This window comes from Bufo bufo, chromosome 1, assembly GCF_905171765.1.
Source record: "Bufo bufo chromosome 1, aBufBuf1.1, whole genome shotgun sequence".
Lineage (NCBI taxonomy): Eukaryota > Metazoa > Chordata > Amphibia > Anura > Bufonidae > Bufo > Bufo bufo.
In genome coordinates, this window is record NC_053389.1 from 619581388 (window position 1) to 619725566 (window position 144179).

At 43.4% G+C, this 144179-nt stretch overlaps 1 protein-coding gene across 3 annotated transcripts; it reads right to left on the bottom strand.

Moving 5' to 3' along the window:
* Nucleotides 1–14444: 14444 nt before the first annotated feature.
* Nucleotides 14445–97267, bottom strand: ZNF609 (zinc finger protein 609). Of its 3 annotated transcripts, none has more exons than XM_040413763.1 (10): nucleotides 97032–97267; nucleotides 79976–80877; nucleotides 48338–48560; nucleotides 33798–33885; nucleotides 31122–33528; nucleotides 29575–29950; nucleotides 20223–20398; nucleotides 16224–16458; nucleotides 15423–15501; nucleotides 14445–15220 (listed from the first exon to the last, which is right to left on the bottom strand). In XM_040413763.1, exons 2-9 carry the CDS (start codon nucleotides 80705–80707, stop codon nucleotides 15428–15430), a joined length of 4311 nt encoding a protein of 1436 aa, XP_040269697.1. In that variant the 5' UTR covers nucleotides 80708–80877; nucleotides 97032–97267; the 3' UTR covers nucleotides 14445–15220; nucleotides 15423–15427. The 3 variants fall into 3 exon arrangements, with proteins under 3 accessions (XP_040269697.1, XP_040269696.1, XP_040269698.1); XM_040413762.1 differs by having other exon boundaries at nucleotides 31122–33603; XM_040413764.1 differs by lacking the exons at nucleotides 79976–80877; nucleotides 97032–97267 and adding an exon at nucleotides 65806–65922 and having other exon boundaries at nucleotides 31122–33603.
* Between the last annotated feature and the right edge of the window lie 46912 nt (nucleotides 97268–144179).

Genomic DNA, 144179 nt, shown 5'->3' on the forward strand with positions numbered 1-144179 from the left:
ACATGGAGCCCATGGCTGCCTGTATAGCAGCAGTCACAGAGCGCTGCAATGCTAAGGACTGTGTGTCCGGAGACACAGTGTTTAAATCCTGTATGAGAGGCATAGAATCCATGCCCTCAGGGACAGGGCTAGATACATGTAAAGGCACCCTGGACATGATGTGCCTGTATAATGCCAGATAGTGCTATAAACTGACTTTAAAATAGCAGTAAATGCCAAGGTGGCAGACCTAAGAGGCAACAACTCTGGGTAGAAGGCAATCCCCCTGGAGGCAGAAAAATATGGGGATAAATGGGACAAATCTGTACTAAAACGAGGTGACCTGACCGGAGCTGCAATGCAGTAATCTGGACGTAGCCGGCAGAGACAAACGCGGAAGTCTCGCGCGCTCCCGCGATAACACAGCGGGGAGCGCGAAAACCAGCTGCAGAGGGGAAGAAGACGGCGGCCGAGATCTCGCGAGATCTCGGCCGCAAGATGAAGCGCAGTGAGGAAACGGCCAGCCAGGAAAAATGCCGCAGACCGAATCGAATGACCGGACAGAGAACTGAGGGAAGGTACAGGGTAAAATAAACTATTAGGGGTATAAGTAATAGAAGGAGGGAAAACCGGAATGGAAGAAATGGATAAAGGAGGGCAATGCTCAAATAAAACACTGAATAAAACAAACCAGAGGACAAATCTTAGAAAAACTAAGAGAAAATACCCCAATAAACAGTGATTAATACCCTAAATATATACTAAGGCATAAAATCATATACGACTACCCACAGACATAAGGTTGAAGTACTTATCTGTGAGGGAGCAGCAAAGAAAGAGGAGGAATTAGCAGAGTCAGAGACTATTATACTGGCACAGTGGGGAGGAGTTGGTTGCCATGGTTATCAGTTTGATTGATGCTTTTTTCTTTGCTGCTATAAGTTTTGAGTAAAGAAAGAGATAGCAATAGGAGCCTCCGTGTCGTGTAATAAAATCGTCTGACAGTTTATTAGTTAAAAGAATCCAATGAGTCACAGACCGTGTCACCGAGTCCCTGCCAGGCTCCCTGTAAGTCCGTCGGGGGAGGGGGGGAGGGGGGGGGGGCATTATTAGCATAGCATGTAGTGGAGCTGGGTGTGTACAGGGTGCATGTAGCAGAGCAGGAAGCCTGGCAGGGACTCGGTGACACGGTCTCTGACTCATTAGATTCTTTTAACTAATAAACTCTCAGACGATTCTCTGAGTCCCTGCAATAACTATACATTGTAATTATATCAGTCTGCTCCACTGCATTCACTGCAGCAGAGCTGTGTTTGCCAGGAGCAAGTCCCTGGTGATAGTGTCTGTCTTCTATGGCCCTGGTCCTTCCCTTCCTGCTTGCAAGCTGCACATTGATCTCTAAAAGCAGGCATTAGGGCAAGAAGAAATATACATTACTGTATGATGGCCACAAGACTATTATACTGAGGAGGGGGGGCTTCAAAAATTGTTTTCCTGACTCCTTACAGTAGCGTCTCCTTGTGGCCGCCCCATACAGTATAACGTCTCCTTGTGGCTGACCCCATACAGTATAACGTCTCCTTGTGGCTGCCCCCATACAGTATAACGTCTCCTTGTGGCCGCCCCATGCAGTATAACGTCTCCTTGTGGCCCCCATACAGTATAATAGTGGCTGCCCCCATACAGTATAACGTCTCCTTGTGGCTGCCCCCATACAGTATAACGTCTCCTTGTGGCTGCCCCATACAGTATAATGTCTCCTTGTAGCTGCCCCCCATACAGTATAACGTCTCCTTGTAGCTGCCCCCCATACAGTATAACGTCTCCTTGTGGCTGCCCCATACAGTATAATGTCTCCTTGTGGCTGCCCCATACAGTATAATGTCTCCTTGTGACTGCCCCCCATACAGTGTAACGTCTCCTTGTGGCTGCCCCCATACAGTATAATAGTGGCTGCCCCCATACAGTATAACGTCTCCTTGTGGCTGCCCCCATACAGTATAACGTCTCCTTGTGGCTGCCCCATACAGTATAATGTCTCCTTGTAGCTGCCCCCCATACAGTATAACGTCTCCTTGTGGCCGCCCCATGCAGTATAACGTCTCCTTGTGGCCGCCCCATGCAGTATAACGTCTCCTTGTGGCCGCCCCCCATACAGTATAACGTCTCCTTGTGGCTGCCCCCATACAGTATAACGTCTCCTTGTGGCTGCCCCCATACAGTATAACGTCTCCTTGTGGCTGCCCCCATACAGTATAACGTCTCCTTGTGGCTGCCCCCCATACAGTATAACATCTCCTTGTGGCTGCCCCCCATACAGTATAACCTCTCCTTGTGGCTGCCCCCATACAGTATAACCTCTCCTTGTGGCTGCCCCCCATACAGTATAACCTCTCCTTGTGGCTGCCCCCATACAGTATAACGTCTCTTTGTGGCCCCCATACAGTATGTCTCCTTGGAATGTTATAGTTCTGTTTTTGGGCCTTTTGGTTGGTCAGTGGTCAGAAAATACATGTGTGTGTGTATTTTATTGTTAAAATTAGTATCGGTAATTGGTATCGGTGAGTACTTAAATAAAAGTATCGGTACTCGTACTCAGTCTTAAAAAAATGGTATCGGGACATCCCTAGTTACTAATCCTATTCTCACCGCTACTCCCAATAGCAAAGCTGTCTGTTTAGTTTCTCTATATCCACCATTCTAATTGCCCCATCTCAATGTATTTTAATAAGAAGGGCCTCATTTTCTATGTCCAGTATATGAATGTATATTTATCCAAATGGCCTTCAGGAAAACGCAAATAATTCAATTTCATGATTAAGTCCTGCAGGTGCCAGCGTGTTTAAATTATAAATCCATTTTGTTTCATTTTTTGACATTAATTTAATAAAGTCCCCTCCTCTAGAATCAGGTATGATTTGTTCCAATGCCCAAAATGTTGACCATTCAAACCTCCCCGTGTTTCTCTTTGTAATTACGTGAGAGTGTATGGCCATAAAAAAATTTATTTACCGTATTTTTCGCTTTATAAGACGCACCTAGGTTTTTGAGGAGGAAAATAAGAAAAAAATATTTTGAACCAAAAGGTGTGCTTTTGGTAGGTTTTGAACTAATGGTGGTCTGTGGATGACACACTGTTATGGGGATCTGTGGATGACGCACTGTTATGGGGATCTGTGGGTGACACTTATGTCATCTACAGATCCCCCATCCAGATGCATCAGTGTGGAGGGAGGAGGCGGAGACACTCATGGCGGGGCCCGGTGCAGTGACTCTACTCTAATACGCCGGGCCCCGCAACTGTTAAATCCATTCAATCCGATTTATATCTAAATGTATACGCTCTGTTCGGTACTTACTGTAGTACCGTAAGTATAGCATTAAGACGGCGCAGACCGGCAGCTCCCTCGGTCATGCGCCGCCGCCTGCCCCAGCTCCCTCGGTCATGCGCCGCCTGCCTGCTTATCTCACGTTATAAATGAACAGGCAGGCGGCACATGACAGAGGGAGCAGGGGCAGGCGGCGCATGACAGAGGGAGCTGATACTTCGCTGGCCGCGCTGTGCAGCATAGCGGCCAGCGAAGTATCCGCTTTATAAGACGCACGGTCATTTTCCCCCCACTTTTGGGGGGGGGGGGGGGGGAGTGCGTCTTATAAAGCTAAAAATATGGTATATTTCTCATATGTTCTCCTATTCTAATCGTATCCTTTTTGTTCTTCCAACATAGTTTTGTGCAAGGGCATTTTATGAAGTAGATGACGCCCTTGCTATTACATGTAAGATGATGCTCTATTCGATGGGTATTGTATACAGTCTCTATTGTTTTTAATGGCTCAGGTTGTTTTGCAAGATGACATGCTTTGCATACTTTACAGGGGAAGAAACCGGGTCCATCATTCCTGCCTTTTTGATATTTTGGTTCTCCAATTCTATTTTTGATGATAGAGGGAGCAATTAAATTGCCCAAGTTTTGCGCCTTTTTGAATATAAAAGTTAGAAAATGGGGTAATTTTTCTCCTATAATTTTATCCTGCTTGAGGATTTCCCAATGTCGCTACACGATTTTTTTTTTTAGAATAAATTCACCCGGATTATATTGGGTGATAATAGGGACTCTCCATTCCATTTCCTCTTCTATATTTTTATGTTCCGACAGTTTTTTATTGGATTTATTCAATAATGTTTTCTATTATTTTTACTTCCTCTTTGATTTTTTCCAATGCAGTTTTTTTTATAACCTTTCTCCTCAAATTTGTGTTGTAAAATTTCCGCCTCTTTTCCAAACTGTTCTATTGCAGTACAGTTTCTTCTTATATATTGACTACGAGGTATATTGGTTAGCCATACCGGTAAATGGCAGCTGTCTAGTGATATAAAGCTGTTACTATCAGTTGGTTTGGAGTATGTCCGAGTCTGGATTTGGTTATTTTTAATGTTAATTGTTAGATCTAAAAAATTTACCTTTTCTGTGCTAAAGGTTGGAGGGAATTGTAAATAAAATTCATTTTTATTTATTTCTATTAAAAATTCATGAAGAGTGTCCTCACCGCCACTCCATATAATAACAATATCCTCATATCATCAATAAATCTACGCCAGAGGACCAGATTCGCATGGAGCTCGCCATTGGGATAGATGGTAAGCTCCTCCCATCTTCCCAAATATAGATTTGCAAAGCTCGGCGCGAATCGGGTCCCCATAGCGGTACCCCATGTCTGTAGGTAAAAAATCTCCTCAAATTTAAAAAAAATTATGGTTTCAAATAAACAATATACATTCACCAATGAAATCAATTTGTTTCATTGGTAATTCCCCCCCCCCTCTGTAGGAAGTACTCGGCCGCTTCTTTACCTTTGTTATTTTCAATCACCGTATACAGGGAGGTCACATCCAAGGTCCCCAGAATGTAACCTGGTTTCCATTCTATTGTTTCTAATGTTTGTAAAATATGTTGAGTGTCCTTCAAATAGGCTGGCAGTTTTTGTACATATTTCTGTAAGATGACATCAACATATTTCGACAAATTTGACGTAAGACCGCAGATGCCAGATATTATAGGCCTCCCTGGTGTTTGGTTTCACTTTTATGAATCTTAGGCAAATAATAGAAAATTGGTATTCTAGGGGACTGTATATTTATGAACTCTGCCTCTTCTGTGGTGATAATACCTTGCTTTTTTTCCCTTCTGGACCAATCGATTTAAATACTGTTTATACTGTTGTATCGGATTAGATTTCAGTTTTTTATAAGTTTTTTGATCACGTAGGATTCTCATAGACTCTTAAGTATTGTGCATAATCCAGTATGACAATGCCACCGCCCTTATCTGCTGGGCGGATGACAAGGTCATTATTCTTTTGTATTGCTTTTATACTTTCTCGTTCCCCCTTATTTAGATTGTAATGGTATCTTTTCTTTTTTCTATTGTTTTCCATTTTTCTCAGATCTCTTAGTATTAGGCTGCGTTCACACGGGCGAGATTTCCGCACGGGTGCAATGCGTTAGGTGAAAGTATTGCACCCGCACTGAATCCGGCACCATTCATTTCAATGGGGCTGTGTACATGAACGTTTTTTTTCACGCATCACTTATGCGTTGCGTGAAAATCGCAGCATGCTCTATATTCTGCGTTTTTCACGCAACGCAGGCCCCATAGAAGTGAATGGGGTTGCGTGAAAATCGCAAGCATCCGCAAGCAAGTGCGCATGCGGTGCGATTTTCACACACGGTTGCTAGGAGACGATCGGGATGGAGACCAGATCATTATTATTTTCCCTTATAACATGGTTATAAGGGAAAATAATTGCATTCTGAATACAGAATGCATAGTAAAATAGCGCTGGAGGGGTTAAAAAAAAAATTAAAAATTATTTTACTCACCTTAGTCCACTTGATCACGATGCCTAGCATCTCCTTCTGTCTCCTTTGCTGAACAGGACCTGTGGTGAGCATTCATTACAGGTCAAAGACCTGTGGTGACATCACTCCGGTCATCACATGATCTTTTACCATGGTGATGGATCATGTGATGACCGGAGTGACGTCACCACAGGTCCTTGACCTGTAATGAATGCTCACCACAGGTCCTGTTCAGTAAAGGAGACAGAAGGAGATGCCGGGCATCGCGATCAAGTGGACTAGGTGAGTTAAATTTTTATTTTATTTTTTAACCCCTCCAGCGCTATTTTACTATGCATTCTGTATTCAGAATGCTATTATTTTCCCTTATAACTATGTTATAAGGGGAAATAAAACAATCTACAGAACACCTAACCAAAGCCCGAACTTCTGTGAAGAAGTTCAGGTTTGGGTAGCAAACATGCGCGATTTTTCTCACGCGAGTGCAAAACACATTACAATGTTTTGCACTCGCGTGGAAAAATCGCGGGTGTTCCCGTAACGCACACGCACATTTTCCCGCAGCGCCCGTGTGAACCCAGCCTTAGGGTTTCAAATGCTTTAAATGCCTCTGAGTATTCATTAATAGGGTTAAAGTTAGATTTTTACCCTCAAGTTCGTATTTAAGATAGTAATTTTGTTCGTAGTATTCCCTTCATCATTATTCTCAATATTGTATGTGTTTTTATTATTATTATTAATATGTTTGTGGTTAATTTTGTTAATCCTCATTTCCTTGGCTATTTTACTATTTTTATTTCCAGGATTCAATAGTCCTATTGTCTTCCTCTTAAAGTATTTTTTTAAAGCCAGATTCCGGTTTCCAATTTTTAAAGCCAGATTCCAATTTCTTGATACCAACAATATTGATGCAATATTTTTGTATCATTATTAGTTAGTTACTGGCTCCGATTATATATTTTTTGTCCCCCTATTTTGATCTCCTTTTTGGACTTTTTCCTCTTTTTGTTGCTTTCTTGACGGTCGTGGTTGAAGAAAATCCTTTTTTATACTTATCTTTGTTTTATTTTTGATTCCACTGGGTTCTATTGGACTCTCAGGTGTATAATTAATGTTTCTAGTTTTTCTTTTTACTACAGCACTATAACTAATATTTTGTTTTACTTTTGCTCCTGAATTTTCCTATAAATTAGGGTTCAGGTTGTCCAGACTTTCCCCAAACAAATTCTCCAATGGGCTGAATCTATTAGACGACTCTATAGGGCTAGTCTCCCCTTGTGTTTTTGGGGGTATACTTTTCTGACGGGTAGTTGTTTGTGTTAATGAAATGTGGGAGGTATAATTCCCTACGTCATCTTGTGAATTGGCCGTTTCTGTACTTACATCATGTACCGTAATAATCAGGTTATAATCTGAACTATTACAAAAAAACCCAAAGAAGATCAGTGGGGTCCACGGTAGTTTTACAATATAGTAACTGATTTGCACAAATAAAAAGTATCATACACAAATACCTTCCTCAATTGATTGATGATGATGATGTTGTGTATCATACTTTGAAAAAGGGCTGTCAGGTGGTTTACAGACGCCCACCATCTCTTGGTAATCACCCAGCCTATTCCCTCCCAGTAAAAGTCACGGTTTAAACAGGAAGGTGTGGTTCATCTATGTAGTTTACTTTTTTCATGATTCCAAAGGAAAATTTACCTTCCCTATAAAATCATACATCAATTGTAATTCATAATATGCAATATATATAATCATGTGTGTGTGTGAACTGTCAGAAATGCTACATAGGTTCCGACTCCAGAAAATTTAAAACCAGCATTCTGGAACATTTAAATGATATCAAAATAAAAGAATTCAAACAAGAACATGGCATGGTGACTTCAACTAATGCATCATGCCATTTTGTTCAAGCACATGACAGATCAACTAAACAACATTAAGAGTCATGGGCCTGGATAAGGTGGACAACAAAGCCATTTTTTATAAAACCTATAATGTTTATAATGCCTTCTTGAAGTCAGAACCTTCTCCTGCTATACATTAAAGCACAACGCAGCTCTCACCTTCCCCTTCACCAGTCGAGCACAGATGACTCACCTGGATGCGCAACAGTAGATCAGGAAAAATAGGAAAATCCAGCTCAGAGATGGGGGAAAAATTGTAGCTTTATTGCGGCATAAAATCCTCGACAAACAGGGACAGTTCGGTTTACGCGTTTCAGACCATAAACAAATAGCTGTCCTTCCTCATGACATATCGAACTTCTAATGAAATTGCACCTTATGAGATGCTCACACAGCCGGCCATGCAATCAATCGATCACATGATTGTGAGGAACAGCACACATGGCGCAATCACATATGTCTAATCAACTTGAAAACAATATACAAAAAGTAAAATCGCAGATGCTGACAGACAAACCTATACGGGTGTACAGTCAATACAAATAAGAATAAAAACAATGGCAAAACTATGAATGCACTATATAGAGGTATATGAAAAAACACCTAGGCACAAAAGTAACTCCCCTAATAGTGTACCATTAAATCATGCCTTTTGTTGAGACCTTGAGGTTGTCTTGAACCCAGCTGGAAGATCCAGTATGCCTCTCGATTAAGTAATTTCCTCCTATGATCCCCCCCTCTAGTGGGAAGGAAAACTCTCACGATTCCCTGAGCCACTAAATTGGAAGTATCACCTCCATGTAAAATTGCAAAGTGTGTACTGACAGCTGACATGTTGCGATTTTTGTAATATGGAACATCAGAAATGTGCTTGCGAATTCGAGTTTTAATTTCATTTGTGGTACACCCCACATATTGCAACTGACAAAGTTCGCACGTTACCAAATAAACTGCGAACTTTGTATTGCAATTTAGATAGGACTGGATAGTAAATTCCTTATTGTTCTCAGCAGATCTAAAATAGTGGGTCTGGTGTGATCGCAGCAGATACACTTAGCATGGCCACATTTGTAACTGCCCTTGTTGTTGAGCCAGGTTGATCTCTGCACAATTTTTTGAGGGAACAGACTGTGACTCAGAAAATTGCCCAAAGTTGGAGCCCTTCTTGCTACACATTTTACTCCCTCCGCTACAATATCCATTCACGGATTATCGCACGATAATAGAGGAAGATATTTTTTGATGATTTTACATATGCGATCGTATTTCAAGCTATAGTGTGTCATAAAGGTGGTAAAATCGCATCTGCGTTTGGAAGAGGCATCCACCTGGGACAGTGATTTTTCTTCCAAGAAAACCCTATCCACGGCTGAAACTTCAGTGACAAAGGAGGCAATACATTTATGAGAATAGGCCCTGCCAGTCAACCTGTCTGTAATATTTTTCGCTTCTCGTGCGAACAAATGAGTGTTCGAATAGTTGCGGCAGGCTCGAATTGATTCACCCTTAGGGATGTTGCGTATTGTGTGGGGTGGGTGACATAAAGAGGCATGCAAGATCGTATTACCTGCTAGTTCCCTTCTATATGTAGTGGTGATAACTTGGGAAGTGGTGCAGACCCCCCACCCAAACACAAATCTAGGAAACATATACGTATGCTATGATGTTGGAGGCTAAAGGAAAAAGATCTTCCAGCTGGGTTCAAGACAACCTCAAGGTCTCAACAAAAGGCATGATTTAATGCTACACTATTAGGGGAGTTACTTTTGTGCCTAGGTGTTATTTCATATACCTCTGTATAGTGCATTCATAGTTTTGCCATTGTTTTTATTCTTATTTGTATTGACTGTACACCCGTATAGGTTTCTCTGTCAGCATCTGCGATTTTACTTTTTGTATATTGTTTTCAAGTTGATTAGACATATGTGATTGCGCCATGTGTGCTGTTCCTCGTGATCATGTGATCGATTGATTGCATGGCCGGCTGTGTGAGCAGCTCATAAGGTGCAATTTCATTAGAAGTTCGATATGTCATGAGGAAGGACAGCTATTTGTTTATGGTCTGAAACGCGTAACCGAACTGTCCCGGTTTGTCGAAGATTTTATGCCGTAATAAAGCTACAATTTTTCCACCATCTCTGAGCAGGATTTTCCTAATCTTCTCCTGCTATATTCTGATAAATTTGGAGCTTAAAGAATAATGAATAATATTGTACAGTTTTAAAACCAGCACCTGGATCTAAATACTTTTATAATTGCACGTAATTAAACATTTATTATAGCTACTGAGTTAGGCCTCTTTCACACAAGTGTGACGGATTGGCCCAATTTTGCAAGCAAGTTCAATCAGTTTTGTCTGCGATTGCGTTGTTTTTTCAGCGCGGGAGCAATGTGTTTTTCATGCGCTTGATAAAAAAAAACTGGAGGTTTACAAACAACATCTCTTAGCAACCATCAGTGAAAAACGCATTGCATCCGCACCTGCTTCCGGATGCAATGCGTTTTTCACTGAAGCCACATTCACTTGTATGGGGCCGGGGCTGTGTGAAAAAAGCAGAATATAGAACATGCTGCGTTTTTCACACAATGCAGAACTGATGCATGAAAAAAAAAACGCTCATGTACACAGATACATTGAAATGAATGGATCAGGATTCAGTGTGGGTGCCATATGTTCACGTCACGCATTGCACCCACGCGGAAAACACGCTCGTGTCAAATGGGCCTTATTCAGTGAAATCTGTATAGGGCCACCCGCTGTTTGCTCTTTTTCTAATTTATCTGTCCTGCTCACTGAGACGGACGCACATGCTCAGTTCCATCTAGGGCTGCAGCTAACGATTATTTGAATAATCGATTAGTTGTCGATAATTTAATCGATTAATCGGGAACAAACACCAAAATTACAAAACAGGTTTATATGATTTTACTTGAAAAATTATGTTCAAAGGCCATATTAAAACAAATTGTGGGTGGCACTGTTATGGGTAGGGGGATCTGTGCACTGTTATGGGTAGGGGGATCTGTGCACTGTTATGGGGAGGGGGGGGGATCTGTGGATGACACTATATAGCATCTTATGCTATATGGGTCATCCACAGATCCCCTTTTCCATAACAGTGCACATATCCCCCTACCCATAACAGTGCACTGATCCCCTTCCCAATAACAGTGCCATACACAGATCCCCCTCCCCATAACAGTGCCATACACAGATCCCCCCTCCCCATAACAGTGCCATACACAGATCCCCCTCCTCATACCAGTGCCATTCACAGATCCCCCTCCCATACCAGTGCCATACACAGATCCCCCTCCCCATACCAGTGCCATCCACAGATCCCCCTCCCCATAAACAGTGCCATACACAGATCCCCCTCCCCATAACAGCCCCGGCCCCGCTGCTCACAGCAGACTATTCTAGCAGTAACTTTTACTCAGCACATCTTTATTACCTTACAAGGAAGCTCAGGTAACAGGCAGAGCGGGCGAAGGAGGCGGACCAGGCGCGTCACGTGAGTAAGTGACGTTACGCCGCCGTCCGCTCTGCCTGTTACTGGAGCTTCATTGTAAGGTAAAATAAAGTTGCAGTGATTTAAAATAAACTGCCCGCCTGCATAGCAACGAATCGGCGATTATTCGATAACTGGATTCGTCGACAACGAATCCAGTTATCGAATATTATTGATAAAGTCGATTAATCGTTGCAGCCGTAGTTCCATCCTTCAACTGCAGCTGACAGCTTGAAATAAATCTAGCAGAACAATTGGAGCAATGAATGTGGAGATCTCTGGATCCATGTGAGGTACAGGGCTGGTTCTAGCTTTATTAGAAAGAGACTGTTATGTGCTAGAATATGTATGATTTTCATTTTTTACATTAATGATGAGAAAACCCATTTAACTGTTAGGGAACACCCACATGGGGAAAACCTTTCGCAACAGCATTTCCACTGCAGATTTTAGCACAATTCCATTGGATAATCTGTGATTAATCTGCAAAATTCACTTGTAACATCAGGATTTGTTGCAAAGAGTCAACTCCAACCTGCAGTTTACACTGCAGCATGGATAAGTTTTTGAAAAATCTCATCCACTTTGCTGGTAACACTGTAGAATTCCATCCCCAATCCATATTGATAAACAGCAGCATATCTGACACGAGTCTACCTCTAAAGGGGGTGTGCAGTAGCATAATAATAATGACCAATCCTGATGCATACTACCTGTGCTAGGTTTATTACCTGTGTTTCACCAAGCTCCATATAAGCGTTGTGCGAGATTGCAAGTAAAGCTTATAACATACTGTATTTTTCACTGTTTAAGACTCACATTTTTCCCCCCAAAAGTAGAGGAAAAATGGCAGTGTGTCTTATAAAGCAAAAATACCAATGAGCGCATCTATTATGGAACCGCTCATTAGTACAGTAGGAGATCAGGAATGCAGTGAGTGTAGCGCTGGTATCACTAACCACTCCCTGGACTTCTGCTGGGCACCCACTGTGCTGTGTTCTGAGAGCGTACAGCGTCAGGACGTAGCACGTTTAAGCGCGAACTATGCTGTGAGACGTCAGGTCACAGTGCAGCACTGCATGAAGAGTGCACTGCATCTCCCAAGTGGTGGTGCTGTCCGAAGCAGGAGAGACAAATTCATTTATTTTCTTGTCAGATATGAGGTCTGATTAAGGTTATAGGAGTGTGGGGGGGGGGGGCATCTGACACTAGGCTCTGATTAACCCTGGGGTGTGATGCAAGTCTGGGAAAACTGTGCGACAGCTGGTAAAGGCCATATTGGTGGTCACCCAGCTTTCCCAAGTAGCGACTGTCGATCTTATATGATGAAGATGAAGATGAAGATTGGGGGGTCTGATCAATTTTTTAAAAAAAATTTCCTCCTCTAAAACCCAGGTGCGTCTTATAGAGATAAAAATACGGTAACAACTTTTTTCCTGAAGGACCAGTAGACTGATGTCACAAGACACCTTTAATGGAGATCTGGAATGGATTATGTTCTTGCAATGAGCATAAACCAGCACAATCACAATTTACATTCGCTAACACTACAGCTGATAGTAAAGGTGCCTGTAGCTTGTTCAGTATTACAAATGAACGATGTGTGACAAACAAAAATGGACATACGGTATGTGCAGCAAATCATTTAGAAAACCACCACATATCTGATAAAACAAAACGTGTGTATTTTTTTTTAAAACTGCAGGAAAGAAAATTCAACTTTACCACAAAGACTTTAAATCGGATAAAAATAAAAAATAAAAGCTACATAACAGAAAAAATAATTTTACAACTTTATACAGATACGTGAAAGTTGAAAAGGGGAGCATTAGCTCTCCATTTACCCCGGTATAAATGAATGAAGGTGGGGTAATGTTTATTTCATATACAATAACGTCTGTTTACAACCAAGCAATACAAAAGAACTTTATTGGAAAATTTCCAGAAAGGGGTTAAATACATATTTTTTTTTTTAATCATTTTTAGCGAAATTCCTTTAGGTCACCTCTTGGGGTAGAAGAGGTCCAACTAGCAGAAAGTGGATGTCTGGAAAAAAAATAATGTTTCAGCATCATCATATATTGTGCATCTTTATAGGGCATTGTAAATCTGAACTGAAACTCTGGGCGAAAACCCCAGAAAATAATAACAAAAAAAAAAATTATAAATGGTCAGAACGTGTAAAGATTGTATAGTATCTGAGTAAAAGAAAACTAAACCAAAGACCCAAGCATCCGTGAGACACGTGTTGGCAAAAAATAAAGTACTAGGTTACAGTACCAGCAACCTGTTGGAAAATAGCAGCAGTCTTAATGGTTCCATAATGAGCAAGTGACATCTGACACTGCAAGAATTGCATTCTCCTCCATAGATATTTTCCAACCAATGGAAATCTAGTTTCTTACATCTATGCACAATGTGGATGGGGATTAAATACAATAAAACACTTTACGACTAATAGAATTGAGTGGCGTGCCCAGCAATGAAGCGTCAAGATTTCCTGCAAGTACAGAGGCCCGTTCTATTGTTTCTTGAAGTGAATAGTGGCACGCTTGTTAGATCCGATATTTCATCTCTACATCTTGTGTCTGTATTATTAAATCCACAATAAGACAAAGTGCATCTTTGTAAAGAGGGACATAACCCTTACAGGCCTTACCATTCTCGGATACGAGAACACTACATTCCTGCAGTCACAGGTGTCCATTATGTACTTTGCATGCTTTAACATAATAATTTGGGGTACTGAAGAGAGAAAAACAGCAACGGAGTTGGTCTTGTAATGCTAAACCCATGGCTCCTTGCCACGAGGGCACTAAACATTTAGTGGTTAAACAGATTTAAAATGCACATGTGAAACTTCTCCACAATTTAAGATTAGTGTCTTATAAAAAGAACCTTTTCCAGGTCTATATACATTATACACAGCCAGGTTGCGTCCGTGGGAGTCCAGCATTACTGTCGCCACACAGCTCATAGAAACCAAGACCAATATTTTTACATTTTTTAAAAGTGGATTATCAAAGTAGAGGTTATGAGCTCTGTGGTATGAGGAAAATAGGCATTGCTTGACATACATGAAGACAAAGTGGCACTGTGTGCTGAAGATCAGGCAGGGTAGCGTAACAACCTGCAGGATGCCATAAGGATCCATACAACGTACACTCTTTTTGCTACCTGTTCTGCTCAGACACAAAGCTTGGTCTGGCAATCACCATGGGGGGGGGGGGGGGGGGGGGGGGGAGAGACAGTTCAAAAGAGGGACAGGAAATCTCAAGATTGAACACAACATGCCGACAGTCACTCCCAGGCAATGTGACAAAACACAAAACTGTACTCCTTGTACGCAAATTTTGTGGACCTTTGAGAAGCAACACCGCCCGTCCCTTGGCTCCTGAAACACCTGTAAGTCAGACGCCTGAGCATGTGTGGTCAATAAAATCCATAAAACGAACAGCCATGACTGATGGAGTGTCTCAAGAAAAGGACAAAAACAAATTCCTCATCTTTTAACTTCAAAATAACATTTAACCAGAAGTCTGTAAGCGGAGGATGCACAATCCTGACCCAGAATGTCTTATTACATGAATGAGGTGTTCAATGTTGAAAATTGTATTTTCCCCCCCAAACGCCCTGTGAGAAAAGAAATCCCATGTCTTATCATGGCCCAGTCCACTGAATAAATACAATCCAATTATGCAAAAACAAACAAAAAAAAAAAAAAAAACATATCTCCCCACCAACCCGCCCCAAGGCAGGAGGGAGAGAGCCAAGCTTGAGGATGGGCAAAGGATTGGGCCTGTGTGTTCTGGATCAGAATGATACTTCAGAAGCCCTTCACGGAAAACTCTGGCTGTAGAAACACCATTCAACTGATGCATTGACTCATTCCAGATGTGTCCTGTGATCCAGTCACATGACTTTGAATAGACAGGGGCCTTGGTTGCCGAATTTTCCTGCAAAGGAAAAATTTTGAAAAATTATGGCGAAAAACAAAAATCTAATATGCTCTACAAGAGCAATCACCACAGGTACAACATTCTATGGATACAAGTTCAAGACCCAATTCCTTCACTGCAAGCAAGAGATCGAGAGATAAGTGTGAACCTAACAAGCAAAAAAGCTTGACAATTATAAAAATGTAGGTTGTACACTTACCGGTTTCACCTTCGTGGGGGTGGGTAAAGAGATGGAGCTGAGCCCTGCTGACTTGCTACAATGGCTGTAGAAGACAAACCTTTAAACACAAAGTTATATATCAGTATCTTCTCATGCCATGTAATATTCATTGATGATGCAACAAAATCAATTTAATGGTTAAAGGGGTTATCCAAGAGTCAGACAGACCTCCCAGAGTGGTCGACCCACAGTGGAGATCATACTTACCTTGGTCCCCGCTGTTGCGTTCAGTGTCTAAAACACCGGCTCTTCCTGCCGTGATGAGGTCAACATCCGTTGATGAGGAGCCATGTGACCACTGCAGCCAATCACAGACCGCAGATGTGACCTGTGATTGGCTGCAGTGGTCACGTTTCCCCCTCCCCCGTCGATGGATGTTGACCAGAGCGGGCAGGGAAAGGAAGAGCTGGCCCAGGACCGTTAGAGACCAAACTCAGAAGCGGGGACGAGGCAAGTATGATCTCCACTGTGGGTTGGCCACTCTGGGAGGTATGTCTAACTCCTGGATAATTCCTTTAATTTCAGTGCAACCAAATATATCAAAATAGCAGCAAGGAACACTGCAGACTGAGAGAACCATGTTAAACTCAATGGTGGAATGTTAAGCCTTACACAGAAATATATATTAAAACACAGCTAAGAAAGTCCACTATTACATAAAATATCCATGTGACTTCAAGGTAATCATCGTAAGCAAAATGAGGCAGATTAAAAAATGTCCAGTCTTGGGAAAAAAGGGGTTTTGTATTGAAGACTGCTCAGAAAGTGTAGACAACTTACCTGTTGTGTAGGGCAACTGATACTGGCCGGGCAGCAAAGAGTAACCAAGATGGTGATGGTGATGATGTGTGGACATTAAGCGCTGTGAAGGGGAAGTGCGTGGCCTTTCAGAATTCCTGTCACCTACTCCTCGGTCTGGTGCTACCATGCTACCACAGCCACCAGCTCCTCCTGCAGAGCTTCCAGGCACACTGCAACCTCCTCGATCTCGTTCCTGTGGGGATTTGTCCGATATCTGTGCATAAAAGTAATTCCTATCACATTATAGAACTCTTTAAAGTCAAGGTAACACTGATATCATATAGCCCACGAAAAGTAGCCAAAAACAACACCCATAAGACAAACTGCAAATAACAGTAGTGGTGTACCATCTACAGAACTATGAAATGTGGGGGCCAGGGGCTTAGAAGCCACTTTGCCCACCAGAGGTTATCACAGTATATACACAACCCCAGAAGGTGGTGGGCTCTTCAGGTTGTATAAGTGCATGACCACACTTTTTTACACATATGGTAGCACAGTTAAAGGCTATGGACACCTTGGGGGTCAGTTTTTTTTTTATTACTACATTCTACTTATTTTGAGCAAAAATATTTTTCTAATTGGCTTTTATTAAAAATTGTCAATTTGGTTGCCTTCTACAAATTCAAGTTTTCACTGATTCTGTAGACTGTTCTTTCCTTTTCACAGTGAAATCCCTCAGAGCTGGCAGCTCCATCTGTAGCCCTAATCTGTGCTTTCCTTATAACTCTTAAATGGGTTGAACCCGGACATACTCCCTTTTTCACTCCTCCGGCCCCCTGATACGAGCATCGGAGCATTCCGTGCTCCGATGATCTCCCTTGCCCTGCGCTGTATCGCACAGGGCAAGGGCTGTTTATATTTTGCTCATATCAGGGGGCGCCTGGGTGAAAATCGGGGTATGTCTGGGTTCAGCTCTCAACCCGGACAACCTCTATAAACACTCAGAATTATGATCAAACCACTTAAAGAGTTTAGCTTAACCTCTTAACCCAATAGGATTTTTCATTTTTGTGGTTTTTTTTTTCCTAAAACTTGTCCACAGCTATAACTTTTTTCATTTTCTGTTCACATAGGTGTATGAGGGCTTGTTTTTTTCAGGGACAAACTGAACTTTCTAATGGCACCATTTAATATTGCATATGATATAGTGGGAAGCTGGAAAGAAATGGGGTAGAATTGGGAAAAAAAATGCAATTACGCAACAGTTTTGTTTTTATGGAGGAAGCGATTACACGTGAACCGCGCGTCGAGGAGCGCCACCACCTCCTTACCCTTCTTTCTCTATTAGGTATGTACATCATATATTAAAGTGTAGGTCATTGGTACATGTAGTGAGGCATATGTTTTGTCACCCATCAGAGCGGGGCTGCGGGCATGCTCTGTTTAGGGTCATGATCAAAATTTTGAACTGCCTATTTCTCTCTCTCTATTTTCACTGACAGTTTGAGGGAGTTATACAGGTGGTGTGCGGCTGTTGTAATCCCTACTATTATATTATGTCATGAATGATTATTACCTTTTAACATTGGATTTAATAAAAAATATATTTTTATTCATCAAGGTGTTTTTGCACTCCATTTTTTGTGGTGTTTATTAGTAAGCTGAGGAGTGTACCGTCATACTTCTTATGGTGAAGTGTCTTAGACCATTTAGAGATTAACCCCATATGTGGTTGTAAACTGCTGTATGAGCAGTGGGCAGAATTCAAAAAAGAAAATGCAGATGCTGCTCCTTTTCAACATGAAAATTGCTGAAATAAATTTTAAAGGGCCATAACTCTTATTTTTTTGTTGACTGAGCTGTGTGGGGGCCTTTTTTTTGCGGGGTGAGCTTTAGTTTTTAATGGTACAATTTTTGGGTACATATGACTTTTTGATTGCCTTTTTTTTTTTATGAGGTGAAATGGCTAATATTGCAATTCTGCCAGTGTTTTTTTGATTTTTAACTTTTTATGGGGTTCTCCATGTGGTATACTTGATAAGATGGTTGTATTCTGTGGGTTGATACGGTTCTGGGGATATCAAATTTATATTGTTTTATTCATGTTCTACCACTTTTATATCATAAAATCACTTTTTATTAAAGTTTTTTATTTTTTTTTGCATCACCAAATTGAAGACCTATAACTTTTAGATTTTTCCATCAATGTAGCAGCGTGAGAGCTTGTTTTTTTTGCCAGACGGGCTGTAATTTTTATTGGTACAATTTGGGGGTCTATATGGCTTGTTGAGTGTTTATTACTTTTTTTAGGAGGTGAAGCGGTGTTTATTTTTATTTTTTATGGGGTTCTCCATGTGGTATATTTGATATCATAATTTGATTCTGTGGGATGATACGGTTATGGCGACACCAAAATTGTATACTTTTTTTCATTTTCTACCACTTTTAAATCATAAAATCACTTTTTATAAAAACATTTATATATATTTTTTGCATCACCAAAATCTAAAACCTATAACTTTTTTATTTTTCTGTCAACATAGTTGTATAAGGGGTTATTTTTAGCGGGATGGGCTGTAGTTTTTATTGGTATCATTTTTTAGATGCATATGACTTTTTGATCACTTTTTATTGAATAGTTTTAGGAAGGAAAAAAACAAAACAAAACAAAAAAAAAAGCAATTCTGCCATTGTTTATTATAACTTTTTTACATCGTTCACCACGCGGGATTGGTACCATGATCATTTTATAGATCAGGTCATATACACGGCGATACCAATTATGCGTACTTAATTTTTTTAATCTCTTATAAATGAGTTACATTTTTTATTTACCTTTTTACATTTACAAATTAAAGTAATTTTTTTAACAAATTTTTCCACTTTTTTTCATTTTCACCCTTTTTTTTTTTTTTTAATCAAGTCCCACTTGGATCTTGAAGATCCAGTGGGGCTTAATGGCTGTACTATACTTTGCAATGCTCTTGCATTGCAAAGTATACCGGTAATACTATCAGTTTTACACTGATAGATGGCAACAATGGATGCCATGGCAACCATCGGGCCGCTGCCATCGTAGCACAGCAGCCGAAGGTTAAGAGAGGGAGCTCGCTCCCTCTGTTAACCCCTTGGATGCCGGTGACAGCGGCATCTAAGGGGTTACAGCAGAGTGTAACCATACAGCTGACACTCATTGCTGATGGCGGCAGCTCAGGAAAAGAGCTGCCGCCATCAGATACAGCAGGAAAACCGCACAAGGGGGCACAGATGGGCAGGGGACACAGATCGCAGGGGACATGGATGGGGGCAGAGGCCATGGATAGGGGCAGGCGGGCACAGTTGCCAGCACATACACAGTACACGGCCAGCAAAGTTGGAGGAAGGGCGCACAGATCGGGGCAGGGCGCTCACATATTGGGGTCACGGAGGATATGGTACCTGATTTCAGGCTCTGAAATGCAGATCAGAGACTGAAACCGGCACTTTTACACTGCGGCGATCTGATGCACAGACTAACCAATCTGAGCGATCGCCAGCGAGGGACCACTCTGATTGGTCCCTTGTCAGCATTACTAGACTCTGCACTGTTCCTGACAGCGGCAGTGCAGGAGCAGAAGTTTTAATCCAAGTGCTTTGCAGCGCTTGGATTAAAGAGCTTCCATGACGTTTATATACGCGCTATCTGCACGGGGTATGTGCAGCTAGCACGTATATAGCCGTATGGCAGTCGAGGAGGGGTTAAACACTGCATCTGAGGGGTTCAATTACTGGATTCAGCGTCATAGCTAATCCCGGTCATTACGGCCGGACGCCTGCTGCATCATAATGCTGGAACCCACCATGTATGGAGAGGGCTCAGCAAAGCATCCCGCTCAATACAATCCCATGCGAATAATACTGTACATGTACAGCATTATGCGATAAGGGGTTAAAGGCTACAATTCAGAAGTTGACATTATAAATGGTTAGATATCATTTTATTTGGTTCTTTCAGCAGATGTTGGTGGATGGACTATGTTGTCAAAGTGTACTCACAGTTGGAGACTTGCTCTTGTAATGGCTTGCATGTTGCTGTAATATATCAAGGGCTTTAGACTCGGTGGTAGATTTGCAGCTGACACTTGGACTGGCTCGTGACTTCTCAGACTCTTCGCTGCCAGAAACCTTGTTGCCATATGGGGAGAATGAATAACTTGAGGGGAGATAGGAACCTAGATGAAGAAGTGAAAGAAGATGTCAATACACCAGCATATTTGAGGTCTTCAGCTGCATTTTCCTGCCATAATAATTTTCATCTTCTTACTAGACTGATAACCCCATAGTAAAAGTTGTGGGTATCAGGCATTTAAAAAGTACACCCTTGTCATCCTCAGAACCGCAATGTTATCTAACCTTTTAAATGTTATCTGCTGTAAGTATCAGTTGGATTAAAGCAATCCAATATTTTGCATTCTAATCCAGCCTGTTGGTATTGTAGCACTGTATCTGCCAGTAATCATGTCATTTATTGTACAGAACTATGGAAAATGTTGGTGCTTTCTAACTAAAATCATCATTAATTTCACCTACCCAAATGGAAAAGGTCAAGTGACTAGGTTTAGCTACAGAACTCTGCTCCTGTACTAGGTATACAGCACAACAACACTACTAATGCCTTGACGACATGTGCTATAATATATATATATATATATCTCTTGAGAAAGGCTCATGTATGAGCTGAAACGTTGCTCTGTGCCACTTTATGGGTGAATAAAGTTCATTGACTTTTTGGAAAGTCCTTCGGAGTGCAGTCCAATTTTTTGTCCTATACAAGTGGGTAAGCACCTATTGCCATACTTGGGCTTTGCACCCTTTTCCCTCCTTTTCTTGGATGGTTGATGCCAGGTGCAAATCCTCAACTGTTCCTAGGACATGGAACAATGAAAAGTTCCATTGCAGAAGTTTCCATCCGGCTTTTGGTAGACCGAAGGAATGATGTCCCATCAACGATTGCATTACTGCTGCCATTGGCATAGTGAATGGCTGCTGTGGTCACATGACCACAAAACAGGACGTCGTCACTTCTGGTCTGCTGGCAACCGGTCCGCTGCCTGTTACAGTGCAATCCTCACTCACCCTCCTGCATTTTGCTAACTGCAGATGCGCCGGACAGTTCGATCGCTCGCGCGTGCCAGGCCGCCACGCTGTAACAGGCAGCGTACCGCGCATGCGCAGGAAGAGCGCGATCCCGGCATCACGTCCATCTAATTGTAGAGAGGAGGGGTAAGGGGCGGGCTTAGCTTTACTTGAAGCAAAGAGGTCGCTGCCCCCTTGACTTCAAGGTTAACCAATATTAACCGGACAGAATGATATCAAAACATCGGACCCCCAAGGAGTCATAATAATCACCAAAAAAATGAAACTAACTTTCGTATGTATGAAAATCCAAAAAGCTTTATTGTAAATATATATGAACAGTACATACATGTATTATAAAACAGGCAGCACAAGGCGGGACACACAGATGAGGAGCAGGACCCAAGGAGAGGCCGGGAGATCAGTGCACAAAAATACAGGGAAAAAGAATACTAGCTGAAAGAGCATACCTCAGAGTCTCATAGCAGCAACGCCCCAAACACAATGCAACAGAGGCGATTGTGGAGACTGAGGTTTAAGATGGAAGGAACACAAAGGAACACAATTAAACATACCCTGAATGGTGCAAAGATCTCTCGGCCAACTCCTGACCCAACGCCGTTTCGCCAGTGGATCCCCGGAAGAAGCCAGATCTACTGGCGAAACGGCGTATTCTTTTTCCCTGTATTTTTTTGCACTGATCTCCCGGCCTCTCCTTGGGTCCTGCTCCTCATCTGTGTGTCCCGCCTTGTGCTGCCTGTTTTATAATACATGTATGTACTGTTCATATATATTTACAATAAAGCTTTTTGGATTTTCATACATACGAAAGTTAGTTTCATTTTTTTGGTGATTATTATAAGTCCCTTGAAAGTTAGCCCCTTGACTTCAAGCCTGACTCGGAGACAGCGCCAACCGACATTAAAACTGCGTTTTTAACAAGTATGAAGAAACACAAAGAGGAAAGAAAAACATGATTAGCAACACACTGGGGGATACTGTAAGGTACTGCGGTCGGTTTAATATGCGTTTTGCAGGTGACAGGTTCCCTTTAAGGATTATTTGTCCATTTATGCGAGAGTACTATTCTTTGGCCATATTAACTCAAATGATGTCTGCAGTACCCTTCAGAGCTATGGAGTAAACGAACAACCCTAAACATGCAAACCTTTAATAAAGGCATTTAGTATTGTGGGGCCATATTGTTATACTTGTGTGGTTTATTAGATTTTGGTACTAGGTAATTCATTGGCCATTAGGTTGAGTCTGCAGATGATGTGCTGGCTTAGGCCACTTGCGTTCAGAGCGGATACGTCTGCATTATAGTTTAGAAAAAATTCTAAGTGTGAAAGTTGTTCAGACGGATCCATCCAGACTTTACATTGAAAGTCAATGGGGGACGGATCCGTTTGAAAATTGAGCCATATTGTGTCAACTTCAAACGGATCCGTCCCCATTGACTTACAATGTAAGTCTGGACGGATCCGTTTGCCTCCGCACGGCCAGCGTTCGGGTGTCCGCCTGCTGAGCGGAGCGGAGGCTGAATGCTGCCAGACCGATGCATTCTGAGCGAATCCGCATCCACTCAGAATGCATTAGGGCAGTACGGATGCGTTCGGGGCCGCTTGTGAGAGCCTTCAAACGGAACTCACAAGCGGAGCCCCGAACACTAGTGTGAAAGTAGCCTTATTTATTATCAAAGTCATGCCTCAAGGCCTATTTAAAGGGCCAAACATTGACTTACAGGATAGCTGCCTTACATCTGGTGGCATCAGACTCCGGGCTTGCTAGATCGTTTGCATCCCTTCTTCCCTGTATAGGATGGTGGACTATATCCCTATTTTTTAACCCCTTCAACTCCGGGCCAGTTTTCACCTTACTGCCCAGGCCATTTTTTGCAAATCTGACATGTGTCACTTTATGTGGTAATAACTTTAAAACGCTTTTAGACTACTTTCACACTGGCTTTTGGTTTCCGTTTGTGAGATCGGTTCAGGGCTCTCACAAGCGGTCCAAAACGGATCAGTTTTGCCCTAATGCATTCTGAATGGATAAGGATCCGCTCAGAATGCATCAGTTTGCCTCCATTCCGTCTCCATTCTGCTTTGGAGGCGGACACCAAAACTCTGCTTGCAGCGCTTTGGTGTCCGTCTGATGAAACTGAGCCAAACGGATCCGTCCTGGCACACAATGTAAGTCAATGGGGTCGGATCCGTTTTCTATGACACAATCTAGCACAATAAAAACGGATCCGTTCTGAACGGATGCAGATGGTTGTATTATCTGAACGGATCCGTCTGTGCAGATCCATGATGGATCGGCACCAAACGAGAGTGTGAAAGTAGCCTTACTTATACAGGCCATTCTGAGACTGTTTTCTCGTCACATATTTTACTTCATGACAGTGGTAAAAATGAGTACAAAAAAAATAATCATTTTTATTCATAATTTCCAAATAGCAAATTTCCAAATTTCAATTTCTCTACTATTATAATAGATAGTAACATCTCCAAAAATAGTCATTACTTTACATTCCCCATATGTCTACTTCATGTTTGGATCATTTTGGAAAAAATTTCCAAAACTCACTTTTTAAGGACCAGTTCAGGTCTGAAGTCACTTTGTGAGGCTTACATAATAGAAACCACCCAAAAATGACCCCAATTTTAGAAACTACACCCCTCAAGGTATACAAAACTGATTTTACAAACTTTGTTAACCCTTTAGGTGTTCCACAAGTTTCAGAATTTCACTTTTTTGGCAGATTTAAGGGTTAACAGCCAAATAAAACTCAATATTTATTACCCTGATTCTGCGGTTTACAGAAACACCCCACATGTGATCGTACACTGCTGAACGGGCACACGGCAGGGCGCAGTAGGAAAGGAACGCTATATGGTTTTTGGAAGGCAGATTTAGCTGAACTGGTTTTTAGATGCCATGCCCCATTTGAAGCCCCATTTGCATGCCATGCCCCATTTGCATCAGGGGGGATGCACCCCCACAGTAGAAACTAAAAAAACTGATCACATTTTGGAAACTACTATAAAGTGCCAGTTTTATTGGTACTATTTTGGGGTACATATAATTTTTAATTGCTCCACATTACGTTTTTTGTGAGGCAAGGTAACCCAAAAATTTATGTTTTGGCACTGTTTTTTTTTTTTACAGCGTTTAACTGAGGGATTAGGTCATGTGACTTTTTTATAGAGCAGATCGTTACGGACGTGGCAATGCCTAATATGTCTACTTTTTCTTATTTATTTAACCACCTCAGCTCCCCTACCTTAAACACCCTTATTGACCAGGCCACTTTTTACACTTCTGCACTACACTACTTTCACCGTTTATTGCTCGGTCATGCAACTTACCACCCAAATGAATTTTACCTCCTTTTCTTCTCACTAAGGGCCCTTTCACACTTGCGTTCTTTTCTTCCGGCATAGAGTTCCGTCGTCGGGGCTCTATGCCGGAAGAATCCTGATCAGTTTTATCCTAATGCATTCTGAATGGAGAGAAATCCGTTCAGGATGCATCAGGATGTCTTCAGTTCCGGACCGGAACGTTTTTTGGCCGGAGAAAATACCGCAGCATGCTGCGCTTTTTGCTCCGGCCAAAAATCCTGAACACTTGCCGCAAAGCCGGATCCGGAATTAATTGAAAGGCATTAATCCGGATCCGGCCTTAAGCTAAACGTCGTTTCGGCGCATTGCCGGATCCGACGTTTAGCTTTTTCTGAATGGTTACCATGGCTGCCAGGACGCTAAAGTCCTGGCAGCCATGGTAAAGTGTAGTGGGGAGCAGTATACTTACCGTCCGTGCGGCTCCCGGGGCGCTTCAGAGTGACTTCAGGGCGCCGCACGCGCATGGATGACGTGATCGCATGGACACGTCATCCATGCGCATGGGGCGCTCTGACGTCATTCTGGAGCGCCCCGGGAGCCGCACGGACTGTAAGTATACTGCTCCCCCGCTCCCCACTACTACTATGGCAGCCAGGACTTTAATAGCGTCCTGGCTGCCATAGTAACACTGAACGCATTCCGTCTTCAAATGCTTTCAGTTCACTTGCGTTTTTCCGGATCCGGCGTGTAATTCCGGCAAATGGAGAACACGCCGGATCCGGACAACGCAAGTGTGAAAGAGCCCTTATAGAGCTTTCATTTGGTGGTATTTCATTGCTGCTGACATTTTTACTTTTTTTGTTATTAATCGAAATTTAACGATTTTTTTGCAAAAAAATTTCATTTTTCACTTTCAGTTGTAAAATTTTGCAAAAAAACGACATCCATATATAAATTTTTCTCAAAATTTATTGTTCTACATGTCTTTGTTAAAAAAAAAAATGTTTGGGTAAAAAAAAAAAATGGTTTGGGTAAAAGTTATAGCGTTTACCAACTATGGTACAAAAATGTGAATTTCCGCTTTTTGAAGCAGCTCTGACTTTCTGAGCACCTGTCATGTTTCCTGAGGTTCTACAATGGCCAGACAGTACAAACACCCCACAAATGACCCCATTTCGGAAAGTAGACACCCTAAGGTATTCGCTGATGGGCATAGTGAGTTCATAGAACTTTTTATTTTTTGTCACAAGTTAGTGGAAAATTATGATTTTTTATTTATTTTTTCCTTACAAAGTCTCATATTCCACTAACTTGTGACAAAAAATAAAAACTTCCATGAACTCACTATGCCCATCACGAAATACCTTGGGGTGTCTTCTTTCCAAAATGGGGTCACTTGTGGGGTAGTTATACTGCCCTGGCATTTTAGGGGCCCAAATGCGTGCAAAGTAGTTTGAAATCAAAATCTGTAAAAAAAATTGCCGGTGAAATCCGAAAGGTGCTCTTTGGAATGTGTGCCCCTTTGCCCACCTAGGCTGCAAAAAAGTGTCACACATGTGGTATTGCCGTACTCAGGAGAAGTTGGGCAATGTGTTTTGGGGTGTCATTTTACATATACCCATGCTGGGTGAGATAAATCTCTCAGCAAAAGACAACTTTTCCAATTTTTTTATACAAAGTTGGCATTTGACCGAGATATTTCTCTCACCCAGCATGGGTATATGTAAAATGACACCTCAAAACGCATTGCCCTACTTCTCCTGAGTACGGCGATACCAGATGTGTGACACTTTTTTGCAACCTAGATGCGCAAAGGGGCCCACATTCCTTTTAGGAGGGCATTTTTAGACATTTGGATCCCAGACTTCTTCTCACGCTTCAGGGGCCCTAAAATGCCTGGGCAGTATAAATACCCCACATGTGACCCCATTTTGGAAAGAAGACACCCCAAGGTATTCAATGAGGGGCATGGCGAGTTCATAGAAATTATTTTTTTTTGCCACAAGTTAGCTGAAATTGATTTTTTTTTTGTTTTTTCTCACAAAGTCTCCCTTTCCGCTAACTTGGGACAAAAATTTCAATCTTTCATGGACTCAATATGCCCCATAGCGAATACCTTGGGGCGTCTACTTTCCGAAATGGGGTCACATGTGGGGTATTTATACTGCCCTGGCATTTTAGGGGCCCTAAAGCGTGAGAAGAAGTCTGGAATATAAATGTCTAAAAAATTTTACGCATTTGGATTCCGTGAGGGGTATGGTGAGTTCATGTGAGATTTAATTTTTTGACACAAGTTAGTGGAATATGAGACTTTGTAAGAAAAAAAATAAAATAAAAAAATTCCGCTAACTTGGGCCAACAAAAAATGTCTGAATGGAGCCTTACAGGGGGTGATCAATGACAGGGAGTGATCAGGGAGTCTATATGGGGTGATCACCCCCCTGTAAGGCTCCATTCAGACGTCCGTATGTTTTTTACGGATCCACGGATACATGGATCGGATCCGCAAAACACGTACAGACATCTGAATGGAGCCTTACAGGGGGGTGATCAATGACAGGGGGTGATCACCCCATATAGACTCCCTGAGCACCCCCCTGTCATTGATCACCCCCCTGTAAGGCTCCATTCAGATGTCCGTACGTGTTTTGCGGATCCGATCCATGTATCCGTAAAAAAAAAACGGACGTCTGAATGGAGCCTTACAGGGGGGTGATCAATGACAGGGGGGTGATCAGGGAGTCTATATGGGGTGATCACCCCCCTGTCATTGATCACCCCGCTGTAAGGCTCCATTCAGATGTCCGTACGTGTTTTGCGGATCCGATCCATGTATCCGTAAAAAAAAACGGACGTCTGAATGGAGCCTTACAGGGGGGTGATCAGGGAGTCTATATGGGGTGATCACCCCCCTGTAAGGCTCCATTCAGATGTCCGTACGTGTTTTGCGGATCCGATCCATGTATCCGTAAAAATCATACGGACGTCTGAATGGAGCCTTACAGGGGGGTGATCAATGACAGGGGGGTGATCAGGGAGTCTATATGGGGTGATCACCCCCGTCATTGATCACCCCGCTGTAAGGCTCCATTCAGATGTCCGTATGTGTTTTGCGGATCCGATCCATGTATCAGTGGATCCGTAAAAAACATACGGACGTCTGAATGAAGCGTTACAAGGGGGTGATCAATGACAGGGGGTGATCAATGACAGGGGGGTGATCAGGGAGTCTATATGGGGTGATCAGGGGTTAATAAGTGAGAGGGGGGGTGTAGTGTAGTGGTGTTTGGTGCTACATATTACTGAGTTGCCTGTGTCCTCTGGTGGTCGATCCAAACAAAAGGGACCACCAGAGGACCAGGTAGCAGGTATATTAGACGCTGTTATCAAAACAGCGTCTAATATACCTGTTAGGGGTTAAGAAAATCGCATCTCCAGCCTGCCAGCGAACGATCGCCGCTGGCAGGCTGGAGATCCACTCGCTTACCTTCCGATCCTGTGAACGCGCACGCCTGTGTGCGCGCGTTCACAGGAAATCTCGCGTCTCGCGAGAGGACGCGTATATGCGTCCAGGAGGAATGAATCGACCGCCTCCAGGACGCGTCGCTGCGTTCGGCGGTCCGGAGGTGGTTAAGTTTTACACAATAAAAGCATTTTTGAAACCGAAATAATGATATTTTAGTGTCTCCATAGTCTGAGAGCCATAGCTTTTTTTATTTTTTGACCGATTCTCTTAGGTAGGTTTTAATTTTTTGCGGGATGAGGTGACGTCTGATTTGTACTATTTTGGGGGGCATGCGCCTTTTTGATCACTTGCTGTTGCAATTTTTGTGATGTAATGTGACAAAAATGGCTTCTTTTTTTTACACAGTTTTTTATTTTATTTTACAGTGTTCACCTGAGTGGTTAGGTGGACAGCGAAACCCGGGTCGGGCAAATTGATTTTTATATGTGATGTGAACAAGTGTCGATCTTGTAAGTAAAATAAAATATGTAGTGTATCAATAACCCGTGGGTATTGCACTATGTCGTGTTCCTTTTAAAGGATAAAAGAGCTGTGATTGCTGGTGGATATTGAGACCGAGGAGCTGGAATTGTTTTGAATCTAGATAAAATAGTCTTGTGGAAGTGTTGCTGTGTGTGAACTGATTACCTTACTGATTAAGTTCAAGCGCGGACCCTGAATTGCAGTTTATTTTGGTTAAAAAAGGAGAAGAGACCTACTCCTGTTTGGGACTGCTGCTGATTGTGCCGCTTGGAAGACCACACAAAATATCTATTATTTACCCCCTCCCTCTTTTTTGTATTTTTCTTTCAATCATTTTAGGTGGTTGTTGAGCACCTGGGGGAATTTTTCCCTTCACTGACTAGCCCTCTTTTTGGGATCAAGCTGTCTACACATCTTTTTTTATTTTATTTACAGGTTAAAGGATCACCGAGTTTACAGCAAACGATTGATGTCAGAGACGTATCAAATGTTTTGATTGGTCGGGGTCTGAGACCCCCACTGATCTCTATAACAAGGGGAGAAAAGCATGCGCATATTGCGCTCTCTCCTCACTGCAGGTGACGGACTCGAGAGAAAGTCTATGGGTCCATCTCGATTACATCTTCTGCAGAGCAAAAGAGAAAGTATGCTATGCAAGCTCTATCGATCGTGCAGGGGTCTTGGGTTTGCTGAAAACTCAATGACCATTTAAATAATGATCTCATAAGAACAAACCTAATATGTGTTTTATATTACACAGATAAAACCTTCAAATGGAACCTCCTATAAAAAAAACTAAACCTAAAAATAAAACTAAGGAATTGCATCCCTCTCAAAAGAAATAATTATATATTAATCCATTAAATGTACCCCAAATAGGTGAAACAAAAAAAATAAAAAATAAAAAGAACTAAGCCATTGCCTCAAAGGGTTCAAATACCTGGGTAATTCTGCATCATGACTGCTGGCATTCCACGGTAGCTTGGATGGTTGGGGTCATATGCTTGGCTATAAGTGTAACCATGCATATATGGGATATAGGACTGATGCTGTGTAAGTGGGGATGAAACTGACACATGACTACTAGTGCGATGGTCCTTAGGCAGCCCGCGAGGATCCTCAGTTTGCTGGGGTCCTTTAACTTCTACATTTATTGCCTCCTTGCCATCTTCCTTAGCAGAGGTTTCTTTGCTCCTGTTTCGATCCTCTTTGACTTTCCGATCTCTCTCTTCTTTCCACCTTTCATCATCAGATTTTAGTGAATCAGTGTACTTCGGATAAACATAGGACCACATGCGTGACTCTGCTTCTTGTTGCTATCGATACATAATGCAAGTAAAGTAAAAAAAAAAATTTAACTATACAACTTGTCCTACGAATAGAATTTTGCTGTATAAATATAGAATTATTATTTGATATAAAAAGGTGAGTAACTTTGTAAAATGCAGTACAACTGTCCAGGGCTGTATTCAAATTCTGAAGCATTCAGAGCTGAAATTTCCCTATGTGCCTTGTTCCATGTCTGTACAGGACTTGCTCTGGTGATTTGCATTCTAGGATGTATATTCTTTACACCAAGTACTGTACAATACATCTTACAAGCATGTATATGATTAGATCGATAGCACTATGGATACCTGACAAGAGCAGGGTTTATATTGCCTAAGGCTCTGCTCACATAAGTGTCAGAAAGACTCTTGTTTTGAAGGGAAAATGCATGTCTTTCTACGATTCCTCTGGAACACACACATATCTTGAGAACACTTAGGCCTTACTCACACGTCAGTGATTGACGGACGTGTGCTGTCTGTGTTATACATGGACAGCACACGCCCCATTCATTTTATTGTGTGTATTCACACATCCGTGTTTTAGCACAGAAGCATGCCCTATTTTTGTCCGTGTTTACAGACCCATCATGTCCATTATAGTCTATGGGTCTGTGAAAAACATGGACCCAACAGGGACAACATCTGTATTTTGTCTGCATTTAATGGACCATTTATAGGAAATGCTCTGAAAATCAATTTTCAGCTGTAAAGTGTCAGTGGAACATGGATGATGCATGGACAAAAAAAAAAAGGACACAAGGATAAAACACGGATTCCTCAAGGATGAATCAATGAGCATATTATCACTGATTTCCTCACGGACAAGGGGTGGGAATAAGGCCTTACTTGGCTGTTACGCATCTCCTTAAAGTTGTATTACCATCTCATCTCAGCTATTCACAGCTGGAAAACCCACCCTATGGGAGGTATGGAAACAGCACACTTGAATGTTTGTGTACACCCAATCACCCTTCCCAGACTAGATGTGGAAGACATCAGGAGGGGGTGGGAAACACATTTTAGAGATAGGTGCAGGTCCCTGATCTATATTCTGTGGATATGCCAAAATGTCTGAGATGTGAATACTCCTTTAAGAGATCTTGAAAATTCTCTAGAACATTTTAGAGCGAAAAGCAGCTACAAGTTTAGTTCTTACCTGTCTGTACCACAATACAGGATCCAGTCCAGCTTGCCTATTGCACTCCCCTACTGGCTTTGGAGGTTCTCCACTTTCTTTTCCTGCGTGTCCACTTCCTTCAGATACTTTTGCTTTTAACCCTTCTGCCTGCTGAACTGGGATCTTGGCGTCCTCTGGTTTGGGAATAATTACAGATTTACTTGAGTCTGGCCCAGAAACCAGCTCCTTAGGTTTGCTAGGACCTGACTTCCCTAGATCAGTTAAACTAGGTGCCTTTGTGAGTGTTGGAGGTACTGAAGACTTGTGCTTCCATTCATCTTTGAGAGTTGCCTCTCGATCCCTCATGGCCATCTCTGCCTTCTTTTCCATATTGCGCTGCTGCTGCTGTTGTTGCTGTTGTTGTTGTTGCTGCTGCTGTTGCTGCTGCTGTTGTTGCTGCTGTTGTTGTTGTTGTTCCAGGCTTTGTCTCTGTTTCTGGTGCTCCTCATATTGTTGTCTATATGTTGGGTTGGTGCTCAGCAGATGAGCATGATACCCTTGGTCACTGTAGCCATAAGGAGGCACATAGGCATACTGATTGTAATAGAGAGACTGCATGTACATATTCGGTCGCTGTTGAATAACGGAGGGCTGTTGGCTAGTGCTGCTAAGCTCTGGCTTTTTATCCTCCGGTGTCTCCACCTTCATTTTAACTTCTGTTACCTCCAGATCTTCTTCTTTCTTAACTTTCAGTGACTGACTTTCTGGTGTAGTCGGACCAGTGGGATTAATGGCACCAGGACTGGAACGTGCATAGTTTGGAGAGTAGTATGTTTCAAAAGTCTGATAGTATGGTGATTCTTTGCTTTGAGGTTGTGGTGGAAACAGGGACTTTTTGGCACTTTCCTTCACCATTTGCTCTGGATCCTTGGACTTTGTGCCTTCTACTTTACCTTCTCCGTCTTCACCTGCATCTGAAATGTCAGAGTAAGCTGGGCTATTTGTTTTAGCTGAAGTTCCTTCTGCCCCATTTTGGGTCACAACATGTAATGGGGTCATGGGCTGACCAGGACTGGGATTTTCCATTCTGTTTGTATTACCACTGGCACTTCCTCCTATGGAAGGGCTTGGTGCATTGTCTGTGAAGCTGTAGATTTTGTCAGCCTCTGCCTTTATGCTTGCCAGCCTACTCTGATGAGCATCAGAGCCATTAATAAGTCCATCACCTTTGCTTGCCGAATCACCCACTGCTTCCCCAAAAGGACTTTTTCCATCTTCTGGACGGCCTACTTTTATTGAGGTCCCAGGACTTTCATCCTCTCTTTGTTCTTTCTTCTTTTTATCCTTTTTCTTTTTATCCCTAGATGGTGTTAAAGCTGGATTAATACTTGATGGATCTCCCATTACTGTTGGTTTGGGCTGGATAGGTTTAAGCTGGGGGCTGGTAGGCATGGCCTGGACTACTGTGGTGGTAAGACCTGTGGAAGAACCAGGACTCCCAGCAGTGAAAGTTGTAGTTTGAATGGTATACATTTGCTGAGGTACCAATGCAGGTGCAATAGGCCGAGCAGACTTCACACTTTTAGATGAAGCCAACTTGTCAGGCTTACTGCTCCCATTGCCCTTTTTGGTAGCATCCTTTTCAGTCAATCGCTTTTCCTGCGACTCAAAGCCGTCATTGCTTGTATCATCTGCTGCCATGGGACCATCATCTGATCCATCATTAGAAAGTGCTCCAGGGTCTGTATCTCCTTCTGTACCAATTTTTTTCTTGCATACAACCTTACCTCCAAATTTAGAACTGAGTGTAGGACTGTGTGGTTCAGTCAAACGAGTTTTAGGAGTTGCTGATCGTGCTGGGGAAAGGGAACCCTTCTGAGTTGGAAAGGTGCCATTACAACTACCCATGTCCAGATGAAGGTGTGGCTCCTCACCACATTCACTGTCTCCATCTGCCTCTGGTTTACTGTCATCATCTGTGTGTGCATGAGCCTGATGGTACTTCAGGCCATTAATGTGCTTGTATTTCTTGTTGCAGTTAGGGTGAGGACAGTCTATTAATATGGGGGAGGAACAATTACGGTCCAATGCAGTTGGTTCCACCTTAATAGTGCTTAATGGCACTGTGAGAGGTAAAGAAACAGACACTGGGGCAGATGAAGATCCCATGGAGTTTGTACGAGCACGTTTACTTCCCTTAGAATCTTCAGAGCTGGAGGTAAGTTCCATGTCAGAAGGTGGCTTGCTTTTGCGCTTGCTGGCTGAAGACGGGCTAGCTTTTATATCTTCCACTGGATTACAGGGGGGCGGACGATGCTCGCTTGAATTCTGGCTTCCACGTCTCCCTTTATTGTTGGCGCCAGCTCGTGTCTTGCTGCTGCTACTGCTGCTACTGCTTGCACCTTTATTTTCTGGGGCTGGTGTACCTTCTGCAACAGGAGCATTACTACTTGGACGCATGCGTTTACCCCTCCCCCGTCCGTTCCGCATCTCCAAGTCACTCGTGGGAGAGTCGCAGAATCTGGAGGGGGAAGGGGAGAAAATATAGAGGGTGAGAAAGAAGCTTAGGGCTAAGCTACTACAACCAACACAATCCGCCAAAAACAGCAGCACTGTTTCAGGGGTGCAGACCCGCTTTTCTAATTTAATACAATCCCTTCTAATAACAAAAAAACAAATTGACAATGGACAGTTTTTTCACAGATCTAAACTCACCTAGGAGGGGCCCAGTCATGCCGCGTGCAATCTAAAAGGGTGCCTACGTATGTCTTGTTTCTCCAAGTCACATTAACAACCAACATGCCTGTGAAAAATAAAACAAATACATTACCGGCAAGAGAAAGTTGTAGTACTTCTGGTAACATGAGGTAAGCATGGGATGTTTCCGACAATAAAGGTAAAGACACTTTAATGGAGCCAACTGCCAGTGCGCGGATGAAAACATCCGGTGTCGGGGGTGAGGGTATCCTTGGGGGAGCAGCCAATGATGGGGATGAGCCTCCCCGTGCGGGGACCAGGAAGCGGAGCAGGAAGTGGGGAGCCAGGTAAGTAGATTCCGCGTGAGGGGCCCAGACATATGACGGACATTTTTTAGTCTCAGATTAACCCCCTTTATGCTTTGCAAAGTAGGACAGGTTCATCTGAGGGCTACTGTACTGAATTGTACAGTACTGCTGGAGACCTAGATAAGGCTCTGCAGGTACATCCTCACCACTCCCTGGTCTCTCTGATAGTATAGCACATTTCTCTTGCACTCCACTGCAGCTGCCATAAAAAGCACCCCCGCCACATCTAATACAAGAAATAAAGGAAATATATGCCTCCTGTCAGGAATAAGTACCGCCTTATTCCTAGTTATATTGTTTGCTGTGATATTATATGTTTTATGGGTATATGTTGTGGTGTAACATAGTCCAGTGTGATTCACAATCATATACAGTATGTATTTGTATTGCCAGGCCAGCAGCCATTGATGAATTGGTTGAAGGCTGCATCAGGGTGGATTTGATTTAAACCACTAGTCAGTAAGGCTTGATTTAAATCATAGTTTTCTACATAAAGACTAATTCTTGCTGGTATAACAACTCATGCACATGACAGTTGTTTTTTGCGTCCGCCAAAAAGGAGGATACGTTTTTTTTCTACAGATCCCTTGTAATAAATGCCTATCCTTGTCCGCAAAAGTGAAAAAAGTAGGACATGCACTATTTATTTTTGCTAAAGGGAAACACTGACAACGGACGCGGAACACAAACGGATGAACTATCAGCATTTTTTTTGCTGACCCATTGAAATGAATGGGTCCCCATCCTATCCGCAAACAGAACGGAGGCTGAGAAAAACAACTGTGGTGTGCATGAGGCCTTAGTTTGATTAAGCTAATTCTGTATTCATAGGTTTGTAGAAGTTAGGATTAAAAGGGTTATCCCATCTTAGACAATGGGGGCATATCGCTAGGATATGCCCCCATTGTCTGATAGGTGCGGGTCCCACATCTGGGACCCGCACCTACAAGGAGAACGGAGCCGGGGAGAGTTGTGGCTGGAGGATCCCGGGTTTTCCGGGGTCCGTCCACCACCAGGCGCAGCTCCCCGCCTCTCCCATTGAAGTGAATGGGAGTGCACAGCGCATGCGCGGCCACCACTCCCATTCATTTCTATAGGGCCAACGGAAATATTTTCGGGGGCTCCATAGAAATAAATGGAGGGCGGCTGCGCATGCGCGGTGCGCCCTCCTCAAGTTTCTCCGCTCTGTTCTCCTTGTAGGTGCAGGTCCCAGAGGTGGGACCCGCACCTATCAGACAATGGGGGCATATCCTAGCGATATGCCCCCATTGTCTAAGATGGGATAACCCCTTTAAGGTCTTTTTCTCAACTCTGTTCATGTTATAACATTTTTGCTGTGAAGAGGAGGCATGTGATCTCTGCTGAGTCAAATTCAGTTTTGAGAACTGCAAAAGTAAACCAAGCATCTGTGATAATATCTTGGAAGAGCATGACATTGTGAATGGATTAATAGAATTTATTTACCAAAAAAATTAAACATATACAGCCTTATTCTACATAATAAAAAAAATAATCTTTATTTCATGATAGAATAACTTTTGGATGGTAATATATTTTCCTCAAAAAGCATTTTATATAAAAAAAAAAATCTGATTTAAATCAAAAGATTTTTTTTTAAATCATTGATTTTTATCCGCCCTGGGCTGCATATAGGCCCGAGAGGTCTGCCTCATACCAGTGAAAACAGCAAACTGCTCCCGGGGGAGGGGGGAGAGGGGGGGCGGGTTAGTTAGCGCAGAGTTGCTAACCAGGATGGGCCTGTTTGCTGGTCACACTCAAGACAGGGGACAGCAGACTCTCCTGCGCCGTGTGTCAGCATGGGGTTTCATACCAGAGAATGAACAATAAGTTGTAATCCTTCATAACTTGTTCAGGATAGGGCCGACGTCTCCAAAACAAAGCTCATCATAACTGGTATGATGGGGGCATCACATGGACACCAGACATGGCTTATCAACTCGCCTTCATCTTCTTAAGATAAGAATCTCATCTTCCGAGCGTCCTGGACATGTCTCGTTTAAAATGCTAGGACTCGGAACGATGAGATATGAATAATGAAGAAGGTCTGGGGTCTGTATCTTCACCAGGGCAACTGGGAAACTATCTTTTTGATATTTTCTTACCTGTTCCCTAGTTGGCCAGGGGGCCGACTGCATGGGTAATGGAGCTTGGCCCAGAGGGGCTGAGCCAGAGGTGGGAGTGAGAGTCCCCCTCAGGCCTGCCCCTGGAGGAAAGGCATAAAAATGCAATCCCTGGATATTTGGGTGTCACAAAGTGGGAGATCCAATGGAATTGGTTTGTGCACCATTACTCTAGTCTGCCCAAATCTCCTGGGAGGAAAGGACTTTTACCACACAAATGTTAAGTATTAGAACTTTCTTTGTTTTCTCCTTTATATTTTACAATTGTTTGCCATTTATGTCCCTTGTTAATCATTTTTTTGTAACCAAGTACTGTCTATTTTTTATACAAACCTAAAAGTTTGATGGTTTGTCTTGTAACCTTAACCTCTTCAGGACACAGGGCGTACTGGTACGTGCGGCGGGCGGTGATCGGAAGCCGGCAGGCACCTCGGCTAAATGCGCGGGGGGTCCCGTGACCCACCCATGTCTGGATCGCTGCAAACCACAGGTCAATTCAGACCTGCGGTTTGCGGCTTTTTATTGTGCAGGCGGCGGCAGTGCCATCGGGTTCCCATGGCATGGAAGGCAGCCCCCTGGATCTCACAGGCCGGAAGCTGTATGAGTAATACACACAGTATTACTCATACAGCCAATGCATTCCAATACAGAAGTATTGGAATGCATTGTAAAGGATCAGACCCCCAAAAGTTGAAGTCCCAAAGTGGGACAAAAAATAAAGTGAAAAAAAAAAGTTGAAAAAATAAAGTCCCCCCCCCAAAAATTTTTAAGTATCAAGTTAAAATAAAAAATAAATAAATAGACATAAAAAAAAAAAAAATAGACATATTAGGTATCGCAGCGTGCCTATCGACCGGCTCTATAATCATATCACATGACCTAACCCCTAAGAACACCGTAAAAAATAAAAACTGTGCTAAAAAAAAAAAAAATTTTGTCACCTTACATCACAAAAAGTACAACAGCAGCGATCAAAAAGGCGTATGCCCACCAAAATAGTACAATCTAACCGTCACCTCATCCCGCAAAAAATGAGCCCCTACCTGAGACAATCGCCCAAAAAATAAAAAAAACCTATGGCTCAGAATATGGAGACACTGAAACATAATTTTTTTTTGTTTTAAAAAAGCTGTTATTGTGTAAAACTTAGATAAATAAAAAAAAAGTATACATATTAGGTATCGACTCATCCCTATCGACCAGCTCTATAAAAATATCACATGACCTAACCCCTCAGATGAACACCGTAAAAAACAAAACCAAAAAAAAACCTGTGCTAAATAAACAATTTTTTGTCACCTTACATCACAAAAAGTGGAATAGCAAGCGATCAAAGTGTCATATGCACCCCAAAATAGTGCCAAACAGTCATCTCATCCCGCAAAAATCATACCCCACCCAAGATAATCGCCCAAAAACAGAAAAAACGATGGCTCTCAGACTATGGAGACACTAAAACATGATTTTTTTTGTTTCAAAAATGAAATCATTGTGTAAAACTTACATAAATAAAAAAATTGTATACATATTAGGTATCGCCGCGTCCCTGACAACCTGGTCTATAAAAATATCACATGATCTAACCTGTCAGATGAATGTTGTAAATAACAAAAAACAGTGCCAAAACGGCTATTTCTTGTTACCTTGCCTCACAAAAAGTGTAATATAGAGCAACCAAAAATCATATGTACGCTAAACTAGTACCAACAAAACTTCCACCCTATCCCATAGTTTCTAAAATGGGGTCACTTTTTTGGAGTTTCTACTGTAGGGGTGCATCAGGGGGGCTTCAAATGGTACATGGTGTCAAAAAAAAACTGTCCAGCAAAAACCGTATGGCATTCCTTTCCTTCTGCGCCCTGCCGTGTGCCCGTACAGCATTTACAACCACATATGGGGTGTTTCTGTAAACGACAGAATCAGGGCCATAAATATTGAGTTTTGTTCGGCTGTTAACCCTTGCTTTGTAACTGGAAAAAAAAAGATATTAAAATGAAAAATCTGCCAAAAAAGTGAAATTTTGAAATTGTATCTCTATTTTCCATTAATTCTTGTGGAACACCTAAAGGGTTAACAACATTTGTAAAATCAGTTTTGAATACCTTGAGGGGTGTACTTTCTAGAATGGGGTCATTTTTGGGTGGTTTCTATTATGTAAGCCTCACAAAGTGGCTTCAGACCTGAACTGGTCCTTAAAAAGTTGGTTTTTGAAAATATCTGAGAAATTTCAAGATTTACTTCCAAACTTCTAAGCCTTGTAACGTCCCCCAAAAATAAAACTATTTTTGTAGGTATTACTATGTATTATAGAAGTAGAGAAATTTAAACTTGGAAATTTGCTAATTTTTCAATTTTTTTTGCAAATTTGGTATTTTTTTTTATAAATAAAAATTATTATTTTTTACTCCATTTTACCAGTGTCATGAAGTACAATATGTGACGAAAAAACAATCTCAGAAAGGCTTGGATAAGTCGAAGCGTTTTAAAGTTAGCACCACTTAAAGTGACACTGGTCAGATTTGCAAAAAATGGCCTGGTCCTTAAAGAGGACCTTTCACCGATCCTGACATTGTGAACTAAGTATCATGACATATACAGCGGCGCCCAGGGATCTCACTGCACTTACTATTATCCCTGGGCGCAGCTCCGTTCTCCCGTTATGTCCTCCGGTATGTTCGGGGACTTGGTTATAGTAGGCAGAGACTTAGGGGACTCGGTTATAGTAGGCGGAGACTTAGGGGACTTGGTTATAGTAGGCGGAGTCTGTCCTTGTTCTGCTGGGCATCTCCTTCTCCTAGGCTGTAGCGCTGGCCAATCGGTTTTTTTCTCCCAGGCTGTGAGCTCTGCGATGCGATTGGCCAGCTCTACAGCCTAGGAGAAGGAGACGCCCAGCAGAACAAGGGCAGACTCCGCCTACTATAACCAAGTCCCCGAACATACCGGAGGACATAACGGGAGAACGGAGCGGTGCCCAGGGATAATAGTAAGTGCAGTGAGATTCCTGGGCGCCGCTGTATATGTCATGATACTGAGTTCACAATGTCAGGATTGGTGAAAGGTCCTCTTTAAGGTGAAATAAGGTTGTGTCCTTAAGGCCCCCTGCACACGATCCGGATTCATGTGCGGAGAATCCGCACTGAAATCCGCAGGTGTTCGCAGGCAAATCCGCACGCAATCCGGATCGTGTGCAGGGGGCCTAAGGAGTTAAGAACCTGTTAGCTCCATAAAGAGTGTGTGTGCGCAGTCTGAGGCTGTAGGTTGTTTTTTCGTGAGACCTGCTATCGTGTCTGCTTGCGAGTGGAACACTCAGGGATGTCCTGTCAACCTTATAACTGACAGGTGGTGGCATTGAAAGTTTCATGTTAGTGCGTGGGTGTGCTTCCAGGCTTCAGGTGGCGATTTAGGCTCAAGTTATTGCCCGGCGTAGGGCGTAACAGCGTGTGAGGTGAATCGGCCTGAAGGGCTTGGGCAACCATTGTCATGTGATGCAGTGGGCCGGTTTGGTCCCTAGTATGCGACACCTCCTATACAGCTTTTCCACAGGAAAGAATTCCACAAGAGTGTGGATAAGGGGAATGAATTAAAACAGCAGCCTAAACAGATTTGGGACACTGCTTTGTAAAGAGCTTGTGTAAGAATTTTAAAAATGGTCACTTAGGCTTGTATTACACGAACAGATTTGTCTATTTTCACACTCTTTCCGTTTGTGCGATCCGTTCAGGGCTCTCACAAGCGGTCCAAAACGGATCAGTTTTGCCCTAATGCATTCTGAATGGAAAAGGATCCGCTCAGAATGCATCAGTTTGCTTCCGATCCGTCTCCATTCCACTCTGGAGACGGACATCAAAACACTGCTTGCAGGGTTTTGGTGTCCATCTGATGAAACTGAGCCAAATGGACGCGTCCTGGCATACTATGTAAGTCAATGGGGACAGATCCGTTTTCACTGACACAATGTGGCACAATAGAAAACGGCTTGGCTATGTTAAAGATAATACAAACGGATCCATTCTGAACGGATGCACTATCTAAACGGATCCGTCCATGACGGATCCTCACAAAAGTGCGAGTGTTAAAGTAGCCTTATCTGACAGATTTACTGGCCAATCATTGGTCAGATGACCTATTACACAGACAGATCTTTTGTTATACTCACCCACTATTGGTCTGATTGGACAGATATTGGTCAGATATTAATCAGTCAATAAATGGAAACATTGAACACATTTATCGCATAATAAAAACCTAAATGTGAATGTTCCAATTAATTTTTTAACAGGTTTTCGGGATCTAATTTTTGAATGCTACTTCAATATCATACTGTATTCTACTTCCTGGCTCTTTAACTTCCTCCTGTATTTGAGCAGACAGCCTTGCTTGACGTTCTCAAACTATTCACTGTGGCCAGAGAGGGAAGCAGAATGAGCAACTCAATGTAATACTCTTATATGGGCATCTTTATCAAGACCTATCAAGTGAACAAGAGAGCTATCATACGGTTCTACTATTATAATGACGATTACATTGCAGATAACATCTTCCTCTCACAGCAGAAGTAAACTGACAGGTGTTAGGTTTCTTTTACATCTGCGTTTTGCCTTTCCGGTATTTAGATCCGCAAGCAAGACGGATCCAGCATGACACACAATGTAAGTCAATGGTGCCAGATGCGTTTTCTCGGACACAAAAGAAAACTGATCGGTCCCCCATTGACTTACAATGGTTATAGTACCGGATCCGTCTTGGCTATTTTAGAGATAAAACAACCGGATCCGTTCATAGCAGATGCAGACGGTTGTATTAGCTAGATGGAAGTGTTTTTGCTGATCCTTGATTGATCCAGCAAAAACGCTAGTGTGAAACTAGCCTTACTTATCTACATAGGAGATCTTATCACTTGTGTTGACTGCTACAAAAGGACAGTATTTTGTATTTGACTTTCAGTGGTATAATACTGCTGAAATGGAGAAAACCTGTCAAAAACAAAAACAGGTTTCTATGGATAGAGTTAAAAAAAAAATACCCCTTTCTACTGGAAGTGTCTGCTTAACGCCTTAGTGACCACCCATACGTGTTTTTACGGCGGTCACTAAGGGGCCTTAGGCTGGGCTGCCGCGTTTTTACGGCGGCCCAGTTCAAGCGCTGCACGGCTCCCCCGTGCAGCGGGGAGCGCGGACCTGGCTCTCACATGAGAGCCGGGTCCCTGCTCTAACAGCCCGGAACGGCAGGAGTGCCGATCCGGGCTGTTTAACCCTTTACATGCCGGGCGCAATGGCGCCCGCTGCATGTAAAGTGGTGACAGAGGGAGCGGACTCCCTCTGTCTCCCATCAGCACCCCGAAAATGCGATTGCGGGGTGCTGATGTGCTGGGAAGCTTACCTTGCTTCCGATCAGGGCCCCGAGCCTTTCTTCCGTTACTTCCAGCAGGCTGTGCCTCTCTGGCGCAGCCTGCTGGTCAATGTTCGAATAGCATTGCTATTGAAATGCAATGCATTATAGAGATAATGCATTACATTTTAAAAGCAATCAAAATACTGTATATTATAGTCCCCTTGTGGGACTATTAAGTAGTAAAAAAAATAGAAAAAAAATACACATTTATTAAATAAAAAAAATTCCATAAAATAAAAAAATATGTTTTTTTTTCCATTGAAAATATGCTTTTCAATGAAAAAAATATCCCCCATATGTTTGGTATTGCCGCGTCCGTAACGACCGGGACTACATAAATATTACATAAATTATCCCCTATGGTGAACGCCGTAAAAAATAAAAAAAAAGACAGAATTTCGAATTTATTCTTAGTTTCCACCGAAAAAAAACGTAATAACAAGCGATCAAAAAGCGGCATTTACTCCAAAATCATACCAATGAAAAATACAAGTCGTCTTTCAAAAATCAAGCCCTCACACAATTCCATATAAAAAAATAAAAAAAAAGTTATGGGTCTTGTGAAGTGGCAATGCAAAATTATTTTTTTGGTTAATAAAAGGTGTTTTATTGCAAAAAAAAAGTAGTAAAACGTAAACAAAATTATAAGTATTTAGTATCACTGTAATCGTACTGACCCAGAGAATAAAGATATTATGTTATTTGTACCGAAAAATGAACGCCAAAAAATGTATAATGTAAAAACGCAGTGGCAGTATTGCTATCTTTCCCTATCTCCCTCCCAGAAAGAGTTAATAAAAGTTAATCAGAAAGTTATGTGTACCCCAAAATGGGGCCATTAAAAACTACAACTTGTCCCGTAAAAAACAAGCCCTCATAAAGCTATATAGATGAAAAAATAAAAAAAAGTTATAGCTCTTGGAACGAGACCATAAAAAAAGGAAGAAAAACGCTTGGTCATAAAGGCCCAAACAGGCTTGGTCACTAAGGGGTTAATTACAATGGGAAACCTTGATTGGGTCTGTATACATCTTTCCTATAGATCAGCAAGTGTAATACTGCTCCATTCAGGAGGTCAAACTCCTGCGGACTGGCCACAGAACCTACAGGGAAAGTTCCCTTTGGGCCAATGCCCAGGAGGCCACCTGAGCCCTCCTCTAGGCCGACAGCCAGGTACATAGATCTGATGCTCTCAGCATTCGTTAATATAGGAGCATCACACACTTATACACCTGGCCAGCAGCTGCAGGGGCCCTCGCGACTAACTATTGCTGTCCTGAGGATGATGATACAGTTTCATACTATGGCGCGGATATCAGTATATTGAGCTGCACTGTTTTATTCGGTTTTGCTGGGGCAGAATATTGTGCTGCGCTGTGGTATTTGGTTCTGCTGAGGCAGAATATTGTGCTTCCGCTGTGGTATTTGGTTCTGCTGAGGCAGAATATTGTGCTGCGCTGTGGTATTTGGTTCTGCTGAGGCAGTATATTGTGCTTCCACTGTGGTATTTGGTTCTGCTGAGGCAGAATATTGTGCTGCGCTGTGGTATTTGGTTCTGCTGAGGCAGAATATTGTGCTGCGCTGTGGTATTTGGTTCTGCTGAGGCAGAATATTGTGCTGCGCTGTGGTATTTGGTTCTGCTGATGCAGAATATTGTGCTGCGCTGTGGTATTTGGTTCTGCTGAGGCAGTATATTGTGCTGCGCTATTTGGTTCTGCTGAGGCAGAATATTGTGCTGTGCTGTGGTATTTGGTTCTGCTGAGGCAGAATATTGTGCTGCACTGTGGTATTTGGTTCTGCTGATGCAGAATATTGTGCTGCGCTGTGGTATTTGGTTCTGCTGAGGCAGTATATTGTGCTGCGCTATTTGGTTCTGCTGAGGCAGAATATTGTGCTGTGCTGTGGTATTTGGTTCTGCTGATGCAGAATATTGTGCTGCGCTGTGGTATTTGGTTCTGCTGAGGCAGTATATTGTGCTGCGCTATTTGGTTCTGCTGAGGCAGAATATTGTGCTGTGCTGTGGTATTTGGTTCTGCTGAGGCAGAATATTGTGCTGCGCTGTGGTATTTGGTTCAGCTGAGGCAGTATATTGTGCTGCGCTGCGCTATTTGGTTCTGCTGAGGCAGAATATTGTGCTGCGCTGTGGTATTTGGTTCTGCTGAGGCAGAATATTGTGCTGCGCTGTGGTATTTGGTTCTGCTGAGGCAGTATATTGTGCTGCGCTGTGGTATTTGGTTCTGCTGAGGCAGTATATTGTGCTGCGCTGTGGTATTTGGTTCTACTAGGGCAGTATATTGTTCTGCTCTACAGTACTGCTGGCCCCACCTACTACTTTTGTCCCATCTTCTGTCATTTTGGACCTGTCTAACATGGGGCCACTTTTAGGTTTTAGGACAGTGATCAGTAATTAATCATCCCACACTGACAGTATTCAGCATACATACGCTGAAGCAGGAAGAACTGTCAATCATCTCCTTTGTTGGCGGGGTCATCAGGACTCTAACCATCTCTGCTTGGAGTCCTTTCAGGATTTACTTTTTTTTTTACTCTCACTACTAATCATACAAACCTACAAACCTATGTATCATAGAGCTCAGCTTCTCTTCCTCTATCCTGCTCTTAGACAGCACAGAGTTCCCTTACAATTTGGTTTCATAAATTAAATGTAGCACTGCCTTTAAGCATAATGTTTATACCAGAAGGTAAAATTTTACTTTCAGTATAACTGAAATAATTTCTAACCCTTTGACATATCACAAGATGCTCAAACACATTTTCTGATCATGCTATAATGCATGCATAACAAAAGGCACCTGTCAGATAAAGCGGATTTCGACCATCGTTTAAAAAAATAAAATAAAAAAATAGCATGAACATTCATTAGTGAAGGCCAATGGCAGACTTCCGTTTGCTGAAAAACCGATCGGCAAGGTTGGAATATTTTGGCTGGTCGTCGACTGAAATTACAAGCGCACAGTGATCGGCCAATTGTGACCAATCGTTTGCAGTTGTGCTCAAGGATCAGGAAGTGGTCAGCCAGTTCAGTTTGGCATAGAGCTGGTGCATGGTGTGACATGGGGAAAGAGTCAGCTACAGCTTATGTGCAGAGAATGGGCACAGATTAATGAAGGGCACAGACCAGGTATGCTATGTAATGAGATGAACTGAAACAAAAGGAAGAACGACTCTCCTGCAGTGCAAATTCTCTGAACGACTCTCCTGCAGTGCACATTCTCTGAACGACTCTCCTGCAGTGCAAATTCTCTGAACGACTCTCCTGCAGTGCAAATTCTCTGAACGACTCTCCTGCAGTGCAAATTCTCTGAACGACTCTCCTGCAGTGCAAATTCTCTGAACCACTCTCCTGCAGTGCAAATTCTCTGAACCACTCTCCTGCAGTGCAAATTCTCTGAACCACTCTCCTGCAGTGCAAATTCTCTGAACCACTCTCCTGCAGTGCAAATTCTCTGAACCACTCTCCTGCAGTGCAAATACTCTGAACGACTCTCCTGCAGTGCAAATTCTCTGAACGACTCTCCTGCAGTGCAAATTCTCTGAACGACTCTCCTGCAGTGCAAATTCTCTGAACGACTCTCCTGCAGTGCAAATTCTCTGAACGACTCTCCTGCAGTGCAAATTCTCTGAACGACTCTCCTGCAGTGCAAATTCTCTGAACGACTCTCCTGCAGTGCAAATACTCTGAACGACTCTCCTGCAGTGCAAATTCTCTGAACGACTCTCCTGCAGTGCAAATTCTCTGAACGACTCTCCTGCAGTGCAAATACTCTGAACCACTCTCCTGCAGTGCAAATACTCTGAACCACTCTCCTGCAATGAAAGAACTCAGAACGACTTGGTTATAGGTAATAAAAGCACAGCCGATACTGAAACTTTCAGAAGTAAAATGTCTGCACACCTGCAGCTGTTTCTGGCTTTTTCTGCACAGAAAGCAGATGGCTGCACAGATGCAGCGAGTGGCTATACGTGGAGTCAGCAGGTATGAATTACCCTGCAGTCATCCATGGGATTCCCTCCGACAGCATGGCTCTACTGCAACCCCCCAGGAATCCTGTACTAGATTAGATGAGAAGCTCAGTAGCGGCTCTGAACATCTGTTACCAGAAATAACTGCTGGAATCCAGGTAATGTGCTGGATTATAGTACATGATGAACATTCTGCTCATATGAAGAGACCGAGCAGGCTACAAATGCTCTACTGCAGACCCCATACACCTTGTGGGGAAGGCATCACATTCACGGACCAGTGCTGGATTATAGTACATGATGAACGTTCTGTTCATATCAAGAGACACCAGTGAATCCGGTAACCACTGGTTGTCCGGGTGCATGGACGGTGTGCGACTGCTGCTATATCCTTTACATTATAAACAGTAGAGAATCATGTACCGTATATAGCAAGCTCTGCTAAATCAGGCTTGCCAGGATTTTCTCTTAGTGACTCCATATAAAATCAAAGGCACAAAAAGAGAGCAGGCTACAAATGCTGTATCGCAGACCCATACACCTTGTGCGGGAGATATCACATTCAGAGACTGGAAACCAGTCCTGATCACGTCCTGCTCACACATCGGTACAGCGGGAACAGCTTATAAAAGTAGACCGAGATGTTCCTTGTCACAGATAGCAAAAGTCTTGAAAGTGGCAAGAAATGGATACACAACTGTTATACACATTTTCATTCAACTGGTTTGCTTATCAATTAGCTGCAGTCCAGGTGCCCGGCTGTCAGTGCCAGCTGGCCACTTCAGATATGTCTTCCAGACTTCTCCATCTGTGTATACGTTAAACAGATGCCCGTTGCTACACATGCTGTGGTCGTGCTCGGCACTGCAAGGTTTTTGGCGCGCAGTGCTGCATCTTATTAATTCTCTGTATGAAGTTACGCTGGATGTGACGCCATTTGTCTGTGTATTGGGGTATGTGGAGGACTTGCCAATCACTGAACCCAGGAAGATAGCAGTGGCCAGAATGTTGTATATGGCTCGTAAGCCGATTGCTCAACACTGGTTGGATGAGGGTAGTCCTAGTAAAACCGAATATATAGCCAAGATTAATTGGTTACTTAATCTGGAACGAGGGGTCTATAGGAAGAGGGGTGCCATGGCCAAATTTGAAAAGCTCTGGACTCCTTGGATTGATGCCCCCGGGCTGGCGTCCAGGGAACTTCAGAGATACCGTCTGGGATTAGTGTGAGGGTACTATGGCTCATTGTACATATATGGCTTGGTGATTGGCGATTCCTCATAGAAGACATGGAATACTTCTACGATATGTAATGTAATGTGGGGAGGTTATGACCGATAACAAATGTATGTTTCAGCTCCGATTATAAGATCACAAATTTTCTCTCAAAATTTTGTGGGATTGTTGTAGGGATGGGGCTTGTGCCTGTGTAAAAAAATTTATGCGGATGTACTGGTGTAACCGAATGTTGAAGCTATGGAAGATGGAGGGCATCGCAATGATGGTTTGTGGGGGGAGGGTATGTGGGGGTTGGGGCCTTATGTTTGTATTATTATTAAAAAATGCTAATAAAAAATGACTTAATTAAAAAAAAAAAAAAACAGATGCCTCAGACTGATACCATCCAGTCGCATTGCATTCCCCATAGAGGTCCATTGTAAAAAAAAAAGTTTTTTTATTTTTTTTTACCGGACTGTGCAGGATACAAGAACGTGATATGCTGCTTTTTTGTATCCTTTTTTTTTTTCCTAACGTCTACGTCAAACAGACACATAAAATGTAATGTGAACCCACCCTTAGCGCCATCCTCTTGAATAGGGCGAAGCTGCAATACTCTGCACCACCACTACTAGGTAGAGGGTAGGCAGATAGACAGCCCCATGTAACCAATGAAGAGGCTGAAGCTAATACTATATAGTACTCAAGCCATAGAAGCAGATAAAGTACAGTACATGGAGTCGAGCTCCATGGTTCCTGTCTATATGGACAACTGGATGTTGGGGGATGCTAGGGAGGCCCGTCCCCATCTGCCATTGGATGCTCCCTCCCGACACTGGAAGTTTTCTTCTGTGCGCAGGGCAAAGTAGCGGTGGCCGCGTGGGGACCAGGAGTGGAACGAGGCGCCAGGTAAGTAGATTCCGTGTGAGGGGCCCGGGTAAGCATTTCCAGCCTCGGATAACCCCTTTAAGTCCATGTGTATGACTAGGAAGAAAGGAATGCAAGTGAGCTCTTAACAAGCTCTGCCGCTAATGCCACCAGATGTAAGGTGCTCTGCCCAAGGAGGGATAGTAACCCCCAAATCCTGTCTTTAAATAGCAATTAAGGGCATTTTTCTAGAACTTTTTTTAAAATAAAACTTTTAGCTATTGTGGCAATACATGTATGTATTCACATCTTGGTTTCTGTGGTGGGATTTCTTTGAAGCCTCATATATACATGGTAGCAGTGTCAATGTTTCCAGGTTAGAATAGCTGGATAATAAGAAGTCAACTGAAGCATGTCCAAATCCATGTCAAATCCAACACACCAAAAAAAATCCAACGATTTGCCAATAAAATCTAAGGGAGACATACTACACCTTCAAACGGTTGCAAGACCCTTGTATGTATAGACCCTCTAAATATAAAGCAGGTAGGGGTACAGATTGGGCAGTCCTTCGAACAGTTTAGCTTACCATCTTCTGTCTCCTGCCACACAATGCCTTCCAAATTAACACTGGTGCCTGGTTCACAAGGTCCAAGACATTCAGGCTCCGTAGCAAGAGCCACATCACTGGTGTTGACACCCACAGATCTTGTTCGCACCATGATCTGCTCACAGGGAGACGATATGTCGTTGACCATCGGGACGAGCAGATGCAGAGGTAGCCCAGAAGATGCACACACAGATGACTCCATCTAGAGTGAAGGTCAAGAAAGAAGGTCAGTTCTACTGCAAAATGAAGAAAAACCTAGAGCAAAAGTAAATCTTCTAACAAACTGCACAGTTATTAAAATTATTCAAAGGAGTATTCCAGTTTGAGCATAGGTCATCAATTTCAAAATGGTGGCGGTCTAGACTCTCAGCACCCCGATCGATCAGCTGTTTGAGGGGGCTGTGGTGCGAGTACAAGAGATGCATCTTCAGTGATTACCTGCACGCCCTCTTCATTGTAGTGGTGTGTAATTACAGCTGTTCGCCCCATTCAAGTGAACCGGGGGGGAGCTGGAATTACCCTGCACCATCACTGAAGTGTAGACGGTGTGCAGGTAATCATGAAAAAGAATGCAGCTCTTGCACTAGCGCCACAGACCTTTTAAACAGCTGATCGGCAGGAGTGCCGAGAGTCAGCCCTCCATCGATCTGAAATCGATGGCCTATCCAGTCCAGTGCACAGATGATCAATATCATGAAAGCAGACAACCGCTTTAATGAATGTATGGCCACGCGGTCAGGTTTCCTGATGCAGTTTTTGAAGACAAAAGCAGGAGTGAATATAAAGAGGATTAGTCGGATCTGTCCTTTATACTTTTTTTTACTCCTTATTTTGGCTGCCAAAACTGCACCAGAAACCTGACAGTGTGGCTGTACCCTGATGGTACCTGGACACTGGTGCAGGTTTACCAACAGAAAATCCTCACAGGCTTCACCACCAAAAACTTCATGAGGTTTTTGGTGCTGATTTGATGGGGTTTTGCCAGGGATCTCATCCTTGCATTGAAAAGGGTGAAATCTGCGCACAAAAGAAAAATAATTGATAGGCCTCATGCACACGACCGTATGTGTTTTGCGGATCCGAATGACGTTCCGTATGGCATCCGTTTTTTTTTGCGAATCCATTGTAATAATGCCTATCCTTGTCCGCAAACTAGAAAAAAAATAGGACATGCACTATTTTTTTTGCGGAGCAACGAAACGGACATACTGATGCGGACAGCACATGGTGTGCTGTCCACGTTTTTTGCCCGACCCATTGAAATGAATGGGTCTGCATCCTATCCGCAAAAACAAAAATCGGACACGGAAACAAAATACGGTCGTGTGCATGAGGCCATATGCTGCAGTTTTCAAAAACCGCATTGTACATGGCGTACATGACATGTCTAATCTCATACTATTTGTTGGTACTGTCTTAGGCCTCATGCACACGACCGTTCAGTTTTTTGCGGTCCGCAAACCGTGGAGCCGCAATAAACGGAAGCCGCCCGTGTGCCTTCCGCAATTTGCGGAACGGAACGGGCGTTCCATTGTAGAAATGCCTATTCTTGTCCGCAAAACGGATAAGAATAGGACATGTTCTATTTTTTTTTTTTGCAGGGCCACGGAACGGAGCAACGGATGCAGACAGCACACGGACTGCTGTCCGCATCTTTTGCGGCCCCATTGAAGTGAATGATTCCGCATCCGAGCCGCCAAAACTGCAGCTCGGATGCGGACCCAAACAACGGCCGTGTGCATGAGGCCTTACTCTGCCTTTTTTCCACAGGAAATTACGTGCAAAAAAAAAAAAAAAAAAAAAAAAGCATGTAATCCGCAACATGGCTGAATGTATCCATTCATTTCAGTGGAGATGTAATATGACATTCACACACACAATCCACAAAATAATCTGCAACACGTGAAGGCACCCTCTGGCTGGGTTCACTCGTGACCGATTAGTCGTTTCGAATTTTCATGCGGCAAATCCGCAGAGTTGTATAGTACCGGCAAAGTGGACAAGAATTTCAGAATGCTCATCCACATGCTGTATAAAAGCTGTGCTATTGCAGATTTGAAATCTGCAGCACGTCAATATATATTGCGGATTTCACCATTTTCAATGCAAACAATTAAATTGCGTCTAAACCGCAGCTTTTCTGCAGCAAATATCTGCAGTGTGTGTATGCACCCTTGGGCGATCAAACGGCTTCTCTCTGATCTTTTCCAACATACAGCTTAAAAGCTGCATAAAATAAACTGTGGAAAATTTCAAATAAAGACTTATCAGAAAAATCTATTCTAGCCCAAAATAAATACAATGTAGTAAAAAGAAAACCGTGCCGTAGCCTAAGGTTAAATACCAGTATCTGGTAGTGTATCGTCAACTTTATTTGAACAGTAAACTGGGTAAGCATCGATATTCTTTGCCCGGATACCAGCCACGTGAACCCAGGGAGGACCAGAAATGTAGTTTCACAACAATTCTGATCTGTATTCCAGAGAAGTAGTTAAAAGGTCCGGGAATTCCTCTTGGCAAAAACAAGTTCATTTCTGTGCCACATGGAGGGAAGAAATGAATGGTTGTGGAGCCGATACACAGGGCAAATCGGCTTGAACACAATGAGACGGTAATTACAGCAGGTCTCCTAATTAGCCAGGGTGTTAATTTGTACAGCACAGAATAATTACCAGAGCCGCTCGCTCAACTAATAGCTGGGTTGTGGGGTAGGAATTTTACGTTTTTTTTTTTACGAGACCACAAACAAGATGGGCTCCTTGTGATAATTAACAAAGAGAATGTTTCGCTCTAAGGGTCTTCTCACATGGTGTGGTCAAGTCAGGATTTACTGCAGACATGGCGCGGTTTAGCTGGGATTTAGTAAAAAGCGGAAGGGTTTTGCTGTAATACAATGGAAGACAGTGAGTCGACGGCACTGTAATAGACCCTTGAGATGTTTACTGCATAGTAATAGGAGTGCAATGGGGACAGCACACTTTCAACACCTACCCTCAACTATTATGAAGTCTTATCCTCCAAGTATGAAAATACCATAAATGACCTTGTAAAGATGGTAGGAGTTCTAGTGACTGCACACTCGCTGATCTGACTAACACGTCGTGAAAAATTCTGCAAGAAAATCCCCATCAAGACTTGCACCAAGTTACCCTAGGGTAGGGATGCCCAATCTACGGCCCTCCAGCTGTTGCACAACTACAATTCTCAACATTTCCAGGCATGCTGGGAGTAGTAGATTAGCAATAGCTGGAGGGCCACAGGTTGGCCACCAAAACTCATTATGCAGTGGAAATTCACCTCCAGTTTCATACAGCAGTACAGTAGAGATCTCCTGCACCTCTATGGAAGCCCTACAACAGCTACATAGCTGTAATATGGTCACGTGCATGAGGACTCTGCCCGTGTGAATTACACAGTGCGGTACTGCCAAATTTGTTCTAATAACCAAAAATACTATCATTTAGGCCTCATGCACAATTATTATACTCACTTATATAGCACTACTATATTCCGTAGCGCTTTACAGTCATTAGCATCACACTGTCCCCAATGGGGCTCACAATCCTAAGGTCCCTATCAGTATGTCTTTGGAGTGTGGGAGGAAAGCAGAGAACCCGGAGGAAATCCATGTAAACACGGGAGAAGATACAAACTCCATGCCGATGTTGTCCTTGGTCAGATTCAAACCTTGGACCCCAGTGCTAGAAGGCACCAGTACTAACCACTGAGCCACCGTGCTGCCCTATAACCGTGTTGTGTCCTCTTTTCTTTTCTTTTTCTGGACCCATTGACTTCACTGGGTTTGTGGTCCGCATTTTGCGGACAAGTGTAGGACATGTTCTATCTTTTTTGCAGAACAGACATACGGATGCAGAAAGCACACCGATCATCCCTGTGCTTTCCGCAGCCATATGTCCATTCTGCAAAAAGATAGAATATATCCGCAAAGTGTGGACCTCGGACCAATTAAAGTCATCGAAGGGAATCTGTCACCAGTTTTATGGTGTCGTAAGGCCAACAAACTAGTGACAGATCTCCTTAGCAGAATGCTGGGTCACTTTCTTTAATTGACCGAGCCGGTTTGCCAATATCTTATACTGAACAGTTCCAGGCCATGCCAATGAGTCCCTATTCATGGACTCCTGTCTCTCTCTGCCCACCTGCTGCTGATTCTTATGGGAAAAAAAAGTCAGATGCAGGTGGGCGGAAGAGCCGTGAGCTCATGAATATGAGGACTCATTGGCATGGGCTGGAGGGTTAGGATTTAAAAGTGAGGGCAGCAGAAAACTGGTGACAGATTCCGTATAAGTTGTCCATACAACTTCGAACCGACTGCCCCCAAATGAATGTGTGCTCGGCTGAGCGTACATGTTTCCTATGAGGAGAAAGCCATTGCCAGAGGAGTTTACCTCTCAGTAAAACAATAGTTCAAATTAAACGCACCCAAACGTTCTCCTCACCTACACCGTTTATCAGGGATAGGTTAACGTCTTATTCTCACAGTCAGTGTCTGATCAGTGATTGCTAACCAAAACCAGGGATCAGCTATGATGGAAACATTTGCACTTGTTCCGTGTTTCTGACCTGCACCTGGTTTTGGTTCACAGTCACTGATTACAGACATTCATTTCGGAATAAGACCTAAGGGTACGACCACACAGTGAGGTTGTGTCGCAGCAGTGCTAAGGCAGAGTACCGCTGCGGTCGTGCAGCTGCCGCTGTCTTTAATTAAACTACTAAGACCGCACTGCTCAGTGCGTCTGTATTGCTGATCGCTGCACCGTATTGTGCTACATGGCCATTAACAATGCAGACTGACTGTACAGTGCGGTCTTCAGTCATTAAATAAGAGGTAGCTGCGGCCTAAGTGGCAGCACAGTACTCATCTGCAGCACGGCAGTGTCCCGAATGTCCCGCAACCGCACCGTGTGTTCGTACACTAACAGGGTCACCATACACAATAGATTTCAGACTGGTCCTATCACCTGGCAACACTGTCTATGGGGGTCTTTAAGAATAATAATCCATCTAGATGGCAGCCATCTCATTCACCATAAATATAATTTGATGAAGTTAAAATTGGCCGGATCTACTGAAAAAAAATCTCATGCTTTTGGTCAACTAAAGCCTGTATTACACTGCCTGAACGCTCGTTAGCGATCATCTTGCAGTGTAATTGTCCGATGAATAAGCAGATCGTGGTGTCTAATAATGATCTGCTGCCGGCAAACCACAATACAACATGGGGACGAGTGATGGCATAATGATCGCTCCACCCCATGCTGCGGAGGAACGCTTCCCTCACGACAATTGTCTGCCACATCAGGCTGTGTAATACTTCTTCGCTAATGACAAAACAATGAGTTAATCCAACAGTTATTCCTCCTGACCCAGCTTATCTCCCAGGAGAACAAAACGATTAGGCATGGTGACATCAACTATCAAATCCTTCCCTCCCCCGACATCTGCCATCACATTAGATGGTCATCCAATTCCACCAAAATTGGCAAGTTTAGCAAACATTAACGAATCTAATGTCTACCTATGCATTTATGGAAACCTTTTTTTACTGGACATCTCCAATATGGACAGACAAATATCCGGATTTTGTTGACAAAATACTTTGCCATTAAACATGAGGAACAAGTTTGTCAAGCAAGAAGGAGAAGGTAACTTCCTGGTAGGCTCCTTTAAGAAACCTTTACAGCTCAGTAAGTGAGGCCAACAAGCCCTAGCACTCATATAAACTAGGACTGGTCAACAGAGGAACAGTTCCTGATGTTTCCTCTAGGCTTGGAGGATGGATGCTGGCGTGTAGCCACCTGACCCGGCATAAAAGCAGAAGCCCTCTCCAATTCAGCAGTGGGATCTTCGGATGGGGATGCACAGCACTCACCTCAGTAGCTCTTAAGCCTGGCTGTGAACGCCTACTTTCATGTGAATGTCAAGTGGCATACACTTGATGTGGAGCCTGCTACTAAGAAGCTGTGCCTGCCCTGTGGCTGGGAAGAGGTTAACCTCAGGCAGCAAGGCGTTTAATGAACCAAGAGAGGTGGTAATGGAGGTGGTGATAGGAAGAGTGAATAGTGGGAGGTGTGAAGGAGACGATGGCACAATTAAAATGCCTTTTATAATCAGGATCTCTACAGCACAGAAACAACTCGCAGGATCTGAACGCTCGATCCCCACAATCATTTCCATACATGCACGCCATCAGCATACAAATCCACATATAGAATGACATTTGGAGAGAGAAAGAAAACAGCATAGTAACACGTGTAGCAGAGAGGCAGCCTCAGACATGTACTCACCTGACAACTCACCCCTCCTCCACACAATCCCCCACCGCTCATAATCACACCCCAGTGCTGCCGACCTCGCACAGAAGCAGGAGCTCTCCGGCACAAGGACACGCTGCCAACTCTTTATTTTACCGTTACCTGCAGGTTGGGAGGAGACGGCGTGTGCCTAGAGACTGGGGAAGGGATGGCTAGTAGCCCCTCATCGACACCTACAATTAGAGAGGGCACGGGAGCAATGCCATCGAGATGGCAACACGGAGTGAGGGACTCTCCTGTTAGTGAAAAACAAAGGAGGAAGGGAAACGAGTGCCAGGAAAAAACACACAAGCGAAATTGTTCTCGTTGATGCACACAACCAAGAACAAAACCTTCTGCAGACAATATACTTTACTTACACCATTGTGATCTGCATGGCAACCATTTGCCTGCTGTCATATTAGAAATTAGCCTTGATGGTCTCTGCTGGGAGGATTGTTCTCTCAACCACTCTCCACATAGGAATGCTTCAGAATTCCTGTAAATCATCCAGCCATGAGGCAGGTAAAGGTTCTATGCATAGTGGACACTAGAAGCAGGTGGAGAACAAAAAAAATCTAATTAAAAAGGGAAAATGGTCCATATAAGTGTTGGCCGGCAAGGAACCAAGTAGTGTGTGGATCCCGCCACCGGGGCCACATCATGTATGGGCGGCCTAGGACCCGGTCAAACACATAGGGGGAGATTTATCAAAACTGTAGCAAAGAAAAAATGGCGTAGTTGGTCATTCCAACCAATCAGAATGAGACTGAGCCAAATCAGCTCTGACAAATGAAAGGTGGAATCTAATTGGTTTCTATGGGCAACTAAGCCAGTTTTCCTTTCATTGCTGTTTAGATCTCTGCTGCCCAGAAACGATCATTTACTTGCGAGCACTAACGACAGTTTCAACCGATGAATGAGTGTTTCGCTCGTTCATCAGGTGATCTGCTGCACCTTGTATTGTTGGGAACGAGTGTTCGCAGAAACGTTCATCCATGATAATCTGCCCGAATATTACCCTGTCTAAGTCCACCTTTCCAATGAGGCAAGGTCTACGGTGCTAGATTAGTCAGGCTCCCACACCTCAAAACCTGCTACCCTTGTGGGGTTTTCTCGTAATGGTATTGAGAGTATATCAATGGTGGGATGGAAGAAAAAGACTCCAGTTGGCAAAAGAGTAAAAATTGTATCAATGAGTAGTGGGAAAACATTGGTCAGCTAAATCAAGATTTTGGTTCCACCATGCTGATGGCATAAGCATCATGAATCCATGAACCCTTCCTGTCATGCTGGTGAAGGTGGAGCAGTAGTGTGGGCCACTGTGGTTCCCGATACCTTTGCATGGAGGTTTGGTCCGTCGGGCTTACCTAAGCATTGTTGCTGACCAAGTTCATCCTTTCATGGCGGCTGTTGACCCTTTTAAAGGGGGACACTTTGAACAGGACAATGCACCATGACACAAAGGTCGTAGTCATGAATGGGTTCCAGGAACATGGCAGCAAGTTTTTCTTTTTTTCTCTGGACTTCACAGTGCTCAGATTATAATTCTGTACAACAGGCAGTTAAGTACATCCATCTAATATGCAGCAAAGTGAGAAGCTATCCTGTCAGCATGGGTCAATATTCCTGCAGTGGAATCTATGACACGATAAATTGCTGAGGTTGTGAAGGCCAAAGGATTTCTAACGCGCTACTGGATGGGTGTCTAAAAAAGTGGCCGTACAGTGAAATTACAGAGATAGATAAATGGATCAGATTGATACAGCAGCTATTGTAATTTACCTAGTAATGCTATGCCCACACTGGGCATATATCTAGTGCAGTATCTTACATAGAATATAATGCAACCACCAGATGTTGCATGCAACAGAAAGTGAGCTGAGGGAACTAACTGCCCCTTTATATGAGACAGCAGAGCAGAAGATTGTCGGGAGGAAGCGTTCCTTCCTAATAATCTGCTGCTCGCTTGTGAAGGAGACCGCTGCTGTTACATGCAGCGATCTTCTCCACAGTATGGGAAGGAGTGATCACTAATGCCATCGCTCGTCCTCCTACTGACTTTGTTTGCCGGCAGTAGATTGTGCTTACACAGCTGCTGACGGCAAACAGCGATTTCTGTGTCCGCACAAACAATCAGATTACCAGATAAACAAGCTTTTTGCTTGTTCATCGGATAATCGGCAATACAGTTACACATACATTTGTTCAAATTAATGCTAGTTAGCTATTATCTTCAGGATTCTCAGCCTGTGTAAGGGCCCTTAAGGAATTCTGTCCTACATGAGGAGGTGCAGCCTTCATTTTTTTATTCTTCTTTTACAACTATAGCAATCAATCTGTCCAATAATTTTCTTCCAGTTCTCTGCATTGATCTATAGGAAAAATACACAACCACTCTTAAGTCCTGATGTGCAGTATATCGTGTATCGTTTTCTCCATTTAGTTAGTATAATAAATGTACCTTTTGGCAAAGAGTGTGAGTGCTGCCCAGGCCACTAGATGACAATTTTCTAGGGAGATGAAAGTGTAAATCATACTGGTTGTCCATGACTACGTTGGTTCGTGCGCTATGCTAACTTTTTTCCGGCTAGCATACTACAGACCCATTCATCTCTATAGGGACATGCACACATCCATATTTTCTGTGTATCCCTGTGGCCTTTATGCAAACTATAGAATGTTATTTTTGCTGATATTGTGGATGAGAATAACCCTTTCTATTGATGGGGGTCAGAAAAATGCAAAAAAAACACATAAAACATATCAGTATTTTACAGGCACAGCTGTGTGCATGAAGCCTTAGGACATAGTTCTTGTATGCACCTCTGATAGAAACTCAAAACTAAAAAAATGATAATTCTGGTATGCTGGAATGTTAGTGGACAACACACATCTCTTCTTCCTGAACTATAGCACTACAGTTTGTACAGCAGCACCAGGTCAGTGCACAGTTCTGGCACGCTCGTGACCAGGTTCAGACTACTGACTCCATGTACGAACCTGGTTCAGCAGGTTTTCTCTAACGGTAGCAACAAGGTAAACACACAAACACTGTCTGTACCTGTGGGACATGCACCATAGTCACTATACCTAAGGGAATCGATGAGCATGTGGGATGCATTACAAGGGCGGCAGGGGTCAAACACACATCAGCAGCGGCAGGCACCACCAAGGAGGCGGCAAAACTAGCCCTGGCTTGTATGGTGTTCTGCACATGACAATTAGCATTTATGGTTACATGAGACTTCCAATAGTTTAAAGTCCACTGCCCTGGTTATTTACCATTAAAATAACCCTTTAGGTTTAGCAGAATGGAGAGGATATGTTTGTGGGAGGATCAGGGGGGAAGATAGCCAGAACGGAGTATGAACACTTTATATACAGCTTCTGCATTACACAATTAATGCACAATGCAGATGGACATCATCTAGGTGTACCATCACCCGGGAGGATACAATTAACGCACACTCCACATGGACATCATCTAGGTGTACCATCACCCGGGAGGATACAATTAACGCACACTCCACATGGACATCATCTAGGTGTACCATCACCCGGGAGGATACAATTAACGCACACTCCACATGGACATCATCTAGGTGTACCATCACCCGGGAGGATACAATTAACGCACACTCCACATGGACATCATCTAGGTGTATCATCACCCAGGAGAACACAATTAACACACACTCCACATGGACATCATCTAGGTGTACCATCACCCGGGAGGACACAATTAACGCACACTCCACATGGACATCATCTAGACCAGTGTTTCTCAACTCCAGTCCTCAGGGCCCACCTACCAGTCATGATTCAGGATTTCCTTAGTGTTGAGCAGGCGATTTAATTATTGCCAGTGCATTCGGACTTACCACAGGTAATCAATTCTGTGGGATATTCTCAAATAATGACCCACTGATCTAGGTGTACTTTCACAGAGGAGGAGACAATTCACCCACAAGGACACAGAGGGGTAGATTTATCAAAACTGGTGTCAAGAAAAACTGATTAAGTTGCCCACAGCAACCAATCAGATTTCACCTTTCATTTTCCAAAGGAGCTCTGAAAAAACGAAAGCTTGAATTTTATTGGTTGCTATGGACAACTATGGTAAAATTCCTTTACCCCAGTTTTGATAAATCTACCCCAGGGACATTATTTTCCCATCAGCAATGACATGTCAAGTCACTTGCGGCAGTTTGGAAAGGGATTCAGCAACTGGACATGGGGTACAACCATCTGGTGGGTAGTATTTCATCTAAAAAAGGTACAACCACTTGGATCCTACTATTAATACTCAGACAAGCCCTCGGACAAATACATTAAAGTGCGTAACGTGCAGTGGCCTAATACACTTCCTTCTCAAAAGCAGCCATAACTGCAGAAACTGACCACTATATTAGCACAATTCAGGCGCCAAAGATCACCAACTGCTCAATAAAGATTTCCAACATTATCCGAGCGATAAACGCGACCCTTCCTCACCCAACGTGGTTGTGGCTTCAACCAATTTTCTGAAGATGAGGGCTCAATGCAGACGAGCTCGGCCCAAAATGGCAGTTGCAACATGTATTCCATCGAATACGCACATAAGTATTATGCATACAGGTGAGTCATGTGACCAGAGTGGGAGGAGCTTCATCTGGAGTAAGGGGCCATCTACACTGATTTTCTGCCAGTAAGGCTGGGCTCACATCGCGTTTCTCCCATCCATTTATCGCACGCAAAAACATATACATTAAACGGATGCCTCAGACAAATGCCATACAGTGACATCTGTTCACCACAGAACTCCATTGTGGGCAGGATACAAAAACGTGGTGTGCTGCATTTTCTTACTAATGTACACGTCACACAGAGGTATAAAACGGGATGTGAACCCACCCTAACAAGTGCAGACACAGCAAGCGACAGACCCACCATCGTCGCTGTATGTGACTGAACGATGGTTAGTGCAATTGTTTGTACAGATTAATTACTGTCAGCAGCATATTCCTGTTTGCACGAGGCGTACAATGTTTTTAATGTCTAAAAATCGTCAGCTGATCCTTGGACATTGAATTGGTACGCTGCCATACGCAACACAGACGCCGCTATACATATGACGTTCTGGTGTATGGAGCAAAACAAGCACTGAAGAGGCTGCAGTGCCTGCAAGAACGCCACAGCCCCCTCAAACAGCTCATCTGCAGGGGGGGCAACAGAAGCACCCCACTGAGCTAATGACTTATTCTAAGGGTAGGTCATCAACATTGTGATCTCGGACAACCAATTAGAAAAAGACAATCAACAGCAATAGAAAAATAAATTCTGGCCATTTTGGGTCAGGTTTAGGGTATGGATGGACTTGTCTAGTGAGCCGGCGTAAAACTGCAAGGACTACATGAGCCCTTAAACTCTTCTAGTGAGAAGGGGACCTGACACCTCTCCTAATATGTCTGTTTCACTAAATACGTGTATCATCCATGAAATAACTATTCATCCCAAGTTGATTTGCATAAAACTTTGTTTTAATACCGCACGGAGCGGGCGCGCCGTACAGTATTAGAATGTATTGGCTCATGTAAGAACTTTGGAAATTAATTTCCACTGTAAAAAAACCTTTGTACCAAACTCAAATTCTAGGAGCCAATAATTTCTAATACTGTACTGCGCATCTGCGCCGTACAGTATTAAAACAAAGTTTTATGCGAAACTTAGGATGAAGCATCTGAAGTCGAGTCGCTCATCCCTAAAATACACATACATTATATATATATATATATATATATATATATATACACATACATACATACATACACACACACACACACACATACTTTGTACTGTACCTGCACTAAAATAAGACAAGTAATACATGCAATGTGACATGAAAAAGTGAAATAACGTCATATGGTTATGGAGACCAAGAATAGAAAGTAAATGCTTAAAAACACTTGTAGAAAAAGAGGTCTGGAATTGCTGCCAGTTACTTATAAGAAGCTTGTGTCCGTTAAGGGCTTTATTTAGCAGAGTTATTTTCTGAAGTGTGTTTTTAAGTCCTTGCATCGCTGTCGGAGCTTAAAACATCTCCTTGTTACTTGGGCACAGAACGGGGTTAGTACAACGTTCTGCCAGCTCAGGGCTCGCCAAGCCAACAATAATAAATCGACAGATTAAAAAAGCATTAGGGCTGCATTCCAGGGAGGATCAGCTCAGAACCTGGAAGGGATCCCGCAGCCTAGTGCAGGGCGCCTGGAAGAAGACCACATATTGCCCAAGTCTACAGGAGAAGACTACTCAAAGGATAATAATGACTAGATGATAGCGCCATTTCTAGTTATGAGGCATACAAACATATAGAGTAACTTTGCTATAGGTTTCCATGGTGCCATCTTATGACCTCTGACGCCTTACACGTGAATTTTATTTTTCCAAAAATGTGAAATAGTGCCGGCTGATATCTATCTATCTATCTCTATAATATATATATATATATTATACACACATACACCGGTGTGTGTGTGTGTGTGTATATAATATATCTATCTACTAATGGATAAAAATAAACAGAATGCATTCCAAACATACCCATACTTTATAAGAAGCACCGGACTATAAGATGCACCCCAGGTTTAGACTATAGAAAGTTTGAAAAATATTTTCTAGTCCCCTTTGAAGGGAATATTGTTTACTGAAGTGGAGGGGTCAAGGTCAGTCATTTTTTTTTGGTCAGCTCCTGTTACCTTTACTGTCTCATCTTCTGATCATTCAACAACCAGCAATGGTGCATGTGGTCACCTCATTAAATGTACCTATCCAAATAAATGTGTCTGCTGTCACGGCTCTGTTGTGCCCTGCCATGCTTCTTGCTCTGCTAGATTACTTTTTAAGTATTTGTCTGAGACACACATACACCGTTCTGGTGCACATACAGCATTGCTACACACAGACACAGCTCTGCTACACATGAATAAACACATACAGCACTGCTACACACAAACACTTATCTTTAATAAAAACTCACATTTCCCTGCACTAGCACAGACTGTATCATCAAAAGGTCCTTTAAGGGGTTGTGTCACGTCACGAAATAGCATTTATCATGTAGAGAAAGTTAATACAAGCCACTTACTAATGTATTGTTAAATATCCATATTGCTTCCTTTGCTGGCTGGCTTCATTTTTCCATATTACACACTGCTCGTTTTCATGGTCACGACCACCCTGCAATCCAGCAGCGGTGGTCATGCTTGCATACTATACGAAAAAGTGACTGACTATGCGCTCTCCCACAATCTCAGCCACCAGTGAGGCCAGAGCTTTTTCTTATAGTGTGCAATCAAGTGGTGCAGGACTGCAGGGTGGCCGTAACCATGGAAACAAGGAGTGTATAATCTTATGGGAAAATGAGTCCAGCCAGCAAAGGAGGAAATATGGACAATCACAATACATAAGGCCCCTTGCAGACGAGCGTTCCTCCCACAGCGAGTCCACATCGCAGCACACGGCCTGACCTCCCAGCACTGCCGGGGGTCACATAGCATTATATTGATTTATTATGCTATGTAACCCTTACAGTTATGGAATGTATTGGATAACACTGGCAGCATTATGCCAGTGTTATCCAATACATTCCAGAACTGTAAGGGTTACATAGCATCATAAATCAATATAATGCTATGTGACCCCCGGCAGCGCTGGGAAGTCAGGCCGGGAGCTGTGTTGCGGACTCGCTGCGGGAGGAACGCTCGCTTGTCTGCAAGGTGCCTAAATGTCATTTGCTGAAGTGAGACAACCCCTTTAAGCTGTACTTGTAGTTTTCATGTCCTTTCAGTACAGTAGTAGGACCTTCCTCTCCATGCGCTGTCCTGCTCATACAGACACAGACTGGTATGCACAGCTCTTTCACTGATTGGGCAAAGCACTGTACGTGCGCTGTGCAGGATCATTAATAAAGCAGTCATGGTGCCTGGCCATTCTGGACCTCCCCGCCATATATAAGACGCAGGCACTTTTTAGCAAGATTTTTTCTTGCTAAAAAGGGCATCTTATAAAGCAAAAATTACAGTATGTTTTTGAACAGAGCCTTAGGCCTCATACACATGACTATATATTTTTCTTCGGTTCACAAAATACAGATTCTGTGTTGCATCCCCATTTTTTGAGGACCCATTGACTTCAATGGCTTCACATTTTGCAGACAAGTATAGGACATGTTCTATCCTTCAGCAGAACGGACATATGGATGTGGAAAGCAAACTGATAATCCATGTACGCGCATCCGTTCCACAAAATGCGGACCACAAACCAGGTCAAGAGAATGTGCGGACAGCACACACAGATTGCAAAACAGATACGGTCATGTGCATGAAGCCTAAGCAGATAATAGATAACGCAGTGGAGATCTCTTGTGGTCGACCCCGCTCTGAGATCCTCACAGCACATGCACCGATAGTACTGCCACCAGCGCATCGGCAAGATTTCAGGGCGAGGCATTGGAGCAGTGCGGATGCCTGGCCCTGCCAAAGTCACTGGGAAGAGGAGAGGTGGAGGTGAAGCAGTGCTCCAAGGGGCTAGGCCAGCCCCTCTGTACTCCGAGCGCCTCATTTACTTATAACTAAAAGTAATAATTTGTATGCATTGTTTACACCGATTGCAGAGGAAAAGGGCTCATTTTAGTCACCATGGTCCATTCTACCAGACAAAATGCCTGGTTTAATAGGTAGCTCAATGATCTGAACAATCACTGGGAATAAATATTGGGAACAATACTTCATTAAAGATGTAAACCATTTAGGCCATAAGGGGTTGTGAAAGAACCAGAGCAAGAGAACTTACCTTTTTTCAAAGGAGATGAACGAGGAAATAAATTTTATGATTACTAGCAAGATATAGAGGTTTTGTGTGGAAGTAATGTTCTAATATTAAAAACAGTGTAGCGCCATAAGAGCTTCAATGTCAGGACTGTAAGGGTAAAGGCTCATGCACATGACCGTATGCCCTCCAAGACATACATCGTGCGCACGGGAGCACACACCATCATAGGTTTTACTATGATGCTGTGCGCATCGGGCCGCCCGCGGGACTATTGTTCCATACTCATATGATCATATGAGTGCGGGGAAAATAGCCCCATGGGCTGCCCAATGCGCACAGCATCATTGTAATCTATGATGCTGTGCGCTCCCGATGTCTGCCGCTCCGGGACACATGGCCCGCTCACGGACCATATGTCTCGGAGGGCATACGGTCGTGTGCATGAGCCGTAAGGGTTAGGGACCCCCTCCCCCCATGGAAAGCACTCACTAGCACAGAATGTGCTATGAACTCTGGGTGATGTTTTCATGCAAGATGATCGAATTGTACGGGTGTTCAAAGCCCCCTACAATCCTAAATGAGGATACCCAATACTGCCTTCATCAAGACTGCAAATTCCACTGTATCCAAGAAAAGTCAGGAAAGCCTAAAAAGACTTGCAGAAAGTCATAAATGTGATGCTGCTAAAGCCAAAGTATACTGGTCCTTTTTGTACAAACCTGGTCATTAAAGGGTTTGTCCAGTATTTTGATATAGATAGCCTTTCCTTAAGATAAGTCATCAAGTGGTGAGTGGAGGATAACCTCCACTGATCAGCCTGATGAAGAGACTGCAGTACTAAGGTGACCAATGCGGTCAATGACTGCACATTCATCGGTCACATTGCCCAGCTGCACTGGGCTTCTATACAATGTACTGCGCCGTGTCCAGTAAACTGTGAGAAGGCTGTAGGGCTCACCGGACAGCTGATCAGTGGGGGTGCCGGGACTATGACCCCCTCCAATTAGATACTGATTCCTTTTCTAAGGATAGGCCATCAATTTCAAAATCGCGTACAACCTCTTCAAGTTGTAGTCATCTCCTAGAACTGAAAATGTTCCCTGAACAACAAAGGAAACAAGGACCAAGATGAGTAAGATGGACCAAGGGTTTAAGAAAATTAGACTATAGAAAATGTGATTTTATTTAATTTGAGGGGGCGGGGGGGGGGGGGGGGGGGGGGGGGGGCGACACACATTACTTAACCTCTTAAATTCACCGCTGCTACAGTGCACTGCAGTGGTCCTCAATGGGACTTATTCTGCAGTGGTGACGTTCCAGACATGCAATCACTGGTTGCCACAGCTAGTATGTATGGCACACTTGAGACCAGTGATTGGCTGCAGTGGTCATGTGGATGTACAGCACAGTACTGCTGCAGGAACATTTTTCTTTATTGCATATTTTTTTTTATTAGCTTAAAGGGTTTGTCTGTGATTTTATTTTATTTTTTAAAACACCCTAAACCAGGTTTTCTCAGACAGACAGTCTTCACTGCGCTTCCATTCCCTACATGCAAACTTCCTACAGTGATGAGGTCACATGCATTGCTGCAGTCAATGACTGGCCTCAGCAGTTACTTGTCTCCAAATGGCATGTGATCCAGCAGTACTGGGACCGTTACAACTGGCGTGACCCCATCCATGCAGGAAGTTCACATGCGAGGACTAGTATTTGCAGAAAAGAATGCCCAAGACCCACAGAGCTGAAACTGAGAGGCAGGGAGAAAGTAAAGTTCACTTCACAGGTAAGACAAAAAATAAAACAAAATAAGTGAGGACATCCCCCTTAAGGCCTTATTCACACGTCCGTTGTTTCTTTCCTGATCTGTTCCGTTTTTTGCAGAACAGATCTGGACCCATTCATTTTCAATGGGTCCTGAAAAAAAAAAATCAGACATTGAGCTGTCCGATTTTTTTTCAGGACCCATTGAAAATGAATGGGTCCAGATCTGGTCCAGATCTGTTCCGCAAAAAACGGAACAGATCAGGAAAGAAACAACGGACGTGTGAATGGACCCTAATACAGCTCCAGACAGCCCTTTAAATTTATATACTGCTGTCACACTCATGTGAAGGGGAATGGTTACAGGTGGCAAATTTGTAGCAGAAATGTTTTTAAGGCTAGCCATAGGCTGGCTCTACATCATATTTCTGTTAACTGTAGACGTTAAACGGATGTCTCTGCTGGATGCTAAACAGGGGTTCAATTGTAAAAAAAAAATAATGCATGTTTTTTTTCCCAACGTGGGACAAAAACACGATGTAAACCCAGCCTTACCTGGATCACACTTGATTTGGCAGACTCCGGCAGTTTAACCCTAGGCATCACAAAGTGCTGTAAAATCATTCTCAAGTCATTTGTCACTTTGACTGCATAAAATTGTCATATCTTCCCTGCCTTTAACAAGCATGATGCTAGAAGACATAACAGAGCAAACATGGTCAGGTCTGCTAAACGGCTTGGTTGTAGACGAGAAAAGGTCTTCTAGGTCTATAGAATATATAGTTTTACCTGTAGGTCTCCTGATCCCATTCCAGGATGCAGCACACACCAGCTTCTCAGAGCAGTTGCATTTGGTTTCCGTAAACTGTTGCCACCTCAAATATCCACCTTTCTGCCTGCAGGATTCCCATGTTTAAACAATCCTTCTCCTTCATTATGTGTGAATTTAGCTCAGCCCACTACAAAGGAGACGGCGCTGTAAGCTTCCAGCACGGGAGATATTGCCGAACAGCTGATCGGTGAAGATGTGGGGTGTCGGGTCCCTGCCTATCCTGAGTATAGGTGGACCCCAGCCTGACACCATTGTTATCAATATGAGAGTGGAGATCATCTTGCCAAACATCCTTTTAAAATCGACAGAAAGCCAGGATCGGGGAGATTTGTTTGGTTAAAATACACATACCACAGCACATAATGAGGGGCTTGGAGAGAGAGAAAAAAAAAAGATTCAAACTTGCCTTTTCAAAATTTCCAGTTGATATCTGTGGGACAATGGATGTCTTGGAGCAAACTTTGCATGCAGCCTTTGGCCAAACTGATATACTTATAATTAGCCATTTTAGCCAATCTGTATCTAAAGGTAAGTGGTCAGCAAAAGCCTGTATTAGACTGGCCAACTGTCAGCCAGCTAACACTCGTTAGCGATAATCTAGCAGTCTATTACTGCTGCCGATTACCCAGTGAATGAGCAAACGTTCGTGCATCGGGCAACTGGAATCTTTCGGCAGGCTTAAACATCACTTGCCGGCGGCAGATCGTTCTGTCTAATCACAATCTACTGCCGGCAAACAACTAGTCAGCATGGGGACGAGGGATGGCATAGCCATCATCCCCCCCAATGCTGTGGAGGAGATAGCAGCAGTTTTTCTCCGCTAGAGAGCAGGCATTTGCCGGGATGGAACGCTTCCTTCATGACAATCACTGTGTAAAACAGCCTTTAGGCCTTCTGGTATCCTGACTTACTGACTGCATCGAACTTTTATCAGATAACCGTCATTCACAGAGCGAGGGATTCCGAAAACAGAAGTGTATCGGGATATTTTCACTTTCGACACTAGGTTTCTGATCGAATTCATTAAGGAGGCAGGGAGATCATATTCCTGACTATTATGCTTTGCTTGGCTATTTTCGGCAGCCCCATAGAAATGAACGGAGGGCGGTCACGAATGCGCAGTGTGCCCTCCGTGACTTTCAGGGCTCCATTTATGAGCTAGGTGTGGGTCCCAGAGGTGGGACCAGCACCTATCAGACAACGGGGGTGTATCCTAGCGATCAAGTTATCTAAGAATTCTGATACGGATTCCGCTACCACGGACAATAAACTTATGGTCCGTGGTATCGGAATCCATAACGGAATTCTTACATAACTCGAACCTTATATGCCGAACTTGAAACACAAGTTCACTCATCCCTAGTCATAATGTATTACATACGTCCTTAGTGGTAAAAGAGCTGAGGAGGTTTATACAGGTACGGATAATATAAAAGGTAATACGTCATAGTAAATTTTTAAATACCCAGTGTATCAGTGGCCACAGCACTGGGGTCATTTATGGGGGGTATCCACTATGTAAGCCCCACAAAGTGACTTCAGACCTGAACCAGTCCTTAAAAAGTGGGTTTTGGAAGTTTTCTTAAAATTTTAAGCATTGCTTCTAAACTTCTAAGCCTTCTAACGTCCTAAAAAAATAAAATGACATTTACAAAATGATGCCAACATAAAGTAGACATATGGGGAATGTTAAGTAATAAATATTTTATGAGGTATCACTTTCTGTTTTAAAGGCAGAGAAATGTAAATTTTGAAAATTGCGAATTGTTCAAAATTTTTGGTAAATTCTGGATTTTTTCATAAATGAAGGTGAAATATATTGACTCAAATTTATGACCGTCATGAAGCACAATGTGTCACGAGAAAACTCTCTCAGAATGGCTTGGATAAATAAAAGTGTTCCAAAGCTATTACCACAAAGTGACGCATGTCAGATTTGAACATTTTGACCTGGACACTGGGGCATCAATGACCCTTGGTCATGAAAAGGTTAATACACACAGAAAATCCACTCCAATAAATAGTGCAGATTTATGTGTGGGTTTTTCGTGTGGATTTTCTGCACACAAACCCGCACCGGATGCATACACACTTAAGCCCCTTTCACACAAGCGAGTTTTCTGCGCGAGTGCAATGTGCAACATGAACACATAGCACCCGCACTGAATCCTGACCCATTCATTTCAAAAGGTCTGTGTACATGAGCGTTTTTTTTTTTCACGCATCAGTTCTGCGTTGCGCGAAAAACGGAGCCTGTTCTATATTGGGCGATTTTCATGCAGCCCTGGCCCCATAGAAGTGAATGAGGCTTCAGAGAAAAATGCATTACATCCTGAAGAAGAGATGTTGTTTGTAAACCTTAATTTTTTTATCACGCGCATTGAAAACGCATTGCACTCGGGCGGAAAAAACTGAACTTGCTTGCAAAATGGTGCAAGTTTCACTGAGCGCACCCTGAACGCATCCGGAGCCAATCACTCACGCCCGTGTGAAAGAGGCCTTAGGCTGCCTTTACAGGTGACCCGATTTCTGCAACTGAAAACCAGTTCTGCAACAAAATCTCCTGTACGTGAAGGCACTCTTATTAAGATGGACTGTTAGCTCTGCCGCTGACAATCGTAGGATATATTGTGTTCTTGCTGGAGGTTTTCTGACTCCACAAAGATGCTATATTACAAAGAAACACAGATTTACCAAGGTGCAATACATTTAGGCACAATTATTTCCATATTGAAGAAAAATGTCTCAAAATGACAGCACCCAGGGCGTACTGTGACTTCTTTGCTGCCATATACACTGCCTGTCAAAAAATAAATAAAAAAAAGTCGCCACCTGGATTTAACTAAGTAAATAGCTATGCACCTCCTATTAGATTATTACTACATGGGCGATTATCTTTCAGCTGCCAATAAGTTATTTAACCCCAACTGGTGCAAGGAGTTGCTTCCCATTTCTTAAACAACCATGTCGAAAGACACATCTGTGGTCGTGGAAAAGATGTTAGTCTGTTTGAGAAGGGTCAAATCATTGGCATGCATCAAGCAGAGAAAACATCTGAGATTGCAGAAACTACTAAAATTGGGTTAAGAACTGTCCAATGCATTATTAAAAACTGGAAGGATAGTGGGGACCATCATATTCGAGGAAGAAATGTGGCGGGAAACAAATCCTGAATGATCGTGATCGGCGATCACTTAAACGTTTGGTGAAATCAAATAGAAGAAAAACAACATTAGAACTCAGGGCTATGTTTAATAGTGAAAGTAAGAGCATTTCCACACGCACAATGCGAAGGGAACTCAAGGGATTGGGTCTGAACAGCTGTGTAGCCGTAAGAAAACCACTAATCAATGAAGCAAACCAGAAAAAAAGGCTTCACTTTGCTAGGGAGCATAAATATTGGACTCTGGAGCAATGGAAGAAAGTCATGTGGTCTGAGGAGTCCAGATTTACCCTGTTCCAGAGTGATTGGAGCATCAGGGTAAGAAGAGAGGCAGATGAAGTGATGCACCCATCATGCCTAGTGCCTACTGTACCAGCCTGTGGGGGCAGTGCTATGATCTGGGGTTGCTGCAGTTGGTCAGGTCTAGGTTCAGCAACAGTATGTGCTCCAAGAATGAGGTCAGCTGACCACCTGAACATACTGAATGACCAGGTTATTCCAACAATGGTTTTTTTCTTCCATGATGGCACGGGCATATTCCAAGATGACAATGCCAGGATTCATCGGGCTCAAATTGTGAAAGAGTGGTTCAGGGAGCACGAGACATTATTTTCACACATGGATTGGCCACCACAGAGTCCCGACCTTAACCCCACTGAGAATCTTTGGGATGTGCTGGAGAAGGCTTTGCGCAGCAGTCAGACTCTACCATCATCAAAGCAAGATCTAGGTGAAAAATGAATGCAACACTGGATGGAAATAAATCTTGTGACATTGCAGAAGCTTATCGAAACAATGCCACAGTGAATGCGTGCCGTAATCAAAGCTAAAGGCTTTTTCTTTGGGACAGATATGTTCTGTTATGGGTGGCGTTAATCATTATGTAAAATAAACACAACATGGCCAAATCAAAATATAAAAGCCACCTAAGAACCATACAAGCTCCTGTGCACAGCGTCGGCGGCTGCTGGGAGCCCGTTCTATCTGGACACATGGCTTTGCTCCCTGAGGGGCACACTGTCTCACACTACGTGACCATGGCAGAAGCTGCCAACCCTCATCTGTCTGTCACCCTAGCCTCTGACCCCTGCCTCCCGTTGCTGACAAGTTCTACGTCCTCTGTCCGCTCTCATTCCTACCCCTTTCCTGATGAGTATGACAGATGCCACAGGGAAAGAAGATGAGAGTGGGATCCAGCCAGAGGTCTGTCAGCATGCACCATGTGAAAGGCAGTCGCTGGTGGCGTCAAACACCTTTCTAGCTACCAGCCTGGCAGTTTACTGCTTGTGGGAATTTGCTTTCTCCAACTAAAACCCTACATACAGTGTCTGCACACGTTGCAGTGCCGAAAAAGTGCAGTGTAATACAGAAATTAGACAAATCTCATGTACACTCTGCTGTGTTCTTCAGTGCAGAAAGTGATCTGCCACATGGAATTGATATCCGCAGCACGTCAATTACTTGTGTCATTTGTGTGTGGATGCAAGGGTGAGATCTGCTGCAAATCCGCAAGTCACACATGTAGTTCTTGGTGCAGTTTTGGTGGATTTTCTGCTAGTAAACCTACACCCCTGTGCATGTACCCTTAAAGAGACCCTGTCCCCACATTTCTGGACTATTATAGTACTGCACATAAGGAGTCCAGATCACTATTTTTTCATACGCCATTCCCCTGCTGTCAGCACTCAGAGCTGTGCTGAAATCCAATCCGGACTGCTCAGCTGTGCTAACCTAAAGGAAGACTCGTGTGCGCATGCACAGCAGTACTGACAATGTATTTCAGTGCAGGTTTAAGGCCGGGCGAGAATTCCGCGGGGGTGCAATGCGTGAGGTGAACACATTGCACCCGCACTGAATCCGGACCCATTCACGGACCCAGGTGCATTATCAGATCACAGCGCTGCCGCACTTAGGCCCCTTTCACACAAGCGAGTTTTCTGCGCGGGTGCAATGTGCAACGTGAACGCATAGCGCCTGCACTGAATCCTAACCCATTCATTTCAATGGGACTGTGTTTTTTATTTTTTTCACACATCAGTTCTGTGTTGGGTGAAAAACACGGCATGTTCTATAGTCTGAGTTTTCCACGCAGCCCTGGCCCCATAGAAGTGGATGGGGCTTCAATGAAAAACAAGTTCAGTCAGTTTTGTCTGCGATTGCGTTCAGTTGTTCACTTTTTTTTCCCGCGCGGGTGCAATGCGTTTTTATGTGTTTTTCACGCACGTGATAAAAAAAACTGTTTACAAACAACATCTCTTAACCCCTTAAGGACTCAGCCCTATTTCACCTTAAGGACTTGGCCATTTTTTGCAAATCTGACCAGTATCCCTTTAAGTGCTGATAACTTTAAAACACTGACTTATCCAGGCCATTCTGAGATTGTTTTTTCGTCACATATTGTACTTCATGACACTGGTAAAATGAAGTTAAAAAAAAAAATTTTGCATAAAAAAAAATACCTAATTTACCAAAAATATTGAAAAATTTGCAAATTTCAAAGTTTCAGTTTCTCTATTTCTGTAATACATAGTACTACCCCCAAAAATTGCGATGACTTTACATTCCCCATATGTCTACTTCATGTTTGAATTATTTTGGGAATGATATTTTATTTTTTGGGGATGTTACAGGGCTTAGAAGTTTAGAAGCAAATCTTGAAATTTTTCAGAAATTTACAAAAACCCAATTTTTAGGGACCACTACAGGTCTGAAGTCACTTTGTGAGGCTTACATGATAGAAACCGCCCAAAAATGACCCCATTCTATAAACTACACCCCTCAAGGTATTCAAAACTGATTTTACAAACTTCCTTAACCCTTTAGGTGTTGCACAAGAGTTATTGGCAAATGGGGATGAAATATGAGAATTTCATTTTTTTGCCTAATTTTCCATTTTAACCCATTTTTTCCCACTAACAAAGCAAGGGTTAACAGCCAAACAAGACTATCTTTATTGCCCTGACTCTGCCGTTTACAGAAACACCCCATATGCGGCTGTAAACTACTGTACGGCCACACAGCGGGGTGTAGAGGGAAAGGTGCGCCGTATGGTTTTTGGAAGCCAGATTTTGCTGGACTGGTTTTTTGACACCATGTCCCATTTGAAGCCCCCCTGATGCACCCCTAGAGTAGAAACTCCATAAAAGTGACCCCACCTAAGAAACTACACCCCTTAAGGTATTCAAAACTGATTTTACAAACTTTGTTAACCCTTTAGGTGTTGCACAAGATTTAATGGAAAATAGAGATACAATTTCAAAATTTCACTTTTTTGGCAGATTTTCCATTTTAATATTTTTTTTCCAGTTACAAAGCAAGGGTTAACAGCCAAACAAAACTCATTATTTATGGCCCTGATTCTGTAGTTTACAGAAACACCCCATACGTGGTCGTAAACTGCTGTACGGGCACACGGCAGGGAGCAGAAGGAAAGGAATGCCATACGGTTTTTGGAAGGCAGATTTTGCTGGACTGGTTTTTTTGACACCATGTCCCATTTGAAGCCCCCCTGATGCACCTCTAGAGTAGAAACTCCATAAAAAGTGACCCCATTTTAGAAACTACGGGATAGGGTGGCAGTTTTTTTGGTAGTAGTTTAGGGTACATATGATCTTTGGTTGCTCTATATTACACTTTTTGTGCGGCAAGGTAACAAGAAATAGCTTTTTTGGCACTTTTTTTTTTGTTATTTACAACATTCATCTGACAGGTTAGATCATGTGGTAATTTTATAGAGCAGGTTGTCACGGACGTGGTGATACCTAATATGTATACAATTTTTTTTATTTATGTAAGTTTTACACAATGATTTCATTTTTAAAACAAAAGAAATTTTTAGTGTCTCCATAGTCTAAGAGCCATAGTTTTTTCAGTTTTTGGGCGATTATCTTAAGTAGGGTCTCATTTTTTGCGGGATGAGATGACTGTTTGATTGGCACTATTTTGGGGTGCATGACTTTTTGATCGCTTGCTATTACACTTTTTGTGACGTAAGATGACACAAAATGGCTTTTTTTACACCGTTTTTTTTTTTTTTTTTTACGGTGGTCACCTGAGGGGTTAGGTCATGTGATATTTTTATAGAGCCGGTCGATACGGACGCGTCGATACCTAATATGTATACTTTTTTTTTGATTTATTTAAGTTTTACACAATGATTTCATTTTTGAAACAAAAAAAAAAAAAATCATGTTTTAGTGTTTCCATAGACTAAGAGCCATAGTTTTTTCAGTTTTTGGGCGATTATCTTGGGTAGGGTATGATTTTTGCACTGGGTCTGATGTCTGTATAATACAGTACAGTACACTATATAGGGTACTGTACTTTACTTACACTTTGTCTGAACAGATCTATGCCTTTAGCATAGATCTGTTCAGCACCATGGACAACAGGATGCCTGAGAAGGCGTCCTGTTGCCATGGGAACCTTCCCCGACTGCTCAGTTGTAGCCACAACTGCGCAGACGGGGAAGGGTAAGGACGGGGGCTCTCTCCCTCTCCCATCGGGGGGCTGCAAAGGCACAGCAGCCCCCTGATGGGAGAGGGAGGGTGCTCCCTGAGCTGTTAACCTTTTCCATACAGCGGTCCGTACGGACCGCTGTATGGAAAAGGTTAAACGGCTGACATCGCATCACCGATGTCAGCAATGTGCTGACACCCTGGTATAACCACTGTCCACCAACAATTATTCAAGGGGAGGCGGGCGGGGGATCCCGCGACAACCGCCCACATAATATCATTCAGGGGTGCAGGGGGGGGGGTTAATAATTGCAGGGGGGGGGGGGGATCAGAATTGGCTAGAAGCGCAGCAAACCGCAGGTCTGAATTGACCTGCAGTTTGCTGCGATCGCCCGGGGCATTGTGACAGGCATTGTGACAGGATGCCGGCTGAATGATTTCAGCCGGCATCCCGTTCGGATTAACCCCCGGGGCGCCGCAATCTTATTTTAAACTCATGACGTACCGGTACGTCATGGGTCCTTAAGGACTCGGGAAACATGCCGTACCGGTACGTCATGCGTCCCTAAGGGGTTAACAACCATCAGTAAAAAACACATGGCATCTGCACTTGCTTCCGGATGCGATGCGTTTTTCACTGATGGTTGCTAAGAGATGTTGTTTGTAAACAGTTTTTTTATCACGTGCGCGAAAAACACATCAAAACGCATTGCACCCACGTGTAAAAAACTGAACGCAATCGCAGACAAAACTGACTGAAATCGCTTGCAAAATTGTGCGAGTTTCACTGAACGCATCCGGCCCTAATCCGTCACACTCACGCTCGTGTGAAAGAGGCCTTAAGGATAATAAACAGCGGGGAAGCAGCCCAAATAAGGTTTTTCTTAAATCGGACGTCCAGTTGTGAGCGTAAAATGATGTGCCAGATGCCAGGATCCAGTGCATCTCATACCAAGCTGAATTAAGCAATCCAAGACAAACCAATCCTTTCTATTAACATACTGAGAGGACTACTATCACTAAGATTCCACAGGGCTTTCATGTGGAAAGATAAAACACTGCGCCAGACAATGTAAAACAATAGGGAATGAAGAAACTGCACTGGCGCTAGGGTTCTCCTATAGACATGGAGAGATGCAAAATGCAGATGCACATTACACGTGGTAATGACTGCTCCAGGCACGTGGGGAGCAGATCACCGCTACTGCCTGCGGTCACCTCTTTCCCTGCAGGCCATACACAGACTGCTGGCAGCCAAATGGATGTTCACACAGCACTAGTGTTCCCAACTGCCCTATAAACCACAACAGTCAGAGGAGATTACATGATATTTCAATAGGGGATGAAGGCTAAGCGGGGGTCAGACTCCCTTGGTGTCACTCAAATTCAAGGGGAAATGGGAAACAGAGGACTGGAATATACAAACCAACCAGGTTAGGGCATTTAAAGCTCTGCTAAAATATATTGTCAGGACTGCTGTGCATGCGCACAGGAGTCCTCACCATTATGTCAGCACAGCAGTCCGGACTTCAGCGCAGTTCCGAGTGCCGACAAAACCAGGGAACCAGGGGCAGAAGTATAAATAAAAAATTTTAAAAATTAAATATTTACAATTGTATTCATTCTGAGCATTTCTCACTCCCTCCACACCAGTTCCTGTGTATACACATACATACACACCAGTTCATTCTCAGAATGAATATAATATATAAAAAGTCGCAAACCTCATGACCTCAACTTTTGAAACACCACTGAGGCCTAAATCTAGGGACAAGTAGCATTTCTATACTTTCTTTTTCCAATTTTTTGAAAGGGGACGCGGTGAAGGCAGGGAAGGGCCTGGCGAATTTATCCGCTTTTATGCCGTTTTCAGGTGTAAAAGAAGAGTAAAATCGATGGCAGCTCGGAGCTGCTGAACATTTCAGTCTGGGCACAAGGCATGCCAGAGGAAACGTCGGGAGTGAGCTTCGCCAGAAATGAGCCACATCCTCTGGCAGTGCAGGGGATATCATAGACTGGCGTAAAACCCCAATCTGAGATAAATTCCACCCCTCCCTACTTATTGCAGTATAACTCATGTATTGCAGGAGACAACAGTCCAGAATCATAGTGACAGATTCCCTTTAAAGTCCAATTTCTTCTATTATGGAAAGTAACACAATGTACGCTGGTCACATACATCTATTAGTGGGTGGAGCCAATCTAGCGTGATGGAGAACTGGTCAATCCTGTGGAATCATAAGACAGGTGCAGCTTAAAGGGAACCTGTCACCGGGATTTTGTGCATAGAGCTGAGGACATGGGTTGCTAGATGGCCGCTAGCACATCCTCAATACCCAGTCCCCATAGCTCTGTGTGCTTTTATTGTGTAAAAAAACCGATTTGATACATATGCAAATTAACCCAAAATGAGTCCTGTCCCTGAGATGAGTCAGGGACAGGACTCATCTCAGGTTAATTTGCATATGTATCAAATCGTTTTTTTTACACAATAAAAGCACACAGAGCTATGGGGACTGGATATTGCGGATTTACTAGCAGCCATCTAGCAACCCATCTCCTCAGCTCTATGCACAAAATCCTGGTGACAGGTTCCCTTTAAAAGGGGTTCTCCCGGAATAAAATGAAGTGCCTGCAGCCTGCCTCTATAAACAGAAGATTCATAAGCTGTGTCCATGGTTCCAGTCTCTGGAGTGTTTCCATCCACTGCTTTATGGCCATGGTCACATCCTGTGCTGCAGCCAATGACTGGCTTCAGCGGTGATGTGGCCATAAGCAGCATGTCCCCTCTGAAGCCAGTCATTATGCAGCACCAGATGTGAATACTCTGGGGACCGGGAAACAGAGACAGCCGACGCATCGCAGAGAACCAGAGTTGCGTGGAGCCGTTCTTCCGGCTCCACGAATCTTCCGGTTACAGACGCAGGCTGCGTGCACAAAAAAAAAAATAATTATTCTTGAAGAACCCCTTTAAAGCATTCTCATTTCCCCTACCAAAATAATATATTTGTGGCCATACAAATGTGAATGGGTGTCCTTATTTTACCCAACAGCAAATTAGGGCATTTCCTTCTCCCTATTGAGAACACCGGCATGCTCCCCCCCGGCCAACGATCATAATGTCTGCCCAATCCGGAGAAGCGATTTTACAGATTAGTATAAAAACTACTTCCACTGAAATGAATAGAAAACTATCACTGAAAAGGTGCCAAATACTCAAATGCCCAAGTGCTTCAATGAATATCCACAGCGCCTTGATGGGTATTAACTATTTACCATCCACAGTCCTGCTGAAATGCTAAATCCTGATACTACAGATGGGTGGGATTGGAAGGCCAGCGAGCCCCTAGGTAAATGAACTGACAGACACATCTCCCTCTGTTATATAGGTCACACCACAGAGATGAAAGAAAGGAAAGACTGCAGATTCACATTTGATCACGATGTGCAGGCGTGGTGATCAACTACAGGCAGAAGGAAAGCATATCCTCTGTACATTAACAAGGGGGAGGGTCTCGGGATGGAAGCTGCAATTAATTAAACGCAGATTAGAGCGTAGATTTGCCGATGTGGAAAATCCTCATCACAACACGCATGCTGTGTGCATGAAAATTGACAGCAAGGCCTTAAAGGGAATCTCTCACCAGCAATCTCCCTATCCAGCTGTTTCCATAGACACATAGCTGTGGTTCACCTGATTAAAACGCTGTCTTTCTTTTGTTGATCCACGGCTCTGTTCCCGAGTTACGATACATTTTTCAATATGCAAATCAGTCCTCTGGTGCAATGAGGGCTTCACCATTGCTCTTGTTTCATCAAGCTCCACACCCTGGCTGCTTTACTACTGCATATCCCTGCCAATCAAAGCTGGCCACAGAAAATAGCGCAGCTTGGGTGCAAGGAGGGTACTGGTGACGCCAAAGGTCTAATTTGCACATAAAGTATAACTCAGGAACTGAGCCTTTGATCCTTTTTTCACCTATTTACAGGCGTAAACGTAAATTTGCATGGGCTGGAGTCCTGGCCCCAGCATGGCCCCGGACACGACCAAATGGTGGAAATGGCGTAAAACAACAATGTTTAGTCGCACGACCAGTTAGTAATTTTACGCCTAAATGTGCCCCAGTGTTTTAATCAGGTGACCCACGGCTATGTGTCTGGAAGCAGCTTGATAGAGAGGTCGCTGGGGACAGGTTCACTTTAGAAAACTCCATTCACATATATTGTACAATACCCTGCAGAAACCACAACATATAAGCCACATTTCATCATGGCCTAATCATAGATGAGAAACTGAACCACTAGAATTAAAGGGATTATCCAAGATTAATACAGACCTCCCAGAGTAGAGATCATACTTATCTCATCCCCGCCGCTGGATTCAGAGTCTGTCGCTCCTGGGCCGGCTCTTTCTCTCCCTGCAGCCGATCACAGGCACGTGGGGAGCAGATCACCGCTACTGCCTGCGGTCACCTCTTTCCCTGTCAACTAATGTTGTTTTCAGCACGAAAGGAGAGGAAGAGTCGACATGGGAGCGACAGAGACCAAACCCAGTGGCAAGGACCAGGTAAGCAATACCACCACCTCAGGCCGGCCACCCCTTTAATATAATTTACATATACGCTCAAAACAGAAGAGACGACTGGTGTAATGATCTCACCCCAGTGAATTTAAAATATAATGGAGGACATATATCAGTGGATTTGATGCCAGAAAGCTGATGTACAAGTCACTAAATTTATGACTTTTGGTCTTGTTTTGCTATTCTCCCAGAACATGGCAGGGGCCTGGTAGAAGGGCATGGCTTTCCATGACCCAGCAATTTCATTTATCCCAGAAACTCCACCAGCTCTCAGTTAATTACCCCAAAATGTGTTTAGAAGTCATCACAAAAACATTTATACAATAAAATATATTACCTTAAAAAGCTACATACAAAAACATCTCAGTAAAAGATTACAGTGGACCTACATCTTTGTTGAAACCATGACCATGCAGCAGAGCTTCTCTGCTCTGCACCATCAGGCCTCACCTGCTCAGCTTTTCCAGCAAGCAGAGTAGGGATGCAAGGAAACTATAAGGGTCCATTCACACGTCCGTAATTTGGGTCCGCATCTGTTCCGCAATTTGCAGAAATGACTGCATCCGCATTATTGGGATCCGCAATTCTGTTCCCGAAAAAAAAAATAGAACATGTCCTATTCTTGTCCGCAATTGCGGACCAGAAGAGGCATTTTCTATTATAGTGTCGGCGATGTGCGGTCCGCAAATTGCGGTTCGCACATTGCCGGTGTGAGTGTTTTGCGGATCCGGAAAACACTTACGAACGTGTGAATGGACCCTAAGGAAAAGTTGGGCAAAGGAAGCCCGATGGTGCAGGAGAAGCGCTTAGGACCCCTTTGAGAAACGAAGTGGAACTACTATATTCCCATGATATGCCATAAATGTCTGAGATGGGAATACCCCATTATTGCCAAAAAGAACCTGGTATCACCTTTTTCCCCATTAAATGGGATGCCAAGGATTTTCACTTTACAAAACTTCTCCAAGGCTGTGTTCACACTCTGTGGTAGTGTGCCTTGCAGCTAGAAAATGCATGCGTATTACTGAAGCTACAGAATTAAGCCTCATGCACACGTCCGTGGAACACGGACCATGTGATACCGGCCTGGATTTCTTCTGAGTGCAGGAGTGCACGGCGTCATTGGTTGCTATGACGACATGCACTTTTTGCCGCCGCTGCACTACAGTAATACACTTGTATAGATCATACGAGTGTATTACTGTAGTGCAGCGGCGGTGTGAAGCTCACAGCGTCATAGCAACCAATGACGCCATGCGCTCCTGCTCTTAGCATGATGCCAGGCCGGGATACCACGGACCGCTCACGGCCGTGTGCATGAGGCCTTATACTGACATAAAGCTGTCATCATAATTCTGTAGAAGTAAGGTCATGCAGAGACACACAACATTATAAATCATTATAATGCAGTGCGCTCCTGCGAAACGAGCAGTGTCCATAATGGGAAATCACACGGGCTCATCTGAAATTGGCCTAAGGGAGATTACGGACACACACAAATTACGCTTAGAGAGGCAGAGAAGCGCCAAAGTAACTTGTCATGTGCAGTGTTTTAGCCAATGACAAGACAAATGAAGAACCATCTTATCATGTGAAGCAGAATTAGTGATCTCTGCGCCCTTGCTTGAATTTTGTACACAACTTACAGCAGAAAATTCAATATGTAAGATACTGAACCCGCACACACTCACCATTTCAGCCTTGACCTTTTTCAATCCTCGATTATCCAGCTCAGGATCCTCATTTTCTGATTTTATAACATTCAAAGCATTCCCACTGTCCGCCGCCATTCCCCCACCCATCTGGTCCACTGCAGTTCCCATAGAGTCTTGAACAGAGTTTCCGCGACCACCAACTCCAGGAGGCGGTTGTAGAACTCCAACGGGTTCTTTGTCCCCACTTCCCCCAGGTACCTCACTCTTGTCCTTTTTAGCCTTTCCGCTTTCCTTTTTAGAACTCGACGAGCTGCGGGCTGCCTTACCAGACTTCTCTCCTCCCTTGGAAGGAGTTGTTGCAGAAGTGGGAACTCCTGAGTTACCCCCATTATCTGCAGAACGTCCTGACGCTTCCTTTTTACTTGCTTCTCCAGATGGGAAAAGTCCAGAGGAGGCCTGACTACTTCTGCCTCCGTCCTTGCTACTTTTGCTCCTCTTTGATTTGGATTTTGACTCTTTGCTTTGACCACTAGGTACAGGCGTCACAAACTTAATGTTATCAGGGAGCGTGGCCACAGCATTGGGGGCTGGCAGGCCCACCTCTTTAGATCCTGACATTTCAAGTTTCTGCTGGTCCTTCTCTAAATCCGCATCCAAGTCAATAATCAGATTGCCCACTCCGATATCCCATTCATCACCACTGTCGTAGGTCTCCACAGGATTTGTGTCCAGACCTTTCCCTCCTGGTGCGCCACTGCTCAAGGACATCTTAAGTGTGCGCACCCTCCCGAGGCCTTAGTTTTTTCCAGGTCGGGGTACCTTGCCAGCCTTTTTCCACTCCAGCCTGGAACCGACACACTTACACCAAGTACAGGAACAGACAACCTGGGTCTGAGCTTACAGAATTACACTGGATCTTTGAAGAGATGGCATTGTAACTGCAAAGCAAAGAACAACAGTCACTGAAAGTCACTATGCATAAAACCTATTTATACAGAAAGTACAATATAAAGTTATGATGGCAATATCACAAGAGAACATTTGTATAAATATACAGGCACCTGATCTGTCATCACTTTATAAGATACCAGGGTCATGTGCACAGGTGTAAAAACACGTTACGATCACATCACCATCTGTTGGTCACAAACTATATTACAAGAGCTCCAATAAACTACACATTACTAATTGACAATTACTGGCATTACATTACATTCCCTAGATCATTTAGTGTGTCTACTTGAGGGTATAACCAAGTCAGCTATGTGAATCACACAGCATCCTAAAATGAAAAAAAAAAAAATAATTTAAAATAAGTTTTTCCAAAATTAAATATCTTGAGGAGAAAAAAAATAATAATAAAAAAAAAAAAACATGTTATGCTCACCCATTTCTCCAGCACTGGTCCGGTATGCCCACCGTTCTTGGTTTACAAACAGCAGCGGTGAAGTGCCTGTAATCGGCAAGTCACTGTGGCAGCCAATCACTGTCCTCAGATCTAGACATGAGGACAGGGATTGGCTGTAGCTGTTGTGCCGTATTCCAGGCACATCCCCGCTGCTGTTTGTAAACCAAGAACGGCGGGCATACCGGACCAGTGCTGGAGAAATGGGCGAGGATAAAACATTTTTGTTGTTTTAATTTTAAGGGTTGTCTGAAGTTTTAACTTTTCTGGAACAAACCCTTTAAACAGTCCTTTGAAGGGCAGGGCTCCACCAAGAATTTGTATAATAAAATCTCAAGAATTATTGCACTTCTCATAAGTTATGTGTGACTTTTCTACTAAAAAGGGTGGCAGGACGAAAGGCCATTGTTAAAGGTACTAGGCAATATTAAATTGTAGAGAAAAAAAATCTGTGAAGAATAAGTATGAGTAAGGCCTTATGCACACGACCGTTGCGTTTTTTGCGGGATGCAAATTGAGGATCCGCAAAACACGGAAGCCGCACGTGTGCCTTCCGCAATTTGCGGATCGAAACAGGCGGCCCATTATAGAAATGCCTATTCTTGTCTGCAAAACGGACAAGAGTAGGACATGCTATATTTTTTTTTGCGGGGCCATGGAACAGATCAACGGATGCGGACAGCCCATGGAGTGCTGTACGCATCTTTTGCGGCCCCATTGAAGTGAAACTGCGGCTCGGATGCGGACCAGAATAACGGTCATGTGCATGAGGCCTTACACGTGGATTTGCTGAAGATTTTACCCTGTGTACCGCAAAGGATGAAATCTGCAGTGGAAATCCACAGCATTAATTGACTTGCTGCAGATCTAGAAATCCACACCACATGTCACTCTACACTTTGGAAGGCCACAGCAAACCGATCCAGTGTGGCAACATACCTTTAAAGGGGTTTTCCAGGATTTGTTTTTTAGGCCCCTTTCACACGAGCGAGTTTTCCGTGCGGGTGCAATGCGTGACGTGAACGCACAGCACCCGCACTGAATCCTGACCCATTCATTTCAATGGGTCTGTGTACATGAGCATTTTTTTTCACGCATCAGTCCTGCGTTGGGTGAAAAACGCAGCATGTTCTATATTCTGTGTTTTTCAAGCAGCCCTGGCCCCATAGAAATGAATGGGTCTTCAGTGAAAAACGCATTGCATCTGCAAGCAAGTGCGGATGCAATGCAGTTTTCACTGATGGTTGCTAAGAGATGTTGTTTGTAAACCTTCAGTTTTTTATCACGCGCGTAAAAAACGCATCAAAACGCATTGCACCCGCTCAGAAAAAACTGAACAACTGAACTCAATCGCAGACAAAACTGACTGAATTTGCTTGCAAAATGGTGTGAGTTTCAGTGAACGCATCCGGACCTAATCTGTCACGCTCGTGTGACAGAGGCCCTTTCACCAATCCTGACATTGTGAACTAACTATACAGACATGTAGAGCGGCACCCGGGGATCTCACTGCACTTACTATTATCCCCGGGCGCCGCTCCGTTCTCCCGCTATGTCCTCCGGTATCTTCGGTCACTAAGTTATGGTAGGCGGAGTCTGCCCTTGTTCTGCTGTAGCGCTGGCCAATCGCAGCGCAGAGCTCCCAGGCTGTGAGCTCTGCGCTGCGATTGGCCAGCGCTACAGCAGAACAAGGGCAGACTCCGCCTACCATAACTTTGTGACCGAAGATACCGGAGGACATAGCGGGAGAACGGAGCGGCGCCCGGGGATAATAGTAAGTGCAGTGAGATCCCCGGGCGCCGCTCTCCATGTCTGTATACTTAGTTCACAATGTCAGGATCGGTGAAAGGTCCTCTTTAACTTATCCTCAGGATAGGTCATCAGTATCTGATCGGTGAGGGTCCAATACTGTGGACCCCTGCCAATCAGCAGTCTTCTTGCAGCTTACAAGCAAAGTGCTGTACATTGTTAAGCGGATGCGCTCAGTATCGCGCTCAGCCCCATTCAATTCAATGGGGATTAGCTGCTCCTAGGCCATGTTACTGAACGTGTCGTCACTCGGCCTACAGGAGCGCTGATGCCTTCGCAAACAGCTGATCAGCGGGGTCCTGGGTCTCAGACCCCCTCCAAACATATACTGGTGACCTATCCAGAGGGTCCAACACCGAGGACCCCTGCCAATCAGCAGCCTTCTCACAGCTTACAAGTACAGTGCCGCACATTGCATAGCGGATGTGCTTGGTATCAGGCTCAACCCAGAGGATAGGTTATCTGTATAAAAATCTCTGAAAACCCCTTTAGATTCTACAGATACCATAGCTACCAGAGTAATTAGAAATGTAAGATTGTAAATTATTGGCTTTATTCATCAACACTTTCTAAAAGAAACTGGGGAGGAATTTATCAAAACTGGTGCGTAGGAAAACTGGCTTAGTTGCCCACAGCAACCAATCAGATTCCACCTTTTATTTTCCAAAGGAGTTCTGAAAAGTGAAAGGTGAAATCTGACTGGTTGCCACAGGCAACTAAGCTAGTTTTCCTTTGAAACCAATTTTGATAAATTATCCCCCCCGTCTGTTGTCCATAGCAACCAATCACAGCACAGCTTTCATTTATATTTTGCTTTTGAATAATGTAGGCTGAACTGTGATTGGTTGCTATTGGTGACAAAGACCACTTTGATTTACCTGCCCCCATTGTGCACAAAAAGTGCTGGCTTCACATTCGATTTTCTTATTTTTTATTTTATTTGTTCTCATGAAGTTGGCATGGCTCTGACGCTGTGTATATTTTGACAAACCAACCACCGCCATGTGTGAATTTTCAGCAACCTAAGCCAATGGGTATTTTCAGCATTTTTTCTATGAAGAGGAGTCTAAGAAACACCTTTGTGGCAAACATCATGTGTTACCGGAAGAGCTCTGCTGAACGTCACGCCACACAAGAAAGTCACCAGTGTCAGGGGGCCTTGGTCAGAACGAGTTTTAAGATAAACACAAGAAAGCAAAAATCACAAAAAAAAAAAAAAAACATGCAATCTTTCTACAAAAATTCTAGAGGTATGTCAGCAGAGAAAGTATGCATTCACACACGGCAGATATTGGTCTATTCACCCAAACGGGCTTACAGAAATCCATGTGTGCTTGCCATCCCATTCAAATGAATGGACCCGATTTACAGCCGCGGAAAATTCTACAAGGCACCCTGTCTGACACAAAACCACACATTGGGATCCTAAACACTGCCTTTATACATTCTGCCTAACTGTAGCAGACAGTCAATGTAGAGCAGAAACATTCATGGAAACGGTGGAGGAGAAGGACCAGTAAGGCTTTCCTTAACATTCCCATCTGATAGGATCTAATGTGATTTAGGGCTCATTCAGATGCCCGTATCTGTATTTGCAAAACAGAACAGCCAGCCCTATGATAAAAATGCATATTCTTGTCGACAAGAATAGGACATGTTCCATCTTTCTGCAGGGCCATGCAATGGAAGTATGGATGCGGACAGCACACTGTGGGCCAGATTTATCATTAGCTCAGGTCAGAATAATGGAGTGAAAAAGTCCCAAAAAAGTCCCAAACGCTAAAACTGCGCACAAATTTGCGACTTTTTTCTGCTCAGCACTATGCTCGCCAGTTTTCTGAAAGTGGGCGTGTCTTCTTATGTAAATGAGAATTTACTATTGGGACTATTTAAAAAAGTCGCAAAAAAGTCGCAAAAAAGTCCCAATTTCACTCCAGTGAGGACCATGCTTATCTTATGAGACTTTTTAATAGAACATGCGACTTTTTCATAAAAACGTGCGACTTTTTCGTAAAGATGTGCGACTTTTGTAAAGCTGCTTACTGACGGATAAACTGCTACCGTCAAACCACATTTATTACAGTCTTAAAGGGCCGATCATAAATCTGACTTGGCTAAAACTGACTTTAGCCATATGTGAAAGTGGCGTGAGCTGTCAGAGGAATGATAAATCTGGCCCTGTGTGCTTTCCGCATCTTTTGGAGCCCCATTGAAATAAATGGGTCTGCATCCATTCCGCAAAATTGCAGAACGGATGCGGACACAAACATAGGGTCGCCTGAATAAGCCCTTAATCACATACCGTATTTAACTAGCTTTGAGGTGGCACTGCCACTTAGCTCCGGCACTCAAGCTGTTAACTCTAGAGCTGCTTTTCCATGCCAGATGGTCACTTGCTTATGAAAGAGGACACTGAATCTTTGACCCAGTGGCCTGAATCGTACTTCCGGAAGGGTGAGGAAGGGGTCAGACCAAAAGAAAAGACAAGGCAGACAGAAGGCTTGGCCCTACTTGGGCAAATGTGTACTGAAGAGTCCAGGCATTTAGAAGCTGCTTACAGGACAAATAGTTTAATTACTAGGTCAGCTCCTTGTGACCTTGGGGAAAGCAATTTTGGTGTCTGGAGCAAAAATATTCCTTTCTGAAGATCTGTCTGTTTATCAGAAAAGCAGGTCTTAGGAATGCTCAAGACACAGCTGGTAGACACTTTTATTAAACGCCCCAGGTCTTTAGGTGGCCATACACATTAGGCTCCATTCACACGTCCGCAACGTGTTTTGCGGTTCCGCGGATTCCCAAAACACGGACAGCGTCAATGTGCGTTTTCCGCATTTTGCGGACCGCACTTGCCGGCACTAATAGAATATGCCTGTTCTTGTCCGCAATTGCGGACAAGAATAGGACATGTTCTATTTTTTTGCGGAACGGAAGTGCTGACCCGGAAGTGCTGATGCGCAGTTCCGTGTCCGGGCAGCACATCGTGCTGCGCCATAGAAATGAATGGGTCCGCAATTCCGTTCCGCAAAATGCGGAACGAAATTGCAGACGTGTGAATGGATTCTTAGGGTGCATTTACACCAGCAGATTATCTGACCAATCATTGGTCAGATGGCCTATCACACACACAGATCTTTTGTTATACACACCAACTATTGTCTGATTGGACAGATATTGGTCTGATAATCTGTTGGTGTAAGTTCTTCAAACTGGCCATACATGTTCAATGAAACCATGGACAAAAGATCTTTCTGGGAACGTTCTTTCAAAGAAAGATCTTACATGGGACAAAAGTACCAAACGTGGCCAACTTCTTTTGAGACTGTCATCAGTCAGCTAAACCGATCGTTCATTGGTAAATCTCACCCAAAGTTGAATTGTCTTGGTTGAAATTGTCCGTTTTGGTTAACTTTAGACTAATGTGTATGACCACCTTACAGGCCAAACGTGTATGAGTATTCAATGAGAAGAGAGGATAAAGCCGCTGTCAGACACTCCTGGTAGCAGTTTATCTCCGGCATAGAGTCGTGCGCGACTTCGTTGAATAACTTCGGTAATTGATTATTACAGTGAAAAACCTTGGAACCGAACTCTGCTTCAGTTCCAAGGTACCACTTGGAACCAAAGCAGAGTTCGGTTCTAAGTTTTGAAGAGGTTTTTCCACTGCAATAATCAAGTACCGAAGTTATGCAACAAAATCTCACGTGACTTTGTGAATAACGGACTTCGCCTCATTGGAGGCAGTACATTCTCCGTAATAGGGATCGACCAATATTGATTTTTTAGGGCTGATACCGATAATCTGTGAACTTTCAGGCCGATAGCCGATAATTTATACCGATATTCTGTGAATTTTCATTTTTGAAAAAAATTAATTCCTACACAAATCTGCTGAAAATGAATGTTTATTGTTAACGTGTAGTTTTTTTTGTAAATCTTTTTTTTTTTCCCATTTATAATTACGGTAATATTTTGGTGTGTTATTTTTTTTTTTTTACTAACTATTAGCCAACTTAGGGACTAGAACCCTTGTCCTATTCACCCTGATAGAGCTCTATCAGGGTGAATAGGACTTTGCACAGAGCAGCAGGGAGCCGACTATGGCAGCCAGGGCTTCAATAGCGTCCTGGCTGCCATGGTAACTGATCGGAGCCCCAGGATTAAACTGCTGGGGCTCAGATCGGAACTGCCACTGAGGAGCATGAGGAGGGGAGAGGGGACCCTGTAGCCACTGCCACCAATGATTAATACTGGGGGGCTATGGTGGGGGGGGGGGGGGGGCGCACTGCACCACCAATGATTAATACTGGGGTTGGTGGGGGGGTGCACTGCGCCACCAATGAAGATAACTCTCTCATGAATTCATATACAGGAGGCGGGAGCTGGCTGCAGAATCACATAGCCGGCTCCCGACCTCTATAACAAGTAGCTGCGATCTGCGGTATTTAACCCCTCAGGATGACGCACCTGAGGGGTTAACTCCCGCAGATCGCAGCTACTTGTTATAGAGGTCGGGAGCCGGCTATGTGATTCTGCAGCCGGCTATGCGATTCTGCAGCCAGCTCCCGCCTCCTGTATCTGAATTAATGAGAGTGTTATCTTCATTGGTGGTGCAGTGGCTACAGCCCCTCCCCTCCTTTTGTCCTCCCTCCTCTCATTGGTGGCAGCGGCACAGGGGGGAGGGAGACACTGCTTCCTTCTCCCCTGTGCTGTTGAGGAAACAGAGCGCTGACAGCAGCACGATCCTTGTTCCCGATAAGTTATCGGAATATCGGCAAAATAGATGTCGATAGCGTTCAAAATCCTGAATATCGGACGATAATATAGGTAAAACCGATAATCGGTCGATCCCTACTCCGTACAGCATTATACATTTTTTTGGAGCAAAGCGGCTTCGGATGTAGCATCTGAAGTCGCTTCGCTCATCTCTACTCCTGCAAGAACAAAAGGTTTAGGTAAAAATGAATTTTGACCCCAATTCTTCTTTTCCCCAACATCCTTTGTCAGGAGAACCCCATACTCATTACTGACAGCCAAACTTACAGTTAGGGCTGCAGCTAACGATTATTTGAATAATCGATTAGTTGTCGATAATTTCATCGATTAATCGGGAAAAAACACCAAAATGATAAAAAAAAGGGGTTTATATAATTTTAGTTTAGAAATTATGTTCAAAGGCCATATTAAAACAAATTTAGGAGTTACATAATTATAAAAATGTTGCATTACAATGTAAAAAAGACAACATGTCCACATGGTCAGGGCTGAGGCTAGCTCTCTTCTTACACGCTATGTTGCCTGTAGCAGAGAAGACGCGTTCCGATGGTGTGGATGTACTTGGGATAGACAAGTAAGCTTTATGGGGGATCTGTGGATGACACACTTTTATGGGGGATCTGTGGATGGCACTGCTATGGGGAGGGGGATCTGTGGATGAGACTGCTATGGGGGGGGGGGGGGGGGGGGTGTCTGTGGATGACACTATATAGCATCTTATGCTATATGTGTCATCCACAGATCTCCCCCGAGTCCCAATATACCGGCCCCGCCGCTCACAGCATTATCTGAAGAGTATTCCTTAACCGTTACCCTGCAGTAACTTTTACTTAAAGGGAACCTGTCACCGGGATTTTGTGTATAGAGCTGAGGACATGGGTTGCTAGATGGCCGCTAGCACATCCGCAAAATATCCAGTCCCCAATAGCTCTGTGTGCTTTTATTGTGTAAAAAAAAAACAATTTGATACATATGCATCAAATCGGTTTTTTTACACAATAAAAGCACACAGAGCTATGGGGACTGGGTATTGCGGATGTGCTAGCGGCCATCTAGCAACCCATGTCCTCAGCTCTATACACAAAATCCCGGTGACAGGTTCCCTTTAACCTTTAAATCAGCGCTATGAATTGATCTTTAATACCTTACAAAATCAAATACAATGAAGCTCCTGTAACAGGCAGAGCGGTCGGCGGTGTAATGTCACTCACTCACGTGACGCGCCTTCTCCGCCCACTTTATGAATGACGCAGGCGGAGCAGGCGCGTCACATGAGTAAGTGACGTTACGCCGCCACCCGCTCTGCCTGTTACTGGAGCTACATTGTAAGGTAAAATAAAGATGCGCTGATTTAAAGTTAACCGCCCGCATAGCAACGAATCGGCGATTATTCGATAACGGGATACGTTGACAATGAATCCAGTTAATGAATATTATCGATAAAGCCGATTAATCGTTGCAGCCCTACTTACCGTTTTTGGAAGGTTCGACCGACAATACACTAAGGCTTCGTTCACATCAGCGTTCAGCCTTTCCGTTCTCCTGCTCCGTTTAGGAGCAAGAGAACGGGAAGGACAGATTCGGCACATAACTGAGCCAAACGGAATCTAAGGACACGATAGACTATAATGGGGTCCGTTAGGTTTCCGCTCAGATGATTTTGCAGCGGAAACAAAATTAGTGCATGGAGGACTTTTGTCTCCGCTTCAAAAATCTTCCTGTGAGCAGAAACCAGAAACGGACTCCATTATAGTCTATAGGGTCCTTAGGTTCCGTTCGGCTCAGTTATGTGCCGAATCCATCCTTTCCGTTCTCCTGCTCCTAAACGGAACAGGAGAACGGAAAGGCTGAACGGTGATATTTTGTGAACGAAGCCTAATGTGTATGAGGATCTTTGGTTAGCCATATTTATCAAGACTATAGGGACTATTGTGGGGAACAGAGACCAATCTGTTCTGTCATCATCATCCCACTGCAGATGACCTGTGCCAATGACTTCTCTCTATCAAGCCATGTGTACCGGCTTTTGGCAGTGCCACAGAAATTGTGTAACGGACTTTACAGACATCATGGAAAGTCAGCACTGTCAGATAAAATACCTCTATATAAGAATAATCCTGTTTAAAAAGTCTTCTCTCGTGTTTTTCTAGTTTTTTTGGGCAGGCAGCAACACATGAGCCTCCAGTAGCTCTAAGGCACTGTGGTCCTGGCCGAGAAGCAGCATAGATATCCTTCAATAAGCCACGTCATTGTGCACATGCTGATCTGGGGGGGTACTACCACTGGTACCAATCAGGAACAATTTATTAAACACATTTATACCGCAAATTAATTTCACATGTTCGCTGCATTCATCTATAATATTTCCAGGGGATAAACCCCCTTTAGGGTACTTTCACACTAGCGTTTTTCTTTTCCGGCATAGGGCTCTTTCACACTTGCGTTCTTTTCTTCCGGCATAGAGTTCCGTCGTCGGGGCTCTATGCCGGAAGAATCCTGATCAGGATTATCCCAATGCATTCTGAATGGAGAGAAATCCGTTCAGGATGCATCAGGATGTCTTCATTTCCGGACCGGAACGTTTTTTTGGCCGGAGAAAATTCCGCAGCATGCTGCGCTTTTTGCTCCGGCCAAAAATCCTGAACACTTGCCGCAAGGCCGGATCCGGAATTAATGCCCATTGAAAGGCATTAATCCGGATCCGGCCTTAAGCTAAACGTCATTTCGGCGCATTGCCGGATCCGACGTTTAGCTTTTTCTGAATGGTTACCATGGCTGCCAAGACGCTAAAGTCCTGGCAGCCATGGTAAAGTGTAGTGGGGAGCGGGGGAGCAGCATACTTACCATCCGTGCGGCTCCCCGGGCGCTCCAGAGTGACGTCAGGGCGCCCCACGCGCATGGATGACGTGATCGCATGGACAAGTCATCCATGCGCATGGGGCGCTCTGACGTCATTCTGGAGCGCCCGGGGAGCCGCACGGACTGTAAGTATACCGCTCCCCTGCTCCCCACTACTACTATGGCAGCCAGGACTTTAATAGCGTCCTGGGTGCCATAGTAACACTGAACGCATTTTGAAGACGGATCCGTCTTCAAATGCTTTCAGTTCACTTGCGTTTTTCCGGATCCGGCGTGTAATTTCGGCAAATGGAGTACACGCCGGAACCGGACAACGCAAGTGTGAAAGGGCCAATAGAGTTCCGTCCTAGAGGCTCTATACCGGAAAAGAACTGATCAGGCATATCCCCATGCATTCTGAATGGAGAGCAATCCGTTCAGGATGCATCAGGACGTCTTCAGTTCAGTCATTTTGACTGATCAGGCAAAAGAGAAAACCGCAGCATGCTACGGGGTTTTATCTCCGGTGAAAAAACCTGAAGACTTGAGTGAATGTCGGATCCGGCATTTTTCCCCATATGAATGTATTAGTGCCGGATCTGGCATTCAAAATACCGGAATCCCGGATCAGTCCTTCTGGTCTGCACAGACTGGTAAAAATGTGAAAAAAAGATACAAGACGGATTCGTCTGTCCGCATGACAAGCGAAGAGACGGATCCGTTCTCGAAATGCATTTGTAAGACAAATGCTTTCAGTCACATCCAGATTGGCGCATCCGGCAGGCAGTTCCGACGACGGGACTGCTTGCCGGATCACACTACTGCAAGTGTGAAAGTAGCCTTAACTAATTGCTTTTTGGTTATCGTGAGTGTCTTTGCAACAAAACACCCCCCCCCCCCCCCCCCCCCCCCCCCCCCACTACATGACATTTTCAAACAAGGAATTTCAACACTACACGGGTGGAAAGTAGACAATCCCTTTAAGTGAATAGCAAGCACTAAGCTATTGGAATTGCTTAGTGATTTTCACATGTAAACATTTCAGCCCTGAGAAAACACACAGAGCAGACATACAATAACTACATTCAGGAAACATGTGCTGTATGCATTAGCTAATGGGTCGAGCATTTCACCATGACACCCTACATCACAGTTACACCCTGGACGGAGGGAGTACCGCACACGTCAGAAGGTTATTTTTTATCAAAAACAGTGTCAACAGTGGGCACAATGCTAACAGCAGACACAGAACAAAAGATTATTCCATCGCCCTATACCCAGGCAGGCCTGGTGTACACAAAGAAGCCTGGCACGTCTGTACACCGGCTGCACTCCCCTCACGTCCTTGAATCACCCACCAGCCCAGAAACCCTCCGTACATAAATATAGGATGGAGGGTGCTGACAAACAGAGAGAGGGCTGTGTACGCAGCGAGGGGGGAGGTGTGCCATGGAGGACGAGGTGCAAGGAAAAACAGGGAGAGGAACATGAATGGAAGAAAGGAAAAAGACAGAAGAGGGGGACACGAAGAAAGGAACCAGCGTGGGGCGCGGGGGCAGGGGCAGCTGCAGCCTCTTTGATAGCAGTATTATTGTTGTAACTCAATCTACTACTGCAGATGCTTAGGATGAAAGAGAGGAGAGCCTAGACAAATCAGGAGTGGGGGATGGGGGCGCCGATTCCCACGTTTAATCCCTGTGATAGTGAGGGACTTGCAGGTTATGGGCCCTCCACCATTATCAGACACTGGGCGATGACGAGCACAGACCCGGCTATAGGACGAAAGGAAAGGAGTCACGGAAAAGCAAAACTTTCATTCTTGTGTTTACCAACAGATCTACCACTGCTACATCCCGGACAAGCGAACGCGGCACCCCACCGACACCCTGCGGAAGCATTACGTATCCCCCCCCACCCGAATATTATCACTTACTTATAATACAGGCAAACAGGCAGAACTCTATATAATAAACACACCGCTGCATCCTTACAAAATACATGCACTACTGATCGCCAGATACATGCTTTACCTTCCATGCACTGAGAGCACCACATGGCGGTACAAAGACATGCTTTTATTAATGTAAAATCAGGACATTTTCTGGCTAAGTAAAAAAGCTAAGGCACCATGACACTCCTCACTATACCAAACATCACTACTAGAGGTGACAGGCATCCCATGACGACAATATCCAAAGCAAACAGGCCATTCATTAGTATGCCTCAGGGTACTTTCACACTCTTCTTTTCCGGCATAGCGTTCCGTCCTAGGGGCTCAATATCGGAGAATAACTGATCAGTTTTATCCTAATGCATTCTGAATGGAGAGCAATCCGTTCAGGATGCATCAGTTCAGTCCCTCTTAGGTTTATTGGACGGAGAAAATACCGCAGCATGCTACAGTTTTCTCTCCGGCCAAAAATACTGAACACTTGCCGGAATGCCGGATCCAGCATTAATTTACATTGAAGTGTATTAGTGCCGGATACGGCATTAAGTGTTCTGGAAAAACGGATGCAGCTTTCTGGTCTGCGCATGCGCAGACCATTAATAATGCAAAACAAATTAATACCGGATCCGTTTTTTCGGATGACACCGGAGAGATGGATCCGTTATTATAATGCATTTGTCAGACGGATCTGCATCCGGATTCGTCTGACAAATGCCATCAGTTTGCGTCCAGTTTGGCGGCTCCGGCAGGCAGTTCTGGTGACGGAACTGCCTGCTGGAATCCTCTGCCGCAAGTGTGAAAGTACCCTTAGGCTACTTTCACACTCGCGTTTCGTGCGGATCCATCATGAATCTACACAGACAGATCTGTTCAGATATTACAACCGTCTGCATCCGTTCAGAACGGATCCGTTTGTATTATCTTTAACATAGCCAAGACGGATCCGTCTTGAACACCATTTAAAATAAATGGAGGACGTATCCGTTTTCTATTGTGCCAGATTGTGTCAGTGAAAACGGATCCGTCCCCATTGACTTACATTGTATGTCAGGACGGATCCGTTTGGCTCAGTTTCGTCAGGCGGACACCAAAATGCTGCAGGCGGAGTGGTGAACTGATGCATTCTGAGCGGATCCTTATCCATTCAGAATGCATTAGAATGCAAACTGATCCGTTTTGGACCGCTTGTGAGAGCACTGAACGGATCTCACTAACGGAAAGCCAAAACGGCAGTGTGAAAGTAGCCTTCCATGACCAGCATCCCAACCTGAAAAAAATACTGCCACACACGTCAGATCATAGCCAAACTGTCAAGTAGTAAGACTCGTTACACTCACATCTGCACTGCTATTTCCGTTTTTTCTATTCTATTACCAAAGACGAAAATAACGGCATTGCTGGATAGGTTGTAGAACGGCAGACAGGCAGTCTTCCATCATTTTGACAGCATTGTCTGGTATTTTTCATGGAATTTGCGACAGAGGCCCCCAACAAAGTGAAGCCTAAGGGTACGTCTACACGGGACACTAAACTATGCAAAACTATTTTTGCAACTGTCGCATTGTGACATCATTGCCCATTATGTGACACGTCACCGTGTAGTTGTACCCTAATTGACGGCAAATAGAGATAAAGTAATGCTAAATAGCTCAAAACACACAAAAAACAGGAAACGTAACGCCATCAGAATTTATACATGGCTAAACATGATACTGCACCTAGAAAATACTCAGTGATATTCGTTTACACAACAGTCACGAGAGGCCTTACATAGGAGAGTCTAAAAAGCGGCTGTCACAAGGCAGAAAGAAGGTCACGTCTGCCGGAATATCAGGGTGTAAAGCCGGGGCGACGCTGAACCTTCGATATCTATGGTACCCACACAGTCACTGAGCTCTGTATTGTGGTCAAGCGCCCATTCAGATTGACGGGCACCGTGAACTCAGCATTTTGTGCTCCCAGTAAAGGAACTTTGCTTTGTATTCCCTCTACAAAGCTTGTCCAGGAGGGGATGGCAGATGGGCAGCGAGTGCACTAATCCAGCACCATGAAGACAAGCAATATACATTGATTTCTATGCAGCAGGTAGGTACAGAGCACAGTGACTTCACATTAGGAATATTTGAGGACTGTCATGCATCGAGTATGGGCAGAACTGTTCATATCAGTACAATTAATTGGGCTATTTAGGACTATTATAAAATTGACTCAAATAACATCCGAATGGTTTATTTTCCTAAATATATATTTTTTTTATATCAAAATGGTACCGGTAAGTGGAAAGATGAGAAGTACTGGGTAAATATATGCCCGACTTTGAAATAAATGACAAAAGCCCTCATTCTGATTATCAGTGTGCATTAAAGGGGTTTCCCGAGTGTTAAATACTGATGACCTATCTTCAAGGTAGGTTATCTGTATTGGGCTCCATTCACACGTACGTAGTGTATTGCGGATCCGCAATACACCCCGCCGGCACCCCCACAGAAATGCCTATTCTTGCCTGCAATTGCGGACAAGAATAGGACATGTTCTATTTTTTTTCCGGAGCCGCGGACCGGAAGTTCGGGGGCGCGCTCCGGAAATGTGGATGCGGAGAGCACATAGTGTGCTCTCCGCATTCATTCCGTCCCCATAGAGAATGAACGGGTCCGCACCCGTTCCGCAATTTGCGTAACCCATTATACGGACATGTGAATGGAGCCTTAGATTGGTGGGGGTCCAATCCCTGGCACCCCTATCGATCAGCTGTCTAAGTGGCTGTGGTGCTACTGTGTGCGCTGCAGCCTCTACATAGGCCACATGAAGTCACGTTCATTGGTCACGTGGCCCGAGTCCCACTGAGGTGAACGGGGCTGAGCTGCGATACTAAACACTGCCGCTATACAATGTACGGCACTGTGCTTAGTAAGCCGCTCAATGGCGCAGTTCAGCCTCTTCAAACGGCTGATCGGGGGGGGGGGGGGGGGGCGGGGGTGTCAGGCCCCCACCAATCACATACTAACGACCTATCCTCTCCAGACATTAACATATAGTCTATGAAAAGTACCTTTGCCACCCAGTCACCAATCATTGCGCAGCTTCCACTTTTGAGGAGCACAATTAGGGTCCATTCACACGTCCGCAAAATGGGTCCGCATCCGTTCTGCAATTTTGCGGAACAGGAGCGGACTCATTCATTTTCAATGGGGCCGGAATGTGCTGTCCGCATTTGCGGATAAGCAAAAAAATTTAACATGTCCTATTCTGGTCCGCAATTGCAGACAAGATAAGGCATTTTCTATGAGAGTGCCGGCGATGTGCAGTCCGCAAAATGCGTAATGCACAATGCCGGGGTCCGTGTTTAGCAGATCCGCAAAGCACATACGGACGTGTGAATGCACCCCTAGGGCACGGCCACGTGTGGCAGATCTGATGCATCTTTTCTTGTGAAAAGCAGTTAAGAGACGCTGCGGGTTTGTCGCAGATTTCATCCCCTGCATTGCCAAAGAGTGAAATCCATGGCAGATACCGGCAACGTAAACTGACATGCTCTGGATTTAAAATCCACGCCGCAGGTCAAGGTATGTGCGGAAAATGAACGCAGCATATGGGGTGACATTTGTGAACGCCTCACCCACTGCGCTGCTGTAAACGCTGCGAATTGTCCGCCCCGTTTACACCACATGTACCCTAAGACATAAAGGCCGTGCTGTAGTGTCCTATGGGTGCCTTCTCTCAGTCACATAAAGATTGCCCCCATGGGGCTAAACGGTGTCAACAATGTGTTGTAGCTTCTGTAAAGCAGAACGTCTCCATTCATTTCAATGGGGGATGTAAACGTAAACCCCAGATCCTCCTGCCATACATGCAATAGGCACTAGCTTAAAGGGATACTCCACTCCTGAAGCTCCCCGCAGGGAACGCAGCAGCTTCCACACCGCCATGCTGTACCCTATCTATGTGGGGGTCAGGGGGGCATCAGGTGGATGTGGCACTACCACATCATGAGTGCCTTCCTGATGGAGGAGGTGTCATACACTGGCATCAATCTGAAATCACAACCCACATGCTGGTGAAGCATGGCAGCAGGTGTGTGCTGGGCTTTGTGTACAACCATTCAGCCTGGCACTGCCAGCTCCTCATACATGTTCTGGGCACCTGGCACATACATGCTGAGGGCTGCAGTGAGTGACACAAGGGGCCACCCTCTGCCATAACAAAGTTCACTGCAGCTGCCCGTCATGCCGGCGGCGGTGCCCGTAGTAGTCAGTGCACACAATGTGACGGGTAACAATGTAACATCCCGCAGCTCCAGTCCCAGAGATCGCACTCACCCCCACTGTGGCCTCAAGTGTCCTCCATCTTGTCCTATCCCGCACACTTCCCCCCGGGAACGGGTCATACGGGGCCAAGGCTCCCCCCCATCCCGTGTCCCTCCCCCCGCACCGTGTCCGCGCAGACTCTACTCCAGCTCCAGGCTTCACCGTCCACACAGGCCGCAATCAGATTCGGACCGAGAGGAGGACTGCGCTTCCGGCGCGGCCGGAGACACGCCCACTGATCCGACCGGGCTCCACACCCCTTCCCGCGATACCTCACCCGACCCGCCCAGGGGAGGGCGCCAAAAGCCGACGTCATTCCCAGGGATGTCAGCGCCAGGCCGCAACCTCGGTCCATCTCTGCCTCCCTCCCAGAGCAATGGCGGACTGCAGCGGAGCTCAGCGGGAGGAAACCGGTCCTCATTGAGGTGCACTAGAGGCGAGTCCTCCGAGCTGTGTGCTCCTATCTCTATGCTGAGGACACCCAGCTCTACATACATCATGTCCTCTCTCTATCTGGAACTGGATCTTTCAAAATGACCTGTGTTTTCTCCAACTACCATCTCAGTGTGCGGCACTGCCATAACACTTGCCAGCATGCCCGCTGCCCCAATATTCTATCTCTCACCTGCTTATGTCTCCTGCATCTCTAGAACCCGCCACCTTCTCACTATGGAAACAACATTGCCGCCCTGGTCTGTTCCGGTCTGTTACTGTAAATCACTATTAATTCCCCCCCCTCCCTCACCAGACTTTCCCCTCTCCAATCTATCCTTAATGCAGCAGCCAGGTTCATCCATCTGTCTATCTTCTATTATGATGCCTCCACCCTGTGCCAGTCACTGAACTGGTTGCCCATACAGTATAAAATCCCATTTAAACTGCTCCATCTCACCCACAACACTCTTCACAGTGCTGCACCCCCTAGATCTCCTCCCTCAGCTATGTCTACCACCTTAGGCTACTTTCACACTTGCGGCAGAGAGATCCGGCAAGCATTTCCTGCGCCGGAACTGCCTGCCTGATCAGGCAAAATGTATGCTAACTGATGGCATTAGTAAGACTGATCAGGATCCTGATCAGTCGAAAAAATGCCTGATCAGTCGAAAAAATGCATTGAAATGCCGGATCCGTCTTTCCGGTGTCATCCGGCAAAAACGGATCCGGCATTTATTTTTTCACCTTTTTTTTCAGTCTGCGCATGCGCATACCGGAAGGACGGATCCGGCATTCCGGTATTCTGAATGCCGGATCCGGCACTAATACATTCCTATGGGAAAAAATGCCTGATCCGGCATTCAGGCAAGTCTTCAGTTTTTTTAGCCGGAGATAAAACCGTAGCATGCTGCGGTTTTCTCTTTTGCCTGATCAGTCAAAACGACTGAACTGAAGACATCCTGATGCAAACTGAACGGATTACTCTCCATTCAGAATGCATGGGGACATACCTGATCAGTTCTTTTCCGGTATAGAGCCCCTGTGACGGAACTCTATGGCCTCTTTCACACTTGCGTTGTTGGGATCCGGCATGCACTTCCGTTGCCGGAGGTGCCTGCCGGATCCGTAACAACGCAAGTGTACTGAAAGCATTTGAAGACGGAACCGTCTTCCAAATGCGTTCAGTGTTACTATGGCACCCAGGACGCTATTAAAGTCCTGGTTGCCATAGTAGGAGCGGGGAGCGGGGGAGCAGTATACTTACAGTCCGTGCGGCTCCCCGGGCGCTCCAGAATGACGTCAGAGCGCCCCATGCGCATGGATGACGTGATCCATGTGATCACGTGATCCATGCGCTTGGGGCGCCCTGACGTCACTCTGGAGCGCCCGGGGAGCCGCACGGACGGTAAGTATGCTGCTCCCCGCTACACTTACCATGGCTGTCAGGACTTTAGCGTCCCGGCAGCCATGGTAACCACTCTGAAAAAGCTAAATGTCGGCTCCGGCAATGCGCCGAAACGACGTTTAGCTTAAAGCCGGATCCGGATCAATGCCTTTCAATGGGCATTGATCCCGGATCCGGCCTTGCGGCAAGTCTTCAGGATTTTTGGCCGGAGCAAAAAGCGCAGCATGCTGCGGTATTTTCTCCGGCCAAAAAACGTTCCGTACCGGAACTGAAGACATCCTGATGCATCCTGAACGGATTTCACTCCATTCAGAATGCATTAGGATAATCCTGATCAGTATTCTTCCGGCATAGAGTCCCGACGACGGAACTCTATGCCGGAAGACAATAACGCAGGTGTGAAAGAGCCCTATGCCGGAAAAGAACAACGCAAGTGTGAAAGTAGCCTTACCTGTGCTATTGAGTTAGGATTGACTTCCACCATAATCTGAACTCCTGGCTCCAAAACTTCTCTTAGCTGCACTAGTTTTCTGGAGTGCCCTACCCCAAGAAATCACCTCAGCCGTGTTAGCCCCCCCATATCAAAATTTTTGAACAAAACATATGCAATTGGTTAGATCTTTGTTAGATCAGGTTAGATCAATTGTTGTTTGCGTTAGATCTCATACAGAAGTAGAGATATTAACAGTTATTTGCAGGGGGGGCTAACCCGTCATCAGCCCCCCCCCCCCTTATCAAAAAATTAGCTATTTTGGAAGATATTTGTTAGATCAGGTATGATCAACTAGTTGTTTTGTTAGATTTCACATAATTACAGACTTATTAAGTGATTAATGAGGGGGGCTAGCCCCCCCACATGCAATTTTCAGGTAAAATTTGATGCAGAGTAATAGGCCTTCGTTAGATCCGGTAAGATCAAGTGGTTTCAACGTTAGATCTCATTTAATTACAGAGATAATTCACATAAAAACACAGATATTAGGTAGTATTAAATAGGGGTGCTAGCCCCCCCACAAGCAATTTACTGGTAAAATTTGATTCAGGCTAATAGGCCTTCGTTAGATTCGGTAAGATCAAGTGGTTTCAATGTTAGATCTCATTTAATTACAGAGATATTATGGATATTTGGTATTACGTCAGAGGGGGGGGGGGGCTAGCCTCCCCACATGCAATTTTCTGGTAAAAATTGATGCAGACTAATAGGCCTTCGTTAGATCTGGTAAGATCAAGTGGTTTCAACGTTAGATCTCATATAATTACAGAGATATTATGGATATTTGGTATTACTTCAGGGGGGCTAGCCCCCCCTCATGCAATTTTCTGGTAAAATTTGATGCAGACTAATAGGCCTTCGTTAGATCTGGTAAGATCAAGTGGTTACAACGTTAGATCTCATATAATTACAGAGATATTATGGATATTTGGTATTACTTCAGGGGGGCTAGCCCCCCCACATGCAATTGTCTGGTAAAATTTGATGCAGACTAATAGGCCTTCGTTAGATCCGGTAAGATCAAGTGGTTTCAACGTTAGATCTCATTTAATTACAGAGATATTTCACATAACGTTGTAATCACTTGATCTTACCGGATCTAACGAAGGCCTATTAGTCTGCATCAAATTTTACCAGAAAATTGCATGTGGGGGGGCTAGCCCCCCCTCATTAATCACTTAATAAGTCTGTAATTATGTGAGATCTAACAAAACAACTAGTTGATCTTACCGGATCTAACAAATATCTTCCAAAATAGCTAATTTTTTGGTCAATTTTTTGATAAGGGGGGGCTGATGACGGGTTAGCCCCCCCTGCAAATAACTGTTAATATCTCTACTTCTGTATGAGATCTAACGCAAACAACAATTGATCTAGCAAAGATCTAACCAATTGCATATGTTTTGTTCTAAAATTTTGATATGGGGGGGCTAACACGGCTGAGGTCAAGAAATCAGGTTACATCACAACATACACAGTTGTAAGCGCTTCCTAAAAACACATCTCTTTAGGTAGCCTATCACATCCCCTGATCTAACTCCTCTCCATATATAGCCCATTTATCATTTCCTGAACCAGATCCTCCACCAAACTGTCCACTGCCCCAAGAAGCAGTTCATATATCGGCTGCTGACCGGCTCATGCAGCTTTCTATCTGCTGCCCTATTCTCCCAAGATGGCTGGACCATCATACAAAACAAGCACTTCTACCTTTTGTGTCATCCCTATCTCCTCATAGATTGTAAGCTCTTGCGATCAGGGCCCTCATTCCTCTCGTTCTAATTATTGACTTGTCTGTTGCTATGTTATATATGATAAAAGACGCTGTTTTGGGTGGCACTTAAATATCTGATAGTTGTGTGGCAGCTCGATATAGTTATAAAATATATAATTATTGGTAAATATGTAGAAAACGGGCACTCAAGTCATAGGGTGTTGCATCGGAAAAGTTTATATAAACATACCATCATAACATTTAAAACATATTATATAAAAACAATATTCGATGAGTTTTCGATTGTAAATCAATATTATAGTCGACTCTGATAATATAAATCGATGTTCTAATCGACTCTTAGGACTAATAGTGAAATAGTCAATTGAAGTGTTCAAAAGAATCGATCCCAGAAACATTGACTATTTGAAAAAAGCAAAAAACAGAAGCTCTAGATGACTTTAGGGAAATCTTTCAAGTAATGTTCCCAGTGTTGGCATATAAAACCACTTATGCTTTCTTTATTAGCGGATTGATGAACATATGGATAAAAGTAAGCAGTCTCTTTGTTATGTCTTCACCACTTTCAGTGGTTTTTGTTAGACAAAATAGACCGCACGCTTAATCAGCGATAATTTCTTATTCCATTAGTTTAACCTGAATGCAGGCTTCAGTAGAAAACTTTCAAAACTTTCGAATGGTGATCCCGAATTTTCCAAATGGTGATCATGTACCTGGTGGCGTCCCACGTGGTTTCTATACGTCACCTCTTTACAGATTGCAGCGCGCTGTATTTCAGGTTAGAGTCTGTAACTACTGTAGTCAGATTATGAGAATTGCCATACGCGTTTTGAGGTTTACACACCTTCATCAGTGGACAACAGCCACTGTTGAAGAGGTGTGTAAACCTCGAAACGCGTATGGCAATTCTGATAATATGACTACAGTAATTACAGACTCTAACCTGAAAGAAACAGCGCGCTGCAATCTGTAAAGAGGTGACGTATAGAAACCACATGGGACGCCACCAGGTACATGATCACCATTTGGAAAATTCGGGTTCACCATTCGAAAGTTTTCTACTGAAGCCTGCATTCAGGTTAAACTAATGGAATAAGAAATTATCGCTGATTAAGCGTGCGGTCTATTTTGTCTAACAAAAACCACTGAAAGTGGTGAAGACATAACAAAGAGACTGCTTACTTTTCTCCATATGTTCATCAATCCGCTAATAAAGAAAGCATAAGTGGTTTTATATGCCAACACTGGGAACATTACTTGAAAGATTTCCCTAAAGTCATCTAGAGCTTCTGTTTTTTGCTCCTTTTCCAGTATTTCTTGTGGCTTTTTTTTCGAATAGTCGATGTTTCTGGGATCGATTCTTTTGAACACTTCAATTGACTATTTCACTATTAGTCCTAAGAGTCGATTAGAACATCGATTTATATTATCAGAGTCGACTATAATATCGATTTACAATCGAAAATTCATCGAATATTGTTTTTATATAATATATTTTAAATGTTATGATGGTATGTTTTATATAAACTTTTCCGATGCAACACCCTATGACTTGAGTGCCCATTTTCTACATATTTTTATTTTCTGTTTGTTTATTGGGGTAAACATTTACGTGAGCACCTGATCCCATTCGGATTGGAGGTGAGCCGCCTTGTTTCCGATTATTGGTAAATGTAGACACAAATATAGTATAAAAAATAGTTGATCAACTATAAACTGATAGTTAAAAATATGCAAAATGTTACAAAATGTACAAAACTTACAAATGAAATAAAGATAAAATTAATAAAAGAAAGAATAGTCCAAAAAAATCCAGCAATTGGTGTATTATCTGTCCACATATAGTTCTTATCATGTCGGGAGTTTATAGTATTTGTTGATGCTGGGTTATTCCCAAATAATCAATTTGAGACCTGCTCAGTGTCAACTGTATTCCTGTTAATGGTAATCAAACTGGTATATTGTAAATCCTCTGAGCAATCGCCGCTGCGCCAGGCTCATAAAGTGCGGTGTAGAAAATGACAGTGATATCTCTTGATTATGGTTACATACAGATCGTTGCTATGATCGTGAGGTTAAAGGGAATCTGTCACCTATTTTGAGCATATTAAACTGTTAACATAGCAATGTTCAATAAAGTACCTTCATTCCTGCATTTGTCTTATTTCTTTTATTCAAGTTTTCATTTTGATAAACAAAGCGATTTTTCAGATATGCTAATGAACCTTCAAGGTGCCCAGAGGGGCGTTATTCCTCTCCTTTAGAGCCCAGTAACGCCCCCCTGCAGTGCCCAGCCCGCCTTTATTTCAAGCCCAGCACGCCTCCTCATAAATAAATTTACTCCCACATCCGAGCCGAACGGCGCCGCCCCCTCCACTACATCATGTAATTTATTTACCCCTTGATCCTTGCGTTCTCCTTTCTTGCCCCTGAAATCTGGCGCAGCCGCAGTATCGCCGACTGCCTGCGCCTGTCCGATTCTACGGCTCCTGAGGCAACAGCGCTCTGATTACGTCACTGGGCATGCGCCGAGCCCAGTGACACTGTTGAGGCTGTTGCCCTCAGGAGCCGTAGGATGGGACAGGCTGTTGGCGATACTGCGGCTGCGCAAGACTTCAGGGGCAAGAAAGGAGGACGCAAGGATCGTGGGGTGAATAAATTACATGACGTAGCGGAGGGGGTGGCGTTGTTCGGCTCGGATGTGGGAGTAAATTTATTTATGAGGAGGCGTGCTGGGCTTGAAATAAAGGCGGGCTGGGCACTGCAGGGGGGCGTTACTGGGCTCTAGAGGAGAGGAATAACGCCCCTCTGGGCACCTTGAAGGTTCATTAGCATATCAGAAAAATCGCTTTTTTATCAAAATGAAAACTTCAATAAAAGAAAGAGGACACATGCTGGAATGAAGGTACTTTATTGAACATTGCAATGGTAACAGTTTAATATGCTCAAACTAGGTGACAGATTCCCTTTAATAGCCAATCATACGGTTAATAGCCGGTCCGGTATGGTATGAATGGCTGATCCAATACAGTATAACAAAATAGCAGCAGGCAACACAGTCATGAAATGGTACGTTACCAATCCAGCGAATAGCTGTGTGACGGTCTCGCTGGCAAGTAGATGGATCAGCTGAGTATATCTCCTTATTAGATATTCGTATAAAGGCTGTTTTCATTAAGGGCCAATCGAGGTCTCCCATTGCCCGAAACCTGCTTGTGCACGCTGACTCTATAAGTGGTCTCCCACGTGGTCACTCTTTGGCGCTCAGGTAGTGGATTGTGTTCACTCGGAAAGCCAGTATCGATTCGATCAATTTTCAAAAGGGGGACCGAGCCTTCGTACTATTGGAATATTGATCGCGATCAAGGTCTATTGACTGCATACAAAATACCAAATGTTATATATGACTGTTTGTACATGAACCCCTGAACTGTAAAGCACTGCGGAATATGTTAGCGCTATATAAATAAAGATTATTATGGGAGTGGGGGGGTCCCTCCTGCATATTAGTGCGCCAGTCACTGTCTGAGGGACTGACAGAGATAGCCATACTGCTGTACTCAGCTATCAGGTCCATAGACATTGGATGGGCAAGAAGTTACTATGCTGGTAAAGAGGAGGCCCACTAATATGTTCTCAACAGTGACATGGAATCAATGACACCAGCACACAGATGGCGAGCAGTAAAGTGTCCGGCCAAAAATGGGCATTGTTTGTTTGGTCATTGGAGAGTATGTAAATGCCATTCACTGTCTAGAGCTGTTCTGAGTATTCATTTTGTTGTATCAGATTAGAAAACCATGGCTTAAAGGGGTTGTGCAGGCAGTATTTATTGATGCAATAAAAATAGTAAATGAGGCGCACAGGAACACACCAAGACCAACCAGAGGTGCACTCAGTAAAGTGGGCTCACCCAGTCCACTAAAATGACATAAAGCTTGGGATAAAAGAACTGGGCACTCTCAGGATATAGGGATCATACAGATATTTATTATGTATAAGACAGGACAATAAAAAGAGAGGATATGGCCCTCCTATTGTACTAAACAGCACTTCCTCACTATAACTAGCACTATAAATCTAGATAAGTACTAATAGCTAGTATGGCATATTCCTAAAATAAAACGGCAATAAAAATGGTACAATCGATCGCTAAATCACAAATAATTCACACAATAAAAATTTCCACACAATAAAAAGCGCATAAATAGCGTGGACGCTGAATGTTCACTGGGAAAACTCCAAATGTCACTGTTGGGAGTTATTCCCAAACTCACTGATAAAATTCTGAAGCTCCAAAGTAATAATTATTAAAGGCACCGTGGCGTGATAGTCCCACAACAAACAGGTATAGCGGAGTCCCGCTCTAGATTCCACCAGTAGCGTCCCACTGGGCAAATAACATTCAAGTCTTGTTAAATCTCCTGCCAGCAAATATTCGATGAAAAAGATAGTCTTACCGGAAAAAAAATGTCCTCACCACTTCGCTGCACACCGTCGCTCTGCTGGGTCGCGTTTTATAAATTACCTCCAGACTTTTTTGAGCGGTCAGGTTGTTGAAATCCCACGTAGGTAAAAGTTTGGCATGTGCAGCCTGGTCTCTGCTGTAGGCAGTCACAAATTTCTTATACTTTAACCTTATCGTGGTGTTGAGCGCTGTGGTACGTAGTTCCGGCACTATCTGTTGGTCCTCACTCTTTCAAAGTTCGGGGTCCTGTTAGAGCTAGACGCGTTTCGGGGCTTAAGGTTGCCCCATACTAGCTATTAGTACTTATCTAGATTTATAGTGCTAGTTATAGTGAGGAAGTGCTGTTTAGTACAATAGGAGGGCCATATCCTCTCTTTTTATTGTCCTTTCTTATTGTCTTATACATAATAAATATCTGTATGATCCCTATATCCTGAGAGTGCCCAGTTCTTTTATCCCAAGTATTTATTGATGACCTATCCTCAGGATAGGTCATCAATATCTGATCGGTAGGGTCCAATACCCAGCACCCCTGCCAATCAGCTGTTTGAAGATGAGGCAGGGCTCCACATGAGTCATACTAACTTCATTACACTGCCCGCCAATTGTAGGGGTGAGCAGTGTAATTACAAGTATGGCGTCCCTATTCACTTCTATAGGATGTCTCCATCCTATTTACTTGAACAGACAGAGCTGTCCCATAGAAGTGAATGGGGACGCCATACTTGTAATTACAGCTGCTCATTGCTGCAATTGATGTGGCCAGCAGGTAAACAGAGGAGAGAAGGCAGCGCTCTTATGAGTGTGGCCTCTTCTAACAGCCGATCTGATATTGATGACTAGGGATGAGCGAATCGACTTTGGATGAAACATCCGAAGTCGATTTGCATAATACTTCATTTGATTACTGTACAGAGCGAGCGCTCCGTACAGTATTAGAATGTATTGGCTCCGATGAACTCCGGTTCAGTTCCAAGTGGATAGGTCATCAATAGTAAAAAGCGAACAACCCCTTTAGGGAGTTATGGACATGAGTGGAATGTATCATTGTTATATGTTAAGTTTCGCCTCTTGGCACAAGTCCGCTTTTGCACCATCTTGCCATTTCCACCACCCTCTCTGCTCTTACCAAAAGTGAGTTGGAGGGGACGGGCTGTATGTGGAACCTCCACACTCCAACTCATTACCGATGGAAAACTGGCACACATTACTCCAGAAATCTACACCAGCTCCCTCAATGGCATAGATTTCACTTTTTGGGGCATTGATCACCTAAGGATGCATTAAAATTATTATTAGGATTGTGCCTCTTAATTCTGGCCCACCATACACTAGCAGGTGAGTGGCATCAGAGACCCCAGTCCTAATACATTTCCTCAGTGATGTGTACTGGATTATCACATATTCTGCATTATTGGATGAATGATAATAGAGGTGTGTAAGTATAATTACTGACCATAAAATTAATTACTAGCAGTTATACTGCTCTTGTAACCATCTACATAGACTGGAGACTGTATTAGTGCCTGAGTATCCTCCATATGAGCAGTAACCTTGTCAGTGAAGAATCGCCCAATGTCACCACATTCATCTCCCATCTTCCCCAGGATGCTCTTATGTCGCCCTGTGTGACATTTTTGTGATATAACCCGTATTACTGAATCAAAGAAAAATGGGCGGCACTGTGCTTCGATAGGGGTCCAGGTGCACGGTCAATAGGTTGATTCCCCAGGTACTTGTAGTAAAAAGACCAGCACTCCGTAATTCCAATAGTGAAAAGGATTTTCTTTATTCGTCACCCATATGTGACGCGCGTTTCGACACTACTCTGGTGCTATTTGTATATTACTGAGAGCTGTTATCACCTGTACTTTGAGAAAGACACAGAGTAGTGTCGAAACGCGCGTCACATATGGGTGACGAATAAAGAAAATCCTTTTCACTATTGGAATTACGGAGTGCTGGTCTTTTTACTACAATAACCCGTATTACTGTGACAAATGAGACCAACGCTAATTATAAAACATAAGTTTATTGATGATACATGTCTTCAAGTTTTATCAACTGGTACATAAGATACACGTACCAACAGAGGCAGTATTCTATCAGGATGGACATGGCGGACCAGGGACCAAGCTCAGATATTATAAGCACGAAGGTCACTGCCAGAAGAATGGCCAACAAAACTGGAGTGATGGCACACATAATAGAAAGAAAACTTTTTGTATAACCCTGAAGGCAGAGTTCTGGGGGAGAGATGTTTCTTGTCACTTTCACTAGGAAACATTCGATGAATTCTGCATCCATATTCCTGCCCTATATTAAATCTCTACCTCAACTCCAGAAGAGTAGACGGGATCGACTGGAAGAACTGAAGGCGCTCCCTCAGGAACCATGCCGACCTGACTTTCCCCTCTGGACGACCATCTGGTCAAACGACTAGGCACCCGACTCTTGCTTGTTCTCAACCTGCCAGAGATGTAGCTGCAGGAACTGATGAAGACAGGGACCACCATCCAGTGAGAAGACTTTGAACACCTGGATCGCCAGCTCCACCTGGAGGACCTGGAATGATGACAGGTACACCTATGCTTATGGGCAGCTGCTCTGCACCAGCTATGGCAATCACGACCATGTACGTAGCATAGCGCATTGCATAGAATCTGGTACCATGGCAGTAACTAAATGTGGGGCCATAAGAGGCTGCTGCATCAATTGGAGCAGGGCATCAGAGCAAGACAGACTGAGTACAGGAGGCATAGATGAGGGAACCGATGGTTCAGTGTTAAAAGGCGCCTTCTCTGACAGAACTGATTCTGGGGGAGGAGGAAGCAGTGGACTGATTGCCCATGACACTGGGGAGAGATGTGGCTGGGACGGTGCAGTGTGTGGTTAAGCCTTGCAGTCCGCCGACCAACCACAGCCATCACTGTAGAAGGGAGTGGATAGAACGAGAAAGAGGGCACCTGTAGCCCTGTAACATGCGAGAGAGGAAACATTCTGTCTGCATCCTATCATGGATTACCGCAAGGAGGGCCCTTTCATTGGCCATTCCTGCCAGGAGACCTGTAGATTCATAGAATATTCATGACATAACAAAGGGAGAAAAGGGCTGGGGCTAATCTCAGGATTTCAGGCATACAAATCAGAGAATAAAACTCCCCTGCGGTTTTCCTAACCCCAGCAAGGGTAGGTTAACCCTCTAAATCAACGCCTTCCAGATAAAGGACATTCATTAACACTTTTGAGCCTTTGCTACTGTCCTGTGCAGTAAAAGACACCTTCGCTATACCCCTACTATAAGTTGTTTTTTTGGGACATCCCTTTAAATGTTGGCTTGTATAGAACATATGTGTATAACCATAAAGACTCAGTTTGACGTAACAATATTATTTGATGTGTTTGTGATGGCAGAGGTGCAGCTGTAGACGGATTTAGACGTTTTATGGCACTGGGGCCCACAGGTTCCTCTGCTACCTAACACCTCCCAACTTTTAAAAAGCCCAAGGAGGATCAATATTAGGCCTCATGCACACGACCGTGGCTGTCCGTGTGCCTTCTGCAATTTACGGAACAGGCGGCCCATTGTAGAAATGCCTATTCTTGTCCGCAAAATAGACAAGAATAGGACATGTTATATTTTTTTTTTGCGGGGCCACGCAACGGATGCGGACAGCACACTGATGCAGACCAAAACAACGGTCATGTGCATGAGGCCTTAGGGACATGCGTAGTGTGCCACTGCTATTTATTTTTTTAAACCAAGCCACACCTCTATCTCCACCCAATATCTTTACACCCCTTAGTGCCCCCTCAGAATAAAGTGCCCCCACACAGTAGAATGCCCCTTTAGATCCCCACACAGTAGATATACCCCCTTAGTGTCGCACAATGCTCCTTTTAGTGCTCCCTTATAGTAGAATGCCCCTTTTAGTGTCCCTTTATAGTAAAATTCCCCCTGTAGTGCCCTTTACAGTAGAATGCCCATTTTAGTACCCCTTACAGTAGAATTCTCCCTTTACGGCCTGTTCACATCTCGTTTTTGCTGTATGTCAGGCAGATACGTTTAGACATACACAAAAAAAATAAAGTATACAAACGTAACCAACTTTGCAGCTATTTATCCTTTTTTTTATGTATATGTTAGATGGATGTGCATACGTTTCAATATGTTTGTGTCTGTGTTGTAACAAAAATGTATTGTCTTACGTTTCCATCCATCTCCCATTTACTGCAATGTAAAATAAAAACCATATACGTTTCTAGAATTTTGCAGGATAGAAAAGTGTGGTATTCTACATTATTCTATCCTGCAGAAAAAAACGCATAGAAACGTAAGCAATGACAAACTGAGTCAAAAGTATGCAATTTCTAACTATGTTTGCTAAATTATCGTCTATGGGTACTTCAAGCCATACATTTCTATACTTTTTTTCTGTTTACAAACATATCCACTTGACATACAGCAAAAAGGAGATGTGAACAGCCCCTTAGTGCCCCTACAGTAGAATGCCCGCTTAGAGCCCACACAGAGTATAGTGCCCCCACACAGTAAAATGCCCCTTTAGTGCCTTACACAGTACTTATGCCCCCTTAGTCTGTAATAAATATGTGATATTAGATCATCCTCAAGAGATCTTGGTGTCCTGACAGAATGATTATAATCATACACACCGAATTCAGCAAAATGCTACTGCAGTTTCACTGAACGTCTCCACCTAGTGCTCCCCCTAGTGCTTGGAGCATCACTTACATGCGACTGTATGCTTTTCTGACATCACTAACAGGTGTCTTCCAACACAACATCTGTGGTTGCTGATGGGTGGGAGATGCTCACGGTAATGAAACAGATTGTGTAATATTGCAGAAGGGACAGGCCACCAGGAGCCAAGCGTGATAACTATACAGAGTACCTGGCCCATCTCCTTCTGCACATGAATAAGATCCTCTCTCAGGGGTGTAACTAGAAAAGGCTTGGCAGCCCCCCCCCCACCCCCCCTTGCAACTTCCCCGCAACCCTCCTCCCACAGCTAGTCAAGACTGCCCACACTTGCAAAAAACCCCACCCCATCAGCAGTAAAGCCCGCACACAGTAGTTATGCCCCCTTAGTCCATCCTAACAGTAGTGCTCCCCCTTAATGCCTCTACACAGTAGTGCTTCCCCTAATATAAGTAAAGGCCCCCAGTGATGTAAATAAAATAGAAATCAGTAATACTCCCCTAGTCCCGCCTTCCCGATGAACAGAGCACATCCTGCTCTCCTTAGCAGTCACGGTGTGCTGAGATAATGGCACCTTCTGGGATGAGTAGATGAGGATAGGCCGGGGGATGATCCTTGTCCTGTGCGCTCTTCTACTCAGTCCAGCATGCAATGTCACTGCATTATGCGTGCTGGAGGGAGCACAGCCGGGGTATGAGGCCCGGGCCCTAATGGATGTGAGACATCGTCTGGGCACCCACATAGTAGTCATTATTACTGTATGTGTGTGTGTGTGTACTGACACTTTCGTAACCCTAAAAAGGGAGGACATCACACCCGGGACAGTGGGAAAGGATACAACACACAAAAAGGAAAGCATAAGCCATCTGCACTCATTGTGGTATATACACATTTTTTCCACTCAGATTCCCGTGCGGAAAAAACGCAGTGTAGCATGGTAGAAGCAAAGCGTATGAGATTACACAAATCTCATGTACACGTTGTGGATGTTTTCCATGCAGAAATTGATCTACCGTGTGGATTTAGAAATCCGCCGCATGTCAATTATGTTTTCAGTTTTAGCTGCGGATTTCACCCTTTAATTTCTTTAAAAATATTTGTTTAAAAGATATAAAAATATTGTTCACGCCCCCAGGAGAAAGCTGGGCGAAACGTACGTCGGGTGGCAGCGCTCTCCCCCTACTCTGGGTCTGTACGCTACCATGCTTGTGGTTATGTTTATTGTATATGCTATCTATTGTTTGTATATGGTGTAGCACTTCAGATGGAGTCTTTTTGCGCCATGATGTATGTGTTTGAATTGCTCCTAGCAATTTATTATGTACATTATTAATCGCCCACCTGGAATGGAGTTATAGATGGTGTGTTCGCTTGAGTATACAATATATTTACTTGTGGTTTGGAGCAGATTATAACCATTGTGGGGTACCATTATATCATATGATAGATAGAGCTTTAGTATGTGGTGGACGGCTGGACCGGCAGCATAGGTGGGAGGGATTACTATATTGTGAGTCCATACTGCATATTTTGTAAATTATTTTAGCTCTATTGTATTCTATGACTTTAAAATGACTCAGTACGTGTGCTGTCCATGGAGAACATGTACAGAACACGTCCGTGAATCACTGACACGTGAATAAGGCCTTACTCACCAAATTTGGCGCCTACTGAGATATTTAACGCCTTTACTACATGTCTCCAAGAGATTGCTACTAGACATTACAGGGAGGTGGTAGACGAGGAGAGGACTACAACTCCCAGCAGGATGTGAGGGGCTGGGAAGAGCCAGGATACACAGTCCAAAGGTGCTAATTACAAAGAACAGGCACAGGACTCTAGGGGATGGGGGGCTCATCATCCAGCGACCAGTCTTCCTCTACATGACCAACTTGGTTATTTCCTGCTGCTCCATAACAGTGACAATTTTCTTTACCAGGGTTGTCAGGTGCTTGCGAACTCTTCAGAAGTGAAGAATGAAATCCTGTTGAATCTTCTAGTAAATATGCTGGACGGAACTGTGTCTCACTGATCAATGAGTAACGGCGGGACGTGTCATCGCCAAATATATAAATAGCACCTATTATGAGGCAGCAGCTTCATGATGTGGCAAGGTTCTACATTCAGTGATTTTGATATGGCCATATGTTAACATATTGAAAATAAGCTGTGCTGTGATTGGAGGAGAATCCATTTACTTCTACACATTTTTGGGGAACACTGTATGCACAATTATTAGGCAATTTTGATTGTATAATTTTTATGCACATTTTTCAACTCCAAGCTATGTAAACTTGAATGCTAATTAAATTAAAGCATATCTGGTGATGTGTATTGAGGGAAGGAGTGGCCTAAGGAGATTAAGACCCTATATCAAGGTGTTCATAATTATTGGGCAGCTTGTGGGCCAAATGGGGAAATTTTTTTTTTTTTTTTAACTGACTCTGAAAAGTAAAAAATTGTTAAGTCTTCCAGAGGGATGCCGCACTCTTGATATTGCTAAGATATTGGGGTGTAATCACAGAACCATCAAACGTTTTATTGCAAATAGTCAACAGGGTCGCAAGAAACAAGACGCAAATTAACTGCTTGAGAAGAATCAAACGTGAAGCCACCAGGAACCCATTATCCTCCAATGCTATCATATTCCAGAACTGCAACCTCCCTGGAGTGCCCAGAAGTACAAGGTGTTCAGTGCTCAGAGACACAGACATGGCCAAGGTAAGGGAACAAGACACAGAAGTTGTAACATCAAGACTGGGCCAAGAAATATCTGAAGACAGATTTTTCAATGGTTTTATGGACTGATAAGAAGAGAGTGACTCTTGACAGAGCAGATGGAGGAGCCCTGGCTGGACCAGTAATGGGCAGAGAGCTCCACTTCAACTCAGATACCAGCAAGGTCGAAGTGGAGTACTGCTCTGGGCTGGTATGATTAAAGATGAGCTAGTTGGACCTTTTCATGCTGAAAATTGACTCAAAGTCACATCCCAAACCTACTGCTAGTTTTTAGAAGACACTTTCTTCAAACAGTGATCAGGAAAATGTCTGCATCTTTCTACCAGAGATTGCACAGCAAATATGCAGCGACCCGTAGAAAGAGAGCTGAGAGGAGGGGAGTGGTAGTTGTGGCACTGATAGGAATGAGGGTGGTTCACGGTGGGGTAGGTTGTCCTCACTCCAACGCTCCCTGGGGCTGTGCAGTGAATGGAGGACCTTTTGTTCTCTAGGCACACACTCTGGGGCTCCTGCCTGTTAGGTGGAATACCCACTTGATGTTAGGTAGATTTGTGCAAGCCAGGAGGGAAGATGTATGGGCCGGTAGATGGATGGTTGAGGCAATGACCAGGCCGGTTTGGTTATTATACACAAATGCTCTCCTTACAGAATAGATGATGAGAGTAGTAGTTCATGTAGCAGCAACAGGCACAGAGTATTACAGAGTAGTCTCTTCCAAAAAGCTGGCTGATGATAGTAATCCTCCCTGATTCTTACTTTGAAATCTTCCCAAATAAACAGAGGCATGTGGTTCTGTTCACATTAACTCTTTCTGCAATGCCCATTCTGCTGAGCACAGAAGCAATATATCCTTTCCACAAGCAGTCCACAAGTCTTTTACCATAAACGAGCGATACCTTTCCAGCCACGGTGTCACGGATGGTGTACAGGAAACAAGACAATGCAATATAATCAATGACTCACTGGATCCAAAACTAAGGAACAAAAGGGAGACCCCTGCAAAAGACCTGCCTCTCTCCCTTATTGCTCAGCCTATGCGACCACCCCAAAGGTGGATGGGCGCATATCCACGTACCTCGACTATCTTACACCTGATGACCCTACAATAGTGAGGGGACACGACCACCGGCTCCCTACACAGACACGGAGGGAGTCAGGTGCAAAAAGTAGTGTAGAGGCAGCACTGTGCGGTCTCAGGATAATGCGATATCAATGCAGCAGCCTAGCCGTAGACCCTTGATCCATCAGGCCATAAAGTATACATGTAGAAAAGAAGATGGCTTCGGCAGCATTCCGCAATATCAAAAAAGATCCTTTATTCGTACCTCCAGACACAATTGGCAACGTTTCGACTGTACACCAGTCTTTGTCAAGCCTAATGACATACATTCTGGTAGTCAGGGTCACCTGGATCCAGAAAACAGAAAATCATAAATACATAAACAGAACTTATCTTGCAGACGACTGTGGACTGAGAACTAGGAACAGCATGCACACACACTCCAGGAAGTTGTATAAGCCGCACACTACTGCATTCTGGGGAGGAACTTAAAGGGCAGAAATCAGTCCAACTGCATGACAGCTGAGATAGACTAACGAGATGAGGAACTTAACCAAAACAAAGAAACTCAAGGAGGAGGATCTGGAAAGCTCCTGTCAGAGCTTCTCAACTGTCTGGTTGTGACAGTACCCCTCCCTCTACGAGTGGACTCCGGACACTCAGGGCCCACCTTCTCAGGATGGGACCTATGGAAAGCCCTGATGAGATGAGTGGCCTTAATGTCCGTCACTGGGACCCACATTCTTTCCTCAGGACCATAACCCTCCCAATGAACGAGGTACTGGAGGGAACTGCGGACAAGACGAGAATCCACAATCCTAGAGACCTGAAATTCAAGACTTCCATCAACCATAATCGGAGGAGGAGGCAAAGGCGAGGGTACAATAGGTTGAACATAAGGTTTCAATAAGGACTTATGAAAAACATTATGGATCTTCCAAGTCTGAGGAAGATCAAGACGGTAGGCAACAGGATTGATGACAGACAGGATCTTGTAAGGCCCAATAAACCTAGGACCCAACTTCCAGGAGGGAACCTTCAATTTGATATTCTTGGTAGACAACCACACCAGATCACCAACATTCAGGTCCGGACCAGGCACACGTCTCTTATCTGCCACACGCTTATATCTCTCACTCATGCTCTTTAGATTATCCTGAATCTTTTGCCAAATAGATGACAAAGACGAGGAGAATCTGTCCTCATCAGGTAAACCAGAAGACCCCTCTCCCGAGAAAGTCCCAAACTGCGGATGAAACCCATATGCACCAAAAAATGGTGACTTATCAGAGGACTCCTGACGACGGTTATTTAAAGCAAACTCAGCAAGGGACAAAAAAGAACACCAATCCTCCTGATTCTCCGCCACAAAACAGCGCAGATATGTCTCCAGATTCTGATTGACGCGCTCTGTCTGGCCATTCGACTGCGGGTGGAAAGCAGAAGAGAATGACAACCGAACCCCCAAGCGAGAACAGAAAGCCTTCCAGAATCTGGAAACAAACTGCGTGCCCCTATCAGAGACTATGTCTGAAGGAATGCCATGCAATTTGACAATGTGGTCAATAAATGCCTGCGCCAGCGTCTTAGCATTGGGCAAACCAGGAAAAGGGATGAAATGCACCATTTTGCTAAAACGGTCCACCACCACCAGAATCACAGTCTTCCCCGAGGAACGAGGCAAGTCCGTTATGAAGTCCATGGACAGATGTGTCCAAGGACAGGAAGGAATGGGTAAGGGAAGGAGAGGACCTGATGGCCGTGAATGAGGGACTTTGGCACGAGCGCAAGTCTCGCAAGCTGCCACAAAACCCTCAACCGACTTATGAAGCGCAGGCCACCAGAATCTCCGAGCGATGAGATCCAGTGTGGCTCTTGCCCCCGGGTGCCCAGCAAGGACCGTATCGTGGTGTTCCTTAAAAATCTTGTGTCTCAAAGCGAGAGGCACAAACAACCTCCCAGGAGGACAAAGATCAGGAGCCTCTGACTGGGCTGCCTGCACCTCTGCCTCCAATTCAGGAAAAAGAGCAGAGACCACCACACCTTCAGCCAAAATGGGACCCGGGTCTTCAAAATTCCCACCTCCCGGAAAACAACGTGACAGGGCATCTGCCTTCACATTCTTAACCCCAGGGCGGAACGTGACAACAAAATTAAACCTTGAAAAGAACAAAGACCATCTGGCCTGTCTCGGGTTCAGACGCTTGGCTGACTCCAAGTAGGCCAGATTTTTATTGTCAGTAAACACGGTAATAGGGTGTCTGGCTCCCTCTAGCCAATGGCGCCATTCCTCAAAAGCCAACTTGATGGCCAACAATTCCCTATCTCCCACATCATAATTTCTCTCTGCGGAGGAGAGTTTCTTTGAGAAAAAGGCACACGGTTGCCATTTGGCAGGAGAGGAACCCTGAGACAAGACCGCACCCACCCCTACCTCAGAAGCATCAACCTCAACTATGAAGGGTAACGAAATATCAGGTTGTACCAGGATGGGAGCGGAAGCAAAACTCTCCTTGATATTAGAAAAGGCCATACGCGCCTCTACCGACTAGGAAGAAAAATCTACCCCCTTTCTGGTCATATCAGTGAGTGGTTTAACAACAGAGGAATAATTCAAAATAAATTTCCTGTAATAATTGGCAAAGCCCAAAAAACGCATCAGCGCCTTCTGATTCTCAGGAAGCTCCCACTCAAGCACAGCGCGGACCTTCTCGGGGTCCATGTGAAAACCAGAAGCGGAGAGAAGAAACCCCAGAAATTGAATTTCTGGAACCGCAAACACACATTTTTCCAGTTCCGCGTATAATTTATTCTCCCGCAGAATGAGCAAGACCTGACGTAAATGTTCCTTATGAGTCTTGAAATCAGGAGAAAAAATCAAAATGTCATCCAAATACACTAATACAAATTTTCCCATTAAATGATAAAAAATGCTGTTCACGAAATGCTGAAAAACGGCTGGGGCATTCATCAAACCAAAAGGCATAACCAAATTCTCAAAATGGCCCTCAGGGGTATTGAAAGCCGTCTTCCATTCGTCTCCTTCTCTGACCCTGACCAGGTTGTATGCCCCTCTTAGGTCTAATTTGGAAAAGACTTTAGCCCCAACAACCTGGTTAAACAGGTCCGGGATCAGAGGAAGCGGATAAGGGTCACGAATAGTGATACTGTTCAGCTCCCTGAAATCCAGACAAGGTCTTAAAGAACCATCTTTTTTCTTAACAAAGAAAAAACCAGCGGCAACAGGTGACTTCGAGGGTCGTATGTGTCCTTTTCTCAGACTCTCAGAGATATAAGCACGCATAGCGACCCTCTCAGGTTGGGAAAGCTTGTATAAACGAGATTTAGGCAGCTTGGCGCCTGGGATGAGATTAATAGGGCAATCGTACTCCCTGTGCGGGGGCAAATCCTGAACTCCACTCTCAGAGAAGACATCCGAAAATTCAGAGAGGAAAGGTGGTACAGTCTTAGTAGAAACCTCAGAAACAGATGTCATGAGGCAATTCTCTCTGCAAAAGTCACTCCAACCATTTATTTGCCTCGCTTGCCAATCAATGGTGGGGTTATGTTTAGTGAGCCAGGGTAGCCCCAACACTAGAGGAGTAGGCAAACCGCTAAGGACGAAACATGACACATCCTCAACATGAGCATCACTCACAATTAAACGGATATTGTGAACTATGCCCTTTAATGATTTCTGAGAAAGTGGAGCGGAATCAATAGCAAAAACAGGAATATCCTTTCCCACAGTGCATACCTGGAAACCATGAGTTATTGCAAATTGATTATCAATGAGATTGACAGCTGCTCCACTATCCACAAAAATCTCACAAAAAATGCTTTTGCTCTCTAGCGCCACCCTAGCAGGCAGGACAAAACGGGAACTACAAGCAAACGGAAAACCTTCAATTTTCGCCTCAACCCTGCCAATAGTAACAGACGGAACATTTTTAAAAGATTTTTTTCCTTTTTGTTTCTTTATTACTCCCAGAAAACTGCCTGAATCTCCTAGAGGGACAAACATATTTGCCAAATGATTTATACCTCCACAACAAAAACAAACCCTCCCATGCGGGCTGAATCTTCTATTGTCAGAGGCAATCAACCCCAGCTGCATGGGCTCCTGCTCAGAAGGGACTGACAGCGACTGAGACCCCTGCGCACAGAAAGAGACCGCTGCACTGTCCCGGGACTGAGTATGACAGGAAGGAGAGATCTCTCCTCTCTCTCTAAGACGCCTGTCAATACGAACGGCCTGAGACATAGCAGAATCCAAGGAGGTAGGTCTCTCATGAAAGGCAAATGCATCTTTCAATCTCTCTGAAAGACCATGGCAAAATTGACTTCGGAGTGCAGCATCATTCCAACCAGTATCAGCTGCCCATCTCCGAAATTCTGAGCAGTATATCTCTGCGGATTGTTTACCCTGGCATAACAGACGTAGTCTAGACTCAGCCAGAGCAATACGATCCGGATCATCATATATCTGACCCAGGGCTAAAAAGAATTCATCCACTGAACGGAGGGGCCGTGCCCCCTCCGGCAGCGAAAAGGCCCAGGATTGAGCGTTACCCCTGAGCAGCGATATAATGATCCCCACCCTCCGTTCTTCATCACCAGAGGAATGAGGAAGTAGGCGAAAATGGAGTTTGCAAGCCTCTCTAAAACGCACAAAATACTCACTACCCCCGGAGAACGTATCCGGGAGCGAGATCTTAGGCTCAGAACAAACTCCATGAACGCAAGCTGAACCGGTCACTTGAAACTGAGAAAAAGTCTTACGGAGATCAGCTACCTCCAATGAAGAACCCTGGAAGCGCTCAGCCAAAAGTGAAACCGGATCCATGCTTGAGACGGTTTTGGCGGCTTATAATGTCACGGATGGTGTACAGGAAACAAGACAATGCAATATAATCAATGACTCACTGGATCCACAACTAAGGAACAAAAGGGAGACCCCTGCAAAAGACCTGCCGCTCTCCCTTATTGCTCAGCCTATGCGACCACCCCAAAGGTGGATGGGCGCATATCCACGTACCTCGACTATCTTACACCTGATGACCCTACAATAGTGAGGGGACACGACCACCGGCTCCCTACACAGACACGGAGGGAGTCAGGGTCACCTGGATCCAGAAAACAGAAAATCATAAATACATAAACAGAACTTATCTTGCATACGACTGTGGACTGAGAACTAGGAACAGCATGCACACACACTCCAGGAAGTTGTATAAGCCGCACACTACTGCATTCTGGGGAGGAACTTAAAGGGCAGCAATCAGTCCAACTGCATGACAGCTGAGATAGACTAACGAGATGAGGAACTTAACCAAAACAAAGAAACTCAAGGAGGAGGATCTGGAAACCTCCTGTCAGAGCTTCTCAACTGTCTGGTTGTGACACACGGCCTCTGAAGTGGCTCTAAACCTTCTATATGAATTTCAAGGTTTCTTTCTCTTATGGGGAGTCTTTCGGTTTAGTTGCTTTTCCCTAGCAGCATTTCCAGTCTCATGAATGGTGTTTTCCTGGATGAGGCTTCTCTACAGGCCTATGCCTCAGGAGCTCACACAAATACTTATTGACTCTAGGTCTGCTGACTAGACATTCCCTACTCTACACACCGGGTAGGGGTGGGGGAGGTCCAGCCTGTCTCCTGGCGACCTGACTAGCACTGCCAGCATTAACTACTTGTTGGCCATACATAACCATTTGGGATATACATAGTATACAGAAAAGAATAGTTTAACAATATATGTATTAGAGCACTGACATATATTGCAGCACTTTACAGACATTATCATCGCTCACTGTCCCCAGTGGGGCTCACAATCTAAGTTCCCTTTCACGTGACGGGCAGACCTCCAGGACGTCATACGAGCAGGTCACAGGCAAACAGAACAGACATGACAGAGAAGCAGGTAAACAGAAGTGGTAAGGATACCACAGGAGCAAGAGTACCGGAGGACCACAGCAAAACCCAGGAGTGAGCCCCATACTTCACAGAGCCCCAGATGGTGGGGATGACTGGGATGAGGGCTCACTGGTCGCATCCTGGTACACTTGGCCCATACCTGCCAGGAACAGACTGATGGAACATCCAGTGGGACAGACAAATAGAACCAGAGGAACACACAGGTTAGCGATTCCCCCTCTGGGGAAGCAGGAACCCCCCTTCCGGGGGAGACATGAAACAAACATACGGGGCAGGAACAGATAACGGACAGACGCAGTTACGCACTGCTAGGCGCTCAGATGCAGATACGCTTTGCTAGGCGAAAACAGGGAACATAAGAGGAACAAATAACATCAAGAAGAGCAGAAACAGATCAGAACAGGACATATCAAATACACCAGAACAGAGCAGGTACAGACGAACAGAGACTAACAATGCAAAACCAGGCGACACCACACAGAAGGGTAACTGAACCCCCCAGGAACAGAAGCAAGGTGCAACACCTAGCAGCACAGACAGGACTCAGGAAAGACTGAATGGAACAAACTGACAGACAAAACAGAACTGACCCCCCAGAACCATAGCTACAGGTCTATAAAGCTGGGTAACGAGGCACCTGGGAAAGACACACCCAGGCACAGCAGACAGGGGAAGTTAACCCCAACAGAACCGGAGCTCAGACAGACAGACACACACAGGAACTGAACCAGATGTTGCCCCTGGCAACCAGCATACACCGATACAGAAGTGGGCGTTGCCCTTGGCATTCAGGATACACTGAACAGAATACAGATACAGTCAAAGGGGTACACACGTACACAGGCAGGTTCACACTAGATACCGCAACCAGCCTGCACAGGAGGCAACCTGCAGCCAGCACGCTAGGGAGCCTGCATGGCAACACGTCACGGTGAACCGCATCGTGACATTCCCTATCAGTATGTCACTGGAGTGAACAGGGGGAAAACATACAAACTCCATGGAGATGTCATCCTTGGACAAATTCAAAAGTAACACCCCACTGCAGTACCCCACTGTCTTCAATGTGCGCCTCATTTATTATCCGCTTATAAATTTGGTTTGTCTTTTTTGGTTTAAGTCTGATACTTAGTGGTTGTTTTCTTGTAACAGATTCAAATTCACTAAGCTGGTCTAAATAATATGCGCATGAAAATGTGGCACGAGTGAGCTGAATTTTAATGCATGTCTCCATGAAACTAGGTAAATTGTGGTGCAACTCACCACTCAAAACAGGGACAGAAAAGTACGCCAGCCAGACTGTTTTTACGACAAAATCTGGTACAAAATAAGGCGCACCTACATAAATAGGACAGGTGCAAAAGTTAGAAAACTTCTGAATTTGTCTTAAAACTCAAAATAGGCACAACAGGTGTAAATGCCTCCAAAACTGGCGCAAAAACACAGTTAGTATATGAGACCAGGGGCCACCCATAAGCAGAGTAGGCCACCGCGTAGAGCGCACTCTGCCTGGGGGCGCCGACACTCTGGAGTCCGAATCCCAAGCAGTAGCACCCGGCCGCCGCCTGCGCCCCGCCCCCTACTTCTGATCCATTTGACATCATCTCCTTGACTCCTTATGTTCCTGTACTTGCCGGCCGAATGCGCTGTGAGTTCGGGCAGAGCGAGCGTCACGCAGCTGACACATTTAGGCTGTCTTTCAGAAAAGTTTCTCCTGGGATTTGAACTCACGACCTTTCACATCAGAGGCAAGGCATTTACCCTCACAGCTATGAAAGCTGGGGGGAGGAGAGAGGCACTTGATACTGGCACATTAGGGGGCAGGGGGAGAGGATGGCACTATGATATTAGCACATGGGGGGGCAAGAAATGGACATGAATCATGAGGGGCAGAAATATGAAATGATGGGGGGGGGGGCAAAATGTAGATTCGCTTGTGTTGACAAAAATCCTTGCTTCAGGCGCGCAATCCCGCGAGAGCAGTGACCTCCAGAGGTGGATCTCGCGGGATCACGCGCCGAAGACACATGATCTTGGCAAGAGCCAAGGCAATGTGGACCTGGAGCACAGCGAGGAGCAGAACCTGGTGGGCACCCCTGGCAACCGCACTCTGGCAACCTGCACTAGGGTGTCAGAGGCTGCAGGACAGTGACTGGCAGCAGGGTGGCACACACTTGTGTACAGGGGTCAGGGCACACCTGCTGCTTGACTAGGGGCCATAGATTCTGACTGGCACAGGGTGCCCAGCAGTGGCACATGGAGCCTAATAGGTGGCACAGACTGTCTACAGGGATATGAATGGTGCAGGACAGTGCCAGACTGGCAGAGGGCACAAGGCAGCATACTGTTTTATGTTGCCCTGGTGGCACAGGATTTCAGACAGTGGCTGAATGGCGCCTGGCAGTGAATAGGTGGCACTGCTCGTCTTTGGTGTGCCAACCTGCTGAACAGGGCAGAGTGATTGGCATCACTGGGATGGTACTAGGTGGCAGACAATGGCTGGATATTATATATACATGCCCATAGTCAGACTGGCACAGGGTACACGACCATAGTTAAATGTTGCATGCAATAGGTGGCTGAAAAAGGGGCGGGTAAAAGGGTGTGGAAAAGGGGCGGGTAAAAGGGTGGAGTCAAGGGGGCGGCAAAATTAGCTTTTGCCTAGGGTGGCAAAAATCCTTGCACCAGCCCTGTATGAGACTTAAAAATAAGACAGTGGTTAACATGCTTTTTCTCATGAAAACAGGTGGTAAAAAAGAGCTTTCGCGTCATAAAAAGAAGACTTTGGTTACATGTACACCATGGTTTCAGTTTATAACAGTGTCAGAGCCTCTGTAGTTTCCATCATGGGAAAAGTATGTTGAGGAACTCAAGCCCTGAATTGAACCCCAGCAAACACTTTTTGGGTAAGTTGGGATGCCATATGTGAGCCAAAACTCCTCGTCCAACATCAGTACTGAAAGTTACAAATATTCTTTTGGTTGAAAAGGCACAAATTGCCACAAACACACTCCAAAATCTTATGGAAAGCCTTCCCAGATGAGTGACACCTGTCATGTGTTTCCGTATAAACACTCGAGGTTCTGGAATGGAATGGCCAGGTGTACATATACAGTACTTTTGGCCAAATAGTATACTCCAACTCTTCTAGGAAGCAACATCAGTCAGTCAATTGCTGACGAGCATAACACAAATGTTTTTGTGTGTATTGACAGTGTGTGTAACAGCTTTGAAGCAAGAGTGTTCCTCAGCTTGAAAAAAGCTCAAGCTATTTGGCATTGTTACAAGATGTCAAGCTCCTAGTTAACTACTACCCTGAGGCCTGGCTGACAGCTGTCCTGCCCCTAACAGAACTGGTGTTACAGCATGGTACAGACAAAACCTAGAGAATAAAAATGCAATTAAGGTATGGTGGCTCACTCTGTACACAGCTGTGGAAGTGGGTGCTGCTAAGTCTGCTATGACTCACCCAGTCATAAAGGGGATTTAAGGTATATGTAAGTAGAAAGACTGAGCACTCTCCAGCTGGACCAAGTGAAGACCAAGAACAAATATATATAATATAAGAACAATTTATTAGTGGAAAATTGATAAATAGCCCTGAACTTATAGCAATAAAATATCAAATACAATGCTAATATAAAATGATGTAGTACCCAAATAGCGAATTAGAATGTAATAATAACACCTGCATAAATACAATAATATAACATAGACAATGCTAAAAAGAGATAAAAAAGGGCAACTATGGTAATATAAATGGTATAAAAGACAATATAAAATGTAGAAGTGGTTTATATATTCGATATGTATTCAGTATATATTCGATGAACCACTACACAGTCCAGTGAAGAAATATGCCAGGTATAATGTCCGATGATAAAAGCGGATAAATGTCCCTGTATTTAAAGAGATAGATTCGCTTGTATAGGAACAAATCAACGTACAGTCTAGTAATAGGAATGCACCTGTTATATGCCGTCTGTTGTGAGTATAACCGTGGCGTCCCACGAGGCTCACTGAATCAGATTAGGCAATACCTGGGTGTAGTCGCTTGCTCAAGGTGGTCATGTAGCTCTCAGCATGAGAGATCTCTTGGTAGCTTTTCACCGATCTTGCAAGCCTGGACCTAGTTGGTAATTATCAAGGCGTCTTACTTTGTTCGTATTTGCACGGTGTCACTGTTCCGGCAAAGTTAGGATCCAATTGTCGGGATGTTAGGGTCTCATAAATGTTCATCAGCTGATGTCCAAAGTGTACAGAAACCAAACGCGTTTCGGGGTCCTTTCCTGGCCCCTTCCTCAGTGGTGGTCTGTAAGAGGGGTTTAATCCTCCTTTTATACCCAACATCCCTTAAAGTAAGGTGGAGCGAAAATATGGTAGTGGATCTGGTCATACATAAATCCTGGCATGGATCAGTCCAGATAATTGTTCTTTTTATACAGAGAAGTGTTGTTTTTGCCATCATTCTAAGTAATCATGTTGTCTGGCATAACTCAACTATAGTCATCACATTGTCTGGCATATTTCGATTTTCAACTCTAGTTTCAGCAAATCATGTTATCTAGCATTTCTCAAGTTAATTATACAATATTTTCATGTGCGTTAGCAATGCGGTTTCTTGCTTTACAAAACGCAGATGCGGTTTTTCCCAGTGCATATGCGTTTTGTTGTCCTTTATATATAGGAGTATAAATTATATTATTTTTCGTTTGTTTTACATCATAGCATACTATTTGGCTAAAAATAAAAAATAAAAAGAATATACAATTATAATATACATTTTTATAAAAGATATAAAATTTAAAATATAAAATATGTGTTAAAATGTGTATATCATTATCCATGAACTATACATATGTAAAGGCACAGACATACATTTTAAATATAATATCACAAACACTTTATTATATTATAAGAAAAAATTTATATAAAATATGACAATATTTAAAAAGTATTTGAAAAGATTAATACGGACTATCTTAAAACGGTGTTGAAAGCTGTATTTCATGATCCCTATTTATAGCCAATTTGTAACTTGATTGTAGAGTCATCGGAGAGGAGAGTAAAAGAATGGTGGCCGCCCACCAGAGGCGGACCAGAGTGGGTATTAATTCCACCTCTGGGCCACATCGGGAGGGGGGCCACCACCCCCACGGGAATGTGTTATAGAAAGCCGAACAGTTCAGATTCGGCATTCAAGCCCATGGGTATAATTGAGTCGAAATTATATATAAACCGTGTCTCGACGCGGGACATGTGTTTAATGTTGTCCCCTCCTCTCCAATGAGGTCTAACTTTTTCAATACCAGCAAAAGAAAGACAGCTTGGGTCTTGGTCATGGTGCAATTTAAAATGTCTCGACACTGTATGCTTGTCTGATCCACCCCTAATTTTGTAAAAGTGTTCAGAAATTCTTTCTTTTAAAGTTCTTTTTGTGCGTCCTATGTACTGTTTGTTACACGGGCACTGAAGAATATAAATTACATTTTTACTATTACATGTTAAAAAGTCTTGTATTTCATGTTTAAAACCATTGGAGGTGGATATGACATTTGTTGTTTTTTTATTAAAACGTGTCTTTTTACAGTTTGGACAAGTGTTACATCTGAAAAAACCTTTTAAATGGAGCCATCCCTGTAGTGAAGGGTCCGAAATAGGGATGCTAGATTTTACCGTAGGGGCAATTTTTAAACCCAAGTTTGGAGCTTTTGTGTAGATTATAGTTGGTTTATTTGGTAATAATGCTCCAATTGTTTTGTCTTTCTGAATAAAGTGCCAGTGTTTATTTAGAATTTTTTCAATTTTTTTATATTGTGTGTTGAAAGGGAGAACTATGTTTGTGCGTTCTAATCCTGGCATTTTTTCTTTTTCTGTCAGATTATCTTTAGGGGTTTTGTCGAAGAACGTCTGTCTGTCCAATCTTTTGATTTTGTTTAATGATTCTTCAATACATTTTATTGGGTATTTTTTATCTACAAACTGTGATTTTAAAATCTCTGCTTCTTGTTCAAAGGTTTCATTATGAGTACAGTTCCTTTTTAGACGTCTAAATTGACTACTAGGGATGTTGAGTAGCCACCTAGGTAAATGACAGCTAGAATACAGAATAAAACTGTTTCTGGCTGTCGGTTTTTGGTATGTGGAACATAGTAATCTGTTCTGTTCGACTTTAATGTTGAGATCTAAAAATTCTAGATGCGTCTTACTAATATTGGAGGAGAAGCGAAGATTCAGTTCATTTGTATTAATTTGGTCCAAAAAGGAATTCAATGTGGTTTCACTTCCCCTCCAAATAAAAATCACGTCATCGATATAGCGATACCATAGCACCAGGTCCGACCCCAGCTTCTGGTCTATATTTAATGTTTCCCACTCAGCCATAAATAAGTTGGCATAGCTGGGGGCGAACCTGGTGCCCATCGCTGTTCCGGTGATTTGTAGGTAGTAGTCCGTATCAAAGAAAAAATAATTGTGTTTTAAAATTAATTCTACTCCCTCCGCTATAAACTCAATTTGTTCATTATGGAACATTTTACTATTTTTAAGTTGATTTTTCATTGCTAATACCCCTTGTGCATGGTCAATTGATGTATATAGTGTCTGTACATCTAGGGTGCCTAGGATCCATTGAGGGTCATATTTTAATTTTTCAATAATATTTACAATTTGTGTTGTATCCTTGATGTAAGACCTAGTATTTTTCACAACCGGTTGAAGTAGGTTGTCTATATACTGAGAGAGGTTTGCCGTTAAGGAGCCAATGCCCGAAATAATGGGGCGGCCCGGTGGGTTAATTGGGTTTTTGTGTACTTTAGGTAAGCAATAAAAAACTGGGAGTCTACATTGTGTGTCTAAAATGAATTTAGTTTCGTGATCTGATAGGATTTTATTGTCTGTGCCTTTATTACAGTAATTTTTTAAAATATTTTTAAAATCATCTATGGGGTCTGCATTTAATTTGATGTAGGTCTTCGTATCCGTTAACTGTCTCCTACATTCATTAGTATATGCTTCAGTGTTCATAATTACAATAGCCCCGCCTTTATCGGCGGGGCGTATTGTGATATTTTCCATCGATTGTAGATTTTTTATTGCTTGGACTTCCAAATTGGAAAGGTTAGGTCTCATATTTTTTATTTTTAGTGACCTTAATTCCTGTTCTACATTTTTTCTGAATGTGTTCATTTCAATACTAATTTCTTGTCTAGGGTATTTTAGAGACTTTGGTCTTAAATCTGTATGCCTATATCTCAGGTTGTCCTCTAGGTTTGGGGCAATCGGATTTTTAAGAAAATATTTTTTAAGACATAATTTTCGAATATATTTTTCAATCCCTATATAAATATCAAATTTATTTATTTTTGGGGTAGGGGCAAATTTAAGACCTTTATTCAGAAGTTTAATCTGAGAATCGGTTAGTTTGACATTGCTTAAATTAATTATGGCATCTTGCTCTAATTGTGTTTCCTGTTGTGATTGTGCTCCCTTTCGTTGACTTCTCCGTGTTTTCCTCTTCCTGTTTGATATGTGTGTTTTTTGTGGGTTTTCTGTTGTTGTTTCTCTGGTGACCAATTGTGTTCTTGATATTCGTTGTGTCTCTGGGGTGATATGTCTCGGTGAATTCTGTGGTCCCAAATTGTGTTCTCCTGTCGGTTCCTCAAATTGTATGGATGTGAACTGGGTGGGGGGGAGTAATGTGACCTGTTCGGTGAGTGTCTGGTGTCTTTGTGATAGTGTCTCGTCCGTGCTCTGTGATGTGGTGGTGTACGGTCTAAAAAATGATCATTCATTAGAGCCTCATATCTATTAGAGGTGGGGATATTAGGCTTCACTTTTATAGTGTCCTGTGTGTGGTGGTTTACATTGGTGTTAGTTAATTTTAGATCTTTTGTGTTGGAGTGCGTATCTGGGGATGATACGTTTCTTACAAATTGGGTTTGTGGATGGTAAGTTTTTTTTCTGTCATAATTAATAAATTTATTAAATTTTTTATCTATAATGTCATGTTCTAATTTGTCCATACTTTTGCACAGTCTTTCTTGCCAGACATTATATTCCTCATTGATTGGGAATTTATCTATAATGTCTTTTACTCTAGTAATGTTAATCATAGTTTCCTCCAGTATTTGGGTTCTCCTCTTAATAATGAGTTGGATCAGTGCCACTGACTGATCAAAGAAGAATTTGTCCCATTCTTTGGAGAAATCAATATTAACAAGATCCTGTGCTGGGATTTTTGAAAATGTAAGGCCTTTAGGGATATAACCTTTCTCCATAAATTGAGTGAGGGATCTAATTTCCCATCTTTGTCTAAGTTGTTTATGGAGAAGGGTCTCAAGCTCTCTAAAAACTTCTGTTGTAGTTTGATCTGTATTTATTCTTTCTTCCCTAGAATCAAAGTTAAATTGTTCAACTTTTTGACGTTTGGTCTCCATATGGTTCCAGATGTCCATAGCTGGATGCAGAGGAGCTCACCAAATGGGTGACAAAATGAATAAAAATGCAATTAAGGTATGGTGGCTCACTCTGTACACAGCTGTGGAAGTGGGTGCTGCTAAGTCTGCTATGACTCACCCAGTCATAAAGGGGATTTAAGGTATATGTAAGTAGAAAGACTGAGCACTCTCCAGCTGGACCAAGTGAAGACCAAGAACAAATATATATAATATAAGAACAATTTATTAGTGGAAAATTGATAAATAGCCCTGAACTTATAGCAATAAAATATCAAATACAATGCTAATATAAAATGATGTAGTACCCAAATAGCGAATTAGAATGTAATAATAACACCTGCATAAATACAATAATATAACATAGACAATGCTAAAAAGAGATAAAAAAGGGCAACTATGGTAATATAAATGGTATAAAAGACAATATAAAATGTAGAAGTGGTTTATATATTCGATATGTATTCAGTATATATTCGATGACTCTACAATCAAGTTACAAATTGGCTATAAATAGGGATCATGAAATACAGCTTTCAACACCGTTTTAAGATAGTCCGTATTAATCTTTTCAAATACTTTTTAAATATTGTCATATTTTATATAAATTTTTTCTTATAATATAATAAAGTGTTTGTGATATTATATTTAAAATGTATGTCTGTGCCTTTACATATGTATAGTTCATGGATAATGATATACACATTTTAACACATATTTTATATTTTAAATTTTATATCTTTTATAAAAATGTATATTATAATTGTATATTCTTTTTATTTTTTATTTTTAGCCAAATAGTATGCTATGATGTAAAACAAACGAAAAATAATATAATTTATACTCCTATATATAGAGGACAACAAAACGCATATGCACTGGGAAAAACCGCATCTGCGTTTTGTAAAGCAAGAAACCGCATTGCTAACGCACATGAAAATATTGTATAATTAACTTGAGAAATGCTAGATAACATGATTTGCTGAAACTAGAGTTGAAAATCGAAATATGCCAGACAATGTGATGACTATAGTTGAGTTATGCCAGACAACATGATTACTTAGAATGATGGCAAAAACAACACTTCTCTGTATAAAAAGAACAATTATCTGGACTGATCCATGCCAGGATTTATGTATGACCAGATCCACTACCATATTTTCGCTCCACCTTACTTTAAGGGATGTTGGGTATAAAAGGAGGATTAAACCCCTCTTACAGACCACCACTGAGGAAGGGGCCAGGAAAGGACCCCGAAACGCGTTTGGTTTCTGTACACTTTGGACATCAGCTGATGAACATTTATGAGACCCTAACATCCCGACAATTGGATCCTAACTTTGCCGGAACAGTGACACCGTGCAAATACGAACAAAGTAAGACGCCTTGATAATTACCAACTAGGTCCAGGCTTGCAAGATCGGTGAAAAGCTACCAAGAGATCTCTCATGCTGAGAGCTACATGACCACCTTGAGCAAGCGACTAGACCCAGGTATTGCCTAATCTGATTCAGTGAGCCTCGTGGGACGCCACGGTTATACTCACAACAGACGGCATATAACAGGTGCATTCCTATTACTAGACTGTACGTTGATTTGTTCCTATACAAGCGAATCTATCTCTTTAAATACAGGGACATTTATCCGCTTTTATCATCGGACATTATACCTGGCATATTTCTTCACTGGACTGTGTAGTGGTTCATCGAATATATACTGAATACATATCGAATATATAAACCACTTCTACATTTTATATTGTCTTTTATACCATTTATATTACCATAGTTGCCCTTTTTTATCTCTTTTTAGCATTGTCTATGTTATATTATTGTATTTATGCAGGTGTTATTATTACATTCTAATTCGCTATTTGGGTACTACATCATTTTATATTAGCATTGTATTTGATATTTTATTGCTATAAGTTCAGGGCTATTTATCAATTTTCCACTAATAAATTGTTCTTATATTATATATATTTGTTCTTGGTCTTCACTTGGTCCAGCTGGAGAGTGCTCAGTCTTTCTACTTACATATACCTTAAATCCCCTTTATGACTGGGTGAGTCATAGCAGACTTAGCAGCACCCACTTCCACAGCTGTGTACAGAGTGAGCCACCATACCTTAATTGCATTTTTATTCATTTTGTCACCCATTTGGTGAGCTCCTCTGCATCCAGCTATGGACATCTGGAACCATATGGAGACCAAACGTCAAAAAGTTGAACAATTTAACTTTGATTCTAGGGAAGAAAGAATAAATACAGATCAAACTACAACAGAAGTTTTTAGAGAGCTTGAGACCCTTCTCCATAAACAACTTAGACAAAGATGGGAAATTAGATCCCTCACTCAATTTATGGAGAAAGGTTATATCCCTAAAGGCCTTACATTTTCAAAAATCCCAGCACAGGATCTTGTTAATATTGATTTCTCCAAAGAATGGGACAAATTCTTCTTTGATCAGTCAGTGGCACTGATCCAACTCATTATTAAGAGGAGAACCCAAATACTGGAGGAAACTATGATTAACATTACTAGAGTAAAAGACATTATAGATAAATTCCCAATCAATGAGGAATATAATGTCTGGCAAGAAAGACTGTGCAAAAGTATGGACAAATTAGAACATGACATTATAGATAAAAAATTTAATAAATTTATTAATTATGACAGAAAAAAAACTTACCATCCACAAACCCAATTTGTAAGAAACGTATCATCCCCAGATACGCACTCCAACACAAAAGATCTAAAATTAACTAACACCAATGTAAACCACCACACACAGGACACTATAAAAGTGAAGCCTAATATCCCCACCTCTAATAGATATGAGGCTCTAATGAATGATCATTTTTTAGACCGTACACCACCACATCACAGAGCACGGACGAGACACTATCACAAAGACACCAGACACTCACCGAACAGGTCACATTACTCCCCCCCACCCAGTTCACATCCATACAATTTGAGGAACCGACAGGAGAACACAATTTGGGACCACAGAATTCACCGAGACATATCACCCCAGAGACACAACGAATATCAAGAACACAATTGGTCACCAGAGAAACAACAACAGAAAACCCACAAAAAACACACATATCAAACAGGAAGAGGAAAACACGGAGAAGTCAACGAAAGGGAGCACAATCACAACAGGAAACACAATTAGAGCAAGATGCCATAATTAATTTAAGCAATGTCAAACTAACCGATTCTCAGATTAAACTTCTGAATAAAGGTCTTAAATTTGCCCCTACCCCAAAAATAAATAAATTTGATATTTATATAGGGATTGAAAAATATATTCGAAAATTATGTCTTAAAAAATATTTTCTTAAAAATCCGATTGCCCCAAAACTAGAGGACAACCTGAGATATAGGCATACAGATTTAAGACCAAAGTCTCTAAAATACCCTAGACAAGAAATTAGTATTGAAATGAACACATTCAGAAAAAATGTAGAACAGGAATTAAGGTCACTAAAAATAAAAAATATGAGACCTAACCTTTCCAATTTGGAAGTCCAAGCAATAAAAAATCTACAATCGATGGAAAATATCACAATACGCCCCGCCGATAAAGGCGGGGCTATTGTAATTATGAACACTGAAGCATATACTAATGAATGTAGGAGACAGTTAACGGATACGAAGACCTACATCAAATTAAATGCAGACCCCATAGATGATTTTAAAAATATTTTAAAAAATTACTGTAATAAAGGCACAGACAATAAAATCCTATCAGATCACGAAACTAAATTCATTTTAGACACACAATGTAGACTCCCAGTTTTTTATTGCTTACCTAAAGTACACAAAAACCCAATTAACCCACCGGGCCGCCCCATTATTTCGGGCATTGGCTCCTTAACGGCAAACCTCTCTCAGTATATAGACAACCTACTTCAACCGGTTGTGAAAAATACTAGGTCTTACATCAAGGATACAACACAAATTGTAAATATTATTGAAAAATTAAAATATGACCCTCAATGGATCCTAGGCACCCTAGATGTACAGACACTATATACATCAATTGACCATGCACAAGGGGTATTAGCAATGAAAAATCAACTTAAAAATAGTAAAATGTTCCATAATGAACAAATTGAGTTTATAGCGGAGGGAGTAGAATTAATTTTAAAACACAATTATTTTTTCTTTGATACGGACTACTACCTACAAATCACCGGAACAGCGATGGGCACCAGGTTCGCCCCCAGCTATGCCAACTTATTTATGGCTGAGTGGGAAACATTAAATATAGACCAGAAGCTGGGGTCGGACCTGGTGCTATGGTATCGCTATATCGATGACGTGATTTTTATTTGGAGGGGAAGTGAAACCACATTGAATTCCTTTTTGGACCAAATTAATACAAATGAACTGAATCTTCGCTTCTCCTCCAATATTAGTAAGACGCATCTAGAATTTTTAGATCTCAACATTAAAGTCGAACAGAACAGATTACTATGTTCCACATACCAAAAACCGACAGCCAGAAACAGTTTTATTCTGTATTCTAGCTGTCATTTACCTAGGTGGCTACTCAACATCCCTAGTAGTCAATTTAGACGTCTAAAAAGGAACTGTACTCATAATGAAACCTTTGAACAAGAAGCAGAGATTTTAAAATCACAGTTTGTAGATAAAAAATACCCAATAAAATGTATTGAAGAATCATTAAACAAAATCAAAAGATTGGACAGACAGACGTTCTTCGACAAAACCCCTAAAGATAATCTGACAGAAAAAGAAAAAATGCCAGGATTAGAACGCACAAACATAGTTCTCCCTTTCAACACACAATATAAAAAAATTGAAAAAATTCTAAATAAACACTGGCACTTTATTCAGAAAGACAAAACAATTGGAGCATTATTACCAAATAAACCAACTATAATCTACACAAAAGCTCCAAACTTGGGTTTAAAAATTGCCCCTACGGTAAAATCTAGCATCCCTATTTCGGACCCTTCACTACAGGGATGGCTCCATTTAAAAGGTTTTTTCAGATGTAACACTTGTCCAAACTGTAAAAAGACACGTTTTAATAAAAAAACAACAAATGTCATATCCACCTCCAATGGTTTTAAACATGAAATACAAGACTTTTTAACATGTAATAGTAAAAATGTAATTTATATTCTTCAGTGCCCGTGTAACAAACAGTACATAGGACGCACAAAAAGAACTTTAAAAGAAAGAATTTCTGAACACTTTTACAAAATTAGGGGTGGATCAGACAAGCATACAGTGTCGAGACATTTTAAATTGCACCATGACCAAGACCCAAGCTGTCTTTCTTTTGCTGGTATTGAAAAAGTTAGACCTCATTGGAGAGGAGGGGACAACATTAAACACATGTCCCGCGTCGAGACACGGTTTATATATAATTTCGACTCAATTATACCCATGGGCTTGAATGCCGAATCTGAACTGTTCGGCTTTCTATAACACATTCCCGTGGGGGTGGTGGCCCCCCTCCCGATGTGGCCCAGAGGTGGAATTAATACCCACTCTGGTCCGCCTCTGGTGGGCGGCCACCATTCTTTTACTCTCCTCTCCGATGACTCTACAATCAAGTTACAAATTGGCTATAAATAGGGATCATGAAATACAGCTTTCAACACCGTTTTAAGATAGTCCGTATTAATCTTTTCAAATACTTTTTAAATATTGTCATATTTTATATAAATTTTTTCTTATAATATAATAAAGTGTTTGTGATATTATATTTAAAATGTATGTCTGTGCCTTTACATATGTATAGTTCATGGATAATGATATACACATTTTAACACATATTTTATATTTTAAATTTTATATCTTTTATAAAAATGTATATTATAATTGTATATTCTTTTTATTTTTTATTTTTAGCCAAATAGTATGCTATGATGTAAAACAAACGAAAAATAATATAATTTATACTCCTATATATAAAGGACAACAAAACGCATATGCACTGGGAAAAACCGCATCTGCGTTTTGTAAAGCAAGAAACCGCATTGCTAACGCACATGAAAATATTGTATAATTAACTTGAGAAATGCTAGATAACATGATTTGCTGAAACTAGAGTTGAAAATCGAAATATGCCAGACAATGTGATGACTATAGTTGAGTTATGCCAGACAACATGATTACTTAGAATGATGGCAAAAACAACACTTCTCTGTATAAAAAGAACAATTATCTGGACTGATCCATGCCAGGATTTATGTATGACCAGATCCACTACCATATTTTCGCTCCACCTTACTTTAAGGGATGTTGGGTATAAAAGGAGGATTAAACCCCTCTTACAGACCACCACTGAGGAAGGGGCCAGGAAAGGACCCCGAAACGCGTTTGGTTTCTGTACACTTTGGACATCAGCTGATGAACATTTATGAGACCCTAACATCCCGACAATTGGATCCTAACTTTGCCGGAACAGTGACAACCGTGCAAATACGAACAAAGTAAGACGCCTTGATAATTACCAACTAGGTCCAGGCTTGCAAGATCGGTGAAAAGCTACCAAGAGATCTCTCATGCTGAGAGCTACATGACCACCTTGAGCAAGCGACTAGACCCAGGTATTGCCTAATCTGATTCAGTGAGCCTCGTGGGACGCCACGGTTATACTCACAACAGACGGCATATAACAGGTGCATTCCTATTACTAGACTGTACGTTGATTTGTTCCTATACAAGCGAATCTATCTCTTTAAATACAGGGACATTTATCCGCTTTTATCATCGGACATTATACCTGGCATATTTCTTCACTGGACTGTGTAGTGGTTCATCGAATATATACTGAATACATATCGAATATATAAACCACTTCTACATTTTATATTGTCTTTTATACCATTTATATTACCATAGTTGCCCTTTTTTATCTCTTTTTAGCATTGTCTATGTTATATTATTGTATTTATGCAGGTGTTATTATTACATTCTAATTCGCTATTTGGGTACTACATCATTTTATATTAGCATTGTATTTGATATTTTATTGCTATAAGTTCAGGGCTATTTATCAATTTTCCACTAATAAATTGTTCTTATATTATATATATTTGTTCTTGGTCTTCACTTGGTCCAGCTGGAGAGTGCTCAGTCTTTCTACTTACAAAACCTAGAGAATAACAGTGTGGAGGAAGACCAGGGATATCTGGACAGAAAATAAGACAATGGAAATCATGATGGTCTCAAATTATACATAAATCACATGTTCATAAAAACAAGTAGCTGATTTAGCCAGGAACATGTGTGTATGTTCATATACTGAGCTGTTATCCTGTCCTGCTTAACCCCTTCAGGCCATTTTTCACCTTCCTGACAGAACCTATTTTTGCAAATCTGACGTGTCACTTTATGTGGTAATAACCTTTGAACGCTTTTACTTATCCAAACCATTCTAAGATAGTTTTCTCGTAACACAATGTACTTTATGTGAAAGGTATATTTGAATTGATATGTTTTACCTTTATTTATTTAGAAAAACTCACAATTTTCTAAATTTGAATTTCTCTGCTTATAAGATAGATAGTGATACCTCATGAAGTAGTTATTAATTAACATTCACAATCTGTCTACTTGATGTTAGCATCATTTTGTCATTTTATTTTTTAGGATATTAGAAGGCTTAGCAAATTTTGAAGTCAATTTGTGGTGCTTACATAGTAGAAACCACCCAAAATGACCCCATTTTATAAACTATACCCCTTGAGTTATTCAAAACTGATTTTACAAAAGTGTGTATGTTTCACAAGATTTAAAAAGGAAAATGGAGGTGAAATTTCAAATGTTACATTTTGATAATTTTTTCCCTGTAAGGCAGAAAGGGTAAACAGCCTAACAAACCTCAATATTTACTACCCTGATTCTGCAGTTTACAGAAAAACCTTTATTCTGTTGGTCAATATGATTGCAGAGATACCCATTTTATAAAGTTTTTTAACATTTTACACAAAGCATTTTTGAAAAAAAAATCCTGTTTTTGTGTTGCGATTTTCTGAGGAGCCATATTTTCTTTTTCTTCCAATTGTCTTTTGTAGGGGCTCATTTTTTGTGGGATGAGGTGATGTTTTCAGTTGTACCATTGTGGGGTACATTTTACTTTTTGATCACTTCCTACTATACTTTTTGTAAGGCAAAATGACCAAGAAAAGGTTTTTATCTTCAAAAAAGTAATAAAATAAAAATGACAATGGTATCGCCATCATCATAATGGTCCGCAGAATAAGGATGTCATGTAATTTTGGTTGTGGTTCTTTTTTTAATTTTACCCCACAAAGAATTTTTTCCTGTTTTCCAGTACAGTACATGGTACATTAAATGATGCCATTAAAAATATATTTTGTGCAACAAAGAATAAGCCCTGATATGGCTATCTGAAAGTAATAAATTAAAAAGATATGGCTATAGGAATGTAGGGTGGAAAAAAATAAAAAATGCAAAAATGAAAATAGGCCCAGTCTTTAAAGGGTTAATACTTTCTTATACTAATAATTTTTGGGGATTTTGTGGGGGTTCACACTGATCATGTATCACTGCATTTGCTACATATAACGCATATGTACTTCAGCTATGTGTTATGCTGTAAATCCTGGACAAATCTTCTGGCACTTGTGGTTAAAAATTACAAATCTTTATTTAGAAGCGTATACAAACATCGTCATGCAATACAAAAAAACATAAAAAAGCCAACTTCAGCCATGTGCAAGTTCTCATAAAATTAGCATAGTGGAACATAAAGGGGTTATCTAGCTTTTTGGACTTTTTTAACTGTCAACCTCAACCTACTGTTCTGTTAAAAGCATCATACTCACCTGCTCCCCGCTGCTCTGTTCTTGCTCCCTTCACTGGTCTTCCACTCCCGTCCTGTAAACTTCTATAATGACAGGTGCGTATCCGCCTCCCTATAGGGCACATGATCAAGCAATGACATCTGGAATGGGTACAAATCACCACTGAAGCCAGCCATTGGCTGCAGTGGCGCTCATGACACCATCAGCCTGGAAGTTCACACAACAGCAACTGGAAGACTGCTGAAGGGAGTCAGGGAGCAGAGCGGCGAGGAGTATGTGAGTATGATTTTTTTTCAACAGGTGCAGTAGGCTAGGGTTGACATTTAAAAAAGTCCAAAAAGTTGGGCAACCCCTTAGCCCCTTCAAAACTGGGTCGATTTTAAGTATTTTTTTGTTTAGTTTTTTTACTTCCAGCCTTCCCAAAGCAATAACATTTTTATTTTTCCATTCACATAACCGTATGAGGGCTTTTACAGGACAAGTTGTATTTTCTAATGGCACCATTTACGGTTGCAAACAATGTAGCGGGAAAGGGGAAAAAATTCCAAATGGGGTGACATTATAAATAAAACACAATTCCGCTACAGTTTTATGCCTTTCTGTATGCAGTAAAAATGAGCGGTTCACTTCAATTCTTGGGTCAGTATGATTACAACAATACCACAAATGTGAAGTTTGTATTGTGTTTTAATACTGGGGAAAAAAATTTGCAAAAAACTTATTTTTTCTTTGCATCACAATATTCTGACCCCCATAACTTTTTATTTTTCTGTGTATGGAGCTGTGTAAGGGCTCATTTTTTGTGGGTCAATCTTTACTTTTTATTGATACCATTTTGCTGTGTATGACTTTTCGATCACTTTTTATTAAAAATTTTTGTGGGAGGTGGTGCAACTGTTACTGTTTGCCGTAAGGGATAAATATTGTAATATTTTAATAGTATGGGCGTTTTTGAACACAGCAATGCCCATGATGTTTATTTTTTTTACTTGTTATGCATTTTTATATTGGGGAAAAGTGTTATTACACTTACCGGTAATAGGTTTCCGGAAGTCTCCACGACGGCACCCCTGAGATGACCCCGCCCTGCCAGGGACAGGAAAAACATGCAAAGAGGTTAAAAAACCCTCCCCTCCCACCACCTTCAGTGACTTTTCAAGAACCGGTAGGAGACTCATACCAAAGTATTCAGTATTTTTCGCCCTATAAGACGCACCTGTTTTTTTGAGGAGGAAAATAAGAAAAAATATATTTTGAACCAAAAGGTGTGCTTTTGGTGGGTTTTGAACTACCGAAATGGTGGTCTGTGGATGACACTATTATGGGGGATCTGTGGATGGCACTGTTATGGGGGCATCTGTGGATGGCACTGTTATGGGGGCATCTGTGGATGGCACTGTTATGGGGGCATCTGTGGATGGCACTGTTATGGGGGCATCTGTGGATGGCACTGTTATGGGGGCATCTGTGGATGGCACTGTTATGGGGGCATATGTGGATGACACTGTTATGGGGGCATATGTGGATGGCACTGTTATGGGGGATCATTGTGGGGGCATCTGTGGATGGTACTGTTATGGGGGCATCTGTGGATGACACATACAGAGCATCTTATGTGTCATCCACAAATCCCCCATAACAGTGTCCCTGTGTAGTGAATGGGGGTCGGCATCTGTTTCTGTAATGGCAGCGGGGCCCGGTGCAGTCACTGTATTCTACTACACCGGGCCCCGCTCTCTGTAGTATACGGTAATCATATCTAACTTGTGGCTATTGTTTAAAGTATTCCAATCATCTTAAATCTAGCGCTGTACTACTTACAACTAACTTCTTGGCAGTCAGGAGGCCGGGCGGACGGGCGCTCGTAGCGTAGCTCACTGCGCCTACGCCGCCTGCTTCATTCATAAAGAGGGCGGCGCAGTGCCCGGCCTCCTGACTGCCAAGAAGTTAGTTGTTAGTAGTACAGCGCTAGATTTAAGATGATTGGAATACTTTAAACAATAGCCACAAGTTAGATATGATTACAGTATACTACAGAGTGCGGGGCCCGATGTAGTAGAATACAATGACTGCCATTACAGAAAAAGATGCCGGCCCCCAGCCCCTCCTCCCTCTCAGCATATTCCCCCGGATGGTCGCAGCATTCGCCCAATAAGACGCACTGCTATTTCCCCCCCACTTTTGGGGGGGGGGGAGTGCGTCTTATAGGGCGAAAAATACGGTAGATATAAACAACCCTTATACCACACACTTTTTTTGGGGAATTCCCAGGTTCCGTCATGGAGACTTCCGGAAACCTATTACCAGTAAGTGTAATAACACTTTTCCCCAGTCGTCTCCATGACGGCACCCCTGAGAACTAACAAAGGACTAAGGGATCTTGTGGAATGAGCCCTAAGCCCAGACGGAACCTCTTTCTGCATAGCTATGTAACATCTGGAAATAGCCTGTTTAATCCATCTTGATATGGAAGTTTTAGCTGCTCTCTTCCCTTTATTTCGGCCAGCAAACTGCAAAAATAGGTTTTTATCTTTCCTCCATGGTTCCGTCATCTGAAGATAAGTGATTACGGCCCTTCGAACATCTAAATTGTGGAATTCTTTTTCCCTATCATTTTTTGGATTTCACAAAAAGAGGGAATAACTACATTATATCCTGAGACCTATGGAAGGACGAGGACACCTTAGGAAGGAAAGAAGGATCAAGTTTAAAAATGATTCTATCCTCAAAGGATTGAAAATATGGGAATACAGTAGATAATGCCTGAATTTCACTAATCCTACGGGCCGAGGTGATGGCCACCAAAAACACAGTCTTCCAGGTAAGGAGATTAATAGATATATAATCAATGGGCTCAAATGGAGGTGCTAATAATGCTCTGAGAAACAGATTTAAGTTCCAAGGAGGGACCAGATTTAATATTTTGGGCTTGATTCTATCAGTGTCTTTCAGGAACCTAGAAGTAAGAGTTACCTCTGATAGATGAACATCAAAAAAGGTACTTAGTGCGGCCACCTGAACTCTTAAGGTACTAAGGCTTAGGCCCAGATCTAATCCTTTCGAAGAAATTCTAAGATATCTGGAAGGAAGGGGTGACACAAAGTTTACCATTTTCAGAACACCATAAAATAAATCTATTCCAAACCTTTTGGTAGATCTTATTTGTAGATTGTTTACGACTAAGAACTTGGGTATTAAAGAGATTCTGTCACCAGGATTAACGATATGGAGATATTTATATGTGCCCATTAGTCTTAATGCAGTGTTTTCAATCATCCATCTGTTTATGACCTGTGTGCCTTATATTCTTATAAAAATCGATCTTATTCATATGTCAATCACCTCTGTCAGGAGCCCAAGAGGTTGTCCCACGATCTCCTGGAGCCCAGCACCGCCCATCGATCCGGAGCCCAGCACCGCTTACTACTTTATATTCACTGCACTATCCTGACCTCATGTTATCTCTGCTCCGTAGTCTCGCGCAGGCGAAGAGTTTTTTCCAGTCCGATCGGGGGTGCGCAGGAGCCGGCGCATGCGCAGTGGACAAGTGGAAGCCGATGCCAGTAGTCCGCACGGGCGCAGAATACAGTGTCCACTGCGCGCCTGCGCGAGACTACGGCGCAGAGATAACATGATGTCAAGATAGTGCAGTGAATATAAAGTAGTAGGCGGTGCTGGGCTCCGGATCGATGGGTGGTGCTGGGATCCAGGATATTCAGGGAAAGTTTAGTGGGGAAAAAAAAAAGAGTTTTTTGTTGCATCACCCTAATCGGGTGTCTGGGGTCCACAGCATAACTGTGTGACCCTAGACCCCCCCATAGGTGCTGCAGCTTCGACGGCTGAGCAGCGAGTTAGAATTTTCCCCCAAAATTTTTTGGCCTTTTTTTTTATTTAGTTTATTTTTCTGTTAGTTTTAGGGCAGCTCTAGGGCTCATACTAGTTTTCTGGCCCACCAGTTAAGTCCACCGGAGCCCCCTACCGGTGAACTTGTCTGGTGTACCCCAGAGTATTTTGAGCCTGTGATTCCTGATTTTGTTGGCCAAGCAGGAATCCAGATTCCCACAGTGGGCTTCACTGAATATGACTATTTTAGTCTTTTTTTCAGTGACCACTTTGTGAATCTGATAGGGGAGCAAATGAACCTGTACGCCCAACAGTTCATTGCTCAACACCCAGGCTCCTTTTCGGCTAGGGCCGGAGGCTGGACTCCGGTCAGTGCAGCCGAGATGAGGAAGTTTTGAGGCCTCGTGCTGCACATGGGCCTAGTCAAAAAACCCAGTGTCAGGCATTACTGGAGTGGGGACGTCGTCTACCAGACCCCACTTTACAGTACGGCCATGACACGCTCCCGGTTTGAGGCCATCCGGAAATGCCTGCATTATGCAGATAATGCAGCATGTCCCCCCCAATGTGATCCTGCCTATGACCGCCTGTACAAAATCAGGCCGGTCATCGATCACTTTGGGGCCAAATTTTTGGAGGCCTTTGTACCTGGAAGGGAGGTCGCGGTTGATGAGTCTCTCATTGCTTTCAAGGGGAGACTCCTTTTCCGCCAGTATGTTCCCTCTAAGCGGGCGAGGTATGGCGTGAAGCTGTACAAACTTTGTGAGACTACCTCAGGGTACACTTACAAGTTTCGTGTGTACGAGGGGCGAGATTCCCGTATTCAACCCCCAGAATGTCCCCCCACTCTGGGTGTTAGTGGGAAACTTGTGTGGGACCTTATGCACCCACTGCTAGATAAAGGTTACCACCTGTATGTGGATAACTTTTATACTAGTATCCCCTTGTTCCAGTCCCTCGCCGCCAGATCCATGTCCGCTTGATTTTCTGCATTGCTGTATGTTAGTTTTTATCTGCACGGGATTAAATAAAGCCTCAAGTATTTTTCAGTGAAGCTGGACCGTCTTTCTTTTTATTGGAATCTGCTGTGCGCCTAAGGTTCAGGGCAAGGTCCGGGCTCCTGGCTTCCTGTGGATGAGCGCGGCATTTTCTAGTGTTGCTCCATGTCCGTTTGTGGGACCGTGCGGAAAAATCAACGCGGCCTACCTACCCACCCCCTCCAGGTACCTATCCCCAGGGGTGAGACCCGTGCCTTTACCTGTGGAAAACTGTCATGGTGGGGAGTGGGGGAAACTCCCCACCGTACAATGTCTCCAAGTACTAAGCCAAAGGCAGGGAAAAGGGAGCTGGTCACCTCCTAAAGCTTCCCTAAAATAGCCCTAGTCTCCTGGCTGTATGAGCCGCCTTCAATGGTAAGGGGGCTCATACCCACGAACCTAGAAGTCTAGGAATCCCTGCGTCGCGCTCAACATCGTGACAAGGCAGAGACCTCCTGTTCATCCATCACCACGGATGAAAGGCGTCTCCAGCGGACCAGTAACTGACAGGGAGAAAGACAATGCAGCAACTGCACGGCAGGTAAGAACACAATGTAACAACGGAACATTAAACACTTACCTGCCGGAGCAAAGATGGAATAACCACACCAAAACAACCTGGACCCCCATGCGGACACCGAAGCAAGGTGGCTCCAGGCAAGGCTGCTAATGTCTTTAGGTTCACCCCTCCGGGAAACCATTGGGACCCCCTTTCGGAGGAGAAGACGAACAGGGGAAATGTCTAGCAGACATGCTGTACACAACATCAACAGACCAGACATGTAACCAGGGCCGGTGCAAGGATTTTTGCCGCCCTAGGCAAGATAAAAATTGAGGCCCCCCCCCCTTATCAGATGATCTGCCCATATCATGTTCCACCCCTTTCTCAGTTTTTAAATTAAAAGAACTGCTATGTTTCCCTTAGGGTTAATCCAGCTTCTTGTAGCTGTCTCTTTTTGCGGAACGGAATTGCGGGCCCATACAACGTGCGGCCCGGATCCGCAATTCCGATCCTGAAAAAAATAGAACATGTCCTATTCTTGTCCGCAATAGTGCCAGCAATGTGCGGTCCGCAAAGTGCGGAACGCACATTGCCGCTGTCCGTGTTTTGTGGATCCGCAAAACACACACGGATGTGTGAATGGACCCTAAATGTGAGGTAAATTAGTTTCCAATGTAATATTAATAACTAAACAATTACATAATAAACATATTGCATTGTCTACTTACCACCAGGACAATAAGATGATCTGGTCTCTGGCTGCAGTCTGGCTCTTGGTCTGGCTCTGGGGACTCCCTTGTCACTCTCATTATTCCCCCCCTCTCCCTTGTCACTCATTATTCCCCTCCCCCTTGTCACTCATTATCCCCCCCCTTGTCACTCATTATTCTCCCCCCCCCCCCTTGTCACTCATTATTCTCCCCCCCTTGTCACTCATTATTCTCCCCCCCCCCTTGTAACTCATTATTATTCTCCCCCCCCCCTTGTCACTCATTATTCTCCCCCCCTTGTCACTCATTATTCTCCTCCCCTTGTCACTCATTATTCTCCCCCCCCTTGTCACTCATTATTCTCCCCCCCCTTGTCACTCATTATCCCCCCCCCTTGTCACTCATTATTCTCCCCCCCCTTGTCACTCATTATTCCCCCCCCCCTTGTCACTCATTATTCTCCCCCCCCTTGTCACTCATTATTCCCCCCCCCCCTGTCACTCATTATTCCCCCCCCCCCCTGTCACTCATTATTCCCCCCCCCCCCTGTCACTCATTATTCTCCCCCCCCCTGTCACTCATTATTCCCCCCCCCCTGTCACTCATTATTCCCCCCCCCCTTGTCACTCATTATTCCCCCCCCTTGTCACTCATTATTCTCCCCCCCCCCTTTGTCACTCATTCTACCCGCACCTCTAGTGTAGCGTGGCCGAGCTCTGTTCGATCCGCGGTACAGAAGCATTTGTTTCCTGTACCCGACCGGACTGACAGGAAGTGCACACTAAGTGTGCACTTCC

What these genes read in the sequence shown, in the direction of transcription:
- ZNF609 (XM_040413762.1), bottom strand. Translation starts at nt 80,707, where the DNA reads ATGTCCTTGAGCAGTGGCGCACCAGGAGGGAAAGGTCTGGACACAAAT. An exon ending in AAAAGGTCAAGGCTGAAATG is followed by an intron (nt 48,561 to 79,975) that starts GTGAGTGTGTGC and finishes CCTTCACTCTAG; the next exon opens with ATGGAGTCATCTGTGTGTGC. An exon ending in ACAAGAGCAAGTCTCCAACT is followed by an intron (nt 16,459 to 20,222) that starts GTGAGTACACTT and finishes TTTTATGCACAG; the next exon opens with ATATCGGACAAATCCCCACA.